The 144,179-nt window shown below is 41.1% G+C and overlaps 6 protein-coding genes across 13 annotated transcripts; 5 read left to right on the plus strand and 1 right to left on the minus strand.

Annotated features, from left to right (window-relative positions):
• The first annotated feature begins 2,702 nt into the window (after positions 1-2,702).
• ncam1b (neural cell adhesion molecule 1b) lies at positions 2,703-71,289 on the plus strand. Of its 4 annotated transcripts, XM_086081496.1 has the most exons (23): positions 2,703-3,054; positions 29,471-29,545; positions 30,021-30,230; positions 31,730-31,873; positions 33,801-33,938; positions 34,219-34,336; positions 35,725-35,885; positions 36,815-36,957; positions 38,439-38,462; positions 46,765-46,794; positions 51,150-51,300; positions 53,567-53,754; positions 54,454-54,550; positions 54,628-54,798; positions 55,143-55,271; positions 56,007-56,039; positions 56,724-56,726; positions 58,287-58,411; positions 59,551-59,731; positions 62,739-62,937; positions 64,494-64,610; positions 65,231-66,127; positions 68,639-71,289. In XM_086081496.1, exons 1-23 carry the CDS (start codon positions 3,003-3,005, stop codon positions 68,754-68,756), a joined length of 3,504 nt encoding a protein of 1,167 aa, XP_085937622.1. In that variant the 5' UTR covers positions 2,703-3,002; the 3' UTR covers positions 68,757-71,289. The 4 variants fall into 4 exon arrangements, with proteins under 4 accessions (XP_085937622.1, XP_085937619.1, XP_085937620.1 ...); XM_086081493.1 differs by lacking the exons at positions 56,007-56,039; positions 56,724-56,726; XM_086081494.1 differs by lacking the exons at positions 38,439-38,462; positions 56,007-56,039; positions 56,724-56,726.
• Positions 71,290-72,638: 1,349 nt separating this feature from the next.
• zbtb16b (zinc finger and BTB domain containing 16b) lies at positions 72,639-102,165 on the plus strand. Its single transcript, XM_086080108.1, has 7 exons — positions 72,639-72,748; positions 74,486-75,696; positions 79,605-79,702; positions 83,963-84,049; positions 94,664-94,834; positions 97,635-97,802; positions 98,899-102,165. The coding sequence occupies exons 2-7, from the start codon at positions 74,564-74,566 to the stop codon at positions 99,126-99,128; spliced, it is 1,887 nt and encodes a 628-aa protein (XP_085936234.1). The 5' UTR covers positions 72,639-72,748; positions 74,486-74,563; the 3' UTR covers positions 99,129-102,165.
• Positions 102,166-111,777: 9,612 nt separating this feature from the next.
• On the plus strand, positions 111,778-120,360 carry tmprss5 (transmembrane serine protease 5). The gene is made up of 13 exons (XM_086080109.1): positions 111,778-111,847; positions 112,194-112,332; positions 113,383-113,463; positions 114,265-114,378; positions 114,743-114,878; positions 116,115-116,228; positions 116,302-116,345; positions 116,423-116,585; positions 116,706-116,890; positions 119,216-119,314; positions 119,392-119,534; positions 119,645-119,797; positions 120,023-120,360. The coding sequence occupies exons 1-13, from the start codon at positions 111,845-111,847 to the stop codon at positions 120,029-120,031; spliced, it is 1,383 nt and encodes a 460-aa protein (XP_085936235.1). The 5' UTR covers positions 111,778-111,844; the 3' UTR covers positions 120,032-120,360.
• A 196-nt stretch (positions 120,361-120,556) lies between these two features.
• On the plus strand, positions 120,557-123,771 carry pih1d2 (PIH1 domain containing 2). The gene is made up of 5 exons (XM_086080110.1): positions 120,557-121,194; positions 122,038-122,158; positions 122,374-122,616; positions 122,728-123,002; positions 123,075-123,771. Exons 1-5 carry the CDS (start codon positions 121,012-121,014, stop codon positions 123,207-123,209), a joined length of 957 nt encoding a protein of 318 aa, XP_085936236.1. The 5' UTR covers positions 120,557-121,011; the 3' UTR covers positions 123,210-123,771.
• Positions 123,772-124,367: 596 nt separating this feature from the next.
• On the minus strand, positions 124,368-135,571 carry dixdc1a (DIX domain containing 1a). 4 transcript variants are annotated; one of them, XM_086081543.1, is made up of 16 exons: positions 135,364-135,569; positions 134,981-135,259; positions 130,646-130,806; positions 129,243-129,388; positions 128,857-128,946; positions 128,565-128,618; positions 128,435-128,485; positions 127,093-127,197; positions 126,949-127,002; positions 126,772-126,858; positions 126,603-126,662; positions 126,367-126,525; positions 125,651-125,717; positions 125,425-125,533; positions 125,219-125,327; positions 124,368-124,795 (listed from the first exon to the last, which is right to left on the minus strand). In XM_086081543.1, exons 2-16 carry the CDS (start codon positions 135,001-135,003, stop codon positions 124,712-124,714), a joined length of 1,359 nt encoding a protein of 452 aa, XP_085937669.1. In that variant the 5' UTR covers positions 135,004-135,259; positions 135,364-135,569; the 3' UTR covers positions 124,368-124,711. The 4 variants fall into 4 exon arrangements, 3 of the variants coding, with proteins under 3 accessions (XP_085937669.1, XP_085937671.1, XP_085937670.1); XR_015095654.1 differs by having other exon boundaries at positions 125,651-125,713; positions 134,981-135,571; XM_086081545.1 differs by having other exon boundaries at positions 129,243-129,337; positions 134,981-135,571.
• A 1,729-nt stretch (positions 135,572-137,300) lies between these two features.
• On the plus strand, positions 137,301-141,136 carry nkapd1 (NKAP domain containing 1). 2 transcript variants are annotated; one of them, XM_086080817.1, is made up of 6 exons: positions 137,301-137,419; positions 137,592-137,669; positions 138,042-138,130; positions 138,220-138,339; positions 139,696-139,749; positions 140,305-141,136. In XM_086080817.1, exons 2-6 carry the CDS (start codon positions 137,601-137,603, stop codon positions 140,612-140,614), a joined length of 642 nt encoding a protein of 213 aa, XP_085936943.1. In that variant the 5' UTR covers positions 137,301-137,419; positions 137,592-137,600; the 3' UTR covers positions 140,615-141,136. The 2 variants fall into 2 exon arrangements, with proteins under 2 accessions (XP_085936943.1, XP_085936942.1); XM_086080816.1 differs by having other exon boundaries at positions 137,309-137,441.
• Positions 141,137-144,179: the final 3,043 nt, after the last annotated feature.

The following is a 144,179-nucleotide window of genomic DNA, read 5'->3' on the forward strand; positions in this document are numbered from 1 at the left end:
TATGTATGGGGTGGTTCTGAATGAGCCCTGTGCACTCTGCCTGGCAAGTAGTCAAAAGAGTTTAATGTATTTCCTCCCGTGCATCACCCATAGTCGAAGAAGTCATTCCATGTGGTAAAATATAAAATATGATACCAATGTAGCTTTAGCACAAAACAGATGGCCTAAATATATGTATGGGGTGGTTCTGAATGAGCTCTGTGCACTCTGCCTGGCAAGTAGTCAAAAGAGTTTAATGTATTTCCTCCCGTGCATCACCCATAGTCGAAGAAGTCATTCCATGTGGTAAAATATAAAATATGATACCAATGTAGCTTTAGCACAAAAAAATAAGACATCTGTAAAGCTGCAGTCTACAAAGGAGTGTAGAAAACAATTGTACATATGTATTATTATTATCATTTGATTACACAATCTGCAGCGTGGCCCTTAAGTAAAGTCAGCAATGGTTCAGTAATTTATGACTTGAGTTGCCCTTTCACAGATTCATTTTATAACTCATTTGCAGTCCCAAGAAGCAGTTGTATTTCTTTATACTCACTTTATTTTTGTATTCTCCTACTTGTTAACATTCACTATACTCTTATGTTCTTCTTTGTATTTTATTTATGTATATAGAATACTCATTATAAAAATAGAATAGCCTACAGTGCCTTTTAGAGTTCACTCAGTTCAGACTGAAGCACGTAACTGAAATGTCTTGTGATACAGGCTCAGTGAAATTTGTGACTGATGGGGAAAACATGCAGTCGGATGTTAATATGTTAATAAAGACAAGACGTTACCCTAAAAATTCTCATCACAACTGCAGGATTATCAAATATTGGCACGTGATAGCTACTATTATTTAATCTTGAGCTCGGATTTACTTGCGGAAAATAAAAGTAAACCTTAACTCTTTGACCGCCATAAACGTTATAAAACGTTTAGCATAAACCTAGGGAAGGGCGCCGAGGACGTTAAAAGACGTCCCCTATGTTTTTTTTGTTTTTTTTTGAAAACGGGTGCAGGAAAGCCTTGGGCAGCTGTGCTGAAAGTATCAGGCAGATCTGATTAGTAAAAGACTCGTTTTGGCCCCTAGAGGGCAGCGATGACTCTCTTTGCACAAGGTTGGATGGGCCGCCCACCGTGGGCGTCAGTAGAAGACGTGAGGCGGAGCTAGAGTGTTGAGGAGACAATGGCTGATGAAGCCACAATGGCTGACCAAGCAACCGGTTGCAAGCAGCTCACGCTTGAGCATTTTTTTCAAAGACGGAAAGCATCAATCAATACTAAAAAGCGCATTGATGTCGACGATGATGATGACTCCGAGCTTGACGCCAAAGTTGGAAGCCTTGACGCGACTGTTATGATCACGTAGTAAGCCTCACCGGCTAAGCGCGGCTAGCGCTGCTAAGGCCGGAAAACGCGCACAATAACCGACCGGGTACTTCTACACAATCGGACATTCGATCGGGCGATGGAGAGTTGGCATCGACCAACGCAGATTGATGATGATGATGATGATGACTCCGAGCTTGACGCCAAAGTTGGAAGCCTTGACGCGACTGTTATGATCACGTAGTAAGCCTCACCGGCTAGCGCGGCTACCGCTGCTAACGCCGGAGCTTTCACATGCAGACATTTTGTCGGACAATGAAGAGTACCCCGAGTCCAATGCATATTCATCGGAGGAGCGGGTACAGTCTGATCACGGAGAAGACACTGTTTCTGGACTACGATGCCACCATGAATGGAGTAGATAAAATGGATCAGAACATCTCTTACAACCCGGTGTAGCAACTGAAGGACACGAGGAAGCGAGACGTAACGAAACCGTAGCATGATCCTGATATTAGACTTGATGGCAACACACACTGCAGTATATACTTGCTATTCCCCGGAAAAAACGGCCTGCAAGAAAGTGGAGCACGCGAAGAGGCAATCTGTTGTGCAAATGCTGTTGCGTCTTCTTGCACGCAGGAGAGTGTTACAAAAAGAAAAACTGTCGTTGAAACATCCACATATTTGTAAATAGTACCACAGTTGCACACATTTGTAAATAGTTTGCCAAATTGTTGTCAAATTGTTACACTGTTGAATGTAAATAAACGTATTTTGCTATCAAAAAACACTTTTTCATTCTTGGTGGTAGTGTTTTATAGAAGTAAAGCACTATTTAGGTGTTTGTGGCATCATTCATGGACAAAAAGAAGTGTCAAATTCACTAGAATGCATGAAATAATATCGTTTCACTAAAAGCTTGATTTCTCCGTATTTTGGTCCAAAACAGGCGAAATTGGGTCAAACTAACCATTTTCTATTGTTGATTACTAAAGAACGGAATAAGGTAGAAACAAACTTTTTTTTCTGATGAAAGATGAAGGTCCAATCTTTCATTTGGTAGTATGCGTGTTTCCATAGTCCAAACAGAACATTTTCTGTGGACCTTGAAAGATCAGTCAAAATGCTTAAATCGGCTGGCACTGACGGCATCCCTTTTCTAAAAACGTCTGGCAGTCAAAGAGTTAATAATAATATTTAAAAAAAATAGAGAGATTTTGAACACATAAAGGTGCTACTCTCTACAATTGAATATAACTATTGGAGACCATTGTATGCACCTATTAGGGCCCACATCAGGTCCGTCCTTTATTTGTCACAGGTGCACTATTTAACGGGAGGTGCATCGTCCCTGCCTCGCGCATTGATTCGCGCGTGTGAGCAGGCTCGGCTTGTCAGTCACACTTTGAACGGCGCTGTGGCGCTCATCATCACCCCATCAGAAGCACCACCGTCAACCAGCGACTCGCCCTCCTCCTCCATCCTCCCGCTGACCGCCGAACGAGCCACACGGAGCGCTTCCATTTTAGGATGAACGCCTTCTAAGGACTGGAGCCCACCGCCACAAATCCGAGGGCGACTCACACAACCGCCGTTGGGGGAGAAGAGGAGCCTAGCCCACGAGTCATTTCACCGTTCGAGCGCTCGCCTCAAGTGGAAGGGGGTGGGGGGACTTTGCCATGGTCCGGTCCGGGGACATCTTTGTAGCCCTGCTTCTTGTGGGCTGTGCGGGTAAGAGACTTTTATTAACTCGCTGTAAAGTGTATTCATATCGCTAATAACAGTGGTAGTACAGTAGTAGCGGGCAGGACGCTCGCTCGGTCGCCATCCTTGGGTCTTCCCCCTCCTCGTCTTCCTCCGCCCCCCAAGGCGCCCTGTCAGGCAGGTGCTGCGGCTCATGTTAATTAGCTTACTCCGCGCCCTATTTCTTGTCTCTTGCCCACCCTGGACTACCCACAACTCATTTTTTTTTTTTTTTTACGCTGACTTTGCATTATTTTGCATGGCATAAATTGTGGTCCGTCACAAGGGGCGCGGGGAGGGGCAGTCTCAAAGGGTAGCAATGGGGGGGGGGGAGGGTGTGGATAATGTGTTGGGGTAATATGTCAAGGGGATTTATGTTGGCCTGCGTACACTGCTGTGTTGTTGTCGTCCACTGCTCTTGTGTGGGACCTGTTTGTTATGGATGGGGAGTGATGCTGGGCTCCCCTTCAGCACGCCCAGAGAGAAAGAGAGAGAGAGAGAGAGAGATACTGGCCGATATGACACACTTGCAATGCACCTGTTATTGTGTACAGCAGGTGCAGAGCGTTTAGAGGAGTAAGGGGCGGGGGTGTGGGGGGATAGTCCATGACAGGCGATGCTGGGCTGTATCAAGGGTCTGTCAGGGAGAACGCCGCTTCATTTGCTCCCTCTCCAGCACACTGAGATGCATACCCACATAAACACACACCAACTCCTACTCTGAATCGTCTGTTATGTAAGCTGATTCCCCGATAAAGGCTTTGAAATGAGATCCTCTAAGTTGGTGAAACGCGTCGTTATGTAAGCGCAGTGGTGTGTGTGTGGAGGGTGGGCTTTGTCAGATTACATTTGTGATAACCTCATCACGGATATTTAAGTAAATAATTAAAGAGTTGACATATGAAGGGGTGGTGCGTGGCACGGAGTGGCGCACGGTTTGGCGTGGGATAGCCGTTTAATCCGTCTTGCCGAGTGGGGGTGTTTCTCGGGCGGGGAAAATGCTGAGGGAGTGAGTCCTGACCCGTGGCTCCTCCTCGCGTGTTTACAGGCGTTTGTGAGAAGAGCGTCACGACTGTGCTTTGTTGATCACGTGCCTCGCCGCTTTTTGTGAGAAACCATCCAGCCGGCGTGTACGGCGAAGGGCGACGGCATTCATCACGGCAGCCAATGGCACCTACGTTATGGATGGAAGCTGTCAAATGGTGGGAGTGTGAAGAGAACACCATTCAAGAGTGGAAGATCTCATTTTAATTTAGATATGAGTATAGTTGGGGTGGGTATGACATACCAGAGCGTGTTTCTTTTGCAGTGTTGTCAGTGAATGTAATTGGACATGGGCATTAGCAATATTTGATGTTGATCTAGTGCAGTGATGGGCAAACTCGGTCCCCGAGGGCCGGAGTCCTGCAGGTTTTGGATGTTTCCCTCCTCCAACACAGCTGGTATATGATCAGCTCATCAGCAAGCTCTGCATAAGCCTGATAACGATCCTGTTGATTGGAATCAGCTCGTGTTGGAAGAAGGAACCCTCCAAAACCTGCAGGACTCCGACCCTCGATAGAATGACTCAGTTTTCACATAAAAACATAGAAACCAAAAAACATAAATGATGGAGAATACGCATGACGCTCAATGTTGGTGTAATTAGTGGGAGCCCTGTGTATTTTTTCTAATGAATGAGTCGGCCTTATCTCGTCTTCTATAGCATAGCGTGTGTTGTAAGATGGGACATTGTAGCTAGGTTTAAAATTAGGCAAGTCTCTGCTTCACTGTTTCTCTTTCACATGTGCTTTTGTCGTAATTGAAGAGAGACTTGCATATTTTGCAAGTGAACGTGCTACCGGTTTCATTTTTGGTAAAGTATGACCACACGCTTATAGCATTGTATGGCCGTATGGTAAGTGTTACGACAGTTTGGTAGATCCACACCTGTTAGTGATGCAAATAAAGTTCTTGAAATGACATACGCCACTTCATCCTCGTGTTATATTATTGTGTTGTTGCTTATGTGTCACATTGAGTACAAAAACAGTGTAGAACTATCAAAACGTTTTTCTTTATGGGACCAAATGCATTTGAGAAAGTAGCGCCTTAATTACTATAAGCATTAGAAATGAGTGGTTGGTTTAGCGATAGTAAACAAGAGTTTGCGTAATTAAGTATTTTTTTGTATCAAATACTTTCCTACATAGAATATATATTCAAACTAAAATAATGAAGGATTGACAAAAACGGCAGTTTAACTATTTAATTTGGAGTACCGGTAATGTGTCGTTTACGCAGCTGGTGCGCGCATCCACACATGTAAGAGGATTGGGCTGGCCTGGATATGAACAAATCTGAATTGTACTTCTTCACATTGCTATGTAAAAATCTGATGCATGACTCATTCGTCAAAAGAGGTAGAATTGGGCTGCAATTTGAACATACCCTGAACAAATTTGGCAAAGTGCAATCATCCAGCCGAGGGATTAAAAGGAGAGGAATTAAAAGAAACATTTTCTAAAAGGCTTTTAAGGTACAGTATTTACAGTTCTTATAGTTTTCGGCCAATAATTTTCATTTTGGCGCATCCCTATTTGCAACATTAGGAACATAACTTGTAAATTAAGGACCATAGAGTAAAATCCAGTCAGATTGCGCAAATATCATAAAGAGCTCACAGGCGCTAACGGTCGGTTATACTGTATTATTTATATTGTAATATAACAACAGCTAATAATCTGTATCCTAACCCTCAAGGAAGGAAACCTTCTGTTGTGTTTCGCTTATCTTAGAATTATTACTTTTGTTTTGTTTTTTACTTTAAAAAGGAAAACACATTTGAACAGACAAATGTTTCAAAGCTGACTAACTTCATTTTGAATTACTGCAGTCAACACTGCTGCACTTGGGAGGACAAAAAATGGTTTCTTTCAAACTAAACCACCTTTTTTAGGAACAGTGTCGGCACAACCTCAGTCGACACAGTAGGGGAGCTGGCACCACAGGTGAGGTATGAATTCTGAGAAACATCCATGCATTGTGTCTCAACTGAATTATAGTAGTGTTTAAAAATGCATGCTCTGCGGCAGGAAAAGGTAGCAGACTCGCAGTTCCACAATGTAAAAGGGAACAGATGCAAATTATGGACCCCGCAGAGCTTTTAAGCAATAGAAGAAGAGTTATGTGAAACACTGAATTTGACAAATCTTCCCATATCAAGTAATGATAATTAATTGTTGTTTTGAATTACCCAACAATCACTTCAGCACAATCGATCTAATTCCCAACATCCAAAATCTAAATAATCAATTCTTATGCCTTTCCAAGTATCCATAATAAATAGTCAACAAACACAATGTGGGTCTTGGTTAACATTACCATTAACCCGATAAATTTCTGAACCACTAGGGGGTGTGAATTGCCTAGTACCTGGCAATTTGATTCGTATCACGATTCATAGGTCACGATTTGATTTGATACAGATTAATCCCGGTACGAATCTAGAAATTGATTATTGCGATTTTTTTTAAAACTCAAATTTAGAAAATACTAATCAGTAAACTGTAAGATTTGTATGAAAATGTTTGTTTTCCTGAAAATTCAGGCTTATAACTGAGACACTACATTTAACAAACAGGTTGCAGTCTGTTTCATGCTTGAACAGCACTGAAATTAAATATTAAGGCTTAATGTGTAAATCCTAACCCTAAGTAAGACGCTTTGTTGAATATTCCCATAAAAAAATTATGTTAAAAAAATCAATTCGGCCACATATCGAATCGATTCGAGAATTGCGCGCTGTAATATCACGATATATTGCCGAATCGATTTTTTCTAACACCCCTATGAACCACCAAACACTATGTGGTTAGTTTGAGTAGAACATGTTCAATTGATGAAAAAGAAAGAAAGCTCAACTAGTGGACATATGCCCCTCTGCATGATTATGTTGTGCCGGGCTTACTTGTTTACAGTGGGATTGTATCTCTTAGTCTGTGTTACATCATCACGATGACGACACAGGCTCGTTCCACGCTGTTCCATGCCCAGCATAAGATGGACGGACGCATGGCTGCCTGCAAACTCAGGCTGCATGCTTCCTTATGTCTGACTCAACATTGCCAATAGCAACAGCCACAAGTTCAAATAGCATTATAGCACACAGAAAAAGAGGGAAAAAAACTTTCACATAGACTGAAAGCAACCTCTTTAGTCACAGAGTATACTATCATTATCCTTTATTTAGGCAAAATAAACCCACAATGAAAAATAAAAGCATTGGTATTGCAACCGGAATGAATTTGCTTTGAAATTAGCAGACACTCTTTTGGGCTTTTGCAAATATTTCATATCCAAACAAGCCTTTGGGCAATGTCTAGCTTTATTATGCAAAGCCGTAGTAAAAACAGACACCTGCACCTTTGGGAAGCGGTTATTAGGAGAAGCACAAAGAGGAGGTAAAATGCAAGACGTGATTTTCTTTTCCTGATATTTTTGGAACCCAGGTCTGGATTATTTAAACAGATTTAAGATGAATTACATGTCCCCTTTAAACATTCTACCACGAATTGTATAATCTACTATCTCACACTCACACTTTTTATTTAAAAAATAAAATTAAAATAAATACACAGAGTATCAATGAAAATAATAGGTCCAAGCCACAGTGGCTGTTTTCGTTCTCGTCAGGAACACTCGACTCGGTGGTGACGGGGATCGGATTAGACAGATCCAGGTCTGAGAGCGTAGAAAAGGGAGAAGCGCTGCCTCAGGACGCAAAAAAGATGACATTACACGTTTACGTGACCTAGCAAGCCAGCGCTGTGGGAGGTCCATAAACGCCTTTTCTTAAGGACAAGTGCAGTCAGTGCTAACTGATTCTTCAGCATCTTTAATTGTTGTGAGCTTCCATGCGTCACACACTCATATCAAGGTTTAACACAGCATTGATCAAGCACGGACTTGTGTCACTCGGTGCTTTGAAAAATGAAGATAGAAATTATTATTTTTTTGCATTGTACTAACCTGGAACTGTTCTACAATTCAAGCAAGATGCATAGATGTCAGCTCCATTAGGAAATGAGAACAGTGGGCTCACATCACTCATTAAATTAAACAAGGCCAGAATTTTGAGTGTGGCATCCCTGTGGACACGTAGCAGTTTGTCAAAGCTTTCGGCATACCGTGGCCTCTGCTTTGTAGGGCTTAAGGAAGAGGACCATCAAAGTTTGTCGGAATACGCTTGGCACACTGATTAAGTGCCAGAGTTTAGCTTTAGGCTGCCAAAGAGTTTATCTTTTATTACCAGAACCACGGCTGTTCTCCGGTTCATGCTACCAGGTCTTTTCGATAACACTAAAAACCGCTTGGAGTCATTTCAATGCAATTTTCCCCTCCCGAGTTTTGCCAACCATCTCACATTCACAGTCGCTACCTGACCACAACCCTTTGTTTCACAACTGACAAAATGACTCCTAGTGTTACCAGAAATTGAAATCCAGGTTGTTGTTTTTTACAGATACAACAATGTTCAAGTGCTCCAGAATGTGTGTTAGTACAGAGACATTGTAAATGTAATTAAGGCTTCACATGATGAACACACTTTTTATAAGGGATCCGATGAATCGATACTGATACCAGCATCAAATTTGGATTACAGTTCTCCAATGTTGGATGCGCCGATACTATACTTTTTTACACTAATTTGAGGGTGTTTTTGATCAGATTTTTTTTCTTTAAAAGGTACTTTTTTTTTAACCTGGCAATAGCCAGATTGATAATTGTGATTCACTCAAGGAAGTTTCCTACAATATCAATCTGGGATTTGCTCAGGAAAGGCGGGTCATTCTGAACAATACGTAGAGTTGATTAAACGATGTGGTCTTTTGCACGTCTACCTAACTTGTTTTGACCAATCACGGCCACGGTGGAAAATATCGTCTTTGTTCTCGTCGTAGGGGTAAAAAAAGCACAAACATCTTTACCAGCTAAAAAGAACGAAGTGTGTCTCGCTTTTCAGCACCCAACAAAGAAACTGTGAGTAATTCTAAGAGAATAGAATTAATTGCGGCGTCCATTTGTCCATGTTAGGTTAAATTGCTTCCTACGGTGTGGGCATTTCCTGGCTTCGTCAAAGCTGCATATCCTGCCCCCAAACACAATGTCGCGCGCTCAGGGATTGGTCCAAACCGCCAGTGGTTCGGATCGGTGAAAATCAACAGGCTCGTCGGTACATGATGTATTCTCGGGAGTTTGTGAACTCACAAATACTGCGAGAATTCAGCTTGCAGAGCAAGGTTACATTTTGTTAGCCAGACAACAAAAAAAAGGAAAATTTCTACGGGAACCATCATCAAATTTTGAAAACTCTTGGTGTGTTGCGTTCAGGTTGATGTGACCGTTGCAACTTGATTCAGCTTGTCAGACTGTAATTTTTGTGAAATCTTGTCACGTTGCCACTCAAAAGCATTACGTTGTCGTAAGCGCAATTCATCATTTAGTGGCTAATTTAGCCACCCAATTTTGGCACAAGGGCATTAGTCAGACATCGTTCACCTCACATACGGTATGCCTTAATTGTCATCTACTCAAAACATTATGTTAATTACCTGGGATTGTTGGCACTTAGTTTTTAAGGCGGAACAATTAATCAGTCTTTTAAGACCAAGCTCGTCTTCATACAAAAAGTGAATTAAGTGAATAAGTAATTTAATTGGCGACCTGTTATGTTTGTAGGAGATACATGCCGTTTCAAAGCACCTTTACTGTTTTTAGCCACATGCAGGAATGTTAAAAAAGTAATTGTCATGAAGCATAGATATAAAGTTTTAGTCGGACAGCTGACTCTCTTTCAAATAAGGACTGTTTCTTCAGGCTTTTTATGAGCTGATAGGCTCCTCTTTTTTTTTTACACTCCTATGTCGTCGTTGGCAATAATAATAATAAAAAAAAAAACGTCGGGAACTGTGAGACTTTGGTTAACTTCAAACCCAAGTCATCACAGCCTTGAATGAGACACTGAGGCTCACGCGTCATGTCACACAGTGTCCATGCTGGAGGGTACCGTGTCCCAATTTAAAAGAGATGCTGATGAGTCCTCGCAAGTCTAACCTGAAAGCAAGCACACAGACTGTCTGATTGAAGGGGGGGGGGGGGGGATAAAGCAGCATGCTGGTGGCTAGGATTTATCTTTCCACTTCTTTTGTTTGGCAGTGCACGTCTTCTAATGCATCCATGCGTATCACGCTACGTTCCTTATTGAACAACTATAGGATGCATCACTAGACTCAGAGCAGGTTGAATTCTTGGCTGCGGCGCCCCAGGGTCCTCTCTGATGTAGTTACCACAGCGTGTCCTCTCGCTATCACGGTCCTTTATGAACAAACTCATCATTGCCTGGCAACTTGGATATGCCTCTAGTAAACTAATATTATTTTTATTATTATTATTGGTGGATGGTAAAAGCAACAACAACTGCCATTTAAAGTGGTGACGTGACACCCAGTCGTAGTAGGAAGCTGCTCCTTTTAATCTCTAATTAGATCACAGCAAGAAGACACTATCACAAGGGAAGCAGTAGAAGCCAAAGCCGTTTCTGATCCACTTCAAAATGGTGTCACTTATTCTTGCGGATAAATCGCTCCGCTAAAAACTTGACCCGTTTGACATTTTACACTTGGAACTTTTGTCTGTGTGTCGTTGAGTTCAGTGCATTCACCTCCAGTTGGATTATATCTCATTCCTTCACAGCCATCCAAGGGCATTTATGAAGAGTTTTTTTAAATTAATTTACTGGCCCACATCTTCAGGGATTAGGCATGTTATGGCTTTAATAACTTGGCGTTAATATTTGAGTATAAATGAATATGAACAAAGCAACTGCTATCTGTAAAGGAAGAGGAATGACACTTATTTTTGCAGTCATTCAAAACCATGGAATAGAATAGCAACCTAAAACATGACTTATGTGCTGCATCATGAATCCCAATTAAATAGTCACGTTTCTCAAAGGATATATTTTTGACTCTGTGCAATCGGAGCTCTCCACATTCACCTTGACCTTTTCAAGTTTGTTGCTGATTGATCCCAATGAATAATGAATGACGCTTGAATGGCCATTACGGCATCAGTGCTGCCTGAACTCTTTGTGAATAAATGAAACTCTTGCCAATGCCCTCCAAATGCACGCCCTCCCCGTATTTAGTTTACAATTAATCTGTGTTTAAATGCTAACCAGGAACTGTTAGCTCTCTGACACATTCACTTTTCTAGTGTGCCCTTTCATATACACGCCAGGCTCTCATGAGTGGCTGTTGAGAATAATGTACATTACATTCCCCTTGGAGGGTGCTTCATGGAAATCAGTGGTAAGATCATTGACAACAGTGCTCACAAACCCAGTGAACAGGCGGTGTAGCTAGAAGATTTGCAAAGATTAGAGTCCTCCTTTGAGTTTAGAGGTCACTGGACCGCTACAGTAAGCTTGTGTGTGGCAGGCTGACTAATTGTGTGTGGACTATATGTCGCTTGCAATGGTAAAAGCGTAAGCTGCACAGTAGATATACTGTATGCCCTCTGTTTAGAGAGTTGCGTATCCTAAGTTATATATTCTTTTAAAACCTCCAATTTGCATGGAATAGCTTGATGGCTTCTATTCATAGGACTGGCAATATTATTAAAATTATTTAAAAAAAATAATCAATTTCTGGCACCATCTTATGCTTCTAATTTAATTTTAATGAATATTTTAAAACACATTGTGCCTCGACAAGAATAGCCCATTGGGGACTGTAGAGGTAGAAAGCGTGACCGAAGGATGTTGTCATTGCCAATCATTTGGGGGCGCACATCGCATACGCGTGGGGACACACAGCAGCCTCTGTTTCCACTTAACATTCCAAATAAACCCAACATCGAACGGGTAGCATTTAGTGTTTTGCAACACTCCAACATGCGCAAGTCATGTTAGAAATGTAGCAAACGTGGCTAAGATTGACTTGTTTACAGACGTGAGGCGTGTGGCTTTGGTCACAGACAGGAGGGCTGGGTGGGGAGCGTGAACATTCAAGTGAGGCTACATTCAAATCTTCCTAGTAGTTTCAAAATGGCAAACTCCCCCTTTAGATGATCAGTCTGGGAATGTGCCAGTACGTCACAGTTAAGTTATGGCGGAACATAATGCTGTAAGAGTGTTTATGCTCATAACACTTCTCCAGTAAAGTGTACATCAATCCCTAAAACTGATGTGGAATCGAATTACATTTTGGGAAAATTTCCTGTAGGGATTATGCTTAATATTATAGAAATTACGATTGAAGGTTTTATGCCTTGACATTATTCAACTTCAATACATTTTAGAACTGCTTTGTCTGTTTAACATGTTTGTCTTATGTGCTATTCGATCCTTGGTTCACAGCATTGCAACTATATGCAAAAGCTGTCAAATGCTTGACTTTTGGCTACGAGCCAGATATTAACCACTGCGCTATGCAGGGTAACTGCAGAACTAGACTTTAATGACGTAATATTTTGTCTCATCTTTGACAGACATGCTCACTGAGCATGACTGCTTCTTTCACACTTTGTACAGTTTTTCTATAAGATACTGACACAAGAGCTGGTGACTTACAGCAGTCGAACTCAAATTACATGTTTGCACCAAAAGACTGCAAAAATGTTCAGCATTTTTTCAAAATTTGGGCACCGCACAATTGAACAAATACAATCAATGCCCAAAACTCCCCAAAATTACTCATTAAAAATAATTATATTTTATTTCATGCAAGTTGAGTGGGTAATATGGGAAAACAAGATCATGTATTATGTATGTATGTATGTATTGCAATGACATCTGTTCATCTAGATAGCTTTTGAAACAAGCCTTCTTATCTTTTATTTTAAAAGCTAGCTACACAGAGTTTCCGCAGAAAAGGGTGTTCTCATTAGTAACAAATGTGTCAATTAATTACCAAATATTCCATGTCCAGAGCATTCCTAATACGACTAAAAGCAATTCCCTTTTATATTTTCCCTACACTCTGTCCAAATTAATCACAAAAGACCAGCTGCAGAAAAGTGGATGATTTATATAATTTTTTTTTAGCCCTTTGACACTTCATATGCAATACGCTGCCTTAATTGATTATGCAGGATTTAAATTGTAGATTGCATGGATTAAGCCTGCAGACATTGAACACGGCACTAATCCGGTGGATAAGAGGTATCTGTTATTCCTGGGCTGTATTGGTGTTGACTACAACATTACAGTATTCCTTGTCAAGATGGGGGCTGGCAGGAAGAAGAAAAGCTGTGCATAAGCATTAGGGAAGATGTGGGAGGTTACAGTGCTAACCTATGAAATAAAGACAACATGCAGGATTTGAAACTCAATGTACCGGGTGAGCCCTTGAATAAAACTGGTTTCAAATGTCATTCAGTCGCCGAAGAAAATAGTTTTCATAAAACATTGGTTCGCTCAGGTTAAACTCCACATGATGCATGTCGATGTGTGTTAGCCACCTCTCTTTGGTCTTTCACTCGCCCCCTTAACAATCTCCACACAGTATGAGTCATTGGCTTCCACTTCTTGGGAGCTGTCTTAATGTTGTTGCCAGTAGACGCCGGATATGCCGCGAACCCCACTGCGCATCTTTTCCATGAATGCCATAAACTATAAAAGCAGATGACAGGCCCGGAGAAGTAGAAGAGACTGGCGCTCATCACGAGCCGCTGCCACCCAGTCAATGTGGGGACACTGCACCCGGGGTACAATACATTTAGCCCTGAAATGATGTAATCTTTGTGACCATTCAAGTTGCTGGGGTAGATTTTAGGGTCTGTTTAAACTTCATACTTAGTATGAACAGAGGTTTGTGATGATTTGATTTGTAATTTGGTATTCTGGTTCAGACAAAAGGAAAAAAAACATAGTAAGCCTACACTCTTCATTCACTTAGTGCTCACACCTGCATCTTTATCGTCAAACCAGAACCTGCCTATCTGAATAAAGACACGGTCTGTGACATACAAATACTGTGTGGCACAATTCAAACTTCGAAAAAAATAATGCTTTCTGCCAAGTTGCATACACTCTGGGTTTTATATGGCGCTATTTTTACCCACTGAAGTATCACAAAGAGCTGCTAAAATAAGCGTCGGAAGTTCCTCTGTCGTGAGCGGTAACGCCACAGACGGAGATGCAAGGTGTGTTAGAAGACTTACAGGACAAGGATCACAAATGCCACAAAATATGGGTTTTCCGCTTCAGTGCGGGCCAGATGATCAAGCTTCAAAGAGATACTGCGGCGTTTTTTTTCTCTTTTCGTTCAGTGCGCAAGGCGAGCCGAGAATTGTGGCAGGACAACTCGTCAGCAAGACAAAATGTCTGCTCATAATGCCCTCCACGTCCGAGAGTTCCTGGCTGAGAAGAACATTGCCATGCTGGAGCAAACTATCTACTCCCCTGACCTGGCTCCATGTGATCTTTCCCTAAGCTCAAGGAGGTCATTAAGACTACCCTTTTCGCAGCCGCGGACATTGTGATGAAAGAACTGCACATGGTCCTGAAAGTCCTTCCACTAGTGCATGAATGTGTGTGTCAGTGAAGGCTGGCAAAGTATGTTTGACTTCAGAGGGATCTGCTCAAAGGGGGAACATTTTACGTTTTTAGTTTGTATTTGAAACATATATTTTGTGAAACCAGTCCTGTAAGGTTTCGGACACACCTAGTACGTGGCTGTGATATGAAAAGGTTGACACTTGTGCCAATCTTAAATGTTGAACTGAAATTTCTCGGTTTTCTGCATTCATTTTGGCACTGGTCCATGAATTATACTGCTTTCCCACTTACCCACCTGTTTTAGCAACTTGGTCTGTTTGTGTAGGTTTGGACAATAGCGTTCACATTTGTAACATGCTACTCCTGTCTGGGCCAAAGGAACCAAAAAGAATCCCTCACCTGCTCCGGGTTTACTCAGCGTTCACACTGGTATCTTTAACCTTTTTGAAGGTTTCCACTGAATAGCATATGGATATGGTTACAACCAATTTGTTTGTAACCTTGTGTGACAAACTTGCAACTTCTAAAAGAGCTATGCATGTTTTATTTATTGCTACTTTTTCTAGCTGAGGTGTCATGAAGTATTTAAGAATAAGCATCTGGAGTTCCGTCAATATACGCCTTTGCTGATCTTTCCTATTATATAGCCTTGATTTCCTTGTCCTTGTCCTTCCCTGTCATTGTAACATTGGCCCAAGTATACCATACCTCATCTCAAGTGGTCTTGGTCAGTGTGTTTAGACTAACAAGTGTTCAGATTGATTGTTCACTTGATCAAACAAACTGTAAAAAGTAGAGCAATTGCAATTATTTGCCAAACTGTGTGAACATGCTGTCACTTTCAGTTTAGTCTTTGGTTAATCGAGGCTTCTCACCTTTCATTGACCTTGCAGTAACATACACATCACTATCCTTCATTAAATGAACAAAAGGCGTCTCAGTGTGATCAAGGGGTGTAAACCGTTGTCCGCTCTTAGCTGCAGTCATTTACGGAGACTTGTGTAACTGCTCCCACTGGAGATTTCCTTCAAAAGACCCACCGTTAGGAGAGGCGAGAGGGAGTATGACTGTGAAGGGCTTTTGGCTATGTTGTGACAGCACATTGCTGCTTAATCTGCCTCAGAACTCTGGTGAAACACATTTGGACGTAACAAGCCCAGGTTGCCTTTTTTGACAAGAGGACCAAAGTCAACCTGCTCGAGCAATCGGATGTTTGACATCTGCTTGTTGTGACATTGTGTTTATTTGTCCTCCTGCAGACCTGAACCATGATAAATATATGATCCTGGAATATTGATTGAATCGAGCTGAGTTGGACAACTAGGGAACAACCCAACACGTCTGTTTTTGTTGGATGATTGATTGATTGATTGATTGATTGATAATATTGCAATTCAGGGCTGAATGATTTTAGGAAATGATTGAATTGTGATTTTTCTGACAGATTATAGCATACCGTCAAAACATTAAAAGCTATTACTGACTACGTTTACATGCAGGCAATAACCCTTTTAAAACCAGAATATTGCCAATATTCTAATTTTGAAAGGTCATGTAAACATGTGGAACATGCTCTTATTTTGAGTTTTTAAAAACCCGAAAGACCCCTGGGTTACTCCCTTCATAACCGGGATGCTTGCTCATATGAACACATTCAGAATACCTCGATCGATTGGGGTATTCTTTTTCGCTGTGCGCATGCTCGCTATTTTCTTCTTCGTCTTCCTTTCTTCTTCGCTTATTTGATTCGCATGGAATCTTGGTCTATGTAGTCACGACTAGTATGGCGGCTCCGTCCTACTCGCTAAAGGAGCCTCCCTTGAATACATTGATTTCTCCGCTCTGTTTTCACAACATTTTCTGTCTCTATGGCGTCAACGCCACAGATTGTGCCTATATTCACATTCGGCAAATACATGTATATAAGTCCGTGCTTCTGGCGTGTAACCCACCGGAAATACTCAAGCCGATGTCAACAAACATGACGCCGGCAGCAAAGAACCACACTTCTGAAGCGAGGAGGAAACTGACTACTTTATTTAACGTGGTGAGTGACATAACTACAATGTCTTTTATTGAACGTATAGTAAGTTAAAAGCAGAAATTACGTTTTTTTACGTAATTATGTTGTTCTATTCTAATCGAGCACAAATGAGCATGTAAACGGGAGTAACTCTGTCTGCAACGCATGTAATCGTGTTACCTCGATTGTTTCAGAAACCAGAATTCTGACCTTAACCTGAATGTTGACTGCATTTAAACATAGTCACTGTTATTTATGATACTCAGACACTAAAAGATGCTGAGTCAGGGAGGAAGTCCTTCTTCAAGTTTTTAGAACTTGATTGCATCGTCTAGAATTGCTATTGATCCAAAAAAAAAGAGAAATCGTTCTACCCTTTTATATAATAATGTCAATAATATCCATCTTTCATTTGCATCAAAAGCTCTTATCTTGAAGGTTATTGGTGATGGCCTTCCTTTGTTGCAGATGCCTCGAGAGACTCAAGTCCCATGAAGAGAATTCAAATCTCATGTGGTTAGCCCAATCCCAGTGTCTATTTTTACTGTCCCGCCTCTGATTGGCCAACAACGCGTGTGTTTATGTGTGCGTGGAAGCTTATGTGTCGTAAGGTGCCTCTGTGCCATCTGTTGTTCTCACAGGAGCAGTTGTAAAGACAATCCAAGCCAAGTATGTCTGTCTCACCGAATGCAAAGCACCAAACTTGGGACAAACGTGAGGAAGAAGTAGCACAAGATTTCCTCATAAATTGACGGCTTTGATGATAAGTCTTCTGATGAGTAGTCATATAGCTGCAAGTGTTATTCTAAGCTGATAAGTATTTCCCGTGATTAAAAAGTATGCAGTAATGTGGCACGTTAAACCAGTGAAGCACAAGTCAATCTGTAAATTATAGCGTTCCCCCGTGTAGTCGTGATTAATGACTTACAAATTCACCTATTCGAAGATTATTGCTGGGGGATGGGGTTTGAGTGTGTGTGTGTGGGGGGGAAATGCTCCAATTGTTGCTGAAAAAAATCTTATTTACTGTTAATTGTGATCAGGCCAAAGCCTTAATATAAAACTCATCTTGGTGTGGATAGTCTATGTTGGTGTAAAGTGTGGAGCCACACCCCCATTTGTATCATGTACAGCTAAGTTTAAACCTTTTTAAGGGTTTGGACGCTAGCCCCTGAAAATAGTTGGATTACTGTATTATATTATACGTTTGTGTTTTTTCCACCTGTGGTGGTATAGCAAACAGTCCAAGGGTGCACCTTGCCTAAAATAAAATAAAAAAAGGCAGCTTGGATAGGCTCCACCTCACCTGTGACTCATGAGGACAAGCACCCCATAAAAAAGGATGGATAGATCTGAATTATTTCATACCTTCTAAATGTATTCTGGAACGCTCTACAACTAGTAATAACACTCACCTCATTCATCACAATATCGTTGTTTAGTGTGGGATGCTGTCCATGGTCTCTGCACCTGTTTTTAGCCTGTTGTGAACCTCTTATTCACCATGTGCTATGATGGAATGTATCATGTAAATATGCTACTTTATCATATTGCAATATAGAGTTTGCTGTATTTGCTTTTATTTCACTCAGACAGGTTTGACATTGCAAATGAGAATCTGTTCTCATTTGCTTTACCTGTATAAATAAACGTGAACTGTATAATTAAAATGTTGAATATGTACTCATGATATCCATAAAGCATACAGGTGCAACAATTTTGTTCTTCTAATAGACTTGTTTTGCCTGTCAATGCAAATCAAGTCATGGAAAATTGGTGGATTAAACAGGGACATTAGTGACAGACCTCAAGTAACTGTATTGATTCAAGGACAACAGTGAAGCAAAACAAAAATCATGATCTTATTGAAGCTGTTATGTGCTATTTTCCAACACTTAACTAGCATTTTTGCTATGCATCAACCCTGAGATTTCACAGGCAGGGTTTACCAATTTTTCTTTTTTTTTACTAAATGTCTCTTGGGATTTATTCTGTCTCGGTGAGCTCCTGTTGCTGTCGAAGTGATGGATGGATGAATGGAGAGATGTTAGTCAAGACATAGCTTTAGACTGAGGGACAGGAGACTAAAGGTCACATGGTTGAAGGGGATGTGCTATTAGACAAGTAAGGTCTCTGTGCATACAGTAAATGCAGCAATGTGATGCTGGGAAAAAACAACAACAAATGAATTGCCTCAGTAAAACCACAAAGTTTTAAGTTGCCCTCACCCGGGTCGTTCAGATGTCATCTGATGACAGCTTCACACTGAACTTCATTCAAGATAAGAATAACCAGAATGTGTCTTATGATTCTGTAATCTGTATTTATGATTACATGTATTACCACTTAAATTGTGTTTGCCTGCAAAATTATCTTGAGACGTTCACTTGGGCAATGCTTGCAGAGTTTAAATCGATTAGCGGAAATAAAACCTGACCTTGCCTGTTGCCACCATGGCATCATTCATTTGTGGGATTCTATTATGGTTCAAAATATGGCTGAGCGATATGGCCAAAAAATAAAATCTACATTTTTCAGTCATTCAGGACGATTAAGATTTTAACCGATATTAATCTAATCTAAAGGATTTTGATTATCAGAAAAAGAACCCAATACCAAACTCAAGAATTCTATTTTGAACCAAAAAAAAAATTCAAACCCAAAGGGTGCAGAGACTCTTCTCTTTTGGGGTATTTGTTTGCCCCTTCACAAGAACATTAACATTGATTGTTTGTCCCACACAGACAGGTTATACTCCTTGGACAAGGATTTATACCGTATCATTTTGCAAGAGGATATAACAAATTAGCATTTTAGCAGAGCAGATTACTCTTGTGCTTTGGTCAAAGGGATTTATTTTGAAATGGACTGCAAGAGGCCGGGAGATTTATTGCACATCCATATCAAAAGGATACAGTAAATCCAGGTGACAGCAACACTGAAGCAATTGCATGGTCTGCTAGCTAAAGATCCTTGGCTTAGAGATTATTTAAAGAGGAGGAATTCAGTATCAGTATGCGTGTACTGTTTACGCCTCAGTGAACCAGAGGATAGAATCTAAAGTTGCATCTGGCTACCATTCGCATTTTGTACCCTCTAAAATGTATACCCGTTCTAATTCGCGTTTTAACGATGCAGACAGACTGTTAATGTAAGAATTTGTATCTGCTTCCTGCCTCCCTTACTGCTGCTATTATTTGCGTCTTTGTGTATTACTGCAGGGCTGCAGGGAGACCGCGCCATAAAAACACCTTACTCATTTTCAGCGCTATTATGTTGTAAAACATTCACTTCAGAGATGGGGAGATAAAGGCTATGATTTAAGACTTGATTATTGATTCCTGCGCCGTGGGTGTGTCAATCGATCCATCCGTGAATTCACATTATCCAAGAAGATAAACCGAGGTTTGTTAGTTTGTATTGTTTTATCTTTTCGACATCAGCATGTTAGAATTGTCACTATGATATGTACGACACATAAAGCCCTTAAGGACCTCTCTGTGGTCGAGTGGTTTCTACCAGTATATCCTCTCAAGGTAATTGCAAAGTTTCAATTCAGGGTTTAGTTGACTTGACGTGTCGTGCAGTGCACAGAGGTGTGCAAGGAGCTACTGACGACTCCCTATTGGTTGTAAGACAATCATATGAATATACTACTGTGTGCGTGTACATGCGTGAGTAGACAGATATACTCCCATACAGGGTAATGTGATTGATCCCCATCTGATGCAAATCGATGTCATTTCTACTTTTTTTCAATTTATTTTTCTATTTTCAACTATCGATAAGACGTTGTTTTCATGTCACTCACCACACTAATCAAATAGTAGGTTTCCTCCTGGCTCCAAATGTGTGTTGCTGCACTACAACCAAAATTCGCCAGGGTTGTTTATCTTTGCTTGTATATTTCCGGTGGGTAGCGCGTAAGAAACCGCACATACAAGTACTTCCTGTACTCAAAAGACCAAGATTCCTCGCGGATAGAGCATGCCACAAACCAATGCCTCGTTCAAACGAGGTATTCCGAACGCATTTATATGACCAACTATTTGGGTTAGAAAAGGGATAACCTAGAGGTCTTATTTGGCTTTTTAAAAATACGAATAAGAACAATTGAGGTTTTGAAAGGGATTTTATTGACTGCTTGTAGACAGTCATTTTCTCTATCTGTTTTGATCCACTCAAAGACCTGTGTGTTGCAATCTAGAGGTCAGACTCATCCGCTGAAGAAGCGGTAGCAGGCTTTTGGTTGTCGAGGTGAATAATTACATTTTGGTTGTCGAGGTAAATAATTATCCTCTTGACTGTCGAGGTCAATGACCATGGTTTATTTTCTAGGAAAAGCCTAATTACACTGGCATTTGATTCTTGGCAGGTGTTAATTCCAGACCCTGTTTACATTGTAGGAGGGTCATCAGTATGTGATTGACTGATGGAGGACTTGAAGTTCTGTGCTGCAATAGGGCTGGTAGTCAGGGGAAAGAGATGCTTGCAGTGAGCATTGTCCTAGTTGGAGAACTGATCCTCTGAGTACTCTTGTTCCCAGCTCTAACCTTGATGGAGACGCGCTCAAGACAGATTATATTTTCATTAGCACTTCAGTCCAATTACTGCGCCATCTACCCAAATCTCCACTCGTACTGCATTGATGCATTGCCTCTCCACAAGTTGCTGCCCATCCCACACACACTACATAATGAGTCCTCCAGTGATGCTCTGTCTCTCCGCCCTGCTTCCCCAGCTCTTGTCTGGCTCTATCTTAAATGGTGCATTCCCCTCCTATTGATCCTCCTCTTCCTGGTGGAGTCGCAGGCAGGCTTATTCGGCTCGTCCTAGCTTGTCTGCCTGGGAAATGGACACACAGAGAAAGCTGTGTGTATGTGCCAGGCTTGGGGACGCTGTGTTGTCTCGGGCAGCTTGTGGCTGAGTGGTCTTTGTTTTGCATCCTGCCTTCCTGGCCTCCCTTGTCCTCCCCTGTTTTCACCTCTGTTACGACTTATTAGATATCCATGAAATCCTGTTCACTTGGCAAAGTTGTATTCTGTCCCACCAAACATTTAACTGGCATTATTACGCTTGTTGCAAATAGGGTGGTGTGGGCTTTGCTTTTCATGGGAATGTGTCGTGACTAGCTGTAACGGGGGAACCACGAGGGATCCGTCGTCATGATTAGCCTGGAAGAATTAGCGTTTTTTAAACAACTGTCTGTGGTGTTTCATTGTGTTTGCAGAGATGCTAACATGTCAGTCATTGTTCAGACCACACAGACTCCCCATTCTTTGGGGAAAAAGACATTAGGCTGACCCCAGAATTCAGTCTTCCAAGAGAGAGTTTTTCCATTTCACTTCTTATACATGTCACTTTTAGTCTTTGTGACAGAATGCTCGCACAGACAACAGCACAGGTTGCGTCGTTCATCGGCAACTCTGGGATAAATGTTAAATCTCTCTCCGTGGTTCGTTGTCATCATGTTAACCCACGATTACAGTATGATATTTGTGGAATGAGCTCACAAAGTTCACAATTAATCGTGCTTTCTGATTTTGCAGTCCATCCATTCTACCTTGCTCTTTTTTCCAACATCTTTCCACTGAGTCATTACACGAGTACACAAGATGATGGTCCACAGACGCTCTGCTTTCCACCTCCCTGGGCTTTTGTTGTGTGATGCACAGCTGAGGCAGATGCTGAGGGGCACTTACACTAAATTGCCTGAATAAGGGCAAATTCTGCTCTGCAACTGAAGTGGAGTGCACTGCTGCTCGCAGAGTTGCATCTTTGCCAGAGACAAAGAGGCATGCCGCTCGGGAAAGCTTAGTCCTGTTAGTGAGAGTTCATTTTAATGATGTTTCATCTTTAGTATTAGTGGATTTTTTTTCTAAGAGGCTAGAGCTAGCTGTGGTGGGATGGGAATAATAATTAATTAATTGCTTGATTGATTGTTATGGACGCCGCCGATGGTTTGCAATTAATTGTTGATTAATCAATTCATTGTCAACTAGTTTGCAGTCTGAAAAACAATATTACTTCAACTATGGGACGATGAGCTTTATTCACAAAGATCTCAGCTCTTTTTTAAATGTTAGCCTTCCTTGTGGTGCACACATGATGATACATTATTCACATGTAGTACAGTTGTAGCAAGCTGCCAGGGCATACAATACATTATATGTTACGATTATGGCAGCCAAATCGTTTCCAATAGGAATTTGAATAATTTAAACAGTGGCATCTTAGCCTCTGCTGCTGCTGCCTCTCCAGCACTTTCCTGTTGTGTAAGACTTGAAATCACCATGTTATCCCCACTGACATTGGCACAGATTCAATGTGAATAGTTTCTTTGTTACTTTACAATATTTGCTTGATTGCTCATCTTAATACTATTGAGGTGATTACCCAACCAAAGTGGCTGGAAATTAATGGAAGTTTGTCACCTGCTCCGCTCCAGTGGTTCCACTTTTGCAGCGAGAAAGGTTTTAAAAACACACTTTGGGGTTTTACTGTGAGCTTCATGTAATGGATTTCTCTTGCAGTTACAAAATAATGCAAGTATGAAGCCTGCCAGGTTATTGCCATAATCATAAGGGAGCCACAAGCTGGGGCTGAAATGACGGTGGAATTTAGCCTGTTTGGATGATGTTGTGGGCAACCTGCGTGGAAGTGGAACCATCACACCACCACGTCGGACCACCAAGGGAAAGTGGGGGGAGAGAAAGAAACACGTTTCCATAGCAACTGGTAGTGAGTGAGTTTAACTGTGGTTGAGAGGCTTGAGTAGCAAGCAAATACTGTTTTAACTCCTTGCAATGAGCAAATTATGAAATTGCAACCACTTGCTTGTTGCCATTTACATGTTTGCATTCTGGTGACATTTCTAAGTGAAAACAAATCAAGATATTTGGGATAAGGCAGTCCAAGGATGATTAAGAATCCAGTTAATGATGGAGAACCAATTGTTAAATCGTGTTTTGACACTTCAAAATCGGAATAAAGTGCACCATTTGGCTAAAACCAGCAAACACGCTGCTGATTCAGTCTTTGCTCAACTGTGACCTATCGAAGAACACGAACAACTAAAATGACGCAAAGGAATACATCCACACAAGCCACATTTTTCTATAAAATCCCCAAACCTTAATCAGTAAATATGTTAAGATGTGACAACACAGACTCCCATCTGTTTGGTATCATTTGTATTTTCTTTGAAGGGAATATCATAAAAATATTCTGAGTGATTATAATAAGGCTCTAACATGACAATAAAGCAGGAAAAGATCAATATATTTCGAAGTACTTTTTGATCAGACAAAACTATCATTTATTAATCTGTCAGAGCAATGCCCCAGTGTAGCACACATGCACAGATGAATAATTTAAGACTGCATTCAACAATTTGTCCTAAATTGAGCATTGTCAGATCATTTTTGACATGAAATTGGTGCCCATTTATTTACTTAGTGCCCTTTAAAAATTGGACTAAATTATTCAACAAAAAGCCCCTCAGGATCCTTAGCTGCAGTGGCTAGTGTAGCAATAATCTGAAGGACAGGTTTGATCTCCATTTACTTTAGATCAATAGTTTTTCAAAGTGTGAGCGTCCCTTCAGAGAACATAAAACATGAAAGAAAAATTATCTCATTTTATTAACTAATTTCAAAAGTAGATGCGAGGTGTTGGTGAAAATTTTGAACATCATGGTGGAACCGACCAAAATAATTCATGACTGTGCTGCTTTTTGCTTTGCCCACTAGTGGATTAATGTCAGAGTATCCTTGTGATACAATATTGCTGCAAAGATAGTATGACAATATAGTGTTTATACAGTGATTATTATAAAGTGTTTGCATTGCATGAGATCCGGTTTACGATGGTCCCGACCAGCAGCCTAAAAGCACTTTGTCACGCATTCGGTCAAAAGCTACACACAATTATCGTCTTTCTAACAGTTTTTTGATTTAATTGTTGTATATTTATAGCTAGGAAATGTTTTTCTTACCAATATTTACTGAAATGATGACTTTACCATTGCGGTATACTAGGTTAGGGGTGCATTACAACTTGTGTACAAATTTGAGTGGTATCTCTGCCATAGCAACAGAACTGAGAACCCACTGTACATACAGTTAGTTGATAATACTAAATCGTAAAGTCCCATCCCTACTAGTGAAGCCCACCTAAGCGAGGTGCGCTTGACACTGCTTTCTCAGTGGTAGTTAAACGTTTTAACTCTGAGCGTCAAGTGTGTGGGGGCTTCGAAGCTCATGTGTGTTCAACGTCAGGTGAATAGCTAATAAGTCACAGCTCTGGTTGAGGTGTCTTACTACGGCAAAGGATGCAGCACCCGAGGTGTTGTTCTAAGGGGGACAGGGACCACGCGCTGCATATATTTCCATCTCTATATACTACTGTATCTGTGTCCCTGCTCTTATCAGTCACTTTCAGTGAAACCGTGGAAAAGTCAGTGCACTCCTGTAGGGAACCTGAATTCAAATGTTTTCAAGTCAAGCTATAGAGGCAATTTTTACATGATGTTTAAGAACCAAAAATGATTACTGTTGCTCAAGGGCATCTACTCACACCATTTTAATTCAGGAAACAACCTCCTACCCGTCATATGCGAGCACACGCGATCTTGATTATAATGCGTGTCCAAATGCCTCATCGGCTGGGCTGAAGAAATTATGAACGAGTCTCATAAATTGAATCACCAATGTGATTTGCATACGAATGAATATATTTAACAACATTTTGTGACATAGCTTTGTCTCACTAAAATAAAATAGCTAGTAGTCTGCACCCCGCAAGTAATATATATTTACTTTGTGGAGCCATAAATTTAACAATGAAAGCAAAAGTGGTTGATGATTACCCACAGAGGCATCAATTATTGACACTGCAAGCTGTCTTTCTTTGTCGTCACAATTGTCCTGCATACAAATATGACATTGCCAACAGCGACAGAAAATTTTAAACCGCAAATGAATTGCAAATGTTAGTTAAATGCTCCTTTTGTGTTGTGAGGGATCTCGAGCAACTACAACAAACTGAAGCTAACTCTGACTCGCTGCCCATTGATTTTCTTTCAGAAACACATTCAGAAACCAATTATGATGTAATTTAGGACATTGGGACTATTCTGCAGACAAAATTCACAGTGCTCTGAATACACAAATTGATGCTGCTCCCACACTTGCACTTTGTTTTCTGTAGTGGGGTTTCTTTCCATCCACCCATTTTTATTCGAATTTTCAAGAAATGCGAAAATAAAACTGAATGGAAACACTAGAAATTCGAAAAAAGGGCCCAAAATTAGCAAAAAAAACATTTTTACGCTTGGAGGGGGTTGATTTTGACGCATATCGAAAAAAGGAAAATGCGAATTTTGGTTATGGAAACAGGTTTTGTGAATCAACACTGACAAGACCGGATACATATTGCACGTTTTGACCGGATATTACGTCACACGTACGTTTGTAGTCACAAAGCAATGGTGGACGATAAAGTAAGGTATGTTTGGGGGGATGACAAAACAGAAATATTTTTGGAATTAATTAAAGAAGCAAATATTAATGCAATTTTAGATGGAAAACCGCAAAGAAACGCTACGGTTTCTCAAAAATTACAAACGCAAAACTCATACGACGTCATCACACGGCGCAGTCGCTTCCTGGTCTTCTTCTTCTTTTAAATTACTGGTGGATCACATCTCTTAATGGTGTATACCGCCACCTACAGCGGCGGAGTCCCCTCTCAATATTCGCAAAAGAAGAACAGATGGAAACGGGCATAAGTCGCATGTCCGTTTTGCGCATTTCCAGTAAATTCGCAACAATTGGATGGGAACCTGACTTCTGTTGATACAGACAGTTAGGACCACTTAGAAGAGGTGACATTGTTCTGTTATGGTGACAAAGTGATTTGCTCTCCATCCTGACATGGAAATGGCATAATGTTGACGTAACTCCAGCTAGCATATGAACACGTCTTCGGTTTAGCTTGCACAGCGTGAGATGTTCCCCTAAAGTATGTTCGGCTATTTGCAAGCGTTTTACTGTATGGCCTGATAGATAGGTTGTCAATTGCACTATGACAATGGGAATATAGAGCGATCAGCCAAATGCATTTTGTGTATTTTTCTATTTTTTTCTGAACTAAAAGACACCAAATCAGGGCAGAATGGACTTTACCAGCCCACCAACTAATTTGAAGTAGATAAATGTTGGTTCTACTCAGTAATGTCTTTGTTTAGCCTTTGCGGGAAAGAGAGTGTCTACAGACTTTTGAATTATCTTCCACCTTAAATCAGGTTTTCCAAAATTAAGCCTTTGATTAGCTTTCCAAATGACACTTAATCCTTACATCTTAAATCAAAGGTCTTAAAAATGTTTCAGATGCAGTAAACGACATGTTGCTGATGATGTAATTTATTTGGTACTATACGTAACCTGGTTGCTATAAATTGAAACCGGAAGTTATATCACACCTAAGGTCTCCATTTTATATTTTATACGCACTGTGGTGGACCTTTTGATGCATGAACCTAAAAATAAGGTTAAGATTTAGAGAATTAGGAGTTTGTAATGTTCCCTTATAGGTAATAATATTGGGACTAAAAGCAGCCAGACTGGGGCATTTTGAAATGAAAAGACAACTTTCACTACAGGGAGATTGCATGTTTTGCCAGACCTAGGTCACATTCATGTACTTGAGTTCATTTTGGGTCCCTGAGCGTGACGAGTGTCCACAGCCCCAGAAGAATAGAGACATAAGAAATTGGGGAAAAAAGCCTGACACAAATTCAGAACAGGACTCCTGTTTGTAATAAATTAAAATTCTCTGGTTATGTTTGCCAGTTAAGTGGTACACAGCACCCTCTAAAGCTCTTGGGGCATGTGTTCCGATTTCGCTCAGTAAGGTGACTCTTACTGAATGAGTCATGAACTGTTCATGCTCCAATTGTATGATGTCCTTACTGAACATGTTTGTTAATACAGGGTTCTAGATTAGCAGTGGCCCGTTGGCCCAGGGCCGCTACGTGACTGTGCCTTGCCACCCAAAGTTCACTGACGCTGACCCGACTGGGCCAGTACATATTTATTGCATACTGTAACTATACAGTGCCAATGCTGGTTCTGGTCACCACAACATGGCTTATGGGATATGAATATTGCTTCCGCTGGTGATGAATCAATGAGTTATTTAGTGTCTGTCAGTGTAAAATATGGTACATTGACATTTTAATTTACGCTGCTCTCATCCTCGGGGCACGCTCACTAACCATTGCTGTGACGTCTCAGGTTTCAAATTGATTGGTCTCCGTGGGGGGGGGGGGGGGGGGGGGGTGGGGGTTAATATTCAAATTTAATTTCCAGTTGCTTATGTCCCTTGCTACCCCACCCCCTCCGCTTTGAACGAGTCTGCCCTTTAACAAGACTGACGCTCCCGCAGCTTTTTAGCCTCTTAAACGTTTGAGACGAGAGAGCAATTACTGTCTGGTTCATAACTATACAGCAAAAAGGAACCCTGCATCTGCTTTGGATCTAAGAGAAACACTTGGTGTTAGGGCCTTGGTTTCATGTAATTCAGAGGCGCCCAAACTGGGAAAGCATCTACGTAAACAGGAGAGCAATATTGATTATGAGATAAACGGAGATGGGCGGATTAGCGTGTTTGTGCTGAACAGGAGCTGACATTTACATGTCAGGAGTGCGATCAATGATCCAAAGACAACAGAAGGGTTGAAGAAAAGACGTAAAACCCTGTCGGTCAGTTTGCACATCAAAGGTGACTGAATATGTTTGCATGCTGTTGTCACTTCACAAGCATACTACAGTGGGCCCGGCTTTAATCAACTTCACTTTGATATTATGAAGTGTGACGCTCACTCATGTTTTTGATCAACAAAAGTAGTGGGGTGTAATTAATCTATATTTGCCAGTTTGGACAGTTAAGTGATGTCTGCATGCGAATTTTTCGTTGATTGCGTGTTTTAATAGGTTTGCTACAAAACACGAGAGGACAAAATTAACTTAATTTTAAGCATCCATCCACATTACTGGCTGAGACAGTTTGCCTTTTCTCTACAACTTCCTGCCCTTTGTAACTCCCCTCGCTTTCGCCCTGACACCCTGGCGATATAGAGCCGGATTTTGGGCCCATTTAGTTACATTTCTCAACCGCGGGAAACCCTAACTGCTCCCCTTGGGAAACAAGTAAAGCTTTGTTCTAATTAGGAAGCAAAAGGCTTCAATCCAGACCTCACCCTGTGACAAAAAAAAAAGAAAAAGTATTTTCCTATCCAGACATTGATCAAGTGTAGACATTTACCAATTGCATCCCTACTTCCATGAGTCTTAATTGGATATTATTTCCTTTGAAAGGGCAAAAAGAGACAGCAAAAACAAATCTCTCTCTCTCTCTCTCTTTTCTTTTTATTTATTTGTAGATATATTTTTTTTTACTACATAGAGTAAATCTATGTTCCCAGTGAGAGCAATGGGAAAAATATGTCCATACATTTGTTTACTGAGAGGTGAGCCTAAAGACACAGTTAAAATGCTGTTTATCTTCTATTTTTATTGTCACATTAACTCACTGTTAATATTGGCCCATTTGTGCTGACTTATTTATTTTTAGTGAAGACCTTTGAGTCATTTTTTTCCCCAAAAAGTGGATGACTTCTGAATTTATGGTGTTTGAATTTTGACTGTTAAGTTTTGGATTATTGTTCGTAGGCTCTTTGTGCAAAAAGAATCATGTGCCTCTCTCCATGACAGCATTTTCTTTTCTTTTTATATTCTTCCTTTTCATTTTGGATGTTGTTGTGTCTCCTTCTCTAGTGTCACTGGACGTGCAGATCACACCCAGTCATGGTGAAATCAGTCTCGGGGAGTCCAAATTCTTCATGTGTGAAGGTAAGCTTGACAAGTTGTCCAGACACTGTAATTCACACTTCTTTTTGACAATGCACTTGAAACATTAACCAAAGGATAAAATGGCTGTTATTGTTCTCTGCACACTATCCTCATAGACACTGGGGGAAACGGATCATCCGAGATAATCGCTATATATTGTATTGTTTGCTCTTGGTGAAACCAACGTACAATTCAGTGCAACGTACTGTATTGAGTGTAATTACGCCCAACATGTGTAATTCTTATTGTAGTCTGTAAGATTGTGTAATTATCATTCAGCCTCTATTGCTGAGTCACACGGCCGTCGCTGGTGAAGCGTGAGTTGCGAGGCCAATAAAGCAAAGGCTTCTGTGCATAAAAGAGAATGTAACGTCAGCACTATTCGGTCCAGGGGAACTGATTGACTTTGCTTTACTACTTTGTACATACATACATTATAGATAGACTCATTTCATTTTGGCCGCTTGCTTTCCAGTTATCGGCGGGGCGAAGCACATAGACTGGTTTGGGCCGAGCGGCGAAAGGATAGAACCCAACAGAGCGGACATCACGGTGACCCGAAACGACGAGACGTCATCCATCCTCACGCTGTACCGAGCTGTGTCGGACAACGCCGGCACGTATAAATGCGTTGCCACCAATGGCGATCAGCAGGGAGAGTCGACAGTTAACATCAAAGTATTCCGTGAGTATTTTCAGCTCAAACTCAAAGCAGAAAAAAAGCACACTGTTTATTAAACGTGTAGTATTTTATTGACTGCTCTAGGGCAACACATTACTCTTTTGCTTCTTTTTTTTGCCAGACGATAGATTTTTCATCAGTTCGATAAATGGTCGGAAGACCATTAGAAGGCTGCTTAATGATGCTGTCTGTTTTGCAGCTTCTGTGATGAATGTCTTTTATTTTCCATGAATGCCGTGCATCAGCACATGTCCATCAGACGAGAGTTTCCTCGCATTTCAACTTTTTCAGTTTGTTTTAGATTACATAGAAAGTGGCCAGCCATGCGTATAACAAATAGGAGAATCTATTTACATAGTTTGATGCTTAGACCTTAAATATTTATATTCTTTTTTTCTAAAGGAAACCTCTCAGACGTGTATGAGGAAAGCAGACGTCGTAGCTCGACTGCCTCCTACCACAATGTCACCCCCCTTTTCTCCAACCAATTATTACTTCCACCTGTAGGCACAGACTATTACAAAGCACACTTTTATCTTTTTAATCTCCAGCATGTCACCAGATAAGATTACAGCTCGATGCGAGTCTGCAACAGTTGACCTGGGTCAAGTGTTTTAGGTCGCAGAAGTGCTTCAGTGCCACCAGCAAACTCCCATCAATCAGTTGGTTAGTTTAGAATGGAAGTCCGCTGCAATAAATATAGTCAGCCAGAGAAACTTGACTCAATTACATGGAAGAGGAAAGATGAGCAAACAAATTGTAAGTGAAGAAAATCCTCCTTAAAGAAGCCGGTAGTCATAAAATGAGTTTAACATTGGCGTGTTTAAACAAAGGGGGATCTACGAGTAGAAATATGATTGGCAAAACAGAAGAACATCACAACTTTCTCTAAATTACCTTAACGCCATTCACAAAAAACAACTAACACCACCCTCAAATAAATGCCAAATTTTTCAGAAAAACACCCCCCCTTTTTACCTCAATTCATAGCCCCTATTTTTTCCACATGGACATTAATAGTTAAAACTGTTGTTACCCAAAACATCAGTCTCTACAGTACAACACAAACAGTGGCTCCCAGTTTAATTAAAGTGTAGACAACTACAAGTTGCCTGTGCGTTATTAAATATGAGCTCACTTATGTGGAGACTACGTCTGTAATGACGATTCTCGACAATTAACCAAAACCGCACCTAGTGTACAATTATGGGATCCGTGCGCAGTATTAAAGATGTGGAAAGATGGTGTGTTTTAACATGATTGCTCAAAAATGCGTGCATCTAGGCTACACAAAGGGTGGCTGCATTTAATTTCTCAATTTTATTCCTTTTTTATTTTGTTTTTGTCTGTAGTTTTGCTTGAGAGAAATTGCAAAATTGATCCAGAATTTTCTCCCACAATCTGCATATGCTTTTGCATAAAAACAGTATGCAGTACATCTCACAACAAAATCCTCAACAATTAAACTTAATGAGTTTAATTATGTGGCTGTTTGTTTTCAGAGAGAATCACCTTCACGAATGCGCCGTCGCCGCAGGAGTTCACGGAAGGAGACACTGCCGTCATCGTGTGTGATGTCATCAGTTCCCCTCCGCCCACCATCCTTTGGAAGTACAAAGGAGCAAGAATACAGATGGAAAAAGACGGTAAGATGGCAATCAAATGGACACAAGAATGAAAATGAAATTCAACATCAAGCTAACGATGACATTTTGAAACCACTAATTTGACAATTGGAATGGTGTATGGATGGAAGCACCTCTCCATTATGCAAAATGAGGATTTGGTCAAATTTGCTTTTAGCCCAACCGGTGATAGATGTCAAGCCTGAAATGAAATATACATTTCATCAAGCGGTTCAGTGTGACTGGAAAATAAGAGTATAATGACAGGGGAGCGAATAGCCAAATGCAAAGTCTAATAATTTGTGTTCTGCTTCACACATTTCTGTACATTCATGAATGGGTGAGAAACTACACACCATTTTAGCAGCTTCTAAAAACAAACACATAAAACGACCTTCTTTAAATGTAGCTATTCCTACAATAAAAGGCCTATTAATATGAAGCCTAAAGTGGAATGCAATATAGAAATGATGAGTGTTATGATAAAAAAAAAAGAAAGTTGAGTGCCTGGTCAAAATACTTGTACAACCACACGATTATAATGTAAATGTTCTGTTAATGGGTGCCTGACTGCCCGTTTCACTCACTTTTATTTGCGAAGAAAGCAAGGTAAGAATTAATTTGCCTTTGAATGTGAAAATACAATTGACTGTGTTATTCACCCAAGACCCTGAGCAATATCACACATTGTATTTTGTGGTCGCGGGCACATCATAACACAAGCTCGCGCGGGGGTTGTAACAGTGTTTTGAATTAACACATGATTGAATTTATTAGGTCAACATTTCATCTCAAACTCTGGTTATCTTCAAGGATATATTTGCGATATGTACATTATGTGCTGTGTTAATAATGAATAAGCTCCTCAGTTCTGTTGACGTCCAAATTATAATTCCAATATGATTCATCTATAGGGAATAATGTAAGAGGGATGTACTGCATTAGCTCAAGGCACAAACTGAACAGGAACGGTATAGGCAATGTTTTTCAGTCATTTTGAGTAATATATTAACATAAAGAAGTTAGATAATGTGGAAACCAGCTACATACAACTAACATTAAGTAAAACGATTCATCTTGTGGTGGTTGATAGTAATTGTCAGGATTAATTAAGTGTGGCATAGGAACAGCCTGTACGATTTTTAAGTAAGCAAGTGCAACACAGTTTGTGTATGTTACTGCACAAATTGCACTGCTCATATTTCACCGAGCAGCCAGACCCTTTCTTAGGTGTAGGAATAAGTGCAAATTCAGCTTTTGGTGATGATCACATTTTTCCTCATTTCCATCACTAGCACAGTGACATCATATGCAAATGTTGCCTGAAAATGCGACTTTCGAGGCAATCCCCTGTAAGAAATATTCCCATTCAGTTGAGCTTGTGCATTAAAAGTTTCCCTATCTTTATCGAGCCAAGGTACATATTTTATGTTGGAAAATCTTCCACACCATACTAGCCCCAAAAAATTAAAGTGTATACAGCATATAATGATGATCTTGTCCTTATTTAGACTCAAATGTACCTACTCAGTGTGAATTCTGTGCCTTTTCAGTTAAACACAAAGCTGTTAATCTGTTGTATGAATAGAAACAGGTGAATACACAAGTCCATTCATTGTACTACCTGTCATTATACATCACTGGATTTGTTAGATGAACATTTAATAGAAAATAATACCAATTAAAAGACATTGGTTATTTACTATAACACACCAGATGGTCCCTCAAGGCACACTAATGTGCTGCAATACAGTGGTTAGGAATCACTGCATTAACTTAAATAATGCTGAGATTCCAGACGGATAGACATCAATGATGGTTTAATATGTCAGACACCACTTAAACTACTCTGTTCCACTGAGCCACCTTGCAAGTTTCGTGCCAGTCAATCACAGCTGTTTTGCATGGCTTGACGATCCCTCACGATGCTTTTATCTTCCTTATCAAGTTCGCTTTAAGGTGCTGAGCAACAACCACCTTCAAATCCGCGGCATAAAGAAGACCGACGAGGGCTCGTACACCTGTGAGGGACGCCTGATGACCCGCGGCGAGATTGATTTACGGGTGATCAAGGTCGTCGTAAACGGTTAGCAGAGCTTTCGCCGCTGTATTGTGATTTTCCTGTTTGTGTATTTTTTTGGAGTATGCTTATCCATAGACGCTCAAGGCATGAATGTAGAAACAGTTGCCCACAGCAACTGGGTAGCATGAAGCACTCATGCTAATGACGTGCGTCTGCTACCGAGTTGTGCGCCAAGGGGACGATGTGTGCCTAAAATAAGTGTTGTGTTTTTGAGGCTAATCTTGGTTGTGTTTTACATCCTGTTTCCATGAATGAAGTTACAACATGCATCTGTGTGTCTCAGTGCTCCCAACCATCAGGGTATGGCAGTCAGAGGTGAACGCCACAGCAGATGTGGGCCAATCTGCCATGTTGACCTGTGCAGTCGATGGCTATCCTGAACCCATGGTCACTTGGACAAGGCAAGAAGCGTTTTCATCCAGAGAGAAAAAAAAATGGCATTAATGAATCTTTTCAGCACTAAATGTGATGAAAATATTGTTCTTGCCGCTGCGCACGGGACAAAATGTACAACTCCATGCTGCAAACTGGGTTTACAATGAAAAACAATGAAAAATGTTTGTGTCATCAAGTGATTCTAAGTAAATCGAATTTAATCCCTGCTGTTTTGCCACCTAATTTCATTTGTTACTTAAATACATTTGGTAGGCTAACTGGTTAATTCATTGCAATAGGATACTTATTGACATTATATCAAATGGTGAATTTAGACAGCGAAACCTGAAGACTGGCGTCCTCAATAGCCACATTGTTCTGTGTGACACTGATAGGCCCTTGCTTTGTTAGACAGGTTGTGTTTATCCTGTTGCCATGGCAGCGGTCTCATTCTGTGTGAATTTTAGCACAGAGAAAGTGAAATTTGCTTTAGTATAAAGAAGTAAAGAGGCGAGGCAGTAAAATAACCTGTACATTGCCGTTCATTTTACCATATAATTGTTTGTGTCAAGAAAAAAACGTTAGTACACAGTACAAATAAAAGTTATGAAGATTTTTTTGTCCCCTTCTGGGATTTGTTTTACATATATTTCTCCTGACACCAAACAAGCTTTGAACCTGTATTTTATTGCCTAGCAAGTTGTCTTCTGAGCATTAACTTGCATCAACTTCTATAAAAGTAATATGAATAAATAGTTTGCTTTATAGATAATAAAACAGTAAACAGTATCAGTAAACCTCTGAAAAATATTTGCGAATTGGAAGCACATACACCTCGGGTCAAAAGTCACATGAATGGGCGCAATATCTTTTGGCAATGTTCAGAGCAATGGACTCCGGAATGCCCTTTCACTAGGCTCCATTCTTGTTAAATGAAAAATAATGTGAAAATGATTCAGCTCATGTTGTCTTAGCGGGAAGTCGCTAATTGTGTTAAAAACAAATAAAAAAGTGTTGCGTTAGGGGTCAGAAAAGTTGCTTAATAAGTGACAAAGTCGCTAATTTGGTAGCTCCTCTATGTCTCTTCACAGCCATGTTGTTTGCGGAAACAGTGTATGTAGGGACACACTTTGTAAAAAGATAGATTAGAAAAATTATTATCCAATTATCCATCAACCAACTGACAAACTGTAACAACTGTCTTACATTTGCACAAATAAAGACCTATTTTCAAATAGATGCATTCCTACAATAAATGGCTAAAACTACATTTGCAAAAATCCAGTATTTAAAAGATCCGGATGAAATGGCCTGTGTAAGACTATGTGACAATCGTATATAGTCCTTTTTGTGATGGTAGGGTGCTTAAAATTGAACAGATGGATTAATGGAGGTTGTTATTTTTGTCCTCCAGGAACCAAATCACTCTGGAGGCGGGCGAGAAGTACGACTTCAACGAGGACGGCTCAGAGATGTCCATCATGGACGTCAGCAAGCTCGACGAGGGCGATTACACCTGCATCGCCAAAAACAAGGCTGGGAAAACGGAGCAGGAGCTCAGTCTGAGAGTATTTGGTGAGTAGAGAATATTCATTTACTATAGCCTATGTAAGTAAGTGACAACGGACTGTTAAAAGCTCCAAATGTGTTGGAATGAGGTTTAGGAGTACGTAGGTGAGGGGAGGCAATAATACGCCACGTGTTTTTCTTATGACTAGGTGTAGTTTTTCCTTTGCTTTTGTCCAGTAAAATATAGCTAATAATGCAAAGTAGAAGCGTTTGGCCATATTGTCTAGTCTAGCGTGTTCTCTCTCCTCTGCAGCCTATAAATATCCTCAAATTCAAACACAATTGGCATCTTCAAAGCGTTGCTGCACCAGTGCCAGTACTCGTTGAGCCATTTTTTGTTCTCTCTTCCCACACAAGCACCAATGCTAGTTTGTTTTGCCCTATGTATTAGTATTGTACTCAACCCCCCCCCCCCCCCCACCAATTTTTTTTTTAATCCAAACATTTTATATAATGACATCAGAAACAAGGCAGCTGCTCCTTTGTTCATCAAATAATTACCGGTGGGTATTCATGCAGTTTTAATACTGAGTTGCAAATATATCCCTCTGCTGAGTATTGTACAATCCTCACTTGTGACAGCGTAGGAATGCTACAATGTGTTTATCCTCCGCAGAGTGTGAGGGAAAAAAAACAACAACTTCACGCTTCACAAGCAGCGCTTTAATTTACTTTGCGAGCATCACCCTTAAAACTCCTCACCAACATTTTGGTGAAAGGTAAACAAATAGAGGCCAAGCTTTCTAATACAGGCGTAATTGCCTCATGAATTAAAGTTTTGATCCTCGTGTGGTTATCATACTTTTGCTTCTGCTAGGAATAGTCAGCTTATTACGGTTTAGCCTCGACGCCTCCCCCTCGCACGTCAAGCTTCTCATCCTCCCTTTGAACTCATCCCCAATCCAGCACTCACTCTTTGTGTTTGTGTTTTACAGTCAAACCTAAGATCACGTACATTGTAAACCAAAGCACCTCCGAGATGGAGGAGCAGGTCATGCTAACCTGCGAAGCCTCGGGGGATCCGACGCCCACCATCAGCTGGAGCTATGGCAACCGCGTCTTCACCGACGGCGAGCAGGTAAAGCACAAAAGGCAACTATTAATTGAATCATGAGCGCCAATTACACTTATTGGTCTGATTTAGATTCTTTATGGAATGACAAATTACTAGAAGCAAATGTTTCAGGTTGCCCCACCCGGGCCCCTAAAAAGATCCTCGCTGTTTTAGGTATGCAAGGGCTTTTTCATGCACATTTTGGTGTTTGGTGTCTCTTTATATTGAGCCTATGTAGACCATGTGTTGATGTTATGGCAATACATGATAAACTTTTGGAAGTTTGGGTCCTGGGAAGGAGCCAAAATTGGGACTAGAGCTGAAGAAGTTTGAGAAACACTGTTTGATGACAAAATTAATACATTGTTGATGAACCCTTTGACCATCAAGCAATTGAGGATAAATGAGCAGAAGCTTTATGTTACTCTCAACTCGTCACTTAGGTCTCCTATTGCTCAGCTCCTCCAAGCATCATTAATTGTCCAAATGTATGTATCAAGGAAATGGAATAAAATGGTCATCTCTAATCTTCACACAAGCACAAAATCTCTTTTTAAATTCACTCTGCACTGTTGCGATACAATGAATAATTTTTATCACTATTTTTAACTTGAAAATATAATCCTTTGACATGTAACTTTAATAAGGATATATCAGCAAACAACCAAAGCAATAAGTGGCAAAAAAAAACCTATAGTAGCCATCATGAAATTGGGACACCCTAACACACTAATGACAGACTGCAAGAAGCTAGTGTCTTCAGCCTCCAGGACCGACAAGAAGTTCTGTACCTCTAACATGTTTTTCAAGAGGTGAAGTAATCAACTCCAGGTATGTGCAGGCAAAGCACTCCGTGAAGTTTGTGCATCACCCATTAATTCCACCAAATTAAGCGTCTCCTTCGAGATGGCCCACTGGATCTCACGCAATTAGCTCGACAATACTGCATTCAACTGTCGACTTGGAGATTAGATTCTACTTAAACGTTCCTAAATGTCAAGAAAGTCAAGCCGAATTCCTCGCTTTCCCAATGCAATTCAATCCACAGGCCTGTGATTTAACTCGACGTCTGCTTTTTATTGTGTTTGCTACAATGAGCGCTTGAATGATAAAGTGTTCATTTAGCGTTTTCAATCACATTTTGCTCTGCTCATGCCAGTGATTGAAAGGGTTCTACATTTGACGCCCGAGTCTATCCTCTCTATTCTTTCACTTCTAGGTTATACTGAACGCAATTTTTTTCAATTAGTTTTTTCACACCACACTCATAAAGAGCTAACTTCCATTAATCTTGACCAATATTTTCCCATAATATTTAATAGTCACGTCATCAAAAACAATGAACACCTGCCTTTTGTTATCCTCAAAAAGCCCATGTGACCCGCTTCCTCAAGGGTCTCGCTATGGCTGCGAAGTAATGCGGGGGGAAATGTTGAGAGAATGGTGTACTTGGTGGCGGGATTGTGGAGCTGCTCCATTACATGCGCTACATTCTCTCCCTACAGGCACACCTAAACAGGATCTATCAGGTATGAAATCGGCGTGGCACACAACTGTACTGTGGCAAAGTGCGCCTCCAGATTTCAGCTGAAATCCAGTTATCCCATTTTGCTGGAAGTTCCTAGAAAAGCCAATCACTGACTCGACTGCTGCATGCGCTCCAAGTGTAGTCCGTCAAATAGTCGATTTTACCGTAGAAGCATGACATTGCGTGGTTTGTCGTCACGTAACAAAAAAAGTGAAAACCATTTTCTCTGTCTCCTGATCACTCTCAATCTTTGTAGCATGAGGTTGCCTCATTCATGTTCATCTCCATACGGTAGTTGTCTAGACCAGCATTTCCAAAAGCCACTTGCGACTTGCAAACATGGTCAAAATAAAAGCTGCTAATATTTAACAGCATTTAAAAAACACAGACAACGGAAATGAGTAAATATTATTTCAGACCACCATTAATACGTTTGTGAAACTGTCTATAAACATTGTTTTTAGTTATGTGCCCCTTTTAACATCCACACAGAGTTCACCACCTCACTCCTACATACACGTTAAAAAATGTTAATATACTGTAAAGCCCAATTAAAGGCATCATATTTAATCATACAAAACAAAATTAGCAAGCGCAAGAGGGGCATGTGCATCTAGATTGTTATTTTATCCTCCTGCCAGTCACCTAAAACACAATTTTATCAAATGCTTAGTTTTTGAGAAAACAAGCAAAAATCTGACATTAGAAATGAGTAATGATTAAGTATACCGAACCACCATTACGCTTTTAACCATGTGCACCCTCTATAGGGATGCACCACAGTTTAGGAGAAGCATCGGCATAACACAGCCTTTGGAAACTTTTTAATTCACATCCTGACAAAGATGGCGCACCCCATGCAAACACCCAAAAAAAACATTCAAAATACAAACATTTATTGACAATAATATGTTCTATGCAGCCCCACTAGTCTAAATACGGTATTTTGGTTAATATTGTGTTAGTGGAATATGAGTTAAGCAGCAAAATCCAGCAGTTTTTATCCATATCAGAAGACGGCCATTTTGCCACTTGCTGTCGCGTGAAAATGACATTATAGTTGCTCAGGTCACAACCAATCACAGCTCAGCTTTAGAAAAAAAGGTGAGCTCTGATTGGTCGTTGCCTGAGCCCTGAGTAAATGTAATGTCATCTTCAGTCGACAGCAAGTGGCAAAATGGCTGCCCCCGAGATAGATTAAAAACGGCTGGATTTAGCTGCATAACTCACATTCCACAAATATATTAATAAGGATGTCATGTTTAGATTAGTGATGTCACACATATCATATTATTGTCAAGACATGTTTAAGGTTGACTTCCTATTTAACAGCAAGTGAAGTGATTTTTTTATTACAATAATTTCTGGACTATAAGTCGCTACTTTTTTCACTTGCATTCGACCCTGCGGCTAATACAAAGGTGCGGCTTATCCATCAGATCACAAGATCAAAATATAAAGGAAGCGCAAGAGCGTCAGGCAGAGCAAAACAAACCAAGTGAGTCCAAATACAGCAGGAGAGACAGAACAAGAGCGAGACAATTTGCGCCCTCATTATGGAAAAGAAAGTAGCGGGAACCCGGTGTGGTGACATTAAAACACCTGCGGCTTACAGTCGGTTGCGGCTTAAATGTGTAACAAACTCGAGCATTTCCCAAATTTAGCTAGCGCGGCTTATAGTCAGGTGCGCCTTGTTGGCCAGGAATGACTAAATTGTTTTAAGTTTTGTGATTTCATCACATAACCCTAAATATAAACATAAAGTATCACATGTATGAGTCATTGTTATACCAGAGCCCCCATTTATACTTTCTATCGTCTTGCACCACAGTTTGGGAATCCCTGGTCTAGACTGTTTAACATTGCTGTCATGGTCAACACAAATGGACCGTATATAAGTGTCGCTCTTTCCCATCTGTCTTTTGAGAGTCAAACGCTCCTCTTCTCAAATGGTAACATCAGTGGTGGCCTGCAAATGTGATGTGTTTTTTTTTTTTAAGCTTTAATTTTTCCAGCTGGTTTCAATGTGTGGACAACAGAAGTACAGTGCTTTTACAGCCACCTGTCAGGCTCACAAGGGCGAGCGTTTGATCATCAAAAATAGATTGCACCGCACTCCAAACGCAAAAAGAACACTGCCGCCATATGACGCACGTCACGATATGCCTGTTTTCTCTCTGCCCACGGTGCAGAGGCGCACTGTCACACTTTAACGCTTCACACCTCCCATTTTATCGAGTTAAAGTGACCAGTGTTTAATATCGAGAGCGCTGCCAAGATCTCTATTTTATGGCTTTAAAAACATTTACGGCCGCTGCAGAGATTAAATCTAGATGTGGCCGCCGAGGGAATGAATTTCGCAATACTGAACAGGCAGCGACCAGTGCAGTCACATGCGGTTGTCCACGCACAGTGGCGACAGTGTGTTTTGCGCATCTCGAGTACGGCCTCAAAGAAACGATTAGCAGCCCCATCAATGACCCTATTGTTTAGCTGCGTAGCAGGATTATTTCCTACATGACTCTTTCGAGTTGGAAATATTTAACAAGGGAGCAGAAAGTGGGGTGAAAAAGGCGCACGCAGAAGTGGCTGCTAATTGTTTGGTTGTCTCATTCCGTTCATCTGATGTCCGTCTGTCACGCCATCTGTATTCATCTCAACAGCTGTATTTCATCCAGAATGGCGGCATCCAATGAAAGCGCATCCAATTTGGCTGATTTTAGAGAGCGTGGGTTGATTGTACTATATTGAAAAGCCAGTGCATCTGTGCATTGCATTGAACACTGAAGCTAATTAGCTGCTCGTTTGAAGGAGTTTTCAGCCTCTTTGAAATGACTCACATGTGGCTGACAATGTGGTGAACGTCAGATGAGTTCAAGGTACTACCAGTTTGGTTACAATTACCGTTTAACTTGATTTAAAAAAAATATATTTTTGCCGTGATTTGTGCACAAAATGCAAGGCATATATTACGTTAGCAACATTAGCATCAATGATACAAAAATGGCAGAAATGTCCTTCGTGGCAAGTGGTTGGGGTTATGGCACATTATTTTCATAGTGGTTTTACCGCAACATCACGTTGGTTGAGGGTTAGAGTAATTTAATTCTAATGCTTCTTTTCCACTGTGTGGTATCAATATCAGCACAGCACTTTATTTACACACTACAGTGGCACCTTTCATACTTAAGTGCTTCACTGAACAGGTAACATGAAACTTGCCCTCAGTCTCCGACCCTCCATCCAGCACCTCTCACCCCATGTGCAAAAGCCTTATTATAGTTAAGTCTAAAAAGGTAAGCAGGCTGCGCCTACTCGCTAATGTTGTTACAGCAACATTCAGTCAGTCAAGTCAGAACTGCACAATGGAAGTGGGGGCATATGTTATAGAAGTCAGAGACGTTTTCCCATCTATGAGGTTTGATTGCAACAACACAACAGTTGTCTGCCCCGCCTTTTAGGAGTCTGGTCCTGAGGCTGTTCATCTCGCAAGCATATCGATTCTCATATGATATTTCTCAGACAGACAAATCACAGCAAGATGGACGTTTAACATTTATGTCGTCAGCAAGAGGTGCTCAAGGGGTCATTTTCCTTCTGGTTAACCCAAGTGACATAAAACATGCCTTTATTCATTCATATGTTGCTAACTCATCTGAATGTGGCAAGTAGAGCATTCCCAGTTAGCAGACGGGAAGTCTTCCCACCACATGCCCCCCCCCCTCAACAACCCCACAGTGGCTCTGGTTGTAATGCAGCTTTTGTTACAGGACAAAAACTAAAGCAACTCGAGTTACAGCTGCTGCGCTCTGACAGATTCATTGTTTCTCTCGCTTAAAGACGTCTTTGTCTGGCTTTGCACGACTCTTCTCACGGCAGACCTCCACTGTAAAAGTTAGGGCCCAGAAATGCTTTTTTTACGAGAGTTGTACACCACGGTATTCCGCGTCGGCATTGTCTAATAACAGATGTGCGAAGCTCGCTCCTTCTGAGGATTAGGAGGGAGATTACTAGATCGCACAATATAAAAGCAGTGATTTCGTAAATTTAAATTGTGGAGTAAAACTACTGTGTCCAGACAACCCCAGCAGGAGTCTTATCTATTGGATAGCTATGTTGTTTATTCATAAAGCTATTAGCACTTTGTTTTGATGATTTGAAAACAAATTAAACAGGCACAGTTGGATAACGTTCAGGAAAATTAATTTGTTGTCAATTGATGGCTTTTTATTTTATTATTTTTTTTTACATACTAGCGCAGTGGTTCCTAACCTTGTTGGAGGTGCTGAACCCCACCAGTTTCCTATGTGCATTCACAAAACCCTTCTTTATTATTTTATATTTCCCACATTCAAGACATACTGTAGGTATACTGGTGAACAAAATGAACAGCGAGAGTAGCCTTTTCATCGAATCTGGCTCTCTTCACCTTGAATTCAGAAAGTGTGTTCTTGTATTCCCCATCTCCATGCAGCTGAAGGAAGTGTTCCTTTAGTTTTACTCGATAGCTAGTTGTGTTGGGGGCGAGAGTTGCTCAACTTGACTTTGCAAATCATGCAGTTAGGACGCTGGCTCCCACCACTCAACTCAAACTCAGCTCTTTAAAACCACCACAGTTAAAACAACCCTGGGTCAATACAATGAAAACAGCAGAGGCCCCAAATTTTAACCCTGTGGAACACCATACTTTCCATTACACGTGAATTCATTTTGCTCATACTTGTCTGACCACTTTTTTTGTTGTTGCTCAACATAGTTAGTGTGAAGGGATAACAATAATAACAAATTCACAAGACGTACCATCACAACAGTCGACTACTGAGCACACCAAATTCCCTGCAGCACAGATAGCCGAGTCATGGCCAAGTCATCACGAATCATATTAGTCGGGTATGTGTCTTGATCTCCACTAAACCCCTGAGACTGACTCACCAAACACCTCAGGTTCAATCGAACCCAGGTTAAGAACTACTAGTCTCGTACAAAGTGATGGAACATTTGAGTATTAATGAACAGGTTTAGCCTCATTCCCACATACACACACACATTCCTATCTGGTTCTCCAACATCCAGATCGCTAATTAAATAGCACAAAGACGGCAAGAAAATAAATTGTTTGATTGCTAATGAAAGGCTAAAGCCCATTAACGTGGCAGTAGTTTCAGAAGGACTTCAGAGATGAGCTCTAAATTGTACAATTGTTGTCTTCCCTGGAAAAAAAACCTCCCGCGGGCCTGAATGCAGCGATGCAAGGTTGTTGCTCCTTAACGACAGCACTCATGATGGTCTGTGTCAGTCGGGGGGCCTTGAAACGCGGTCAGGATTTTGCACATTTATGTGGGTTTGTTGTAGGGATGCCGTCTTCACGTCACAAAAATGCGGGGAGATAATTCTCAATGGGGGACGATAACAAAGAGTCCCGACAGAGCTGTCACAACGATTTTTTTCCTGTGGAATTATCACATCTTTGTTTTGTTTGTTGTTGTTCCCCATCTGCTGCTGTTCATTTTATCTTCAACAAACATGCGTCACACATACAGTATGACAGTGATGCAGTGCTTCTGCAGTGCAGAGCGGACGAGGTGCTGATGTTCCACACTATTAGGCCGCCTGGCAGATTAGGGCCATAGCTCTTCTGCAGCGCGGCAGTGACAACGCGGCTAACTGCTGTTTGCGCTAATATGCAAGGTTTAACTGCGATGTTACAGGACAGACTGTGCCTGCTGCCAATAACTCTCATAGCTCACCAACGTACTACAACCTTCTGCATGAGGCCACCATTCAATATGGGGTTTAAGCAATGCGATAGTGAGCATTTTGTATAGTTTTTGACATAATGCAGTGGTTCTCAATTTGGGGTTTTTCACGCTGCCAAGGAAGAAGAAAATATTTCACTCCCCCAACACTTAGCCATGACTATGAAAAGTATCCGTTTATAAAGTAATTCCAAGTACACCTCTGCAGAGGAGCTAATACTCTCTATGCTACTCTAAAACAATGAGTGCCACTGCCACCTACTGTAGTGGATGTGCAATTAAACTTTACTCTAATAATGGCAACAAAACAAAAAATAATTATATTATATTTGTCAATCTGTCATATAAGATTTGTGATTTTTTTCTTTTTACGGAACTGTGATATACACACTTGTCACCATACAATGATGTAAATAAAAAAAATGTGTGCCTTTATTAAATTACAACCATAGTTTACAAGACAAAAGTGGCAGATTTTTTACTACGACCTTCCCTTCTACTTGGGGACTAGCAGGGAGCTGCCTCTCTTAAAGCTAAATGGGATGGAACCCTAATTAATGTCATTGTAAACACTTCCATCTGTCGTCCTTTTTACTCATTTAATATGTCAGAATGATGGCTGTGGAAAAGGTAGTTAAAGCGAGAAAGCTAGCGGTGGTCTAAGACTTTTGCACAGTGATGGGTATCGATTTTTCATTGCAGTTTATTTACAAGTACAAAGAGAAGTCCCGCTGACCCACAACGTTAAACACTTCATTAATTAGACTTACAGATATATTTGTGTGGCAGTCCAGATATGTTAGTTTGGGGTTAAAGGACTTCATTAAAGAGTGCAGTTTACCCGGCATCGGTGGACTGCATTTATAATGTGCGACTAATGAAGGCGGGACTCGGGCTGTGAGTTCATTGATAGTTTCATTTGCTTTTTTTTGGGGTGCTTTTTCTGACAATTATTCCAGCAGATTGCGTTCACTCCAGAAGTATCCTGGCTGTTTCACCTGATGAAAGAGCTGTTTGCCATTCTCCTTGTTACACGAGCCATCGCACCTCATCTCCATGCTCTAACACGTTCTCCTCCGAGCATGCCTTCTGCAAAGCTTCTTGTCTTATTGAGCTGTGTCTGTCATTTCAAATGGACGTAGCATGTTGTCCTGGATAGTGCATAAGCCTTTCTTCTCAGCGGGTTGCAAGATATGGATACTCAGATTGCATTTTCTTACATAGTCACTTCATAATACAAGTACCGTATTCCTGCAAATAGTTGGCCGTAGATGCCTCCCATTTCCCCTCAGAAAACAAACAAAAAATAGGCAGGTAGCTTCAATGACCTGACTTGGTGAATGTAATTGTTCACACAAGAGTTAGCGGCTGAACTAATGTGAACCATGTTGCTAACCAAGTCATTTTCTCAAATGCAATCAATTGTGGATTTTTAACAAGCCCATCGAAAAATTTGCATTCCAGTCGACTGACAGGTGCTCGCTCCACAATATCCAGTGCTTTTATCTTTATTTCAAACTCCTGTACATGGCCGCTGTAACAAACTGCAGCTATTGTTTAATATTCCAAAAGTGTGTTTCCTATAATTCAAGATTTCCCCTTTGGCACTATTTGCAGAATTACTGTATTTCATTCTTGAAATAATAAACACCTGTACACTTAAATCCAAATCATTTATTTTTTAATATAGTGCAGCTAAATTATCCAGCATGTTCTTGTAATGAAATGCTGACAGAATACATAATTGCATGGCTGGCCAATAAACACCAACATAATAGTCCTGTCGACATAATCGAGAGAGTTCACGTGTGGCGGAAACATTGTTGCAATCCTCTTACAATTCAAAATGTATACTGCATTCAGACGTTGAATACAATCCTTAGCTGCCAGGATTAACGAAAGTAATGACCAACATTTATTGGTTGTAGAAAAACACAAAATGGGCCCCCAGGGGCGAGTTTAAGAGGCTGGAAATTATCTTTTCAGCTTTACGTAGCCTTTTAAATACAAATATGTTGTTGTGAATAGTTTAAAAAGCAAATGCAGCACGCCTTACTTTATCTTAGTGCTATCATTGGGTCCGATGACGGCAGCCGCAAGAAAATGGATGGATTTTTTTAACGCTGCGTCCCGATGAACTGAAGACCTTCTTAATCTTATCTTTGAAAGCATTTGGGCTATCAGGACACCACCAGTAGACGTGCTTCTTAATGGAGCTTAGATGCAGTGTTGTTCCAAAGAGGACACACTAAGGGATTACTGAAAATATTTCAAATCCAAGCCTTTGCTGTCACACAATAGTCGACATAAAGCATAAAACTGCACTGGCTGTGCTCGTCTGTTTTAACCAAATCCAGCATTCAAGCTCAGGTATTAAAGATGGAAAAAAAAGAAAAAAAACACACACATAGCACTTAATACTTACATGCCGTCTGCAGTAGCAAAGCTTTTTTCTTTTCTTTTTTTTAACCCGCACGAGGATTGCCTTCTAAGAATTACTCTGCTTCTTTTGTTGTTGTTGTTTGTTATTCTCTCTGTCCTCTACAGGCATCATGGACTCGTCCTGAGCAGCACAAGGTATTCTAAATGCATGACCCTTTTTTTTCTTCTCCTCCTTACACTCATCCATCTCCCATGTCAAGGGAGTCGACTGCGATTATGGATGGATGCAGATGAAAATCCTTCAAATAAAAGTCGGGAAGAAGAGTAGGAGCACAACGGGGGCGGTGTAACTTTTTTGCTCTCTATGAGGCCATTTTAGCTTGATTTATAGAGTGGACCCTCATTTTTCACGATCAATCCATTCTAGACAGTCCGACTGAAACGGAGTCATACAAAAACCAAAGCAATATTTCCCATAGGATAATAATAATATACATAATTTTGTATTTTTAATTTTTTAATTTATTATATATATTTTTTATCAAATAAAAAAAGAGGCAATTTTTAAATTTACATATTTTTTTCCAGACATCCAAAAATATTTACAAAACCCCCCAAACATTTTATGGACAATAACTGTAGTCATTTTGATGAAAGACGGCAAGGAGGGAATAGGGAGAAGTTGTTTTTGTTCTTTGTTGTGAGTCTTTTCTTGAATTCTATCACGTTTCTCACCTTCTTTATCATATTGCTTAGCACTGAATGTTTTTGTTGTGATGTCTAAAAAGGGGTTCTTCGTCATGTAAAACATCCTGTCAAAAGTCAGGCTTTGAGTTCACAAAAGCTTGCGTTGTGGAAATACACTTTGTAAAATCAAATATAATTTTTAAAATGTAGTATGGCGGAAACTGCGCGTACATTCTTGTGACCACGTCTTCTTATAGTCGTTCATTACACGCCATTCGTGACCTCGAAATCACGTACGTCAGAACCATCATAAACCCAAGGACCCCTTGTATAAATACTCAAGAGTGCCTTAGTAAATAAAATGCACATCAGTTTCAGATTTTTTAGTTGCCGTACACGAGGGAGCTATTCAAAAAGACTTGATTTGTTTAGCTGTTTTTCTCAATTTTACCCCAGATAAGCAGCCCATTTTATCACTTACATTATCCATTAATCTTTCAAACGTTACCGCGACTACATCTAATTTCTCCTATCAGTTGTGTAGCGCCGCCTTTTACAGCGTCTATGAAATGGGCAGCAAGTTGAGTTAACCAAGAAAAGTCTAACTTTGGCACGTCGTCCTATCTCCCCCAGTGCTGTGCCAATATCTTTTCCATCGCGTTATGTCTGCCTCGCTGCATCACAGCCAGCGACTGTGATAAAAAATGCCAAAAGAAAAATCTGCCAGCAACTTGCTTGGCTTAATCATTTCTGCATGGGGTAAATAGAAGTACAGAACATATTTATTCATGTGGTAAACTAAACTCAACATCAATATCCAGTTCCCTAATTTGGCTAAATATTAAAACAGATTTATCTCATTCTGTTTTAATATTCAACCAAAGTAGTGATGATGAACGAACTCACTGCTACGTCCACGTCGACATCAAATATTGATGTTATGTAGGCTCAGATGCGGCCAGAGGCAGAACAGAATTAAATAAACAATCCAAAGTTGCTCAGGGTCCCATGAAGGCTTTGTCTTTCTCCTGTTTTCTTTGTGGAATGACTTTCATTCAGTAATGATCACGATGCCCAAAGAGTACCTGAATGAGAAATGCAGTTGTTTGAGACTAGAGGCGAGGAGGGAACGTTTGTCATCAAGCGCGGCGATAATTACAAGGTTTGTGTAAACACTTGGCCCGGGCTCCTTCCTATTGAAGTAACAGACCTATGGGGGTTTCCTTTCTTTCTACCAAGGAGTGCTTGAAAGACGTGAATTTATCGACAAGACTGTGATTGGTTTACATTAAAGGGGGGGGGGGGGGGCAAAATGAAAGTCATCAGACATGCTGTTCTAGTGCACCTACATTGTGTAGACATCCCATAATAGAAGGCAGGCGGCGGGGAGAAGAGTTATGAGCATGGAACAGTGTTGTGTGCGTGCCGAGCATGTTAGCGGCAAATGCATCAAGCTGCAGAGGCGAGCTCGTTTCCTTCCTCCATACGCCGGGCCAGTTAAGGTTTGGTGACACGTGAAGTTAACGGTCCCGTAGTGGATTCCCGATTTCACGCTCCGACGTTCCCGGAGTGTCTCTGCCTGCTACGCAGTTAAAGCAAAGAAAATGTGCTGTCGCTTTTGCTTGTTTTTTGGAGGTGCGAGCAGTCTGGATGTTGCTTCAGAGTGTTGATGCCACGTCCCAGTAAGTAAACACCACACCTCAGATAAAGGCCTCCTTTACTCATTACTTGCGACGCAACTAGGTGGATGTAATCGTCTAATATAGTATCTGAACCCACCATGTCTCATGGCAGCCATGTTGAGAGCGACACACAGCAGATGTGGCATCAGTAAAGCTGCATTATTATTATTATTCTTTTTTACTTTAGTTCAGAGAGAAGTTGCTTATTATGGGGCAAATTCATCAGTTAACTCATTAATTGATTTTGTAAATTTGAAAATAGGATTGTTCAATAGTATTCTTTTTTTCTAGACTGATACCTGTACGAGTAGTCATCGATACCAAGTACTGATAATAGTAATTTTGATACATAAAATGAATAACAATAAAAAATAAATAAATACAATTGCGAAGAATTAATGACAATTTTCTATTCTTCTAATTTTGAATTTCTAGTTCCTGATCGTAAAACGGCCACAAGAGCGCGGCGGTCAATATTGTATTGGCTGCCGTCATGAGTACCAATACCTTGAAATAGGGTCGGGTATCAGCCCATACTCGCCCATCCCTATTTGAAAGTATTATTCTCAGAATGTTCTGAACTCCTGTTTGGATGCCTGTAACATTGATTCGAATGAAACTGTGTGGAACGTGGATGCAGCTCAACGTCCCGTAGTCATGGGATCAATCATGAGATTGAACAAATAAACAATTACCTTGACATCCCTAATATTGATTGTGATAGTTTCAGGAAGTAGCGTTATAAAAACGCATTTGTATCAATAAATGCTGCCCAAACAGAAGCCTGGGTTTGAGTAGTTGAATAGATCCGCCCCTTTCCGCTATGTCAGGATGTACCTTTGTGACTTCTAGTCTTATGTAGAGCTTCAACAGACGTTTCGAATAGGAAAATGAAAAAAATATTGCTCAAAACAAAGAATCAATATTTACTAAATGACAAATTTAGACTTGTGCATTGGCCGCGCAGCGTTGCCAAGCTGCACAGTTCGACGGAGAATGTTTTCTGCACCGGAGTCAGAAGAAAAGGCCATTGTGTTATATAAGCGTTGCTCCAGTCTCTTCTACCCGTGATGCATAATGTATGCTGCAGGCATGCGTAGCCTATTCAATTGGAATACAAACTAGCAGAGTCTCTCTTTACATGGCCGCCCAGGCTGCCTCCTCAATCAGTATGTGTAAAAGCATCCCTAGCATTGTTTTGCCTGCAGCTTGGACCGGAGCCATTCACAAAAAAAAAAACACGCACACAAAAAAAAGTTGAAAATGAGCTGCTTAGGGCGTTTGCTGCTGTCGCACCTTGTAAAATGAACAATCCACCAAAAAATAAATACATCAACTTTGTGTCCCAAATCCATTAATTAAATGCAACAATACGGATTGAGAGCTTGAGGTTCGCCAAGCGCGGCAATCAGACAAAAGGCAACACCTCAAAGACAATTCATCATCTGTCATTTGCAGCTCGATAAAATTAAACCAAAGTCATAAACGACAATTATCAGGACTGGCGGGAGGCAATTATTTGCCATCTTAACTGCAGAGAAACAGTTGTTACGGGCATTACCGTTATCATTAGGCTGGTTTGTTATCAGTGTCACAAGTAGTACTCCGATCTTGTGAGGGGCGTTTTGAAGTGGCAGTGACCCTGAAGGTGGGGAAGCTGCTTCAAGTCAGGTGTCGATGAAAGCAGGTAGCATCTCTTGAGTAGTGGAGTCATTTACATAACTCATTAGCCAGCTGCCTGTTGTCATTTCCCTGGCTCGGAATGCAACGCGCTTTCTCCCCCACTGAATTTGATACACATTTTGGAAAGCGTTGGCAGCCAAATCAGTGCCGAGGTGATCATGACAAGCAATCGAGCCCCTCCCCTCCAAAAAATTCATCATCATCAAATCAAATGACCGTGAATGAAAGCAACGTAAAAGCTGGCTTGAGGTGAAGCGGCGCTGTCACAAGTTGCTAAGCACTGCGAGTGGAAAGCGCCGCATGGTTCCCCGTCATGAATTATTGATCAGCTCCCCGTGACTGTCAACTGTGCTCTTGTGTTTCCACATCTGTTGCCTCTTTTCCTGTAATCAAATGTCTTCTGCTCCTCAGCCTAGTTCTCATCGACATTACGGGCCATATAAATAAGACGACGGATGCGGCGTCTCCTTAACCGGGCTGTTGTTTGCTTCTGTTCAGAGTGAGGATGGGAACGTGGTGGTGCGCAGCGACGCTCGCGTCTCCTCCCTCACGCTGAAATACGTCAAGTACACTGACGCCGGGCAGTACCTGTGTTCGGCGCGCAGTGCCATCGGGGAAGATGACCAGGGGGCTTATCTGGAGGTCCGCTGTAAGTATTCATTGCATAGTCAAGCGCTTGATTTCACGTCAACATACTGCCTTGGCACCAAGTTGCCACAAGATGGTGGGAAAGCCGTACTTTTGTCTTCACCAAGATGGTGCACAAAGCAAGAAATAAATAGGTGATTTTTTTTATTTACAAAATACTTAACTCATTCACTCCCAGCCATTTCACTGAAGCAACCCCCTTCGCTCCTGGCTGTTTTACTGGATTTTGTCTGATTTTGCAAGGCCCACAAAAGAAAGACTAGAGTATTTTCTTTCATCAGGAAAAAAAGTATATTTCTATCTGTTTCTGTTTTGCAGCAATTAGCATTAGAATATAGCTACGTTATTACGTTACATTATTCATAAATCTGTCTAAAACAGTGGGGGGAAACAGCTTTTTTGCAACATGGCCCTGGTTGATCTCTTATACTCTGCTGCCACCTGCTGGCCGTTTTTGTAATAACTACCATTGCTTCAAGCATTCTCTTCAGTTCAGAGGCTGCATCAAAGCCTTCTGTATGCTCTAGCATAATTTTTTTTTTATAAATACGTCTTTTACAGCATAGTAATATTTAAAATAGAACGTATTTATATGTTTTGGGGATCAAATGAGTTAAGGGAATCCTTAGTTTATGACAAAGTTTATTAGTAGTAAATAAGTAGTAAAAAAAAAAAACTGAATAAAAAAAAAATGATTCTAGGTCAGCGGTGTCAAAGTCCGGTTTAGAGGTTTCCCATGTTCAACACAGCTGAATCATATTTAAGCTCATCAGCAAGCTCTGCAGGAGCCTGATAATGATCCTGATCATTGAATCAACGTGTGTTGGAGTAGAGAAACCTCAAAAACATGCAGGACTCAGGCCCTTAAGGACCGGACTCTGACACCTGTGTTCTAGTCATGACTTAGTATAAAACAATGAAATGAAAACATTAAGCATGAGGGTAACTGAGCATGTCTTCTTGTGCCATGTATTCATTGCACGCCTGGAAAAAAAGAAAGGGCGGTCCAGCAAATAATGCGTTCCCTCCAATATCATGAAGATGTTGCATTCCCAGTTGCTTTGATTTGAAGTTTTTGGGTGGTAGCAGCAGAACCGTAATCCCGTTTCCTGTCAGCACATGACATGAATTTGCAAAATCAGCAGCGTGCTGTCGAAAGCGCTGCTAACCTGGCGCAGGGGCTTGAGATATGCGGCCTGTCGCCCAGAGCTCTTCATCCGACAGCTCGCTGTGTGGCGGCTCCTCGCTTCCATTACGCCCTGACATTTCTCAACCCCTTCCTCTCACAGAGAATGATGAAAATGTGTTCGCTTAATGACGGAAGTGCAACCCCCCCCCCATGCATTATCACAAGGCCCTTCTGCCTCTGAAAGATGACATGTTCCCGCCTTTCTTCCATGTTACTATTCCACGTAAAAAGTCGTACAGTTTTACATCGTCTGACTTGCGTCTAATTCAAAATATTACATCCGGTATTTTTCAGCCTGTGCCTTTCACACGGATCCCCAAAAAGTAGGAAATTACGACAAGTCGTGCAATATGATAATTAGATGCATTCCGTTGAAATAATTAAGGATTTGTCGGAAAATCGCTTTTAACACAAAAGTGGAATCAAAATGAAGTTTCAACACAGCTGCCGCACACCACTTGCTGCGCCTCTGTTACTACACTTCGGAAGATCAGAAATTATAACCATAGCTGCATAAAAGGCACCCTTTGCTGGAATCTGCGTAAAATGTAGCTTTTGATGTCAATAGTTGCTAAGAAGAAGCAGTTTGAGGGATCAGAAATGGTGAAAATGCTTTAAAAGCCGTCAGTGCATGTGTTTTTTGGGGGTTTTTTAAAGAGAGAAAAAAATCACCTTATATCTCTGTGAATGGCTTTGATGCATCACTGATGCAAAAGCATGCTTTGAACACACGTCTCAGTTTGATAATTAGAAGACCTGGGTTGACAATTTACGCATTTTGCGTGAAAGATAACTTCAGTGCTCGGATGTCTTACAGACACGCTGAATGTGATTAGCCCATTCAATCAAGCCAACCCATTTGGAAACGCAGTCACTGGAAATGTTTGTAATAACCGAAATCATTTTCATCTGGTGTTTTTGTCATTATTTCACCATTCCAAGTGTATAATAATAGTGTGACAATACACTGTGGCGTCTATATTCCTATCTTATAAAAGTGCACGGATGCATTTTTCATTTCAAGCATCGTTACACCCTTGAGATTAGGAGTGTGACAATCGGACGTATTTCTCCCAAGACGCCCCTAAGATCCACGGCGAAGTGGCGGTGTACACCTGGGAGGGCAACGCCGTCAACGTCAGCTGTGAGGTGCAGGCTCACCCCAGCCAGGTCACCATCGCCTGGCTGCGGGACGGACTGACGCTGCCCAACGCCAACACGAGCAACATTAAGATCTTCAGATCGCCCTCGGCCAGCTACCTGCAGGCAAGACGGACGCGCTCTCCAATGGCGCCTTTACGTCATCAAGATTTCATGTGTTTACTTTCAGCTCTGCACAGTGAATAATTCACCAGCGGGAAATCCACAGCAACCACTAAAAATACAACACAGTGAACCCCTGTTCATCACTGGGGATATCTTCCACACCCTCACGCTTTAAACATTTAAATTTATTGCGCAACATGAATTCAAATATTTGTCTCAAAATGCGTACTCAAGTTTGAAGATAAATGCTGGGAACGTGCAAAGACTTTAGAGTACTTAATTGTGGAGCTGTAGCATTATTTAATTAATTAAGCGGTCTTGCAGTTTTAAGTTGCCCGGATGCCATAAGTTGCAGCCCAGTGTTGTTATTTTTATTCTCAAACAACGGCGATAGTCCCGGACGGCTGTTAGCTTGGGAGCTAGCATCTCTTGTTGTAACATGGAAAGCCCCACGACGACACGGCGGGATATATTTCAGCCACCGGAGGCATTGAGCGGATATATTTTCATGGCTCATGTATAGGCATACAAAACTTGCTTAGATGAAGTAGCAATTTTGAAGCCTTCATTTTTATACTTGCTGATGCAATTCAAATTTGACAGGGTTTGGTCTAGTACTCGAGCAAAAAACATGACAACAAACACTGAGCACAGTTTCACTATATATGGGATGAGCAATTGTAATTTGCCCCTCTGTAGGTGACGCCGGCATCTGAGAACGACTTTGGGAGTTACAACTGCACTGCTTCCAACGAGATGGGCACCGAGGCCAAAGAGTTTGTCCTCATTCAAGCCGGTCAGTCTCAAGAAAGGAAAAAAATCCAATCTCGTTTGCACTTCTCACCTCACTTCCTGTCCTCCATTTCACCACAGAGGTGCCATCATCTCCGTTCATCAATGAGGTGTCACCTTTCTCCACCACCGCGCTGGTTGAGTTCGAGGAGCCCGAGTCCACCGGTGGCGTCCCCGTGCTCAAGTATAAAGCAGCGTGGAGGATGCAAGGCAGAGGCAGCTGGTCGCAGAGAATCTACGAGCTCAAAGATGGTATGATGAAGTGGATTTTTCCTCCCGCCCCATCTGGCCGCATATAGAATTAGCAGGTGTTGTTGCTGTTTTTCCTTTGGTTTGTTCTCTCTTGTCTCTCTGCCTGCCGTCTTGTCCACGCCCGGTCTGGTGGCGTTCCAAATAAATTCAGACACAAAAAAACGATGTCATAAAATGTATAAAACCTTGAAACTGATCAATATGAACTGAACTGGCATGGTAGGCTTCAACTCAGTCAACATCTAAAGGGGTTTGGTGCATTCTTATTACAACCATTAGATATTTCTACTCTGAGACCAACATTTACTTTCTACCCTGCTGACCATGAACTTTGACACCGTTAGGCTCCATGGGCGAGGTGACCATAACAGACCTGAGGCCAGACACCCCCTATGAAGTCAAGATGTCTGCCATCAACGGGAAGGGGGAAGGCGAAAGCTGCCCCGTGGAGATCTTCAAGACGGAGCCAGTCCGTAAGTTCCTCACATGACAAACATCGACCTGACAAATGGGCATATACCGTTTACTGTTTAGACTAAGACTTGGACAAACATCAAAACCCAGCTGTCAAACAGCTGTTAGTCACTGCAATGTTGCAAAGTAAAGAAATGACAAACATGAAACAATCATTCCTTCGCATGCTTATTTGTGAATGGCGTTACCGCCTTTGCAAAAAAATAAAAAACACACACACCTTCATCACAGCTAAAGGTCATCATGGTTATTGTTGCTCCAATAAACTCTCTGCTCCCGCCAGCCCCTTTTCATCACCACTTTGTAGACACAACTACACTCCATTTTGAATTAACATTTGCATTTCATTAGGCTCACACAATAAATGTGACTTGGTCCACATCAATTACACCACAAGAAGAAATGCACTGTGAATATAGAGACGGTTATTTAGCTATTAGCACCCTCTGGTGGCAGGAGAAGACATGGAACCAAACAGTTGACTCATCAAGTCAAGTCTGCAATTAAGGGTCATTTTGCTTTAGGCATTTTAAATGCTTACTAAAGCCAAATTGACAAGTGTTTTCCTTAACATTTTCAAATGAGGTGAATAGTGCATGCGTAACATTAGGTTATATTTCAAGTGTTTTTCATGAGAAGCGTAACTCAACCTCATCTTGACCTTGACTGCCTCATTAAGTTAAATAGGAAGTACAGATGATTAATTGCCATTGTGTGTTTTTCCTTGTCTTAAGATGACGATTTTGGTTTATTCTCAGGAGACACAGGTTTGTTCTGTAGTCCGGATGATTAGAGTAGCTTGTGCAGATTCGTTTCTATCAAATGTACACATTAGTTTTTGGTAGACGTAGTTTTAAAGCCCCCTTTTACAACGTGGATGCCGCATACGTGTTACAGGCTCACACTCGCAGCCAATACGTAATTGTGTACGTCTGACTTGGCAATGACATCATCCAATTACCTGATCGGGGATGCGGCGTTGCCATGTGAAAGTACATCGTTGCAACAAATTCCCGCCTGGATAAATGCCTTTTGTGGGATCTTTTTGTAAAAGGAGGCTGCGTTGACGTAGAATGATTTATTGCACCCCCCCCATCCCAAACGTTATCTGACCGTCCAATTAGCAGTGTGTGAATTACTAAACGTCATAGTAATGAATTAAAACAAACGTTCCATTTCTAAAGGCAAACGTCACTCTTCTGGGTTCAGCTTTGTGCCGTCGACTGTTTGGATTGTTCCCCTCAGCAGTGACTCATCAGTTGCTCCTTTTCACACACGCTCGAGACCCATCCTACCCTCTGATGCCCCCTTCCAGACTTTTAGCATGCTAGTCATGTGTCCTATGCTCTATTCCGTTCCTCCCTCCCTTACATGTGCAATTCACGTGACTGTTATTCTTCTTGCATGGCATCGTGACGACCCCCCGCCCCAACCCCCCCTGCGCTCTGCAGAAGGTAAACTTGACGTTGAGACTGATTGCTTTAATCGGCGAACGGCGCTATTAAACGCCGCATTAATTGCTGCATTAATTGCTTCTAAGCGGACACGCAGCAAAGTTGGAACTAAACGCCATTAATCAATCGAGTAGGCGTCCGTCGTCTTGGCGGGATTAATGAGAGCCAGAGCCGGTTACCTTGGCGATGTTTATCAGCGTGGCTTGAATTGTTATTGAGAGGCAGCTACCTGTGGGTTGCACCGCTATTAATCTCATGTGGAGGAAATGTTGCAGCGGAATTGTCCAAAGTCAAACAATGTTCTCATATCAAAACTAGTTTTTAAAAGTTCATATTTTGTCCAGAATTAATTTGATAATGTCATTATTTTTCATGTACAATTAACACTTTTAAAAACAAGTTTTTTCACCGAAGATGACATCACCTGTGGTAAGGAAGTAGCGACCAATCGTGGTTCACCTGTTTTCTGCGTTTGGTGCAAACTGAACCGTGATTGGTTGTTACCTACTTCCTCAGCACAGGTGATGTCATCTTCAGTCGAAAGCACGTGGAAAAAATTGTTCGTGAAAAATAATGAAGTTTTTTTTTTCAATTATAGGCAAAATATTAACTTTTTACTGCAGAAAATGGCTCAATGAGTCAAGTATCCTTTAAAAACCTCAATTTACCGCACTAGTTATATTATAACAATCTCTTCCTTAGTTGTACAAACATATAAAATGCAAATAAAGTGAATCCATTCTCTCCTTACAGACACACATTGGAGAGGATATCATTTTGGGCTCATTCCACTATAATTAAATGCTCTCTCTACAAAAAACACACCTCCCTTTTCCACAGTTTGCTCTGGTTCTCAATCAGAAGCTTTTAGTATTCATGCCGAGAGCGCTTCCTAACAAACTCATTGCCTCTCTGCATTGTTGCCTCACCGTCACATGCAGCTTGGACCGAGTGTGAATATAAAGTCTAACCACAGCTTCTTCTATTTGTCGTCTTTTAACTCTGATGACAAACTTTTTTTTTTTTGCAAGCTTGTTAGTAACCCGAGTGCTGCATTTAACCTTTGTTATCGAATTCTTGACGCGCACTGAGGCCGAGTAGCATAAACATGTCATCCAGTGCTAATTTGTTGTGCTGTAAACATTGCAGTCAATGAGAAAAAAAGCTCTGGAGGCTTGGAATGCGGGTGTGTATGTGTGTGTGTGTGTGGGGGGGGGGGGGGGGGGGTCCTTATATCAGTCAGTCATCTGGTTCTGTTTGAGTGCCACTCAGACTGAATTAGATGAGCACGCACCCGTGTGTCATTTAGTAATGAGTGTGACTCCACCATCTGGAGGCAAAGCTTCTAAGGAAGGGCCAATGACCTGAAAAAAAAAAAACGGGGAAAAAAAAACGACAACAACAAAGAGAGCGAAACGCTTTGTAAAACTTTCCACCTTCATCTCAACTTCTAAAGGCGAGACGCTTCCCCTTCCTCAATAACCCAACTCGCTGGTCCGGGATGTTTTTTTTCTTTCAGTGAAATGTTGATAAAAAACCGCTGTTGCTCCCTGCCTGTAGGAAATCCGAGTCCTCCCAAACTGGAAGGGGCACTTCAGCCAATAGGCAACTCCCTGAAAGTCAGCTGGATCAAGCAGGATGACGGCGGATTGCCCATCCTCCATTACCTCGTCCGCTTCAAACCGGTGAGTAAGGAGGCAAGGGGAGTTTTGTGGATATCAAGCAAGTCTTAACCACAAATCAGTACAAATGTCAGGAAGTGGCAAGTGAGGAAAATATGAAGTTGCTTGCACATAGAACACCTTTTTGGGAACACCAACAAGATAGTGGAGTGTTACTTGAAACCCTTTAACTCTTATTTGAAATCTTTACAAATCTTACAACCTTAACGCCAGCTTCAAAGCCTGAGTTTGGCAACAAAACCCTAATTGAACTCATTCAAACCCAAAAACGTCTAAATATGTTTAAAAAAATAAATCATTTTCCTTCACTCCTAAAAACGTATTTATATGTTTTTCTTTCATGTTTATTTTTTTTATGCTAACGGTCAGCTAATTAGCAAGCTGTGCATGAAGCCTGATCATGATCCCCAGCTGTGTTGGCTAAGGGAGAAATGGAAAACATGCTGGATAGGGGTACTCGAGGACCGCATTTGAGAACCAGTGTGCAACTTCTCATCTGAAGAGGTGGCTTAAAGCAATGGCAGTTATTACAAAAAACGGCCATCAGGTGGCAACAGAGTATAAGAGATCAGCCAGGGCCATGTTGCAACAAGCTCTTTTTGCCAGCGTTTTCAACTGGTTTGTGAATAAGGATGAAACTTAGCTATATTCTAATGCTAATTGCTGTAAAACAAACAACAAATACTTTTTTTTCTGATGAAAGAGGAGACTCCAGTCTTTCTTTTGGTAGGTTCCATGTTTTTATAGCAATAGAACAAAATATTCTGTGGCCCTTGCAAAACCAGTCAAAATCCAGTAAAACAGCCGGGAGCGAAGGGGGTTGTTTTAGTAGAAATAGCTGGGAGTGAGTGAGTTAAAATCCTAACCCTGCCTTGAAACCCAAATTTGAAACTTTTAACCATGGTTAAATTTCCTAACCCAGGCTTTAAAGCCTATTTTCAAACCCTAACCTTGTAATCAATCGATAATTTGAGACCCTATCCTTTCAATTTTAAAACCAAACCATGGATTGAAACCCCAACTCTGATCCAAAAGCCTAATTTGAAATCCCCAACCCAAGATTGAAAATCATAACCCTAAATTGAAACTCCAATCTGAATCCCTAAACTTGGCTTCAACCACAAACGTGCGTGTGCCTTTAGATTCAGTCGGCGCAGTGGAAACCCGAAATCCGCATGCCCAGCGACAGCGACTACGTGATCCTGAGCGGGCTGGAGTGGGACACGGAGTACGACATCTCGGTGGTGGCCGAGAACCAGAAGGGCAAGTCGCAGCGGGCGAGCATGTCCATCAGGACGTCGGTCCAGCCGGCCGTCATGCCAGGTAGGGCTTCCTTACGTCGTAACCCGCCCACTCGCTCGCGCTTTAACACCGCAACTAAACACAAGCGCACCGAGAAGCACCACTAAAAGCTCACCTTCTATTTTTGCCCTGAAAGGTAAAAATGACGACTCAATAAATCTACGGGGCCGGAAAAAATCGATTTCCTCTGACAGCGGCCAGGATAAAAAAATGCTTTTCCGGCAGAATTCTCCCCACTGCAAGCTTTGACAGCCGTCGCTAAATGAGCTTGAGTTTGCTCCTGCACAAGTGGGCCAGGCTACTTAACCCCCCCCCCCTCTCAATAACCCGCACCATCTTCAGTCTAACGGTGGAAGGAGGGCAGATAGTTTGTGCTAATTAACAGCTGACTAATCAGCTAACTGAAGCTTGTCCGTGCCCCCCGACGCCATCTTTTCCATTCATCAGTCATTTTCCCGCTTTGTGCTTTTCACTTCAATTTGTTGCTCCCCCCCCCTTCTTTTCTTTGATGTTTTCACCTTTTGTTTTTTTCAAACGACATGTTTTCACTTTCTCTCTCCCTCTGTTCCCCCCATCCCTTCTCTTTTTCTCCCCTCATCCTCCTTTTTTTCTCCCCCCCCCCTCCACCGTTCCTGATCTCCGGCACCGCTTCCGGACATTGTCATCACAGCCACTCAGGGCTCGCCGTCCGTCACGTGCTGTGTGGTCTCGCTCATCCTGTCCGTCATCACCGCATTGCTGCTCTCGTAGTTTTGGCGGCGGCTTCCCGTAAAACCGCGCGAGAGCGGCCCGGCTGTCTCTGCGCACACTTTTCAACAACAACAAAAACAAAAAAAACTGTGACAGACGTGTGTATGTGTGTGAGTGCATGGTGTGGTCTTCGCAACAGAACTGAACCAAAGGCAGGGGGGACCCCCCCCCCTTCCAAAACACCCCCCCCCCCACCCTGCTCATGTTGGCAGTGAAGCGCCGCGTGTTCGACAACATAGATGAGTGACAGTTGGCAGCAACAAACTAGAGCAGCTTCTCCACAACTAGTGTTTTTATTACTATTAAAAAAACGGAGTGACTGCTCAACTGTATTGCTCACTGAAGTGTGCTGTATATTATGGAAAGAGCAACTTAACCTTTACGCCAACAAAAACAGCTAACAGCAAAGAGCCTAATTATATAGGAATCGTGTACATGATGTATTACAATGAGTTGTGCTTTAACGTGACATTTCTCCTGCATGTCAAAGTGTTTGGGAATACCTAACCATGTTTTCTACAATGTTAACTTAAGGGTGCTTATTTTTTTTCACACCGAGCTGCACACCTGTCTTAAGAGCGTCATTTATGTTCAAACAGTATTTTGCTTCAGTGTTTGCTTCATCCTTTGTTCAGCCAAGGCACATCTTTGAAATTAGATTATTTTTTTCTGAGTATATATTCTGAAATATGTAACGATATCAACTTTATTTACATTTATATAAACATGCTTACACAGTTACTACATTTACACGCAGTCAGTAAAACCTGAATATTGACAATATTCGGGTTTTAAAGGACACGCACAAAAACCTGAATATGTTGTTATTTGGGTCCAAATATGACCCCTGGATTTCCCTTTTTCGAACCCGAATATTTGGTCACATAAATGCGATCGTCGTACCTCGAAATTCTGGTTTTTCTTCCGTGCATGCTCTAGTCTGAAGGCATACAGTACACTCTTGGTTTTAAGAACAGGAAGTTCTTGTATGTGCCGCCATCTTATGTTGCCACTCGCTTAAGGGGCCTAACTTGAATACGTTGATTTCTCTGTCGCATGTTCACATTATTTTCTGTCTCAATGGTGAAAATGCCACAGTGTGTATATATTAGGGATGCACCATAATATCAGTGGCAGATAATTATGAGCAATTATCGACCAATTTGACGTCATACAGATAAACCAGAAATAAAATAAATATAGTCATGCCACGTTGGTCCATCTGTTGTGTTTATGGCCAACTCCTCAACCCCTCCCCTCTCCTACGGTAGTGTCGCATATTTGTGATGTCATAATGTGGGCTTTTTTACTGTGTCTCCCCCCCAAATGTACCCTCACAGTTTTTTGTTGCATTTTTTAAAACACGACTGTTTTGTTTTGGTAACCTCAAAAAGAGTTACTGGTTGTCTTTGAAGCAGAGATATCCATAAAATTCAGCTTCATGGTGCTTTTACACGTTTCAATGTATTTGTACATGTTAGACTTATAGTAGGACTCGAAAGTATATTTGTATTAGAGTTAATTTTGCAAACAATTATCGCCTTAGTTATTGAATATCGACATTGGCGCTCTCCAAATTATTGGTTTATCGGTAAACGGTTGAAAATAGCATTATTGTGCATCCCTAGTATTTATACACATAAATGCACATAGAAAAGTCCGGAAACAGACAAGCAGAGGTAAACAAACTGATGTGTGGCGCAGAACATGCCTTTTTGGAGTGAGGAGGAAACCAACGGCTATTCAAATTGCCATGTGTGCGGGAGTAACTTAAGTTATCCTGAATGTTTCACAATCCGTAACTTTGACCGAAACCTGAATATTGACGGCATGTAAATGTAGTCAGTGTGTGCGTACCATCAACATGTGGATAAAGACGTTAATTATGTCGATTTTGCCATGAAGTGGGAGAGCCTGTCACTATGCATCAATGGCAACCAAGATACTTCATGAATGAACAAATATTTTTGGGGGCCAATTATCACTGTATGATGTCTTACGGCAGTGGTTGGGAATCACCGTTTACATTAACGCGACTGTAAACAAAATGTCTGAGATAAACATTTGAAGATCTCATATCTTAACACCAAATAAACACATTATGTCGAATACTTGCGACTGAGAGCTATTTTGCATCCCCGCGTGTTATATAAAACACTGCATCAGCAGCAGGTGAGTCGCTTCTTCTTTGAAACAATTTGCAGATCGATGGATCTATTTATGGGCTAACCCCGTTGCGTGCTCCCCACTGTGGTGTCGTTACCGTTGTCTGTGTCAGATTTGGACGAAGAGGCGGCGTTCCCCGCGGGCATCATGCTGTGGGCGGGCATCCTGGTGGTAGCGTTCGTCCTGCTGCTCCTGGCCGTGGACGTCACGTGCTACTTTGTCAACAAGTGCGGCCTCATCATGTGTCTGTGCGGCAAGTCGGCCTCCGGCACCAAAGGCAAAGACCTGGAGGAGGGCAAGGCAGCATTCATGTAGGTGGCCGACACACATTTGCAATCTCGGTGAATGAAAACTTCCAGACATTTTTAAATTTAGTCTTAGTTTTAGTACAGCATCAATCACGCTTGTGTTTTTTTAAAAATCATTTTTACTATAGTTAGTCACACTCATCGCGTTTTTATTTAGTCCATTTTTAGTCAACTATAAATCTAGCATTTTAGTCTTTATTTTAATCCAAGAAAACATGATTGTATTTGTGTAGTCTTAGTCAACAAAAACTGTCAACGTTTTAGTCAGGACAATCATTTTACCCCTGTATATATTTTTTGTCAGCAAATGAAAAACAACTTCACACACACAATTACTACTTTGGCTCCATGCTACAAGATAGTAAATTAACCATCATTAGTTAGCGGTCGGAGTAACATTGTTGGAACATTATAGCCGTTACTTTTCACCATGAATCCACCTCCTGTCTGTCCCATGTGTTTGTTCATGTTGCACTGGCTAGCTGCAGATTTGAAAATGGGATGTGTCACTGTCACGAGTGTCACATGACAGTTTCACCGTGACAGATTAGCAGAGACGGGATTTTACAAAATCCTATAATTTTCGTCTCGTTTTTGTTCATGAACTAAAAATGCCCATTGATTTTAGTCCAGTTTTAGAAGTACATTTTCGTCTCGTCTTCATTAGTCGCCGAAAATGCATTCTGATTTAGTCCCATTTAGTTGACAAAATTATTTTTGTGTAGTTTTCGTTGACGAAATTAACACTAACTACTCCTGTGTGCCCAGTAAAAGTTCATGTCATAAGTGTGTCATTTACAATCATTTGAAACTCAACCTTCTTGTTGATTTCATATGAAGTATCTCTTAACAGATTCATTAAAACCTGCCAATGTGACTTTAATTAATTCTTCTTTTTTTTATTACTCAAGCTGGTACTGGATTTTCACATTCTTGTTTTATGAAGTTGTGTTCTTGTGCTGCCCCCAAGTGGCCATTCTATATATAAAATAAAATAAATAAAATAATACATATCACAGCACACCAAACAACAATGTTGCGAGAAGCAGAAATACTTGAAAAATTGATGATCTCGTCTCAATCTACTCAACAATTGCTTTAGTGTATAACCTGGGTACGAAACTGATATAACCGCAAGAAGCCAGAACTTACTCGGTTGTATGAAGAACAGTTACGTACATTATTTAATTGCACCTTCTACCGTCTAATAGAAGTGGATTTAACTGCATATCACTATATGCATACTTATACAATAAACAATAATTTAAGCGAATTATTATTTTTTTAATCCCCAAAGGGTTTATGTTGCCTCTGTTTTAATTAGAAAGAAATATGCTTTGAAACAATCTACAAACGTTCATCATGTCCGTCTAAATACTGAAAAGTGCGTCCATGTAAATGACGGACGTGGTTACATCCCATTCAAATGATCAATGGCCAATCATGTACTTTGTATGCAAATGAGTGTGCATCTGCTTTTGCATATTTGTGACCAAGGACAACATCCAATAGTTATCCATTCCATGTAAGTCGCTCTATTGACGTGTATGTGTCCACAGGAAAGACGAGTCCAAAGAGCCCATCGTGGAAGTCCGAACGGAGGATGAGTGCACAGCCAATCACAACGCAGCAGGCCCGACGGAACCCAACGAAACCACGCCCCTCACAGAGCCAGAGTGAGTAGAACTGACAGCCGCACAGACTATTTTTTTTTTCTCCTTCATTTGCTGCTCTTAAACATTCTTATCAGCTGTTGTACTTTGCACTCCACTTCCAAGAATCCACGTTGATCCCCCTCACCAGGACAAAATTTGACCCGCTTTCATGCGCTTCTTTCGGACAAGTTCTGGTCATTCTTGAGTGGAGTCCACTGAGAGTGTGTGGTTTGTTTACTGTGTGATCAGAACCAATGTTGAAGCAGTACCAGTAAAAGACACGCAAAGACAAAGTAAAGCTTACATGACATTGTCACTGGTACTGTTTAAAGGTGGCTCGTTCTGCGTGGTAGTTCTCTGCTGGACTTCCAGCCTTGCCAGTCAGTACTCGTCCAAGTCGCTGTGTGTATGGGATGCAACCCCGCCCCTTTAATGTCCACTCACAGCATGACTTTTTGTTTCTCCTTAATAATAGTTGCTTTTTTTCTTTCTTTTTTTTTGTCGTCGTCCTCCACTTTAGCTGCTTTGTGTCGTTTGTGAGGCCCGACTAATCCTCTCGCATGCCGCTCGGTGCCACCCTTCCCGTGTCACAGTCACCCTGGTGTCTAGTTTGTGTGTCTGTTCTCTCCCTGCTCTCTCAGGCTGGCGGCTTTCACTGCTGCCCTGGCACTGGACACGCTCTCCTCTGACACGGCCACGCCCACCATTGACCCCGCTCAGGACAGCCCCTCTAGCCAGACCACCACGCTCACGTGTAGCCTGTCCACCCCGGCCAACGACCCCTCGCCCACACCCATCGCCGCGCCGGCACCCAGCCCGGAGACGAGCGCCGCACCGCCGACTCCGCCCGTGTGCGGGGCGGCCGTCGAGGCGAAGATGGCGCCGCTAGTCCAGCAGAGGGGAGCCGAGTGGGCGGCGGACGAAGAGGAGAAGAAAAGCCCGCCGACCACCCCCGAACGGACTCAAAAACCCGGGACGCCCGTCCCGCCCAAACGGAGGCATTCGCCGAAACTTGCCGCGCTAAAGGCTAAAGCTAGCCCGCCCGTCTCTCCTTTGGCCACGGAGCCTCCTCTTACACCAGACCCCAAGAAAGCAGCTCCCAGCCCGCCGCTCGTTCCCAAAGACCCCGATTCCAACTGCACCTCCGACAAGCCCGCCCAGCCGTCCTACTCTCACTACCCCTACCCGAACCCCTCGCCTACAGCCATCCGGGGCGCTCCTAACGCCCCGGATGCTGAAGAATCCCCTCTGATCCGAGACATCCCTACCCCCGTGTCCCCCTCCCCTGCTAACGACCTCCTGGCATCACCAGCGCACATGTACGACTTGCTCGCCCGCGACATGGGCCTCAATAACGCCACGTTCGACTTAGAGCTGAGTAACGGCACGGAGAGACCCTCGGCCATCCCCGACGATCTCATTAGCTTAGAGAGCCCGCCCTCTGCCCCTTCTCTGCCCAATGGAGACGCAGCAGACCTCCCCCTCTCAGTGGACGCGTCAGAGACTCTGGCCAAGACCGCTCCTCCTGTCAACGATGAGTACGGCTCCCTCTAGAGGTTTATCTGTGTGTGTGCGTGTGTATGTGCGAGTGAGTAACTTGTGCGTTCATTCATTCACCACCACATGTTGCCATCGACCACACGTTTGGTAACGAGTCTCGTTAACGAGGCTGCTGTGAAGTTGATGCTGACTGCGGAGTGAGGTTGTGATCTTACGTATTGCTCGCGTCGGGCGCAATCCTCGCATCTCAAAAAAACATTCAGGAAACACAAAGACACGATTTGTTTGTTGAAGTGTTAAACACTAAAAGAGTTGTCAACGTATGAAAACAAGTGACCGATTGTGTAGAATAGTGTACAAAATGGGAAATTGATCACATTTGGACACAGGAGGTTTCAGCCCGACGCCAGCGATGCACGAGTTCAAATGAGCACAAAGGAAGCCTCTTTCAGACGTCACAATCATAGACAATTTTCTCACATAATATCGTGCTTAAGCACGCATGCAGATACAGTGTAGCGTGTCGCAAGTTAGCGTTATCATTTTAAAATTTTAATTAAAAAAAATAAAAAAATAAAGAAGAAAAGATTATTCATTGTTGATTTTCCCACAGAGGCAATTAAGTCATCCTCATTTGCTTCCCCAAACCCCAATCAGTCATTTTGGTTAGATATGGACCGATTGGCGCTGATGTTGGGCATTTTGACACATTTCGGTATCAGCCTTCTTTTTAAAATCTTATAAAAAGGTAAATATAAAACCATTTTAATTTCAGTGAACTATTTATTTACATTGTCAGTTAACTTTATACGAGATGCTTCTGACTCTGGGAAGCTTCTGAACCATTTGTTTTTGTTCAATATTAAAACAAAGAAATGTAAATGTTTAAGATTTCAGGTATTATTAAATTTTGGGGGAAAAAATATTTACTGCAGAAAACTAGAGAGTTTCCATTTAACTTTTTAAGACGTACTGATAACCTTGGGCGCTCCTTCAGAATTTTGTTAGAAATTTAAAAGGATGCATATTGTCTAAGATTAAAAAAAAAGAAAAGATTTTGAATACATTGTTCAATAAACATGCTTCAAGACATTACAACAGAGTCGAGATTGGCATTTGTATTTAAAAAAAAAAATTGACGCTAAAATACCGCCCTCCAATTTACTGAAAATGAATATTGTCTCCAAATATCAGTTATCAGCCTCGTTGACTACTCATAATCGGTATCGGCCCTGACAAACCATATCGGTCTATCTCTAATTTTGGTACGCACAGCTGTTCTGCTTGGCATGAGCTTATGCCAAATATCTGGTTAACACGGTGGCTTAGTGCAAGTCGTTAAATGTGAGCTGACGGGTAGCAGAAGTGGCAAATCCAAGTCCAGAAAGTTCAAACCCTGCCACAGTTTGACTTTAGCCTGCCTCCACGTGCTACGGGAAAGACGGACATTACCACTCGGAAATTGTTCCGTCATGTGCTTTTGTTGTTGTAGCAGGAAAAATACACATGGCAGCTGACGTCGCCTTTGCTCGTAAAAGCCAACAATTACAGCAAATAATGAGTTGTGAAGAACAGAACATTGAATTGTGTACGCTGCATATTTTGTGTCGATTCTAAAGCAACCTGCTAGCGGACGATAACGTCCTCATAAAAGTGTTACTATTTCTTGCCATTCACGAATCCTCCGGCACTCTCCGCCATGTTAAAATTTGAAAAGTTCAATTTTCTACTCAACATGTGTTATTTACCATCATTTGGATACCACGGTTAGCTTGCTTGCTAGCTCCCATGGTGCCCGTTTACTTGCTAGGGAGCTAGCTTGCTAGCATCAAGGGCTAAAGCCAAACTGCGGCAGGGTTTTGACTTTCTGGACTTGGATTTGCCACCTCTGACGGGTCGTGTAACACACATTTACTCAAATATGGTATGGCAAGCAACATGCTTGGGACAGTAAGTCAAACTTGAATATCAGTGCAAAAATAATAACAACACTTTCAACATACCTCCTTGACAATGCTATGGTAACGTTAAGCTTTTCCACAAATGACAGCTTCATTGATTGTAGATTGTTCTACATGTCTTTTATATACATCGAATAATGAACCAATATAAATAATAATTTTCATATTAATTCACTGGGCTTGGACCATTTTGTACGGCGCGCCTGATGATGGATGCGAATCAAATAGCACGAAAAGAATGACGTTCGTCGTCTGAAAGAGGCTTGATGTAAAAAAAAAAAAAAAAACGGCGTCTCCACCGTCAAGAGAGAAAAAATGCCGTGCGCTATCCTGGCTTCCGTTGTCGTTCTAACGTTTTTGTTGACGTGCTTTTGGTTGAGGGAGGCCCGAGTGATCCCGGGGTCGCGACCTGTCCCTGACTGTTGTAAATGGTGGTGAAGGAATATGTAAGCAGACCGTGCCAGCGCACGGGATCTTCTTACATATGCGTCGACGACGTCATTTTCCGGTTCAGTGTTCACCCGCGTCACGTTTGAACATTTCTAACTTGGACTTTTCCTTTTGTTTTCTCCCTCCGACCCATTTCAGGAGCATTTTTTCAGACGGGAAAGGAAAACTGGAGGAGGAGCTGTCCAACGCCCTGACGGAGACGCCCGGCGAACGCAACAGTGTCATACAGACAAAAACCACGCAGAGCAAAGCATGAAAGGAAAAAAATATGAAAAAACGCCATCGTAAACATTGTGCAGCTGCGGGAATTTTAATTTCCAGTGCCCTTAAGTACACACAATCAAACGCACACACAAACAAAACACACACTTGTCTGGCACGCACTTTCACCCGAGGAGTTTATCTTGCAGTCACCAGATTTGTATTTTTTTTAATTTTATTTAACAGGACTATATCGAGACTCACCCAAGCATTCGATTATCATGAGAACTTAAAAAGAAAAAAAAAGAAAAATCTTAGCAGTCTTCATTTTGTCTTGTGCGCGCGCCATTCTTTTGTTTTGCCGCGCCCGCGTCTCGTTAGCTTGTTTGTGCATGTTTGGCCTGCAGATGGTTGCTTAAAGCTTTATGGTTCTGCTTCACCAATTCGAACACACACACACACACACACACACAGATGTCACTGGATCGGTACCGTTTGGCAATCACACGCACCGTCACTGCCACACCAGCGTTTGTTCAACAGGCAAACTCGTAAAACAGAGAACAGCGAAATCTCAATACGATTAATTTGGGTCGTCTCTACCCGCACGAAGCAAAAAAAAAAAAAGAACGTTTTTTTGGGGTACTATTTAAAAACTACAAAGACTTCCATCCCTGCCTGCAAGCTTGTGCACTGTGCCTGTGTGCGTGCGTGCGTGCGTGTCAGTAGAACGTCCTGTCATCGGTTTCTATGATAATCTGCTTTGTCGTGAGAGATCTAGCGTCTTGTTTTTATATATATATATATATATGTATAAATATGATACTGTATATTAAAATGTACTATTATTAATGTTAGAAGAAGAAAGGTGTGCTCAATGGACTAACATGGTCATGATAATAATAACAACAACAGGTGTAGTGTTATTAAAGCGTCGGGCCTCACACACACACACACACACACACACACACACACACACACACACACACACACACACACACACACACACACACACAGCATCAAGTCTTATCAGTGGTTGTCGTGAAGGAAGGCATGAAATCATAGCTACTAACGAGCAGGCACGTTGTTTGGGACGTCGATCGCTCATTTTCGCTTCATGAGTGTTGTTATCGCCCGTTTGCTTTGTTTTCTCCTTCAAGTGTCCTGTAATGTGCTTTAACCCCCCCCCCCCCTACTCATTCCTCCTTGTCTTTTGTACAAACTGCTCGTCAGGAAGCAGGGTGGTCACAAGCTCTTTTCTAAGACAGCAAATGCAACGACCAGTACTTGAAAGCCAACTGGGAGGATCGTATTTCGTCAAAATAATTAAATGCCTCCCGTTTTGCATTACAAAAGAGAGAGAGAAAAACATTTGAACTCTATTGCTAACCAAAGCAGCAGCACCTACCGAGGCACCAAAACAGCCTGTAATGAATGAAAGGGGCGGAGTGCAACACATTATGAATGGCTTCTTCAATGCCTAGCGTCCGAGGACACTGACAAGTCAATGGACACCAATTTGGGGAAAAATAAACACCTCCCTGAAATAAACGTCACTTCTTCATCGCATCTATGAATTACAAGTATGGAGACTTGCAGTGTTTCCTGCCTTTTATGACCAAATTAGCACTGTAGTACGCCGACTTGGGATCACTCATCCACTTGAGAGAGAGAAAAAAGCCTCCCTCAAATAAATACCCCCCCCCCCCATCAATAAGAAAAGTAGTCGATTTTAAGATGCTATTGTTCACACAGCCTTAAAGGAATCTAATTTGTGAGCCCATCTGAACTCTGCGGCTAACCAAAATAGCAGCACCTGCCTAGATGTTGTCTCTCCAACCTTTTTAAGATAATAAGTAAAGGCCTCCCTCAAATAAACACCTGTTTTCATAGCAGGAAGAAATATGGTAAATAAAATTAGAATGGTCTTGTTCACAGATTTCTAAGCGTCAACTGCAGAACCCATATGAACTCTATTGCTAACCAAAACGGCAGCACCGACCAAGGCACCTAGAACAAAAATAAAACCCTCAAATTTAAATTTAAAAAAGTAATAATAATAAAATTAATTACCTCTGATTATCTTTTTATTGATGCCGTCGTTCCCAGATTAAAGAATTGACCCCATATGAACTCTTGCTACTCGCTAACCGAGACAGCAGCACCTGTCGAAATACCAAAAACAATGCCAAATTAATTAATGCAGTGCAACACCTGAATGGTTGCTTAAATGATTAGTCAACTCTGACAAGTCTATGCACATCAATTTCGGAAAAATAAAAACCTCGCTGACATAAGCATTCCTTTCAAATGAAACGGCCTTTTTCATATTTAGTTTCATGTTCTGATTTCACTTCCGAGAATGAGAACAAATAAAATGTCACCCCAAATAAACACCCTGGCGGTTACTTATTTGAGGAACTACAGTCCATTCAAAGAAAACCCCTCAACTGTTCTCATACTCTTTCCGGACCACCTTGCTTCCTCGTTTCGATCTCACGGGGTGGAACAACTCGGTAAATATCTGCTGTGTACAGTCTTGAGTGCTAACCCATTTTCGAAATAAAAACATTTGTTTCTCAATCTCACTTGGTCCAGACCCGTTTTGTGATCTATTCCTTTAATGAAGAAAAAAATTAAAAATAAAATGCTTGTAATGGCGCAAGTTGGCCACCAGATGGTAGCAGAGGCGCGCGCTGAAAGGCTGCGAGCTCAAGTTTTGCTTGGTCATGGATGGACGACTGTATGGTCAACACGCCCACTGTGCAAACAGGTTGTACTGGCCGGGAAATTCCGTAATGTACTTGCTCTAATGGTAAACACTTGTTGCATAATGTTTGTTGGTTACACAAAAAAATTAAGTAAATAGCTCCAGAGTCTGATATAATAACACTCCCTCCCTTGGCCAAAGCTTGGATGTTTCCCTAATGAGTCATGAAGCCGCAAAACTGTTGCTCACAGTCTGTCGTTTAGTCCCCTCTTAAACACATGTTCTACTCAACTAAATTAAAAACAAATCGTGTTCTGTGCTTGTTGTTTCGGGGGTGACAGTCAGACGGACACTGGACTGGCAGCGCGAGCCTGGAAAGAGGACGAGTGGATTTGGCAAGTTAGCAGCAGTAAGCCACTAACATACCGGAAGTTAGTCATCACAGTAAACTACACGCTGCCGAATTTAACAACTCAGTGGTTTTGAAAAATGCACTGAAAGAATAATAATTAAAAGAAGAAAATAAAGGAAAGGAGAGGAAGTTAATGGCATTTAACACCACGTCGATATAATTGCTTAATTTGTATTAAAAATACATTTTAAAGCAAGTATATCCTCAATATAAAATGTTTCCTTAAAATGGCATCAAATTGATAGCAATTTCCTATACTTCTAATTTCTAGTTCCTGAGCGTAAAACCTTGGGCGCTATCGCTTACCAATACCATGAAATAAGGCCGGATATCAGTACTCATCCACCCCTAGTATGTTGTACAGAGCAGAAAAAAAGTTTTCTTGACACATTGATGAAAAATGTGAGGGGGGGAAAAAAAAAACACACTCACAATTGTCCCAACAACACTAATTCTATTATAATGGAACAGGTAAGTAAATAAAAGTTACCGAAATACTAATTCCTATTAAATATACTCCCTAGTTTGTAGATTGAATTCAGTAATTTCTTTATGAGAAGGAACCCTCTATTTGTACCACATTTTGAAAATAATTGTTAGTAGGGTAATGCTTAATTGTTTTGCTTGTAGTAACTTAAGACAATGAGAATACCCACTAAAGAAGTTGAACACAAAATATTAAGTTAAGTTAAAAATGTATCTAAATAAATAAATAAATACTAAACCTATATTAAAAAAAGTTTTTGTTTAAGTGTAAACCTTTATTTTGACAGCTCAAAGCGGAAGCGGCAGTTACGTCTTCCGCGGCTTGACTCGTCTACTTGGACGCCGGAGCGAGTTTTTGGAGCGGGCACTGTGAAATGTGGCAGCATGATGCTGCCGGGATAATCAGCGGATAGCAGCGCAGGCGGAGACGACGAGAGGGGTAAGACGACCACTTGACACCAACTACTTTACTATTTACTGCGGATATAGCATTTAAAACGAAATGACATGCTTTGCTTTTTTTTTGGGGGGGGGGGGGGGTCTTATAATCCCACCCCAAGTTTCCCTGAAGCTGATTTTTTGCCGCTAACAACTACAAGTGTAGTTAATTTTCTCCACACTGTGAGGCTTTTTATGAGAATTGCTCGTGTGCTCCTGATGCTCTCCAAAGGGTTGCGGGCATCCATCGGAAGGTGACACGATCGGATCAATAAATTAAAAGCATCTTTTACCTTTGCGTTCGTACACCTCACACACACACACAGATACACACTCGCGCGCGCGCATTGTTCATGCAGGGCGGCGCGCCGTTTCCACGCGTTCATCCATCTTAATAGTTTGATAACTTATTGATCGGGCGGCTTAATTGTCTGGGGCGCCTCTAATTACGAACGTGCGCTGCCTTAATGGACTAATCAGCTTTTGTCGTCTACCTGTTGAGGGGCGTGTGCGTGTGCGCGCGCGCGCCCGTGCGTGCGTGCGTAGCGTGATAAATGGCCACCGTCACCTCTCTCAGTATGCAGACGTTATTACGGCGACGTGCCCGCTTGCAGACTAATCACCCGGCAACAAGCAAACTGTTGCCGCACGCGCGCCTCCAATCGACCTGTTGTCTGCCTTTTGGAGATTTGCCCCGCCAACCGCCCCCCCCCCCCCCAAATTGATATCTACAGACTGTTTGGAGACTTGACTTTGCCTCATAATCGTGTCTAAATTGTTATTTTTTTTCCCTCTCTTGCTATCAAAGTCAGCAGAAGCTGATTATCGGATGTCTCAGTCGACAACACCGAGTTGGGGCCCAAGGATCTTGATAGAATCGGAGTACTTTGGTCATTTATTCTAAAGCAATAATACTTTTTGTTAATCAGGCCGAATGTGAGGATTTTTCCTCCCTTGAGATCAAAGTCATCTACGGTCCAATTGGGTAAGGTCTCTGTGTGATTATCCTGTGGTGGAGCTACTGTATGGGCTCAATATAATCGAAAAACTTTTAATGATAAACTGAGGGAATTAGGCCAAATAAATATATCATAAAAGAAGAACATAGAACTATAAATTCAATTAATATCAGTTTATCGATAACCGGGCCCGATTTGAGCATTATCACTCCCTTGGGACCAAAGTTAGCCAAAACCTGATTATCAGATATCTCTAAAAGATTAGCCAGAGTTGTGACTAAAATAGATTTTTTCTCTCTTCCTAATCTGCTCGGGACCATCGTAATCAACCACTGGACCAATCGTAAATGTTAAACGTGTTCAACATTTACGATGGCAACTCCAACGTGTAGTCGACATTTAATTTGGCGTTTTGGTTTTTGAGTCAAAAACAATTTCGGATTAAAAACTGCACCGCCACAAAGCGAGGATCAAGCTGCTGTGTTGATGGTTTGTAGTCACCAGGTGGGCTAAATATTAGCTTAGCTGATTCTAGTACTATTTCTTCTTCTCTCAGTCTGGATGCCCTTGCCTGCCTCTCACAGGTCAATCTTGGTACTACAACAGCCACCTGGTCCGCGACTGTCAGGGAAAGGGAAGATATTTTTTTTGTGATGTACTACGCCGGTCGTCTAGTACACAAACTACGATCAGAACAGTCACCAAACATATTGCGATGTTTTTAGGGATTTTTCACATTTTAAAACTCTAGCGCGACTAACGAGCCTCTCCACCCAAAGTTCACAGACCCCCAGCTGAAGGAGGGACAACGGCCGATGCGCGGCCGCAGCGAAGGTCCGAGCGGGTTCTGACGAATCATGGGCGTGCTCCAGCTCCACAACCCGGCTCACCCCGACACGCTGCTGCAGCGGGCCAACCAGATGCGGCTGGCGGGCACCCTGTGCGACGTCATCATCACGGTGGACGGCCACGAGTTCCCGGCGCACCGCACCGTCCTGGCGTGCACCAGCAAGATGTTCGAGATCCTGTTCCACCGCAGCAGCCTGCGCTACGCCCTGGACTTCCTGTCGCCCAAGACCTTCCAGCAAATCCTGGAGTACGCGTACACCGCCTCGCTGCAGGCCACGGCCGAGGACCTGGACGACCTGCTGTACGCCGCCGAGATCCTGGAGATCGAGTTTCTGGAGGAGCAGTGCCTGAAGGTGCTGGAGACCATCCAGGCCGAGGAGAGCGAGGACGCGCTGGTGCGGAACCACGTGGCCGCAGACCACGCCGACCACGCCCGGGCCAGACACTGGCGCCACCTGATGTCCAAGAAGCATTCCATCCCGGACGGAGCCCCGCGCGCCACCCCTGCTGCTCTGCACCACCTGACCTTGTTCCATATGACGGAGAGGAGCCCAACAGGGACGGACCCCAACGCCCCTCCACAACTGAGCCCTAAGCTGGACATGAGCATGGACATTTCCCAGCAGGGTGGCGCCGTGGCCCCGACACTCGAACCCATCGAGGGCATCAAGTCGGAGAACATGCAAGTGGACGAGGCGGACTGCTGCGAGGGCCGCTCGTCCGGAAGCTGCGCCTCCGACCCCGGCCGGGACGAGGGCCCGGGGACGCCGCTGAGAAGCAGCGTGATCACCAGCACCCGAGAGCTGCACACCAGCCCCGAGGAGGGCGTGGTGGGGAGCTCTCTGGACGGGTTCCCCGGGATAGCCGAGAAGCACCTGGCGTCCATTTACTCCGTGGCCCCCAACCGCGCCGGGGAGGCCATGACCCAGGTGTCCGTTTCGCTGGCCCCGTCCCTGGGCATGCCGCTGGACCCGCGGGCCTACGGCGGACTCTTGCACCAGGGCCTTCTGCACCGGGAGCTCCTGAGCAGGCTGGGCCAGTTTGCGGCGGGAATGAGGCACGAGGGCCCCGTTCAGGGGCCGCAGTGTTGCGGCGAGTGCGGGCTGCAGCTACACAGTCGGCAGGCCATGGAGCAGCACAGGTAACAACAACACGCACTTTATTGGCGGCAACTAATTTAGTACTTTAGCAAAGCCAAAGACCAGCAAATCTTTAAAGACAAAGTCAACCCCCCCCCCCCCAAACATTTTGACAATAATATGCTCTATGCAGCCCCACTAGTCTATATATGGTAATCTGGTTAATATTGCGTTAGTGGAATATGAGTTAAGCAGCAAAATCCAGTTTTTATCCATCTTGGGAGGGGGGGGGGAGGGGGGGCATTTTGCCACTTGCTGTCGAGTGAAAAGGACATCACAGTTGCTCAGGGTTCAGACAACGACCAATAACTGCTTACCTGTTGTCTGAAGCTGAGCTCTGATTGGTTGCTACCTTAGCAACTGTGATGTCATCTTCAGTTGACAGCAAGTGCCAAAATGGCCGCCCCTGAAATGGATAAAAAGGGCTGGATTTTGCTATATTCCGTAAATGTAATATTACTCAGAATGTCATGTTTAGACTAGTGAGATCACATATAACATATTATTGTCAAGAAATGTTCTAGGTTGACTTCCACTTTAAAAGAGACATAGGTATTTTCACAACCTAAAATCGTTCCTACATATTTAAATAATATTTCCAAACAAAAACATTTCTCATGCAAATGAGCCACTGCTCAACCTACACCCTCTACGGCGGAGCCAATGCCAAGTATAACTTTCGTTACCATGACGATACGGGCGTATATGGTGACCTTCTTCTATTAGCCCGTGCACTGAAGAATAAAAAAGCTAGCATATATTAATATAGTAAAAGTGTGAGTTGTATTTTCACTGGTACGGGCAGCACTTCACTACACACATTTTTATGACGATCAGTAAATCCGAAATTTTAATTGTGAGCGGGCCTAAAGACAATAAGAGCACGGATTGTATTTTCACTTGTGGAGGCAGCACTTCACTACCAAGCCATGGATTTACACGCTTAAATTGGAGACTGTTGGCTAATGCTAATGCTAAGTCCGCTTGAAATTGCTGTCAGGGTCATGAAACATGTAATGGAGGAAGTATTTTGTAAATAAGGAAGACGTTCATGATTGTCTTGCCAAGCCCTCGTCTCGGGCACGCACCCGGGCACCAACCTGGCGACCCGCCACTGACATTTATTTCCTCCTCGTGCCACTCCGCCATCCTGTAGGATGTTTAGTGATGTGCCGCCTTACTCAGCGAGACGGACGTGCGCATGTCTGCGGGCCGCCGAGTTGAGATGCGGCGGCGGTTTGTGCTGGAGTGAAGTTGCAGTAGGTCCGTAACCAGGTCACTGAGCATGCACCTGGTTCGACGATTGACATTTGCTAGTGCTTTGCTGACAGAATTTCTCCGCGAGCGCTTTCAGCTGGAGAAGAAGAAAAAAAAATATCCCAAATTTGGAGTTCTCAGAGGGCTGCTGCTTGTGGAATGAGGGATTACGGATTTTTTGAGTCTACGTTTACATTCCGCACCAGGGATGATGTAAAGTTACACTAATAAACCATTTTAACATTTCAGATGGTTTGTATTATCATTTTCAATTGTAATTATTATTGTTACACAACAGCTGACAAAAGATGCTGCATATTCCATTTTCAGTCCTATTATCTTTTCCCCAATACAATATTTTTGTAATTGTGTATTTTCCATCAAATAGTTTTGCATTATTAGATCATTTTGAAACATTTTTAATCGGGTCTAACTCATATGGATTTTTAAAAAAAAAATTTTTTTTATTAAGGCTGATGCCGATTCTGATATTTGGATGAATAAAATTCAAATAACATATCAATAGGCTGATTAATTACAAAATATAAATGATGTATAATTAACGCTTAAAACAATAAAGAAATGAATTACATTTGACTGTCTTACAATACTTTGTTCTTAAATATTTCACTTAATCTTAGAAATGCTCTTTTTTTGTCTGATGCTGATTATAAAGAGCTAATATCATCCGATTAATTGGTCATTAACATGATTGCTTTGGCTCATCATATTGTGCTTTAAAATATATATATATTTTTTCTAGCTAATATGTTCTAATTGTAATTGTTTAGCATTTTTTTTGGTGGCATGATTTTCAAATATCTTTTTTGTAAATGTATTTATTTTTTGGTCCAAAATCGATGTCCTTTCCCGATATTTTAGCATTTAAATTTTTTATTTTTTTTGTAATAAAGCAATGATGTTAAAGATATCGCTAGATTTCGTCACAAACGAGTTAAAACGGAATCAACTGCCGTTTGCCGCCAAGTACTGCACTCCGTTTTGGCTCCATTGATTATCCAATCTATCGAACACTTGCAAATTCACCTGTTCAGTCTTATTATGCAGCCTTGTGTAGTATTTCCCCGGAAACCCATACAGAGCTAGTAAATATTCAGCAACGACAAGCTACATCTTGTCCGCTGCTGTCAAGTGGAATCCTCGTGTCAAAAAATTAAATTAAAATAAATAAATCACTAACTTTTAGGAAATCCAAAAAATGGCAGTGTTTCAGTTAACAAAGAGCATGATGAATCACTAATAATTTATATATATATATATATATATATATATAAAATCAAATGTATTATGCTGTCATTTATCAAAATTGTCTAATAGCGGCAATGGTTCGCGGCAACAAGCCGCTAACCACTCACAACAGCCAGCCCCTCGCCATCATCTTTTCAAAGGTCTTAGAGCCATGTGTGAGGCAACAAATTAAACTTTTGACACTTTCAATTGGTTGATAATGCATAAAAATAAACAACGTGGTGACAGACTAATTGTATAGCACTTGCAAAAGACATGGCACTCTGCAGCAATCGTTCGGCCGACGCGGTTTAACAGAGCGCTGTAGTAGCCGGCCACCAATACTGGTGCTTCTTAGTCACACACAAAAAAAAATAAAATCTTTCTTTTAAAATTATTTACTATGCACACATTAAGTGCATTTTTTTATTGTGTTAGCAGGCAGACATTTCCTGTGGTTAATTGATAATAATTACAAATTATCGTATTATTTTCCATGTTTAAGTGTTATGATCAGGAAAACTTCTAATCAAGCTGAAAAAAGTTGGGCTTGAAATAAATTAGTGATTTTTTTCACACTTTTCGCTTGATTCAAATTGATGTTTCTGGCACTTTTGTATTATAAAATGACGGAGGGGAAAGAAAGGGAAATTTGCAGTCATAAAACAGAGACATCATTGTCCTTGCCTTTTACTGCCGGACATTCCAAAGTAAGTTTTTAAGACCACGTCGCATCGCTTAATCCGTTGGGGATCTTTTGGACTGTAGAGTACAGTTTTAGCAGTAGTAAAAATGAATGGATGCTATAAATGTGTTTTTTTTTGTTTGGTGTATTTTTTGCCCACAGTCTTACAATGGCCTCTTTTGGAGGCAAGTAGGGTGATGTGAGGATGGAGAGTACAGATGCCTCGCACGCTCAGATGTGTGTGATATGATATGATGGCTTTCGCTGGCGGCCGGCCTTCGCCATGCAGTCGTCTTTTCATCGCGGCTACATGAGGAAATGTGTGCATGTGTGTGTGTGTGTGTGTGTGTGTGTGTGTGTGTGTGTGTGTGTGTGTGTGTGTGTGTGTGTGTCTTGCAGCGCCGGCGGGTGGAGGCACGCGTACGTCTGCACTCTGAAATTAGCCAGATATCCCATTGTCTGTGTTCCCGCCGCATTCACGCGTTTTGTGATTCACAAACTCCAAGGGGCCTCTCACGCTAATGATGCTGCATTCAGACGGGCCCCGACTCTTGCCGGAATTTAAAAAAAAAAAGAATAAGAAGATATGGCTCCTCTTGTTAGGAAGCACAATGGCGTATGGCAAGAGGAAGAGGAGTGCATAAAAAAAAAAAAAAGCCGCCTAAACAAAACACTTGTGCTAATACGCCGCCTTTGTGTCTCCGCTTTTTTGTCACGCAGGAGGCTGCATGACGACGAGAAGGGCCACGGCTGCGAGTTCTGTGGCAAACACTTCCAGGACAGCATGCGGCTGCGCATGCACATGCTATCTCACACAGGTACAGCACAAGATGGAGAATTTTTCACTTTACAAGCGCTCACTCGGTTTGATTTTTTACTTTGTCTTAAGAGTCTGCTAGCTCAATGTTAACACGTAATGCAAAACACCATAGACAGGCTATCAAAACTAGCATCGATGGGGCTAGTGCCGCAAAAACTGCGTCAGAGAGGAGAGAGAGAAACAGGCGTGACGGTGATGAGGTGAAAAGCACATCTGGATAAAAGTCGTGCTTTGCTACCATCTTGCATTTTTGGTGCCATGGAACTATGTTGAGATTTTACACCAGCTTGTACAATTTTGATGTCATGGAACTATGATTAAGTGAGTTGAGGTGCTTCATTTAGAAGAACAAAAAAATCTTACTTTTCCAACTGCTTGTGGTATTTTGGTATAGAGGACCAATACTGCCCGAAAAAAGAAAAGTGAGAATAAAAAAAAATAATTAAATACCCCCAAAATTGATGACGTTACAACATTATATTGCATGGCAAAATCCATATCACGCAAGCTTTTCGATGTCAAACACTTAAAAAAAAAATTGCCATAAAAAATACGTTTAAGGACACATAAGCCATCTCTGATTAAAATATGCTGTTGATCAGTGTTGATTTATAGCAGAAATGTCTTTCTTCTTCAATCTTTGTCACTCAAGTTTCAAACATGAACTTTTGTGGTATTCATATCAGAATTACTTGTACGGTTGTACGGAAGAAAAAAATCAATCAATCAATGAACAGTCGTTGGGGAATTCGTGTGTACAAATTACAAATAGTATATTGTCACGCTCTTAAATTATTTTTTTTTTTTTTGCCTAAATCATCTCCTCATGATGCAAATGGCCCCGTTTTTTTTGTGTTTCCTGAACAATGAAAAAAATGACGTGTCGATATGGAAAAATAAAAACTAATTCTAACATTTTTTTTTGAAAAGTCATTTTAATTTAAAAGTAAAACTAACTGAATTTGAAAAACAAAAGCTTGGACAAAATAAAAAATGGCAAATTATTATAACCCAGCCTCCTTTATGGTTCTTCCGCTCGCCCTTTCAGCTGCACCTGTTCCCCGTCCTCCTCCTCTTTTACCTCTCAACCAACCAGCCCCTCCCCTCCCCAGCAGAGTCCCTTCCGTGTTTTTGGGCCTCTCGCCAGCTCTGCCCCCTTTTTTTTTTTTCCGGAGTGATGACATCATCAGCCCGCTGCCGGCAGGCCTGGGTGTTCTGCCAGTGTTCCGAAGCGTGTGTGATGGCTCGCTCGCAGATGTGTGTCCAGGAACACACTGTACCCAAATGCAGACTTAATCAGACCTGACTGCTCTCCCAGCTACTTTATCCAAAATAGAGAGCGAGGAGCAGAAGGGAGGGGGAGGGGTGTATATAATCAGGGACTGAAAATGCAACTAAAATACAAAGCTCAGCTGTGTACAGACACGGTTTCCGTGCACGTTGACATCCTTGTGACGGCTGAGAGGAGAGATCTTAAAACTTTTCCGTCCCTTTTATTGTCACACAAGCATGCGTCGCGCTTTTTCTTGTTGTCTGCAGCACACCTTTAACCTGAGAGTTTCCCGACCCAAGGAACGCGACATGAAAAACAAACAAAAAGGATGCGGATCTCATTTGTGTGTCGCCGCGTATTTGGGTAGAGCAGCCTCAGATCCCGCCGGTTGCTAAGGAGCGAGCGCTCCGCCGCTCTAATGGGCTGATTTGGTATGCAGCTCGACGCCGGCTCTTATTTTGGTATGCCAGACAAAGTGTTTTGATGGAGGACGATTGCAGCCGCGTCTGGAGACGGTTTGATGGTTTATGGATGAGAGCACACTCCGTGCCTTTGACTGCACAAGACAATGCACTATGTTTTCTTCTTTTTGCCTTTTATCACACGAATCGCGCAACAACACAACGCGGCGAGCTGGACGGCGTCACACAACATTAGGATCTAGTGCGTAACTCTATTTGCTCCGTGCAAACTATAAAGGATGAACAGATTGGAGTTTTTTTTTGTTTTGTTTCGGCAATGGTGGCACCGTGTGCAAGTGTGTATGTGTGTACATAGAGTTGAAAGAGGACCACATTTAGGGCTGCGCCGTTGCGAGTTCCCAAAGCTTGTGGGTGTTTTAATGAGTCATTTTAACTTCATTTAAGGCCAGCTGAGCAGAAAATAGATCAGTGAATGAGCCCAGGGCCAGTATGGATCTGCAACCGATTTACATCGCTGCGAGAGCCAACCCACATCCAAACAGCTGTGTGTGTGTCTGTGGGCATGGATCGTAACCTCCAATGTGGAACACAAATCGGTGCTGTGATGCTAATTGACTTCAAAGTTGTAGTTTAATAAAATGTTTTAATCAGTGGTTCTCAATTATGCAGGCTTTGCAATACAAATCAAATACAACATTTAAAACGAGTCAAAAATGGTGCAACAAAGCTTAAAGTTATGCATACAGCTAGTTAGAACTTCCAATAGGAATGGGAGAGTATCGATACCGGCCTTATGTTGCGTTTGAGGAAGGTGGGAAGTCGGACGTATCCCACTTGGAATCTCCCAGCAAGCTCAAAGCATTCAAAGCGAATGTAAACAACAAAGATGGCTGATTCTGATCAATTGTTTGTTTTGGTTTACCACAGTCAGTGGAAATCATGTTGGGTTACGTAAAGGTATGAATTCTGAAAAGTCTGAGTTCCCACCTACCTCGAATGCAGCATTATTTAATGTATCGAGTAGTTTCATCACCCCCCCCCAAAAATGCTTAAACCTTTTTCCATGTTTAGTAATCAGCAGTACAACATGAGTTGGTTTCATTGAAATCGGCCATTTTGAACCAAAAATTAGAGAAAACAAGCTTTTTGTGAAAATATTGATTTTTTGGCAACCTTGACTTTTATGATGATAATTTTTGCATTAGTGATGCTAAAAAATCTGAACAGTCCTTTTCTTCTATAAAATCAACAACCATCAACAACTATGAAAATGTGCTAATGATGACAAAAGCTGTATAAAAAAAAAAATCACCAGCATTCAGATATTAAATCTAACTTTACCAACTGTTTGCACACTATTTAGTAAATATCTAGTATTGATTCATGTGTGTGCATGTGTATACACATATATGACGTCATTGTGTCTATTTCTAAATTTAAATAATCTCCGCCATCTTTACTCTTTTTTGACACTGTATAGTAGATTTTACATGGCAAATACTTTGATCAGTCACCACGTACATCAAAATGTATTTCCTAAGATCCGTCATGTTTTTGTATCGAGTCAGCATATTGCTCTGATAGCAATTTCATCCAAAAGAGATACAATGCTACCATTTGCTGGCCATAGTTAATGGGATTTTTTTTTTTCAGATCAAAGATTAAATCAGAGGTACGCAAGACTTTACACCATGCCCATCCTAAAAAAATAATTCAAAATAAATAAATTAATAAATCAAAAGCAGTTGACGAGACTTCTCGTCATTGGGAAACTACGTCATGATTTTACTTGACGGGTTTTCTCGTCAATGGGAAAGAAAGAGTTATGATGCATTTTCTATAAATATGTACATTTATAGGGTTTATATTAATGCTTAGTGGTCTATCTTTAAAATGTCATTGGTTTGATTAAAATGTGACGTATCAAAATTACTTGTTTACTAGATTTGAACCATTGTCGACTTAGGGCATTTTCCTCCTAAATTTGTGTTGAATTTGTACATTTGTAAGATTCGACTGTGTGAAGCTGTAGATGCAATTTGAGTGTGCCAAAAAAAAAAAGGCCAAAGCATTTCTGGCCTCCATACCCTCGTTCGTCTCTTTGACAGACAAATGCGTTGCAGCATAGGTGAGCTAGAAAGTGTAGTTACAGTGCATGTGATAGGATTTGTGGTGTTGACTCAGAAGTGTTGTCTTTTTTTTTTTGGGGTTGGTTTATCCTAGCCGAAAAAAGTGGCGTGCAGCAGGCGCTAAGCGTCTGCTGTGGAGAGCGAACACCCAGTCCTTCTGTGGCCTCTCAGGCAGACAGTCTGCTCGCTGTTCAGAAGCTGATAACAAGGGGCATGGTAAATAAAACTCTTCAGCTTGGCGAAAAGGGCCATTGCACCCTGTCTGACGCTGACGTTAGTCCCATTGCTCCTTTTCTGTGCTGTGCAAGCGCCTGAAAAAGCACTGTAAGTGTACAGCAAAAGAATAAATAAAAATAAAATAAAAATCCCAAGATGTAGATGTGACTCAGTGTGCTAAATGACCACAACGCTGTCTTTTTCAAATGTGTCCCCAGCTCCCGCCGAGGCTCTGGTGTGCGATCAGTGCGGAGCCACCTTCTCCTCGGAGGAGGCTCTGGATGCCCATCGGCTCACGCACACAGGTTCGTCGCGCGCACACACACACACACACACACCCGCACACACTAAAAACACACACACACACACACTAAAAACACACACTTGGGTCGCGTCCATGACTTTGCGACAGAATTTTGCTGGTCATGCTGGCCGGTTTCAACTGTTCCTGTCATGATACTCCATAATTTATCGAGAGGGATGTGGGAGGCCCTCTCACATGTCGGCTGCTAATATCTCTCAGTATCCAAGTCCACCGCGTGCTACTTGCACACAAACCACAGCTTTGTAAAATAACACTTGGCATTACAGTACCAAACATGCCACACATGCCATTTCTCATCACCACTTTACTATCTCAGGTCAACAACAACATCCAAAACTTTTTCATCCTCTGGAAAAATATAAAGCGGGATTAGTGCATTCAGTCACAAAAATTCCATTCCATACAAAAATTCGGACTTTGCTACCGATTTGCATAAAGTATCTCAAAATACAAAAACAATTGGATCGCAAACAAAGTCCACGGCATCACACTGCTGGCCAAACGAAAAAGTGCTGCATAGGAATAACAAAAACAAGAAGGCCACCTTAAGACACGGTGCCATACTGCATTGTTACAATTGTTATTAGTTAAAACAATTATGGGTAGTGGATGGCATTAAAATAAAATTATAAACCATCCATCCATTATCCATGCCGCTTATCCTCATACTACTGTAAATATAATGTATTGCTTTCATGCTGTATTATACTGTAGTGCAGGGATGGGCAAATTAAATGCTGGAGAGGGCCACCATTTTTCATCAGTGCTACTGGGGGCCACATAGAACCACGTACTTCCTAACCATATGAATGACAAAAAATGTATAAAAAACAAACACTATCCTAACCCAACAAGGGGTTGGAAGCAAACACAATAACCACATGCTGCATTTTTTTTTCTTGCATAAAAAAAGATATATATTCAAGGATAGCACAACACTGCTAAACAAGAAACCAACATTTGGTGCAAAAATTCAATTTGAATTTTTTTTTCCATCTCACTCAACCTTTTTAATATTACAACAACAAATCGAACCACTACTTTCAGGGTTATTTTGTAAAAACCAATTATTATTATTTTTAAATATGAAAGGACCCAATTTATTTATTTATAGATAACCCAAATTGGGTTATTTTTTACTCAAGTGTTTTCAGAGTATATGTCCAAATACACAAAAAAATAAAAATAAAACGGCCTTCTCATGTTGTCTGCAGTGCAGTATAAAGCCCAGTGTAAGTACAGCTCATGTCTGCCATGTGTGATGTGTAGTGATGAATTCTGATATTACAACTTAAAACTATAGGCGCATATCCACAGTCTGGCACCCGTAGATTTGTATATCATAAGATTTTATTTATTTATTTTAAATTTTTTAAGTATTTTGGGGAATTTTGAGCAACTTTGACTTCCATGTTACGAAAAATCACATCTGTCGTGCTGCTATGATGTAACGCTTGGGAGATGATGTAATCGTACCTACACAGCTCACAGTAAAAAGACAGGTTTACTGTACCGTGGTGACCTCAAGTGAACTTAGCGCTTGGTTGACTCAAGATGACATGGATGCTACTCTGGGTTCAGTACAGCCTCAGGCTAAGGTTGATTCTCATTTTATGAGTAATTTATTCAGGGAATCAAGTGTTTCCCCCAAAAAAGGTTCTAAATACAGCATCCGCCACAATTCAATTAAAAGTCACGCTAAAGCAAGAGCATTCAAACCCAAAGTGTCCTGGAGGCAAATCAACTCAACAAGAAGGAACAATGGAATTTATTTCTGCTGTCTTATTCCTTTCTTGTTTGCCATTTTGTGAATCTTTCCAAGCCACCAGGACAAGGAGCTAGCAAATCCCAGTGACGTAAGTCACTATTAGCACGTTGGCTAACCTGATACCCGTCAAAACATCATGTGAAATATGCAGAGGCAGCTGAACGTTGTTTGTTTCTGTTAAGGCAACGGCGTGTCGTAATCGTATCCTAGAAATAAAAGCTCCAGTCACTTCGGTGGTACACTGGCTTGCAATGAGATCAAAAAATAGACCCCTGCGTGGTTTGGGATGTATCTTGTCTTAGCGTTAGCATCAACACTATTCACAACTGGGGGCAGTGCTTGAAATTAGGCCTTACGAGTTGATTTTGAAATTAATTGCCAGCAGAGGAGTTGTTGATTCAGTTTCAACTAGATTAGGATTCTGAAGAAACGCAATGATTAGATAAGGGCTACATCCACACTATGGCAGTTTTTTTTTGTTGTTGCTTGTTTATGCGTATTAAGAGATATAGTGTTCAAGCTCAGAGTTGTTTTTAACATGTACATTCTGTTCATTTGCTAGCCTTAACAGCAGCTCACTTTGCCTTTTAAGGTCTGATTATGTGGACTAACCCACATAAAGATGGCAAACGTGAACAAAATACAAACTTATTTTTAATGACGTCGTCATCCTACCTAGTAAGGATGCAACGATATCCAAACATCACGTTGACATAAATATCACGATATGAACCTCACGATACGACAATTATCACAATATTGTGGGGAGGTTGGCGATGTAAAAACAAGCTAACGATACTCTATAAAATCTCCTGATATTGTTTTAAAAAAAATATTGGGGGGAAAAAAGGCCAATGTTGTGTTTTTATGGTACATAATAACAGCAGTGACAAAGAAAGAGGCTTGTCATGTGACATTATTATCGTGCTCATATTGGCTTAGCAGCGCAAAGTATCATGTTCTAGGTAATTCACAAAACGGTCAAAGCGGGTCAAAAGTAATGTTTTGCGACGGAGATGTTATAAAATATATTTGCTGGTATAACCGATTTATAGGAATGATAACTGCCGCAGTGGCCAAAACATTCCTAACTAAAATTTAACTGTAATATTGAATTAACTACCAGAGGGTGCTAGAACTGCACAAGTGGAATACAACCTTGCCTTTTTAACAGATGTGCTTGCTTTTAACATTGACATGACGATGACGATATTGTGGCAATTTTAATATTGCGATTTCACGATATTGCCAATATCGTTACATCCCTACTACCTAGTGGAGGAAATTGTGGAGGATGTGAGCGGATACTTGAAGCCTTACCAGAATAAGTGTCCATTGTGCTGAACCAGCAAACAAGAAAAAAAATACAAATAAAAATCGCCCTCTCGAAGTCTAAAACAATTTTAAAGTAGTTTTTCAGTTTGAAATTTCTGCTTCGTGCCGTGTTTAGGCTCCATAAAGTGCACCTTGTAATAGTTTATTTCACATTAGCAAGTTGAGTTATAGTGATTTAAATTATGTTAATTAGGATTTTATCTGTTTCTGACATTTATGGATACAGTAAGAACATGTCCTGGGTCAGAATGACCCCATAAACTTTATTGCTGTTTCTGGGAAAAAAAGGGGAAAAAAAAATCAATAAAAAAGAAGGGTTAAGTCGATTTTTATGTTTACTTTGTTTCATTGCGTGTAGATAAGGTTGAATTGATAAATGCTGCTGCCTGCAAACAATTTTTTTTTTAAACAGATGAAAAATGTTTACACTAAGATTTTTTTATTTTGTATTTTTTTTTAATTAGTCACCTTGAATGGGGTCTTAACCCCTTCAGGCCCATAGATGATTGCAGTGGACATGACATATTTGCGTAATCATTTGTCATAATTCATAATTCAAGTCATAATTTGAATGTTAAATGTTCCATATAAGCTTGGTAAGTTTACAACACGTTTCAGCCATACTATCCTGGCGTTCACTATAACAAATAAATTAGATAACCCCATCCCCAAAAAATTCCCATGTTGTTCTTGTGTGGGGGAAAAAAAAAGTCAAAATCAGTAAAAAATTATTTTTTGCCCAGCAGAAAAAAATGTGGGTCTGAAGGGGTAAAATTTGTCAAAATTGAATATATATATATATATAGATATATAATCAAGTAGGCTATCCTTACAGTTTTTCCTGAATTGTGACAAAATTCTAATGAATCCTTCCAGTCAAAACAAGCGTCCTCTTAGATTATCTCCAGATATATCCGAACCCGCATATTTTATCGACCACTGTCAGAGAAAGGCGATCGCCCTCTTAGGCGTGTTGGCATGTAACTGTAACTCTAGGTGGCACACACAGCATGAATAGTTAATGCCAACGAGGGCTGTCGTCCATGCCCAGAAGTTTCTACCCTCGTCACCCCCTGAGTTGTAAACATCCCCAGCTCGGTTTCAAGCTTGGCGCGCTATCAAGAGCAGAGTACAGCGGGGCATTACTCTCTCATTTTGTCATGAGCTCACCTCGGCCCGGCGTGACGCACGAGCCTATTCTGTTTTTTTCTTGCGACAGGTAATCTAATCGCCGGTGTTCAGGTTGTGTACGTGAGGGTGGGGTGGGGGTTTCATGGAGTAAATATCACACACATTGTACTTTTAAATTGGCCCAAATGAGTTTGGTCTTGGTAGATTAACACTTGTCAGAGCTGAGCAGCCCACCTCCGCGTTGGGACTAGACTTTCACAGGTCTCTCTGGCGTTTTGATATGTCAGAGGTGAACGGCCGAGGGTTGCTGTGATCAAAGAGCAAGAGGGAGAGAGGGAGGGGGGGGGGGGTGCTGTGGGAAAGGAGCATGGGTAGAGAAGGGCTACATGAGGACTTCCTAAGGGGTGGAAAGGATTGCTGCTGCTGGTGCCAGCATTGAGAGGGAGAAAACAACATCATGTGCTGCTGTTTACTCCTCAACACAGCACTGTCATAGTCTCTTGACCTACTTGTCAGAGCCCAAAATAAAAGAATGGATCCGTCTCCGAATCGCTCGCACAACAAAGGCGTTTGTTCCGTCGGAGCTGGTGAAAAAACAACAACAACAAGGGCTCTGGGGCTGTCTTGATTTTTTAAGATTGTATCATATCTGTGGCGAAATGGACAATGCTTGAAACCAGGCCGGCCAAGTCTTGTTGTCACCTTGCCTTCAAGGCTCTGGACTTGAGTGCTGGCTTTGTGTACTCACAGCAGCGGCACTGTGTCCACGAATTACAAGACATTACCTCCTGCCCCGGCCCTTGTAATTAAACAGCACTGAAACTCCATTCAGCTTTGTAAGGCGCACAACTTTTAGCGTCTGACATCTTCCCCTCGACTGAACTGTGCACTCCTTGGCCCCCGAACGTATTTGCTCTGTAATGATACACAAAAGCACCCCGTGGCCTGCTCGATTTCTATTACGTGAAAATGATTTAGATGGAGAGAGTAAAGCGTAAACATTCCAGGAACGGCGGCGGCGGCGGTTAGGTAAGCGGCGACCTGAGCGAACCGCTCCGCCGAATGGTTCAAAACGGGAGCGACGGAGCCTTTGTTGCATTAATTATTGAGTCGGTTTGTTGGTACGTCGGGTAGATTAGCAGTGGGCTGATGAGAGCCCGGGGTTGTTTGAGGTACTGTAGCATGTGTGTGCGTGTAGAGCGGCCTCCTCACGGGGGAGCCGTGTGCATGAGCACATACAGTAAGCGGAGTGACTTGAACGCTGGCGGGGTCATGCGAGGTGTGTAGCCTCAACTGAGCCGAGAGGCTTCACCTCGCGCACACGCAGAGAGCAGCCCGGGGACAGAGACGCTCCCTGCTATGTGACGACACTAACTGGTGGGCGTGATGTAATATTGTGAACTGTTAAATTCATTTTCCCCTTACATGGAGGGAGGTGGTAGGAATTAAAGTGGAAACTGGTTAATTAAATGACTTGGGCGAGAGACCAGAGATCATTTTGTTGAAAATTTTTGGTCATATTTTTTTCTCACGGATTTTTTTTTTCCAGACAAAAAAATTGGCTAAACCTCGGACACTTATTGAATTTTAAGGAAGCAGAAAAATCCAACCGTTTTTATCCATCTCAGGTGGCGGCCATTTTGTCACTTTTTTGTCATTTTGCCTGGAAATGACATCACAGTGCCTAAGGGATCATGCAAGGACCAATCACTTGTTTCCTGGGTTTGATCATGTGACATTCACAAGCTGAGCCCTTTGGTAACATGATGTAATTTCCAGTCGACGGCAAGTGGCAAAATGGCTGCCCCTGAGATGGATAAAAATGGGTATTTTTTGTTGTTTAATTCACATTCCACAAATAATATTAATCCGAATACCGACTTGTAAAACATATGGTCAAGAAATGTTTTGAAGTTTTAAATCTAACATGAGCATTTAGGGACCCAAAAAAAAGAAGCTATTTTATTCATTATGTATTTTGTAAATTAATCGGCCAATTAATCAGTCATCGGAATTTGTCGGAGAAGACCAAGTAAAGCTGAGATTTGAACCCAGAACCTTAAAACTGTGGGGCGCAGACATACTAACCACTCTCCACTGTGCTACATAAAATAAGTAAAATAAAGTAAAATAACATCCCTTTACTTTCAATTATTTGTTATTAGCATCTGTTAGATAAAATTAAATAATAATTAAATTTGCTGTTCTATGATTATCATCGTTTTCCTCTTTGGAATCACTGCTTAGCCTGACGTGGTGGCATAAAAAGCCAAAGAAAAAGAGTAAAAGACACTTTGGGAATTAATCCTTTTGATGCACATTGAGCTGCGGAAAGCGTTCAACTTTAAAAGTTCCAATATAATTATCAATGATTGAACTAAAGAGATGAAAAATGTTGTACTTCTATTTTGTGTTTCATTAAAAATGAAGTAAGGCCCCCCAAAAAATAAAAATAATAAAATAAACCTCGTGACTGCAAAGAAAGAAACAAAGACGACGAAACTCAGCATCCGGGCAGTCTATGAATACAATCTCTTGTTGAATTTGCAGTGGGATTTACTCGCAGATCCTCGGGGTGGGAAAACTTTTGTTTGCGGTGTGAAAAGAAACAGGCTGCGCTTATTTGTGAATGAAGGGATTAGCTTCAACACTTCACCCCAACACGGAGCGTGATCCTATCCGGTTGCCTGGACACGTGCTTTGCTCTCTTTTTTTGGGCAGCGTGAGAGCCGGAGCTGACTCGCCACTGTCGGAGGCAGATGCGCCAAGATGTTAGTCACGTGATCGTACGTCGGCATGGCGGAGGATGTGCCGAAATAGCATCCCCACCTCGGCCTATCCTGAATTATTAACCTACTTGTGCAGTCTTTCGCACGGGGTTAAATGCAAAGCGCGCGAGTAAATCATTCCTGCCATTCCTCAAGACACAATGGGTCAGTCAACTGCGGCCTTAAAGGAATACCGCTGGTTATATGCTATTGACCCTATTGAGGGCCATGGGTCAGGGGGTCATACCGTGCCTTAAAACCCAAATCCCGAGCCTATTGTCTGGTTAAGGGTGAGAGCGAAGGGGGCAATCACAGGCAACTTTAAGGGCTTAGTTATTCTCAGCAAAAACAAGCTCTTCTGCACTTATTACCTAAAGTCTACTGGAAAAACTCAAATCCTTTTTGGGGGGGAAATTTAAAGGGAAACTTGACTCATTGAAAATTGAATTGAAAAATTCAATAAAGTACGGTTTCTTAGGTGTAAATTTAGACTTATGAATGTAACATTTTGGTAGAATAATAAGATTTATCACACCATTGCGTATAGACATTCCTATTAAATTCAAATGCACCAAATAATACATGTTTCTTTAAAAACAAATTTTGTGCTGAGGAAACGGGTAACGACCAATCATGGCTCAGTTTGCTGACCAAACCCAAAAAACAGGTAAACCGTGATTGGTCGTCTTTCCTCAGGACAGGTGATGTTATCTTCAGTCAACAGCAAGTGGAAGACTATGTTTTTAAATGCATTAATTAAGGGTGTCAAAATTAGTGCATTCATTTTGAGTTAATTTAAAGTTCCTTTAACACCACAAAAAAATTTGAACGCATGATTAATGACTGCCCCTTTACTTGGAAAGCCTGTAGTGGGGGAATTCCAGTCGTAACGCAGCAGGCACGTTGACGTCAACATTTTGCAGTGATACATTTAAAAATAATGTGGAGACTGGGGTCAAATTGTATTTTACAATTTTAAAAATGTGCAGAATTTCACAAGTTACTTCATGTTAAAGATTAGATTGCTCTTAATATGAAAAAAAAAATGCACTGAACTGTCAACAATGTCTAACAATGGAATTATGCCATCTAGTGGCAGAAAACTGACCTCACACACACAACACAAATCAATATCACACTCGTTTTTTTTATAGTACAGTACATTTTATTAATTTTAATTCAATTTTATGAATTATTATGAAATTACTGTACCTGTGACTAAAAGATGCAGCCATATTTTTATTAGTTTAACATTTTTCCACTTCTATGTTAACAAGAGTATAAAAACTTAGAAAAAAATATTTTATTGTACATTTTTATTGCAAATTTAGAACAGATATAAAATTTGCGATTCATTGTGAGCTAACTATTGAAGTCATGCGATTAATTATGATTAAAAAATTTAATTGCATGACACCCATGGTAATTGTACATGAACAGTAATGAAGTTATCAAATTCTGGACAGAATATGAACTTTGTACAGCTGAAAATGGCTCAATGAGTCGAGTATCCCTTTAACAGAGCGCAGCGCGAGAAAACGCCGCCACCAAGACAACACGCGATACACAACAGGTGCCTGGGAAAGTTGACTTTGTCGTCAAGTTATTTTTGAACGAACCGGAAACTGCCATCACCAGATTTCAAGAACGACATTCTTGTGGCGGGCTTTTATTTTGCCACACAAAAACGTCAAAACGTCGGAGCAGATGGCACCAAAACAAAAACAAAAAAAACGTTTTTAGTGAAACATGTGGACGGATGATAATTAAAGTGGCTTTGAAGTATTTAAATATGCGGATTATGTGTTATTCAACAAGTCCAGGCTGGTCAGACTGGAACACATTGGAGCAGAAAGCACGCCCCCTGCTGGATAAAGCAAACATGAGGAAAGAAAAAGTCTTCAAATGCAGATGGATCTCAAACGAGTCGCACGGAACGTAAATCCGGTTAAACGGTGAAAGATTTATGGTACGGCGGATTGAGAGCGGTTACTCCGTTGTCTTTCAACTCAAATATAGTGATACGTGGGTGAGAAAGGGCTCGGGTCATTAGTGGCCAGCATAAAGACAGAGGGTGAGGTGGGGGTGGGGGTGGCAATCGGAGCTTATGACTAATGGTCTCGGTCAATAAGGGCCTGAACCTCATTGTGTGCTCTTTGTGCGGCCCGCAGCCCCGAAGCCTGTAACAGGTGCAGCTCAATCCAGTGGATGGCCTCCCTGCACCATTGTTAAGACCAGGGAATGCCTTTCATCCCGTCCTTTTGCTGTTAATGATTACAGACGAGCCGCTTCTATTAGGCTTTTTACAGGGATGCAAGAAAAACACACGCATGATAAGTCATCCATCTTCTTCACGATTGCACAACATCCTAAAAAAAAAACGTATTTGTTTGCGCAAGATTAAGACAACAATGCCCGGTGAATGTTTTCGGGCTTGATTTGTTTCTTTGTCTCTCGTCCGTTAACTTGATTGAACCCAAAAGCGGGTCGGCTGACACTCTTCCCTCTTTAGTATGAGCGCCCTGCATCCCTTTCCCCTGCGTTAATTCCAATTTAATTGCCAGTTGCCTCAAGGCACTTCAATAACAGTAACAAATGATTTGATTTAGTGGACCTCATCAGACTGCATTTTAAATGTGACACAGCAACCCCACTTGAATTCCAATGAAGTGCTGGCACAGTCCTGTGTTTACTAATGATCCTCCGCTGGAGATGTCTGATTGAATCTCAGTCAGGAGCGATGGGCGCAGCGAGGTTTGGGAGAGGATGTGAAACCTGAGCAGACAAGACAAATAAGGACCCTCATAATCTCATATGAGTGGCCGACTGTCTGGAGAGGCATTTTTTGTGTCTATAAAGCCGCAGATTAGTCGGCTCCTCGGCATTACCGCACGTATGATTTTTTTGAGTGGATTTGGAGTGGCGCCGTCCACAGCCCGTAGATCAAGCGGCGAGCTGTATGACAGCCAAAGGATGCACGTCTCGTAGCCATTTTGACTTAAACGAGCCTGCCGGCGGCCGCCCATCTGTATTCCTCGCCACACTCGGCGCAACAGGAAAGCAGCCCCAAAGAGATGCCAGGTCACACACAGGATTAAACTGGATTGTGTGTGTTTTTTCTGCAGTCCTGCCTTTAATGGCTTGATATCACTACTTAACATTCTGCACAGGGTGCACGGTGTAGGCATCATTTAGGGCGGAGCCACTATCAGCCGCTCTTTTAGCACCGAGGACTTCACAGGCTGCGGCTGACTCCTGATGGGGAACCAAGAGAATAATTACACATCTAACATAGCGGGAAGGAGCCATTGATTGTGTGATTGGCATGCGCTACGTTGGGTGGGAAATTCTTCAGGAAAACAATGACTTTCATGGTTGAAAATAGAACGTATAAAAGGCTCACAGCTGAAAGCGCCCGCGGGCTTTTAGGGGAGTTGGTTTAGGTAGAGACACTTGCTCTTTGAAAGAAGCTTTTCCCTCCGAGGACTCACACAAAGTTGAAGTGACCCAGTTTCCCCACTTAAGGCCCCGTGTCTGTGCGCCGTACTGAAATAACCGCGCGCCTCCGTCTCTCCTTTTGTGCCTTCTCCAGGGACTGACATGGCGGTGTTCTGTCTGCTGTGCGCAAAGCGCTTCCAGACCCAGAAGGGCCTGCAGCAGCACATGGAGGTCCACGCCGGCATGCACAGCTACATCTGCAGCCACTGCGAGCGCCCGTTCCCAAGCCACACCACCCTCAAAAGACACTTGCGCTCGCACTCTGGTAAGAACAGACGCCGACTCTTGTGCGCCTTCACTGCTGCCTATGCAGGAAATGGCTGTCTAAAGCCTCTCTCGTGTTGCTAAATAACAAAATATTTGTATTTTATATTGAATTGTACGCCACCACAATATGGTGGGACAACCCGAGTCCAATACAATTTGCTCCATGACTCTTAACTAATTTCCCCCCTAAAAACGTCTAAAAACTTTACATTTTAAATTTGACCATTGTCCCAAAGACGTATTTATACGTTTGTTTGTTTATTATGCTAGAGCATACAGAAGGCTTTAATGCAGCCTCTGAACTGAAAAGAATGGCTTAAGCAATGGTAGTTATTACAAAAACGGCCAGCAGGTGGTAGCAGAGTATAAGAGATCAACCAGGGCCATGTTGCAACCAGCTCTTTTTCCCAGTGTTTCTAACAGGTTTGTGAATAATGACGAAACTTAGCTATATTTTAATGCTAATTGCTGCAAAATGGAAACAGATAGAAATATACTTTTTTTTCCTGATGAAAGAAGAGACTCTAATCGTTTTTTTTTTTTTAGTACGTTCCATGTTTTGATAGCAATAAAACACAATATTCTGTGGGTCTTGCAAAATCAGTCACAATCAATTAAAACAGCCAGGAGCGAAGTGGATTGCTTCAGTGAAAAATGACGGAGTGAATGAGTTAAAAAAAAAATACAAAAAAACAGATTTCCATTCCTTTAAAAAAAAGAAAAGACATTTCAAATCGACCGTGTACAAACAAAGATAATTGGTCGGCTTTCATGGAGGAGAGCTGAAATGGGAAAATATTAACTGTTGAAGAACTTAAATTGCGAGCATTTGGATGATTTTAAACAAAAAACTAATCTAAACAATTCATTGATTATCAGAAATAATTAATTGCCAATTAAATTGATATAATTGATTAATTGTCAATTATTCGTTTAACATGCAGAATATTGTAAAGTGTAAAACTGACTCTTGAGCTAATGTTTAAAGCAACATTTAGCTTTCGAAGTATAAAAAGCAACAATACACTATATAATGACACTAAAATTTAGTAAAGCTACTCACACTTAAGACGCTGGCCTCATTGTGCCATTCCGGTCATTTTCACGCTAGTAATCACTAGGGGTGTTTTCAACCGATTTGAATTAGAAACTTAGTTTTGATCAAAAAACAAGTGTATCGAATCAAACCGAATTGTTCCACTTTAACATGTCCTTGAATCATAATCTGCAGGGTATTGAGATGCATGTCAAACGATCTCTTACTTGAGAGATGCACACCCCTAATACATATACACATATTACAGTTCATATTCTAAAATGACAAGAAACTCATTGGTCTTTTTTGTCAGTTGGTTGTTCCCTTAAAATTGATTTGAAATTTGAAAAAAAAAAAAAAAAAAAAAAACGTAATCAGCAAAAACGGGATTGGTAGGTCAGACTTTTTAGGTCACTGCAGGCGTATTCGGTAATTGGGCAGAAAATTGTGACCGGTGCACCACTAATATATTGGACAAAAAAATGATTTTGATATTTTACATATGACATGGATTTTTTTTTCTGTGCCTTAAAGACAAAAAAAAAAAAGGACCAAGATGATTATCGTGAAAAATTTCCTCCATGCAATCACCGGCACCCTTGGGCTTCTCAAAGAAACACGAAAAGCCTAACAAGGGTTTGAACTTGAAGTTTTGTTGTACTTTTCCAGACATTTTAAGTGAACTTCAAAATGTTATCGCTGACATTCAAGTCCCATTAACTCTAAATAGCTCTTATCAAAATGACTTTTGCAAAAGCAGTCTCTGCAGTCAACAGTGTGTTCCGAGACACAGGCATCCGCGCTTATTCTTTGTATATGACTCAATTTCTTCCGTTAATTGATTAGCACGCATCATCTCCTGGCCCGCTTCTGCATCAGATGACTCACCTCTGCTGTGACAGCACTGTACCGTCATGGCCGGTGCTTATTTTGGGCAATTTCATCGTGTTTATATTTTTGGGTTCTTAGACAGCCGTCGGGGGCTTGTGCAAATTCACGGCTGTCAGTTCCAGTGTGGTTCACGCCAGGCGATAGAGGGAACCCAAATAAATATTGAAGGAAAAGCAAATGGAAATGACTTGTCTTGTGCGTTGGAGCCAGGGTGAGTTTTAGTGCCGGGAGAAAGGCGGCGATATTTGCCGAGGAGATGTCCCCCTTTCTTCTCTTACCTTAAATAACACTCTCAGCTGTCAGGACGGCTTGATGTCTAGACAGGAGAAATACATAATTGATGTGAAGAGACAGAAGTGAGGGGAGTTTTGGCCGTGACAGCGTAGCTTGTTTGTATGCCATTCTGCTTGGAAGTAACATTTTGTAAATGTCAGTGGTGGGTGGGTCGGCGGGGGTTATATTGGGGGAGAATTGGCTTGTAATGAGGAGAGCCATGTATCCTGGGCCTTGCTTGTTGCTGTGGCCACTGAGATAATGAGGCACATAGGTCATTGGAGATGAGTCAAGGCATCAGCCGAGGAGAGAAATAGATTAACTACAGTATAGAGGCGAGAGCAGCGCACGTCTGGGGGGCTTTTATTAGCCATTAGCCGACCGCCGAGAGGAGTGTCCTCGCGTCACAACATTAGCAACGTGCGACGGCACACGTGCCTATTTGGACTCTTCGGACACGGCTCCATATGCAAGCCGACGTGCCGTGCCAAGGATAAAGCTAGCCTCACGAGATAATGTGCCGCGTCGGCGCCCAGGCCGTTGTGTTGACACGACATGAGTTTTTTGTGCGTGAGTGTGCGGCGTTTGGATTTTTCAGGCGATCACCCGTTCGAGTGCGAGTTCTGCGGGAGCTGCTTCCGAGACGACGGCACCCTGAGGGGCCACAAGCGCATCCACACGGGAGAGAAGCCTTACGAATGCAACAGCTGCGGGAAGCGCTTCAGCCTCAAACACCAGCTGGAGACGCACTACCGCGTGCACACAGGTGAGAGCCAAGATGGCCTCTGTTAGGGATGTTAAGACGAAGCGGTTGCGCTAGCGCCCCGTGGGTCTATTCAACCGCATGTGAAACAACACAAACATGCACTTTGTGCTTGATAAGTGAAGATGTCCGGACTAAAAGTAATACTATGGATGAGCGAGTACAGATACTAGTATTGTTATCAAGTAAGGTTATTTCAGTTAACGAAAAACTAAAATTCCAAAAACAATTTCGTTAACAAAATAAAATAAAAACGAAAATGCTTAAAAAAAATTTTTTTTTACTGAAACTACATTTTATGTTTACAAAACTAACAAAAACTAATTATAGCAAAAAATTCAAAACACACTGTAATATGTTTTTTGTATTCAGTTTTTTTCCTTCCGGATTTAAATAAAAAAGGTAATATCAACCAATTAAATAAGCAGACTAATTAGTTGGTCAGCCCCTACCTGTTACTTTAGTTTACAGTACAGTGGAGTTATTTTCTTATTTATAAACATTTTACTTTTTGGGGGGGGGGGGGGGCAAGAACGGATTAATGGCATTTCCATTAAGATTAATTGAAATACAAGTGTGAGTTTTGACTTTGGTCACGAAACTAATTAAACACCTAAGTAAGGCTATTCCGATCAGGGTTTTATGCTGCCGATTCCAATACCGATTATCCATGAGTGAGATTGGTTGATAACGATCACATAGATTAGCTGCACAATCTCAAATCAAAGGCCCACAAAGCAGCATGCTCGTGCAGTGTTAAAGAATTGTTGTTTTTTTTGTGATTGGCATTGATCGACATGTCAATCTTTCCACGAAAATCAGCCTATCGCGATCGGCGGCTGATCGTTCAGAGCATTATTTATTTATTAATACGCAATTTTTAAAGCTAAAAGTAAAATAAAGCTTTTGGACACCAACAAAAGCGAATTCAAATGTATTTATAGAGCAACTGCGGACTGAAGGAAGTCTACAAAATGGGAATTTTTACAATTCATGTTTAGCGGGTCACACATGCTCATTCACACTAGACGGAAATAGCGCAGTCCACTTGGCTCACCTTCAACTAATGTTATCTTGTAAAAAAAAAAAAAAATTCCAGGTGAAAAGCCATTTGAGTGTAAGCTGTGTCACCAGAGGTCCAGAGACTATTCGGCGATGATCAAACACCTGCGCACGCACAATGGCGCGTCCCCGTACCAGTGCACCATCTGCCAGGACTTCTGCCCCAGCCTGGCCGCCATGCAGAAACACATGAAAGGCCACAAACCGGAGGAGGTGCCGGCAGACTGGAGGATAGAAAAGACTTATCTGTACGTCTGTTACGTCTGAGCAGGTCTTGGACCCGGCACCGGGTAAGGTGCAGAAGCAAAGTAGTGGGTGGAAAAACATGGCTGAGTCATTACTGCCGGGTTAAATATCAAAATGCTAAATAGAGAGTTGTCTTTCTGGGAGAGGCTGAAACGATAGCATATTTGAATTATGACAATTTTTGTGCCATTTAATGATAACGTTTGGTGAGTCTTTTAAACACTAGCTTAAAAATGTTCAAACTGTGAAAAAGTTCAAAGATGCAGAACGTGGACGACATCAGCCATCACCTGCTTGCCGACTGTGTTCAATTGAGACCCAAAGAGTCTTTGTGAGAGTATTCCATTTCCTCGCGGAATTCCACACCAAAAGTGGCAACTGAGGACACGTTTACATGAAAACAATCGAGTAAAAAATGGGAGTTGGTTTCTTCACAAGGACATTTTTCAAGATATCAAGTCGCAGTCGCTACAAAAGACGTCTGAAGACGCAGAGAGAGATTATCAGTTATGAGTGTAATGTGTCTGCTGGTCAAAAACTTCCACTTTGTTGTCATTTTTGCTCTCTAAAATGCTGTGACCGGCGATTTCTCAGTAAAAATGGTCCAGTGTATACAGACACTAAATGACAATTTAGACATTTGACGTCTGGTGGACTTTTGCTTTGCCATCCAAATAACTACAAAATATTGGTAGTAAAAAAGGTACTCTGGTTGTTGGATTGTTAAAAAGTCACTTTCAATAAGGTGGTTTAAAGAATAATTGTTGACTGTCACTTGGTTTGATAGTAACCATGTCTGGGCTTGTTGACCTGTCTGAGTGGCTCTCTTGATTGTGTTGTTAAAAACCTTGAAGATGAAAAAAAAAAATCCAAGAAGGCTTGGTTGGATGCGCCATTTTCACCACTCTTTCTTGACTTTCTTTTTACTTGCTGTTGGTTTTTATCATTTTTTTTTTTTAGTTCCTGTGCATATTTTATTTGAACGAATTTTTGGCCTCTCACTGTAAAGATAGTTGGGTAAAAAAATAAACCAAACTTGGGGGGGGAATAAACGACCAAACTTTTGGGGTTATTTATCATTGAACCCAAAAAGTTGGGTCAAATGAATAACCCCCAAAATTTGGTTGTTTTGTACAACCCACACCCCAAAAATTTGTTTTTAGAACAACCCCCAAAATTGGGTTGCATAACCCACAAAACAACCCCCCAAAAATTGGGTTGGTTTGTACATAGCCCCCCAAATTGGGTCGTTTTGTACAGACAACCCCCCAAAATTTGTGTTGTATTGCAGGTGATTAATTTAACCCAACTATTTGGGTTAATTAAATAACTCAAAAAGTTGGCTTTATTTGAACGGATTTTTGGCCTCGCATTGTAAAAAAAGGTGGGTCAAAAATAACCCAAACTTGAGGAAAAAATAGACCGACCCAAATTTTTTGAGTATTCATTCAACCCAAAAAGTTGGGTCAAATGAATAACATACAAAACAACCCAAATAATGGGTTGTTTTATACAACCCCAAAATGGGTCGTTAGAACAATCCCAAAAATTGGGTTGCATACCCCCAAAACAACCCCAAAATGTTTTGTTATATTGCAGGTGATTCATTAAACACAACTTTTTGTCTCAGTTACCCCCCCCCCTTTTTTTTTTACCCAACTATTTTTACAGTGCTCAACAAGTGATCTCTTAATCGTCTCATGGTGGATGGCGTCATTGGTTTCGAGGTAGCAGGCTTCCATTTCATTCAGTGTAATTGTTTTTGCTATTTATATGTTGTTTGTTACCAAATATGTGCTGATTATCACCACCAGGCGGAACTTGTCACCATTTTGTTTGTTGGCAAACAGTGTTAATCCGTCTATGGGTTTTTTCCCCTAACAATTACGTCACAATTTAAATGGTCAAACAGTGTATACGGAAAAAAAAAAATGTAAAGAGCCTCAACATGGCTTTGATGTGGGGTTTTTTTGTGTGTGTTTTTTAATCACCGTCTATAATTAGATGTCTTACGAATCACAGAACTGATAAAAATAGAACATGAAAAGCAAAGTGTTTTTTGTGTGTGTTATTTTTAAAGAAAATCCAGACATGTGGCGGTTAATGTCAGTTGTGGTGTATGTGTCATGTACAGGCCGTCCTGCATTGTTGTTCCCTGTGTGAGCCTAACACAGGCCCTTATAGAGTTAAACGTTGTATTTTTGTATCACAGTAATTTGCTGTCTTGTTTACATTTGCTATCATTTGAGAAGCATCTTTAACGTGTGCGTTTTCTACGTCTCCGATTAAAAAAAAAAAAAAAGGAAAGGAAAAAAATAAGGCCCCCTCTCCCTTGTGCCTCTTTTTCTAAGTAGCGCGTTGACATGCTTGAGTACGTGGGTCTGTGCTGTTGGTGTTTTTTTTTGTTTTTGGTTTCTCGCTCCCAAATTCGAGATGAGATCCACGTCTCGGAACATTGCAACTGGAAGCAACATACTGTGATTGTGACGCTGACGCTCTGATGCAAGTTGCCAGCAAGGGCGATGTAAAAAGCGCTCAAATTGCGTTCCCGTCTCGACTGAAAGTTAACTGTGGGGTGAAAACGCAGTGTACAGCACATCCTGGCAACTTGATGCCATGACACACATTCACTGTATCTACTCTATACATGAACATGCACTATAACCAGTTTAGTCAGTGGACCAAAAGAAATAGAGCACTTTTGTTTGAAAATGTTTTTTTGTTTTTGTTTTTTTTATCTTGTATGTTGTGATAATGCAGATGTCCTTTTATTTGGTGTGTCCTAGAAGGCTGTGATTCGCATCGTTTAGATATGTCGATGTCTGTCTACCTCAGGGCCAGGTCAAAGCTCGAGCTGGTGTCCAATCAGGGTTGTTCTTCTTGCCATGTGTGCAGTAAAATCCCTCCTCATTGCAGCTTTTTAACACCCGTGTGTGAAAGTGTTCTCTCAGTGTGGATTCAGGCACAACTCTGTACGCGTCAGTGTTCGATGGCATGGTAAAAAAACGAAAAGAAAAGAAAAGAAAAAAAGAATTAAAACAATTTACGATTCTATGCATTCCGTCTCTTCTGTCTGCTGTTTGATCACAAAATCTATTGAAGTGTGTGAAATGACGTTGGATTATAAGTCATTTCAAATCTCATCAAAAGACCATGTTGAGTTTTTGTAACTGGACCTAAATTTGTCTAATGTCGCTAAGTTGCAACCTACTTTCATAGACGCTAAGAACAATAGAGAATTTTTTTGTTTTTGAGCGTGCTATTGATTCGTAAAAACATGAATTGATTATTTTAATATCTCTTTTTCCGATAAATTAAGAAGAAAATAGATTTGTGTTTATTTATTTTTGGGGAACTTACTTTTTTCTTGAAACATATGACTTATTCACTTTGACAATTCAAAATCTTTTCATTTATATTTACAATTATTGAATTAGAATTATAAAAACATTTTCATCTCATCCATACTGATGTCAATGTTTGTGTAACAACTGATGAACACGTGTTATCTTCATAAAATAATAATAACAATTTAACCAGTTACTGGCTCTGCAAAATTTAATTTGGAATTTAATGTTTGTGGATTTTGTTTTTTATCATGTCCTTGATATTTAAGAAGAATTGATGTTCCATAATTAATCAATATTTGATTGAACTGAATCGAATCAGGACATTTTTTATCAAACTTAACACTTGTGAATCGAAATTAAAATGATTGAGGAAATTTGAATCAATACCCAGCCCTTTGGATCATGAGAGGGGCTTATTAAATGCTGCCCTAAGTTATGTTTACAATGTCAGTCAAAATTAGGTTATTTTCCAAATAAAAGTCAACTACAACCTGAGATACATGATAAATATTTGACTGCTCTGAGGGTGGCGTCATAACAGAGTTTCTGAGCTGAGAGAACTTTTCAAGTTTCAACATGGCGGAGTGTGTCGCAGGATTCGTTAATGGCAAGAAATAGTAACACTTACAAGGACGTTATCGTCCGCTAGCAGGTTGTTTTAGAATCTACACAATTACGTAGCATACACAATTCAATGTCCTGTCCATTACAACTTACTATTTGCCGTAATTGTTCGGTTTTACCAGCAAAGACGACGTCAGCTGCCATGTGTATTTTGTTGCTACAACAACAAAAGCACATGAACAGAACTCAGTCGTAATTAGGAGTGTAAGGTCCATCTTTCCCATAGCACGTGAAGGTAGGGCAAGACACTGGATTATTAGTAATGATTTATTTATGTATTAAAATTTATTTTATTGTGTGTTCTATACAAAATATCGCTGGTGTCGGCCCGAAACCTCATAAGTCACAAATTGGTAAATTTCGTGTGTTGTTTTTTTAAATCTACAAAATTTGTGTCAGTCCACACGTGTGGGTGTAATAATTTTTACGAATTGTTGACCAATTCTAAAGTGTTGAAAATGGCTTGCTCTCCTGACGCCAGTGATGTACATTTCATGATGAACACATGGAGAAAAACAGATAATAGAAAATTGCTATTAATTTCATGTGAAGGAAAATTGCTATATTAGGATGTATGTGTGTTTCTTTAAAATGTAATTTATGAAAAATGTGCTAATGGTATCATATCAGTACTTTTTGTATCAGTAACTACTCAAGTACTCGTACTGGTGTCAGTCTGAAAAAAAGTGGTATGCAACATCCCGAGTCAGAATGACTAATAACAATAAACATGCATCTATCATCAAAAACATCAATTTGCTCCTCCAAAAACGTAAACTTAGCCTTGAATCTACTTCCGATGCTTGGATCAACTGGCACTCCAGATTGCAACCAACGTGTGGATACAGTGAGTAAAACGCTGTCTGCCACTGCAGCGGTGGTGCCAATTCAGCTCCAACATTGGGACTCTCACATCTTTCGCCATCATCCCGGCAGACAATCCCGCTGATCCTCCCTCCCCTTAACACTTTATTGGCTCAAACCTTCCCAGTGGCTTATTTGTGTCATGTAGGCCACGTGCAAACAGCTGGAGCCACTCCAGGCTCTGTGCTGACCCCTGATGGCACCGTGCCGCAGCCGCAGCTGGCCTGCGTCTTAATCCAGATGTGGAAGGAGCTCAAAATCAGTGTAGCGGGACTCCCAAAGCTCCATGTGCATGCACGGTGAGAGTGGCAAAGCTCAGTCAGACCTCTTAATTACAAGCGCTGGCAGCAATTTCGCAGGTTTTTTTTCCAAACTCACTCCCCCCGCGTGTTTGCTAATACTTTTAAGACTGTGCCATGATGTCCTTTAGTCACCTTCTCCATCGCCCAGTGTTCTCATAAAGTTCAGCCGTGAAACAAGTGCAAAATCCACTTTCTCACAAAATGACAGCCCAACCCAGGATGCCGTGTTTGCAGTTTTGCTCCGATAATCACCATCCTGCTTTATAATGCTAGAAAGTCCTTTAGCCCAGGGGGATCATTTCAAGATACATTTTATACCATTACTGACACTTTTTATACGCTGCACAAGAACATTGTGTAAAAGTTACAGAGTAATATAAGTGAGATTTTTGTTTGACGGTGGCAGAGACTTTGAGCAGGACCTAAAAATAAAATTTGTAAAATGACAGCTGTGTTTTTGTCACACAATTAAAATGTAACACTGTTGGATTAAAATGTTCATATAATTACCCATCAGTAACATTTGCCTTTTCAGTCCACTAGATGGTAGTGACTTCCCACACAAAGATGGCATTTGAAAATACTAAATGGAAAATTACCAATGAAATTTGTTTAATTTAAAAAAAGGAGTACTTTGATAAATTTGCTGACAACGTTTTCTTTGGTCACATGCACTTGAACAAAAACAGCTAAAACTATAATAAAAAGTATAATAATTTAATACAATCTTATTGTGATGCGTTTTTCAGTATACTTTGATGATAATATATCTTATTGTGAGTCCCAAATGTAGATCTTTATCCTCAAGAGAGGCAGTTGGTATGTATCCAATAGGGCAGGCACAGGTGTCAAACTCAAGGCCCGGGGGGCCAGAACCAGCCCATCGCATCCTTTTATGTGACTCGCAAAATCAAATCATGTTTGTCAATTTCCATGGTCCTTGATAAAATTTGGACCAAAATTTGAAATGGTCAAGTGTTGAGAAATCACATTTTGCATTAATCTTACCCTTTTTACAGTAACTTGATCAATCCATTATACCTAAAACAAGTGTATAGTTTTGGGACACCCTGCATTACAAATATCAGCTTTTTTTGTGTGCTTTAAAAAAAATTTTTTTTAATAACAGTTCCTCTGAGGTTTTATTTATTACCAGAATTGGTAAGTGGTCTCTCGCAGGCCGTATGTTTATAATACTTGCTCTACAGCAGCCGACGTTATAGGCCTTGGTTATTTGTAAGTATCGACAACCACAGTGCAAAGTGCACTCTAAAAACAGTTGGGTCAAAAAGGGGCCGGGCCAACTTTTTGGGTTATTCAATTAACCCAAAAATTTGGGTCAAATAAATATATAACCCATAAACAACCCCCCAAACTTGGTTGTTGTGGGTTATTAATTTAAATTGCCCAACTTTTTGGGTTAAATAGCTCAAAAAGTTGGTTGGTAACATTTTTGACCCAATTCAATTTGGTTATTCAATTAACCCAAAATGTTGAGTGAAATGACTAACCCACAAACAACTCCCCAAAATGGGTTGCTTTGTGGGTTATTCATTTTATTTGACCCAACTTTTTAGGTTTAATGGCTCAAAAAGTTGGGTTGGATCATTTATGACTCAATTCAATTCAATTGGGATCTTTTAATAACCCACAAAGCGATATTCCACAAATTGGGTTGCTTTTTGGTTTATTAATCTAATTTGACCCAATTTAAAATTAAACTAAAAACCCACACACACAAAAAAATTGTTTTTTCTGTTGTATGGGTTATTCATTTGACCCAACTCTTTGGGGTTATTCATTTTATTTGACCCAACTTTTTAGGTTTAATGGCTCAAAAAGTTGGGTTGGATCATTTATGACTCAATTCAATTGGGATCTTTTAATAACCCACAAAGCGATATTCCACAAATTGGGTTGCTTTTTGGTTTATTAATCTAATTTGACCCAATTTAAAATTAAACTAAAAACCCACACACACAAAAAAATTGTTTTTTCTGTTGTATGGGTTATTCATTTGACCCAACTTTTTGGGTTAAATGGTTTGTCCATTCTTGATCCAATTTTGGTTATTTTTTACCCAACTATTTTTAGAGTGTGTTGAAAAATCTTTGCTTGTGAAAGTTGATCACCTCTGCCACTTCATTCACCTCTGTCACCGGTCCAAGGACATGCGCCGGGTGCAAGAGCAGATTGAGCGGGAGCCAGCACTAGCGTAATCTCCTCTGTTTAATTAGAGCGAGCGTGGTGGGCAAAAAAAAAAACACAAAAAAAACTCTCACCCACACACACATTATACCCGCCATCTGGTGTGGGAGAAGCCCCACTCCTGTCGGCTTCAGCCATCATTAGACCCATACAAACTCATACATGACAGCAATTTATGCAACCTGCCACGTTCAATACAGACACAGCGGCTTATTGTTTAGCTGTGTTGTGACGGGGGCAACGCTCGCGCTTCGACTTGTCGCCACTGTGCTGTCATGTCATCGTAATAATGCCCAGGATACAAATGTCCACAACTCAGGTCGGGCTCACAAAATTATACAGTGAGACGTTCTCTCGCCAGACAGTAATCATTTATGGCTTCGAATGTTAACCACAAGATAATTAACACAAGACATTCTATTTCAGTCAGTTCAGCTGCAACTGCAAGGTCAACTCATACTAAAGAGAGTGTCCTCCAACATACCACAGGGTGGCAGTCTAACCAAAGTATTCACTGCAATACTGCCCGTTGCCATCCTTACTGCCTCTTCTGCATCTGCACACAGGTACACAGTGTGACACTCCACAGAGAACCTCAGCTGCACTTTGGACAATCTGTCAATTTTAGCACCAAAGGCAGTAAATGTACACTCACATAATAGAAGACAAGACATTAACATTCTTGATTTAAAAAAAGTATGTATTACTTTGGCTATAGATATTGACACGCCTCTATGGCATCTTTTGACATGTGGTGGTTATTGATCCGAACATTTTGACTGTCATAATCAAAGGTGGCCCCAGTGGCCTCCCATCTCCAACAATCTATCAACAACTAACTCTCATCAATAACTGATTGATGGAAGCGGCGATTCATAAATGTAATCCGGAAGACAGGATGGCACACGCTTGAAACTTTGCCAACTATATTCGACATTCAACGTTTTATTAGGTGTGACCTTTGCCATCACACGCTCTAGACTGGCCAAAGTAATCGAATGATGTTTAAGCTTCTTCTTCAGGTTTTGACAAGACTGGGCAGAACAATCCAATTATTGTTAAGAGTGCTGTTGATTTGTGGGAAATTGCTTGTTGATTAATTGTCTCTTGAAAATGGAGTGCAGTGTGTGATGCTGTTGATTCCGTTTTTGTTTGCCGTCTAAAGAAGCACAACATTAAAATTTCTATATGGAACTTTTTTTCCCCAAAATATCTTTACAATAGCCTTTTTTATTTGACCATTTACGACTGAAACATCTTCTAATTAGTAGATTAACACTTTAGCTGTTCACAATGGGTACCGTTTTGGTGTGCGGGGGGTTATGGACCCAAATGCAGGAAGCAGTGAGGGAGGCCATGTGCGCTCACAAAAATGTTTAATTAACTTAAACTAGGCTTACTCTCAAAAACAAAGTCAAATATAAAACCGATTCAAAGGAACAAACACTCAGACTAAACTCACATTGACACATAGACAAGACTACTAACCAGGATAAGGTGCGGCAGCAAACAAAGAACAAAAGAATGATCCAGCAACGTGCTGATGTGCTGGGAAGCCTTAAAACAAGGACTTGATTGCAATTGCCCTCAGGTGTGCACCTCCCTGCTCAACTGTGCCTCCTAAGGGCAACTAGCATATTGCAGGGAAAACTAAACTGAGAAAATCACACAAAACTAAGACAGAACATGACAGGTGCACTCCTGCAAGCCTCTGGTTCGAATTTTGCAGTTACTACTTTGAATGTTTATAAGCAGTTTCAATAAAAACAAATAATTAAAAAAATTTAAATAATTAAATCACAAAAAAAAATGTGTGTGCGGATTTATTTTTCATCAACAGGTGGCAGTAGCAATTCAAAATGGAATATTCTACATTCACTTTAACGTTGGCTTTGGGAAGTTGAGATCTTCTGAACACAAACAGCACAAGACACAAAACTTGACTGCTTAACACACTGGAAATGGATTGAAGGTTGTTTACTTCACCAAATGACCTTCACGCTCTTTCTAGAAGTACAGTCCTGCTCACTGTTATTAGCACCCCTTCATTTTTTTGCATGATCTCTACAATATATTCGGAAATAAATGGAAATGTACTAATTTTCTATCATCAGGACCTTTTAATTGGATGTCCAAAGTAATTCAACAAAGGAAATTGTTTTTCAACTTACATAATGTAACTCCAAAGAAGAAATAGAAAACACTGCATGTGCAGCAAAAATGGCACCCTTGTTTGATATTTGGTTGGACACCCTTTGGCAGTGATAATAGCTTCCAAACATTTATTGTAGCCATCCCTAAAGCTTCTTGCACTTCTCCGCCGTTTATTCACAATCCACCTCATACCACCATGAAAAACAAAACAAAAAACTCCACAACCATGCACCTGTCATCAGGCCAACCTCTAACAGTGACCGGTCAACGGCCGGCATCATGAAAAATAACAGCAGCGTCTCAGTGGTCTTGAACAACGGCAGGCAAGCATGTGTCATCCAAGCAGCCTTTAAAGCCGCTTTTAAAGCAGCTTTTCCATTTCCTGTTGTGTCAGACCCTTGGCGCGGGGGATTTGCGAGCGGGGACCCAGAGACTATGACTGATGTTCAAAAGTTTGGATATGGAAAAAGGCACGAACAGTAATGGTTTGAGATGAGAGCGCAGCCGATCTCAGCACGCCAAGTGGGGAAAATACTTCCGTCTGAGCGAGGGATAGATGTGGCTCCAAACTGGGAGCCAGCCAGCCTGCTCTTTGTAGAAACCTGAGTCAGGTACACAAATGGAAGGATGATTGGATTCAGCCCACAGCGAGACCCTAAGTGGACTGCGATTGCTCGAGTCACCATTGGAAGGATTTCTTTGTGAAACTAAATTCAGTGATGGGAAGATCACGAGGCCAAATGTCTGGTCATTTTGTGTCCCAGATAGTGTTATGTTTACTTGATAAAATGTTTTGTATGCCATTCTGACATATTTGCTAAAGGTAGAATTTGATGGAAAGACCATGAATGGAATAGTATTAGTATTAATTATTCAATCAACATTGCAAAACCCAAAGACAGTAAGGCACTTTAAAGTCTAAAAATTGGGAAGTGTATTAGAAGGATTCAGTCAGTTGTTTTGGATTCTCCCAGCTGGTACAGGCATTCACTGCTGAGTAGCGTTAATTTTATCCACCATTTAAAATTTTTGTCTCCGTTTTTGTCCAGTTTCAATCCCGCTTGTTAGTTTTTAGCATAGTTAGTCAACCTCATCCCGGTTTTATTTAGTCCATTTTACTCAACTATATACCTATCTATCATTTTAATCCAAGAAAATACAATTTTGCTCCTCTAGTTTCAGTCAACAAAAACTGTCAATGTTTTAGTCTAGTTTTAGTCAGGACAATCATTTAACCCCTGTATTATTACTTTTTTTTAGCAGATTATGTTGAACATTTCGGATTTAAAATGATTTCACATAAAATGTTCTCTCATCTCTTTGATGAAAAACAACTTGACACACAATTACAATATATCAACAAGTGGTTACTAAAACTCCATGCTATGAGCTAGTAAATTAGCCAGCATCAGTTAGCGGTCGGATTAACATTATTTTTGGAACGTTATAGCCGTTTGATTAATGTTTTGTTATAACTATAATTTACTTTATTTTTTTTTTTTACCTTTCTCCGTTAATCCACCGTCTGTCCCATGTTTTGGTGCATGTGCACTCACTAACTGCAGATTTGAAAGGGGGCGTGTCACTGTGTGTCACATGACAGTGTCACAGTGACAGATTAGCCGAGACAAGATTTTACAAAATCTAATCATTTTCATCTCGCTTTGTTCATGAACTAAAACGTCCATAGATTTTAGTCTAGCTTTCATTAAGTGAATACATTTTCATCTCTTCTTCATAAGTCAACAAAAATGCATACTGATTTAGTCCCAGTTATTGTTTATTAATGAGGGTTTCAGTCTTGTCTAGTTTTAGTACGGTGAAAAATGTGTGCTGACGAAATAATTTTTGTTGACGAAATTAACACTACTGCCGAGGTGGGCAAAAGGCAGATTTGGATATATTGTGAAACAGCCGATGAGGAGTGAAATGGTCATGGTAAGGTTAATTTATAGAAAACATGACCACACAAACATTTATATGCCAGGATCAAATCCCTTCTCTGTAAAATATAGGAACATTCCAAATCCTTCAGCAAAGCTCTAAAATGTTGAAGTGGCCGTAGTATCTGAAATAACTCACCGGTGCTTATAAGCCCACTAGAACACTGCGCTCTCAGAATTCAGGCCTACTTGTGATTCTCAGAGTGTTCAAAGGCAGAATGGGAGGCAGAGCCTTCAAGCTATCAGCCGCCTCTGCTGTGAGACCATCTTATTTATTCAGTCTGAAGGGGCAGACAGTCTCTCTGTATTTTGGGAGAAAACTGTGCGAATCACGTTGCCGTGAATCACCCCTTGGTTTTTGATGGCATTGACCGACCATACACACTCTGATCACTATAACTGCTTGCATTGCTTTCTCAGCCAACATCCCATTTCTGACTCTCTCTCTCAACCCAACCGATTGAGTTGGCAGACTTAAAGTCATGGTCCTGGAACATTGCTCTTCTCTAAAAATTATCTCTTTCTGTTCCTCCATGTGCAACTGACAGCACACCAACCACCTGGCAATGGAATGTTCCTTCTGGCATTGATATTGGTTACCTGGCTAACACAACAGACTAATAACCCTCAAATGAATCATTCCTTGATTTCTTTCCAATGAAAGCAGAGGACAAGCTTTGATCTCACACGTCCTTCAAAGTCTTCTGCATCTCATCTGCTAATTATTCTCAACAATCCACTTTTGAAACACTCAGATTTGATATGAAACAGACCTTAGCTTTGCTGCTTTTTGAAAGCGGGCGACGAGAATGTCTCATCTGTCATCAGCCAGATGGGAGCATACTTCATTTTGCTCGCGAGTGCTGAGAGCCGGTGGCTTCGGATTCCAAACCATTTAACGCGGACGTGGGAAGAGACTTTTCAACAACCTCCAATCACGACCTTTTCTCAATACCTACAAACTGTCAGATCATTGCAAGTTCTGAGTAAAAACTCCCTGGCAGAGGTAAAAGACGTTACCCAGTAGTTTAGTGTCGTCTTTGCACCTGGCTTGGAGATGCCCCAACCCGTGCAGCACCTGACAAAGACCAGGTTCACTTTAGTCTCAGAGGCCTTGTGACCCTCCCCTTCGTTGGACAAACAACAGCCTCATTCACTGCACCTCTGCTGACCTCATTGTCTCTTTGTGAAGGGAAAATCCACAGTTGCATTCTGTTAAATGGTCGCGCGCCGGACACCCGGACCAGTCCTCTGTAGCTCGGCCGCAATCTCCAGATGAGCTTGCAAACAAAATGGTAAGAAAAGAGACTCGCTCGTACTTTCGCTCATACACGTGGAATGTCGCTTAGTCTCATCTCGCATGTTTGACTTGTATCTGTAATCCCCGAATGCTAAACTGTACGTGGTTATTTCAATGGCGACAAGAACATGCTAGCAAAATGTAAGTGCTATTTTCACAAAGGAGCAGATGATGGTGGCTATAGCTTCTATTAACTATCAACAAGCTGCACACAATGGAGAAGCTGAGCTATGAGGGAAAACACCACAACCTCAGTGCTACTAAAGGACATTACAAACAGGAACAGTGATAGTTGGTTGAGACACAGGCAGCCTGTAATATGCTTAATATTATTCTGATAGAGTCCTGATGGAGACGCATTATCGGTCATTGAGAACCCGGTGGCCGTCATTCATCCCTTTCCCGTCGAGAAGGCAGCAGTAGTCAAACAAAGCGAAGGAGTGCGGAGCTGCATGAAAATGTTTCACAACGCAACGCATGGTAAGCATCTGTCATAACGCCTGATCACCATCTAACAGCTCAAACTTAATCGAGGCCGCACTTTCAAACTGTAAAGACACTCTTAACAGCTGTTCAGCTTTTGCATTGAGTAAACAATGAGGAAATAAATTGACTAAGTAGTGTAGATAACTCCGTGCTTGTACCAAAACTAGAGGTGTCGAAATTAACCGATCAATCAACAAGTATTTGATTATCAAATTAATCGCCAACTATTTTAATAATCGATTAGTCGTTTGGAGCCATTTTTTTAATTCAAAATTGTCCAAATCCTTTGATTTCAGCATATCAACAGTAATTGTTCACTGATTTCTGTAGTCCTTCATGAAACAAGACTAATTATCTTCTTTGTGTAATGAAAATAAGACATTTGCAAACATATGTTTTTACAATGACCAAACCGGTAACATAGTTCAACTTCACCCACCCCCCTTTTTTTTTTATCACTATACAAATACAAAATACGAAATAAATACCAATCACTGGTTAATACACAGTAATCAGGGGGAAAATGATTTTGTAATACACTTTTTAATGCAAAATTAAAAATAATCCGATTAGTCGATAAATCAATTGAATAATCAATAAGATTTATCGATTCTAAAAATATTCAATGGTGACAGCACAAACCAAACTTGTCTTTGCTTTAACTGGACACTCACAGGTTTATAGCTTTTTTTGTCCATCAAAATTGAGCGCTATTTTCACATAAAAGTGCATACAGCTTTAATTGGAGCTCAGACTGCGCAGGCGTTTAGCTCAACAAAAATGTGCTCACGAATAGCAGCAAAATGTAAAAACTTACACAGCGTCATTACTTTTTAGGTTATGTATTTATTTTATTTAATATTTCTAAATTGCTTGTAATGTGAAGTAGGGGAACTCTGCATTTCCAAGAGTGAAGCAGCACAAAAGTTTATGAAATGCCAGCTGGTGATGGCATGAAAGCGGAGAGTGTGCTTGTAATTTGTGCCTAGTGAGCAATGGCATGCATATCGAAGGCAGCCAAAATTTACCAATTTGTCGCTGTAGCTCACAGGCTGGTGAGGCTGCTGGCAGCCGTGTGTGCACTTGGACTCTTGGGAGGATTGGCTGTCGGTGTCTGGTTCCTAGGTGAGCATTGTGTGTATGATATATAAGCACCACGTTATGTAATGTCTATCTGGATTTAGCTCATCGCAGTGCAGCCCACATGAGTATATGATACAAAAAGAGTCTTAAAATCATCGACATAACTAAGTCTGTATTCTGCTTGATTATTGATTGCAATACAGTATAATAAAAAGAGTGGTTATTTTTTTGACAAAGTGTTAGTAAAAGTATTACTAAATATGTCTTTCCAAATTTGCAAAAAAAAATATATTCGGTCTACTCACAATGTAGTATAAGGTATAGTGCCAAGTCTGCCATCTAGTGGTCAATGGTGATAGTACACCTTAAAACTATACAGTAGAACTAGGCCAGCCTATGAACAGCGGAAATCTGTGTAAAATTGACGAGCACTGAAATCCATTTGCAGGTGGGGGGAGGGGCTACCAAAAAAATGCTGATTAACACCCAATGGGTTTATGGTATCCATTCAAAAAAGGGAAGAAAAAATAAATAAAAATATTAAAATAAAAATTCTGTATTATCTGTATAGCATACAAGTATTTTTTTTTTTTTGGGGGGGGGGGTACAATGTAGTGGAGAAAACATTTTTAATTTGATTTAGATTTTTTTGTTTTATTTTTTACTCCGTGTGGCTGTGGGCCGCACCAGTTACCGTCCCTGCTCTATGACCATTTTAGCAACTAAAACCTTGCATGTGGAATGAGTGCTCTTTTGTAGGGAGAGTTTCATAGACTTAAACTGAACGATGGCTCTTTAGGCTGACAGTCTTGTTAATTAACGACATCATGTTTTACCACTCAGTCAAGTTTCTCCTGCGGCCGTCGTCCTCTCACAGTGCAGTGGGATTGGGGGACACAAAGGAGACGTCTTTCTGCAATGTGACAGAGGACATTTCCATCGCCGACCCCAGGAAAGGTCTGTGGCAATTCCCTTTTTTTCGCTGCTAATTGAGGCAAGATTCTACTCCACTCTTAATGGAGGAAGAAAGAGATGGGTGAAGTTGCTTATTGTTATTCGTCGTAGTGGAGGGCACAGTTCAGCTCTGAAGTGAATTTGAGCAGAAAATTACCATTCAAAAGCTGATTCTTTCTTTTTACTCTCGAGACTTGCCCATTGACTGGCATGAAAAGACTTGCTTATTTGACTACATTAGCATAGACACTTGTTTCCCTTGTTTTCTTTTGTTTTGTTTTCCACAATCAGTTCTCAGTGGCGGACGGTTAACTAAATGCTGGCCGTGAGCCTGCTTCTGCAGGGATTTTCAATCAATCAGGTTCAGTGTTTTACAGGATCAGTCCAGAGAACTCTCTGCTGGAGATCCAGCTGGGAAAGCTGCCCACCTGGCTGCCGGTGTGCTATGAGCGATGGAACTCGTCACTGGGAACGCTGGTCTGCAGGCAGCTGGGTTATCTGAGGTTCGTTTGGCTGCAGACAGCTCAGTCGTGCACAGACTCACTTATTTACCGTACAAACCTGAAACTGCCTGAAGACTTGATTACAATCTCAACAATTCAATTGATTGAGGAGAAAGGTCATACAAAAAGATTAGGCACTACAGTATATCACATTTGGAGTAGGCAATTTCCTAGCAGCACCGAGTTTCACTACAACTGCAGCCACAAATCCTGAAAGTATTTATTGTACTGCCATGGAACCTCTGAGGTGAGACACATTCCCTTACGAAACACTGATAAACCTCCAATTTCAATGTTTGATCCCCCCCCCCCATCCTCATAGGTGCACAAAAAAAAAAATTTGATATGGAACCAATTTTCCTTTTCAAGCCCAATATCATTTCATAAAACCATGAATCAATTATTTTATATATTTTTTCCCATAAATTCTTAAGAAAATAGAATTTTACAGGCCACTTTTTTTGTATCTTACCGTTTTCTTAAAATGTACTGTTCACATAAATTTAAAAGTGTTTTTTTACATTCATAAAATACCTCAAATTGCATTTTAAGACAATTCAGAATCGTTTCAATTTATATTTACAATTATTGAATTAGATTATGAAAATATTTTCATCTCATCCCTGCTGATGTCAATGTTTGTGATTATAACACGTGTCACTTTCATTAATAAACTAAATCTTGTGAATTTAATCAATTGAGGAAATTAGAATCAATACCCAGCCCTAGGGAATAGAAATAATCTGTGTGAGGGTCAAACTGAAAATGTAAAACAAGTAACTAACTGCCATACAAGTTTTAAATGGATACTTGACTGAGCCATATTCAGTCGACAGCAAGTGGAAACATTAGTTTTTAAAAGGTATTAATTGTACATGAATTGATTGAAAACAATGAAGTTATCAAATTCATTCTGGACAAAATATTAACTTTTTACTGCAGAAAAAGTTCCCCTTTAAACTTAAGCAAAGCGGAGAGATGATTCATGTTGTCTCACACGTCTGATTTCTTTTAAAGGCAAAGGCGGTCTGAAATTAAAAGTCTAAAGTATTGTACAATTTAAGAGGCCCACTAAATTATATGCGAGCTGATTTCCATACTTGCTTCTAAGTCTGAATCATCCACCAACTATCGTTTTTTTTCTGACAATTGAGTCTTCCATTAACCCAAGAAGCACAGCCAGAACATTTGGAGAATCTGACTCACGCATATTTACATAAAATATTGTAATTACAGACTGACCAAGCACAAAGGCGTGAATCTGACTGATATCGGGCCCAATTACACGGAGGGCTTTCTACAGATTACCTTAGAGCAACGGGGAACTTTGGAAAATATGTGGCAGTTCAGGTAACAGTCAGTGGACATTTTAGCTCATATTGTGGTTGGTTATTTCAAACATTACCGGCTTGGTTTCATTTAGGCGGAGCTGCATTACTGAGAAGGTTATCGCCTTGCAATGCTTTGGTGAGGCCATCGCACTATGGAAAATCAGCTTCATGTCGGACATGTTCCAAATTGCTTTGCCTTTTATTTCTTCCAAGATTGTGGCACGCGAGCCAAGCTGCCCAGAATTATCGGGGGAGTGGAGGCCACGCTGGGAAGGTGGCCCTGGCAGGTCAGCCTCTACTACAGCAACCGCCACACCTGCGGCGGCTCAATCATCACCAACCAATGGATCGTCACAGCTGCTCACTGTGTGCACAAGTAAGAGCGGGCTGACCTTTGCAGCAATGAAAGTTCAGAGGTTACAACTGCTGTACAACGGCCGGGCCACAGCTCTCCCTTTCATGCTTTGCCTCTTCTTTTGTGTCTTCAAAATGTCAGCTACAGGCTGCCGCAGGTGTCCAGCTGGGCGGTCTACACAGGCGTGGTGACACGCAGCTTGTCGAAAATGGCGGAGCGCACGGGGCACGCCGTGGAGAAGATAGTCTACAACAAGGACTACAACCACGTGAGCCATGACAGCGACATCGCCCTGATGAAACTGCGGACGCCACTCAATTTTTCAGGTCTAGCTGGAAACCAGCATTTTTGCAAAGTTTTAAGACATTGTTTTTTTTCCCTCCCACTTAACTCATTCAAACCCAAAAAACGTATAAATATGTTTAAAATACTTTGTCCTTCACTCTCAAAAACATATGTTTTTTTTGTGTTTTTTAATGCTAGAGCATACAAAAGGCTTTCATACAGCCATGTTGCAACAAGCTCTTTTTGCCAGTGTTTTCAACAGGTTTGTGAATAATGATGAAACTTAGCTATATTCTAATGCTAATTGCTGCAAAACAGAAACATATACAAATATACTTTTTTCCTGATGAAAGAAGAGACTCTAATCTTTCTTTTGGTAGGTTCCGTGTTTTTATAGCAATAGAACACAATATTCTGCGGACCTTGCAATATCAGTCAAAATCCAGTAAAACAGCCGGGAGCGAAGGGGGTTGCTTCAGTGAAAATGGCTGGAAGTGAGTTAAAACTCCATGCAGCTCTGCTTAACTTGTGGCTTGTATTTGAGCAGCCGCATTTCTGCATGATAGTGCTACATAACAGTGGAGCAGAAGCGCAAAACAGCTCACTCGCATGATTTGCTTGCACAGTTTTAATGTCGGATGCCCTTCTGGACACAACCTACCCATATCATATTTCCAGAAATAAGCAAACAACTAAAGATTTACTTGATGTGGGCACTTCAGAGACCCAACTGTTCATATACTCTTATTGTACTGCACAAGTCATTAGAAAAAGTCAATTTACCACAATACGTCTTCTTTAAAGCTTACAAGTAAACTAATTCTGATTCAGAAAACTTTATTTATCCCCGCTGGGCAATTAAGGGAGCAGCAAGAGGCACAGACAGTTAAAACAAATATTTATCATTTTTTATTGTTTAAGTAATAAAACTACTAATAGCTTTATTTTTCCCTTTTAGAAGTCCAGACGCCAGTCACACAAAAAGCAGTACATAATGTAAAAAGGACACCAAAATGAGTGATTAGTGTCAGGGAGCATGTCACAGTAAAATAATGAAAGAATCAAAAGTGCAAAATTACACCGTGAAGCGAAAATAAACATCTAAATTTGACACACCACCGACAAGAGTGCTGTTTAACAACCCTGACACATTTGAATGATTAGGGGGGGAAAATGACATAAAATGAGGCTTCAAAATGGAAAAATCCAGCTATTATCTCCTCTCTAACGCAATTGGCGTGTCCACCGCCTGCTTTGAAACCATATCCCCCTCAACTGTCACTATTACGACCTGGAAAAATGTATATACTGTATATATCTTAATGGGTTGTCACAGGGATTTTCACTCATGGTGGACAATAGGGCACTCAAAGAGGGCCGCGCTTGCCTGAAGCGCTGGTCCACAATCTAGCTGTTATGTTGGCCTTATTTTCTGGGCGATGCGTGCACTCATGACTTACAATCAAGCACTCATTACTTTTCAGGGTGTAGGCACAGTTAGCTAGCTAGCTGACCGCACGTCAAAAAGTTGTGCCGGACAACTGCTGGTGCGAATGACGGAGCTCTTAAAGTGGAAGTGAATCTGAACACTTCTTATCAATAAAATGTTATATGTGACCTAACTAGTCTAAACATGACATTCTGATTAATATTACATTTGTGGAATAAGAGTTATGAAGCAAAAAATTGTATCCATCTCAGGGGGCGGCCATTTTGCCACTTGCTGTCGACTGAAGATGACGTCAATGTTGCTTAGGTCTCAGGTAACAAGCAATCACAGCTCAGCTTCAGAAAACAGGTGAGCTCAGGCAACGACCAATCACAGCTCACCTGTTTTCTGAAGCTGAGCTGTGATTGGTTGTTACCCGAGACCTGAGCAACATTGATGTCATCTTCAGTCGACAGCAAGTGGCAAAATGGCCGCCCTTGAGATGGATAAAAATGGCTGGATTTTGCTTCATAACTCTTATTCCACAAAGGTAATATTAATTAATTAATTAACGCAATGTTAACCATAATACCATATTTAGATCAGTGGGACTGCATGGAACATATTGTCAAAAACAAATTGGGGTTGATTTCCCCTTAAATTTTGTACAGACCTTTTTATACACTATAGCATGAGTGTGTCCGTTTTTGACTCGCACATTGTACCTAACATTGGCTAATTCAGTCATTTTACAAACACTACACACACTTGACCTTTGATTTATGTTTAGCAACAGCTTCAGCCAGCATCAGGTTGCTTTCGGTTTTCTGAGCAGATCGGAGAGGGAGAAACTCGCATAATAAGCAAACGAAAATAATGCAAAACATGGGGTATAAAGCTACACTTCCTCACTCTCCTTTCCCCACTCTAAAACTAGATACAGTTCGCCCAGTTTGTCTGCCTCAGTACCCATACGACCCACCTGGAGGTACGCAGTGCTGGATCTCTGGCTGGGGATACACACAACCTGATGGCGGTAAGGCGCCACTCGAAACACAAACATCTGCTACAGGCGGGAGTGCATACAGAGCAGCAGTGGTGTCTCTCTCTCAGTTCACTCGTCTGACACCCTGAAAGAGGCCCCCGTCCCTATCATAGGCACTAACAAGTGCAACAGCTCCTGCATGTACAACGGAGAAATCACAGCGCGGATGCTCTGTGCCGGATACACCGAGGGAAAAGTGGACGCGTGTCAGGTCGGGGCAGGTGCACGGTTTCGACTGTACCTTGTTTTGATGTTTCCAAGACGGGATCAGACGCTCATGGTCATGGATGACATTTGTGTTCAACGCCGTGTCTCTCGCAGGGGGATAGTGGTGGGCCTCTAGTATGCCAGGATGACAACGTGTGGAGGCTGATGGGGGTCGTCAGCTGGGGGAACGGCTGCGCCGAGCCCAACCACCCCGGAGTCTACACCAAGGTGGCCAAATTCCTCGGGTGGATCTATGAGACGATGGAGGTAAACCCATTCATTCACAATCACATGAGAGTTTACATTACATTATAGAAAAGGATGTAGTTTATGGTTTGCATTAATCGATTTCATAAATTAAAATACTTTCAGCATGAGGAAAAACGTTTTCTAAAGTTTTCCTTATGTGCAAGCTTCAACAAAAACCACAACAAAAAAAGACAGGGGGGGGGGGGGGAGAAGTATACTGATTACATTTCCATGTCTTTACAGACTTACTGAGGAGGGACCGTGACACAAGAGCACCAGCAATAACAGTGGACATTTGAACTATAAATATAAATATTGCTATTTGAATGTAAATATACAATCAGATATGTACAGGGTGGGCCAAAATAGGTATACATTTTTGATCAATCAAATAAATGATTACATTTACAGCTTTTATTCCTGTCATCTTTCCCTTTTCTCCCTCAAAGCTTTTATTTTTGCTTTCTTCTTTCTCTGGCATTATACTTTTCTGCTTTCTTTCCTTTGTCCTTAACCTTTCTTTCTGACCTCCTCTGGACCCACTCTTTATTTTCATTCCTACATGTTCACTTCTGTTTTTTTGTCCTCGACTCAAATTACCTGTCATGCTTCACGCTACTGTAACAATAAGCTGTTAAAAAAAAATACGTTCACAAAAAAAAAAAGTGTACCTACATTTGGCCTACCACTTCACTATCATATGTACTGTTGTAGTTTTTTTTGTACCAAATATAAATGATGTCTTATGCTACTCTATTGTGTCAGGTGGAGATTATTGAGCTGCAGCTCCTTTCTAGGCCAGTGGTGTCACCTTTGTAACGCTTTCAACTTGACTAGTTTCCATAACAACCGACAACACAGCCGGACTCTGCATGTAATGCTTCCACGAGTTAGGACACAAACTAGTAAATGGGGTTAGTTGGTGTTATTTTTAATTATATTTAACAAGGGTTCTTAGGCGTGTATTGGTGTGAATTAGCAAACGGGGACTGTTTGTTTTTTGCATGCCAATTTAAATTCGTTTTGTTTTGCTAAAGAGTTAGCATTAGCTTCACACTTCAGGAGCTGACGCTAGCTGTTAACGTATGTGGCTTTACAGCGATTGCTGCTGTTTAAAAAAAAAAAAAGTGTGTGATAATAGACAGTTGGCGTAATTTATTTGTGCATAGTGTTTATAATTCGTACTGGAAAACGTACCTTTCGAACAAGTATCACTGGCGTTTGGGTTATAAATGTCGTCCGGCGGCGGCCCTGGAGATGTTGTCCAACAGGTCAACCAGCTGTGGTCCATGTTGGACGACCTTTGCCAGAACGACCCAGAAGGTTACCGGAGCTTCGTGGAGAAACAGATGAAATCTGGCATGGAGTACAACGCTCCACCTCAGCTCGACTCGTGTATACGCACTGAGATGTTGGTAAGTTTTGACCCGCACTGACGGCGCAGGTGTATCTCATTCGCGATTGCCAACAAGCGTTTAACGATGACGTCACACGCACGCCCGCCAACGTTTTTCAAGAAAAATAATCTGAGACCTTGAGGGCTCATAGTTTCCTCCCAACATTTTCGTTACAATAATATGTTATATGTGCCCTAATCCTAATCCTAACAGGGCATCCTGATTAATATTATGTGTGTGAAATATGAGTAAAGTAGCAAAATCCACCCATTTTTATCTATCTCAGCAGGCGGCCATTTTTCCACTTGCTGTCGACTGAAAATGACATCACAGTTGCTAGGTAACAACCAATCACAGCTCAGCTTCAGAAAACAGTTGAGATGTGATTGGTTCTTTTTTTAAAGTTGTGTCAATCATAACTAGGAGTCCGTTGGCGACAGACTGCCAACCTCTGGAGATTATGCTCATTGCACATTCAAACAGCACAAATGGCCAACTCGTAATATAGGGTACATAGTGGATAGGAAGTGATCCATCCATCCATCCTACCTGGAGAACACTTGTGCAAGCAAGGGGGAGATCATCCCTTAAGAGGACACATGTTAAAGAAAATGGATGGATGTGCTCACATATAGCAAAATTAAGTAGCTGCTCAGGTAGATAGATGTCCAATGTTCCCACATAATACAATGAAAAATATAAATGTATACTATGGATGATCGCCAAATATACAGCCTCCTGTTTATAATAAAAGCAAGTTCTAATAATAAGGGCTGGTCCCTTTAAATTGTGCCATGTTCCTTCAGTTTGTATTTAGTTTTCTTTACAGTTCAAAATGGTCTCTCTCTGTGCCTCCACCAGGAACCCGATGGAGGTTCACTGTACATTAACATATGCAGCTGGAAGCGTATACCCGCATCAAAGGATCCCAGCAAGCCATTGCCTGTGTATGCTGGAAGCCTGGAAGCACATACAGATGAAGGTCAGAGCTCTAAAAACAAAACTGTGATTACTTCGCATACACACAGCCTTAAAATTATGGCTATAATTAGTTAGGCATTAGTTTACGGTTATTGTCCATTTACTTGATTATTCTGAATTCTTCATGTGTCATTTTGATTGTTTATGTATTGTATATACAGTTGAGTAAAGTATAGGTGATGCAACATCCACATCCCCATGTGTATGATTTTCCAGGTGCTTACACCGTGCTGGACATAGCATTTAACCCCGAAGTGCTGCAGGGTTGTAAGACAGACCAGGCCGGGATGGACCAAGTCTACATGTTGGCTCTGAGCTTCGCCCAGCAGCAGCACGGGCTCAAGTTATCTCAGCAGTATAATGTTGTTAGCTTTTGCCCCAAAAACGCCCCGGAGGATTTGCGCCGCCGCCTCGGCTTCCAGCAGCAGCGGCGGACCGCAGACAGTCAGTCAGATGCAGGTAGGGTAATAAGTCAGCATCCTGACAAGCCGCTGCAGGCCTTTTTGGTGTCCGAGCTCATCTTTCACTTCCCACCGTCATCGATAGCAATCAGGACACTCTTATTTACAGCCAGTCAGAGCCCGGACTCCCTCCTGCAGCAGATCAACTCCCTGCGGCTGGCCAAAGACGACACGGGGCCGCCGGCTGATATCGTCTGTCGGCCCGCCGTTCGCAAGAAGGGCTTGATCGAGGTAATCTCCTCCACCACGTTCGAGCGGCCCGAGAAGCCCGAGTATCGACTTGAGGTGAAGGCCCACGCCGAGGGATTTCCCTCCAAGCTGGAGCTGACCGTGGAGCTGCCCAAGATTAGCTCCATGTCAGAGTGGCAGCTCAAGATGTCCAAGGTTAGGCCTGATTACTCGTCCAGCAGGGACTGCTTATGAACGATATCATTCAAATGTTGTTTTTCTGCGCAGGATGACGTCTTGTTAGAGGTGGAAGACATCTACTACTTGCTTCTGGACTTCCCAAAAGCTGTAAATGAAAACAGCGCGGTTGCCATCTTTAACAAGCGGAGTCGAAGGCTTACGGTAACCGCGGATATTTTGTGACATCCCCGGACTGGAAAGCCAAAGTAAAATACTGAAAAAGGTAGCTTCTCGGACAGAAAATTAATACAGTTGGGTCGAGGCACATGTTAGCTTAAGCTAATGGTGCTAGCTTCTTAGAAGCGACACACCCTTGATTGCTTGGTTAAAGATGAAGTTGACAACGTAGTGGCGTGAGGCGAGTATTTGTTGTTGATGTGCAGAAATGGGCACAAACAGATGGGGAAGCTGATTGGCTAACTAGACTCACCAATATGACTCAAAGCTGTGCACTAGTGTTTTTTGGGTGTGCGGTCCCAAGTTTGAAAGGCACCGCTACATGTCTAGATACAGTACATCTAATTGCCATGTGCTCTGGGTAATAATAATAATAAATAAATATGGCTTTTATGCAGTTGTAGGACCCAACAATATTGGAGAGCCACATTTCTTTTCTATATGCGGAATCATGCCCTTTCTGTTGTTCATGTTGTGTTTTAACTTCTGTAACTTTATAATGTTAAAAACTGAGCGCTTTTTTTCCTCATCTTGCTTTTAAACTTCAGAATGGGCAGAGATTGGAGTCGCATGCACAGTAATAAAACTGCTGCAAGACAAAAAAAAAGGATCTTGTTTTTTTACGAGTCTTGGCGTAAACCATAATATTAAAGACTTTTTTTTTCTCGGTCATATAGTAATATGAGTGTTTGCCTTTTTCACTAACCCTTCCAATTCCATTCCTTCAAATTTCATTTTGCCCCATACTACTTTTACACACAACGCCCATATTTTGTCAGAATGAACGAACACGTAGTTTAGCGTCCGCCATGTCAAAGACACCTGAAAACATTCTGGAAGTATGGTTAAAAACACAAATTTTGTAAGTGTTCTACACACACAAAATGTATTCCTCCTCTGGGCTATAATAGAATCCTGTAAATAAAATCCAATACTAACAAAGGGGGAAAAAAGTAAATATTAAAAGGGACTGACAGGTTTCCACAACCTAAAATGTTATTTTGCCGTTTTGTGGGCTGAGTGACTGCCGCAAACATGCCTCTCTATTAAGTAATTAGCGGGCTTTGTTTGTTAATGGAGCGTAGGTGTAATGGCTCAGAGCTGTTGCTACCAGGCCCCGCCATTACCGTCCATCTCCGGAATAATTGACAGCCAAATGATCCATGCGATAATTAATATTTATTAAAACACTGTTGGAAAGTGAAGAGTGGCAAACATCCACTATTTGGCAATCTGGAACTTGTGGAAAATGGCAGTGAACATCCATCCGTCTTCTATCAATACTACAGTTATTGTAATTCTATTTATTATGGACCATTACTATCAAATTAATTGATTTCTTGTCCATGTTTATGAGGTGTAAACAGTGTCTAGCGAGCATTCCTTGACATGAAACATTTCCACACTTTATTCCAGTCCATTGGTCCCGAGAGTTTTCAGTCAAGTTCTGCTCCAGTGAACATAAACTTTTTTTAAAGTTTTTTTTTGGGGGTGGGGGGGGGGGGCGTCTACCTCCTCTCCCCATGGTCTTCCTCCACCCATGCTACAATCTTCCCTTCCCAGCCAGGCACCACTGCGCCATCCTGGAATACCTGCAAAATAAATTGGTGGATTACCATGAATTCATTTTTTTCCTCAAAATTCCGTACCGTTTCCCAGATCTGTGTCCCCGTGGTTTCCAGTCAATTATTTTGACTTCATGCTTGGTTTGTGATCTGTCATGTACAATCAGCTATGGGACCTATAGCTATATACACTTACACAGGTGTTTGCATTCCAGTCCAGTTAAGATTAAAAACATCTCAAGGATGATCAGTGGAAAACAAAACACATTGTCACTATGGTGTGACATGAAATGTCCGCATAAAAAGATGTGGAAAAAGAGAAGCACTGGGATGAACTGTATAATTAAAAAAACCAAAGACTTCAACTCGGATGAACCATGAAACGCTATTATTAGCACATCGCTCTATTGCTTCCTTGTTTTATTTCCGGCGGTTTAGTTTCCCACCCACCTCTTCTTTCACGGTGCCAAATTCCGGATCGAGCGCTTTGAAGTGATATCTGAAGCTGCCTTGCCGGTCCACGGCGGCCTTGAAGTCTCGCAGCGTCACCTCGCCCAGCCTGGGAGGACACGCCGCCAAACACTAGCTGACTAGAATTCATTCAATATATATATATATATATATATTTGTTTTTGTTTTTATTTCCCCCTCCCCACCTTTTGGGTATATTGATGAGAAAGGGGGTGAGAGAGCGATCGGTGAAGTAGAGCACTTTAGTGGACACGGCAGCATCCAAACCCGGGCTGCTGTGAGAGTGTGCCATTTCTACAAACAAAACAACAAAAAGCATACAACAAAAAAAAGGCTTTTAAGCCATTAACGTCCTACACAGCAGAAATGATCAAACAGAAAAAAATTAGAACAAATTTTAGTGTGCCTCACTTGAACTCGGTGGCCATGAATCCCGGTCTGAAGAGTTGGCTCTGCGGCCGGGCGATTTAAATTCTTCCTGGAAGACAATTCCGTTAATTCACGGGAAATGCTCCTGTCATTCTTGACCTGAGTTCATTCAAGACTTCCCTATTTAGCAAGAAAAGAAATTCGATTGAACTTTATGTTCATTGTATTAAATACCGTAGATGCTGCTGGTAGAAAAACATATTCCCTTATTTTTTGCTATAAATTATCTGCAAGCAGACAATCCACATGCAAACGACAAAATATGTGAGCTTGCTGACAGGGTGGAAAATGACAGAGTGGACATTTGGTTAATGTTGGCTGAACACATGATGGACCTTTACCTAGCAATGTGATTCAGTTAGAAAAGCTGTTTTCAAGGGTTTACATATTTAAAAAAGGTTTTTATGACAACTTACATTTCACTACGACAGAGTGGACATACTACCATAATATGAAGAAAATTACAAAATAATTGTATTCATTCTTCAACTAGCCACTGTTACAGCTGCCATGGAAGAGATTTTAAAAAAAAAGTTCAATGAGTGATTCTTAAAGGGTGACAGGGTAGACTTATTTTCCTTGTATGGACAGCTTATGTGCACATTTTTGGTTCGGTCTCATTACCCTGCAACATTTTCATGATGACTAAGTCATTCTTGATGAGTACACCAAAGGCACTTTACAGTGTTTTTGCCTACCCCTCTGTTCTGCCGGCGCTGGGCGTCTGAGTGCAGGCGGTCCATGAGGCTTGACACGCCCTGCTCCAGGGTGTCCAAGGTGTGATGCTGGGGGTCGTGGCCGGAAAAGTTGTCTCGTAAACTACGCAGGGCCTCCCTTACCAGCTGCAACTCCTCACCCTGTGATATCGAACGATGACTCTGCAGTTTCTGGCAACATGCTGGGAATGTATAGGAAAAAGCGCACGTGTACTTACGGGTGCACTGTGCTGGAATGCTGGAGGAGAGCTGCTGTAAACAGCTTCACTCCTGAATGACTGTCATAAGGAAGACAATAATACTACAATAGTACAATGTGGTTCCAAATATCATACATCAATAGAGTATTTATTGTAAATAGATCATGTTGTTGTTTTAATCCATTACCCGATTGTGGCTAACGTCATGTGCTTTGTGCTGAGCCTCGTCGTGCTTTTGCTGCTGCAGCAACCTGTCCTTCCTCCCGAGTTGCTGCTATGGCAACAACAAAAAAAAGGAAAAGACATGCATATGCAAAACACACCTTGAGGTTGCATTACGAGCGTCAATGTTAGGACACAAGACCTCATATTCGCCAAGCAATTTGTTGCGTTCGCTCAGCTTGTCTTTGAGCACCGCCTGCAAAGTACGTGATACAGAATATCATCTTCAGACTGCCATTGTGGGCCCACCGGGTCAAGTCATTCGAAAACTCTTCATTGGTCTTACGTTTTCCCCTTCAAGCTGATCTTTGGTCATGTTGCTCCTCAGTAGCTCCTGCTTTAGCTGCAGTACGACGTCCTCCTGCACGGACAGACGCTGCTGCAGGGCATCCTAATAAGCGAAAGGGTCACCACAAGGAGGTCAGTATTCACTCAGCATCCAAATACATTAAGGCCCGGCTGATATGCATTTTTTGAGGCCGGAAAAAAAATACAGATTACCAATTAATCTGACGATTATTTAAAAAGATATATAATGCATCAAATTACACCTCCTCCAATTCCTTTTCAATGGGTGTCACTTACACACAAACTTTCACTATTAAGATTCTCTGCTTTGAATGACAAGTCCCCATAGTAAGACATTATCAACAAATTTCATGAAGTATACAAGGTTATTGTATAGGTTTATCTGTCAATAATAAAACCATTCTTACTTGTTTACAACTGCTGTAAAAACTTTTCTTTTATATATTTTTATCTTGTGTTATTTTAGTAAGTCTTGGGACTTACTGTGGAAATGTGTGTTAAGACAAAAAGAAAAATCTTTGGATGTTTGCATCCTTCAATTTTGAGAAAAGAACATCTTTGAATCCTTGAAATATCAACTTTAAATATAACATAAATATACAAAATAAAACAATAACAAAGTGAAATAAAAATAGAATTAAAAAATGGTAAGAACAAATACGACTGTTCCTGTGCGTTTTGGCCACTTGGGGGCAGTGTGGTGCCGCGCATCCAAGGTTTACACTTAAAAGTACAAAATAAAGTTGCAATTGAATTCTATTAAAGTAACTCGTTTTTCACACATTGGGAAGAATTTGTGCCTTTGTGTAATGTCATATTACCTGTGGGTATGTGGTCCCACAGCATTTGTGTGTGAATATTTGTTATTTGAAGGAAAAACACTCCCGAATTCGATGCTAACTTCCTGTTAGCATTTGAACGGGATCCTCCCTTCGCTTTTAGCATTAGTGCTAGGCTAGCGATATTTTGAAAACGGTACATGTTTTGTATTATGTATACAGTGGTAATTATTTTGTTTTTAGTGTTACTTTTAACTCCAACTGAGGTGTCATTAAACAGCTTAAAGGACGCTTAGGGACAACAGAACCAGAACAACATACACTACACACTTGCTAGTTGCTAATGCTACACAAGCAAAATGGTGCTTTCAGGGTACTTTGACAGCGTCGGGAACTTCGATTTTCTTCGATAACGTTTTAAGGGAAAAATACAATCGCCCAATTGGCCGATTGTTTTGGCAGATGTTTGAAGGCCAATTATCGGCTGATTAATCGGTCGGGCCCTAAAATAAATCATCTTCAGAGCAGAGGTTTGTTTACCTTTATGGCCTGAATATGGCGTACATCCTGCTTGTGTCTCAGGAGTTCCCGCTAAATTAGACAAATGAAGAGAGACATTTAAAAAAAAGAAAAAGGCAGCCAAAAAGTTGATTACATTCACCCGGCATACTTTGAGATCAAGGGCCTCCCCCATGCTTTGGTCCAGGCGGCTGCGCGTGAGAACCTTCAGAGGGAAACAGTAAGAGCATCCTAATTCGACAATGTCAGAGCTACAATGGGGAGACGCTGACAGGGAGGCCCGCGAGATCAGTGAGATTAATTTGTGCTCTCCAGACGAGAGCGACGGCGGCAGAACATCAACACAAAAAAAAGGGCTGAGAGTTCACACGAAGCGGCGAATGTGGCGGCCCGCTGCTGCGTTTTCACGGGTTAGCAGAAATGTGAGGGACGGGTCACGCTACCAGCTGCTGCTCGCCGTTCGCCCGGTTGTCTCCGAAGCTCACGGATCCACCCAGGTTGTCGTCTGGGAGGGAGCCATTGAGGAGCAAAGCCTGTGGACAAACACACTAATTGTCATTTATGTCGAACATCCTTCCATTTTTTTAATATTGCTTAACAGGGTCATCGTCACAGGGAGAGCACTGGACTACACGCCAGTCGATCACAGGCCACAATGAGACAAAATATTCCCACTTCACATTCACAACAATTAACAACTTAGAGTTGAAAATAACATGTTTTTAGAATGTGGAAGGAAGAGTAAATAAATAAATGAATACTATTTGTTAAACCTACAAACATAGACAAATGTCCACAAAAAACACTTTTGAAAAAGTTGCTTATTTACCTGGAGGCGGAACACCATCCTCCTGGCCTCATGCATTTCCTTCTCCAGCTGTTCCTGGTGGACATCCAGCTGCTCCTCCCAGGACTTCTCTTCCTCTGGCACATCATACCCGAGGGAGGGGCACAACCCACAGAGAGACACCTCCTCTGAAATCACCCAGTGCCAACTTGAGTACTTGTTAACTTATTATTAGCTAATTTAGCATGTTTTTGTCACTCAGTTCATTATGTTAGCAAAGCTCTGGAAACACATTTGTTTTTCTTCTTTGAAACCATTTTTTTTCATTGTGGCAAGTTATAAAAAAAAATCCATCCAATAAAATACATATAAAGTGTCTTTTTCAGTTGTTATCATTATCTAATTTAGTATTTTTGGGGTTTCTCATTTAATAACGTTTGCAAAGATATTGTGAGCGCTAGCTAGCTAGCATATGAAAAGAAAAATCCATCTAAACAGAAAAAACAAACAAACATTTCAGTTGTTACCATTAGCAAAGTTAGCATTTTTAAAAATCAGTTCATATGGTTGGCAGAGCTATGGAAACAATTTTTTTTCTTCTCTGGAACAATTTTGTCTCGTGGCAAGTTATCCCCCAAAAAATTCCATCTAATAAAATACATACAAAGTGTCTTTTTTCAGTAATTATCATTAGCTAATTTAGCATTTGTTTGTTTGTTTGTGTCTCAGTTAATAACGTTTGCAAAACTATTACTGATAAGTGTGTTTTAAAGGTGAGTGCTAGCTATTTTATGAAAAGAAAAATCCATCTAACCTGAACAAAAATCAAATTAAATACTAACTTTTAGGTGTTACCATTTGCTAATTTAGCATTTTTGATAATCAGTTCATATGGTTGGCAAAGCTATGGAAACATATTTTTGAGCCAAAGCTTTTATTATTTCCTATTTTAGCATTTGCATAATACATAAATGAATTAAAGTGTGCAGATTGCTAAAGATGTATTTTGCTAATCAAACTTGCTCTGACCACCCAAACAGAGGATGGACATCATTGATGGTCGTGTGAGGACAAATTTCAAATCTGGTTCCTGAAATAGTCCCATGCCTAATATAATTGAAGTTACATGGATTAGCACTACTGATTCTGAAGGTCGTGGGCAGATTAAAGTGACATAGCAACAGGCTGAAAATCTGATTGGACAAAATATACCATTCACATACACACAGTGGAAGCGGAAGAGCAAATATAATGTTACGAAATGCAGACTGTTAGGAATAAATGAATACAAATTTGAAAAAATTATGAAAAATATGAAAATTTAGGTTGTAGTTCTGAGCTTCCTATAACAGGCCAGCATAGAAGGCCTTGGTGACCCTGACACTGTTACTGAAAGACTGTTAACCATTGCATGTCCTATATTACGAGATGTGGAGTCAACCAACCTGCCAGGAGCTTCTTGTCCGTCAGCTCGGATTTGTCATGGCCTGGTCCTGCCCGCTGCTCCTCGGGCTGATCACGGATGGTTTCCTGTCCGGGCGTGTCGCTGGAGCGGGTGACAACATACTCCTCTTTGGGTGAGCGCACAGGGCTGGCTGAGCTGAGGCTGAAACAGATGGCGAGCGCAGGCAGCACTGTGACTGTTTGCGCCTCCTGCCAGATGAGCGGCCATAAATAGAGCCATGTGCATAAAATGTTGCTATAGGTTTTTAACGGCTCTCGGATGGGCACGGAAATTATGAATCAAACCCATCTGGGTTGTGATTGCAAATGTTTCTATTTTTAAATACAGTAAAATACTCAAAGTACAACGTCTGTTTTAGAGTGCCTCGTTGCAGTTTTGAAAGACCCACAATGATTGATGAATAGATCGATTGAAGGATAGACGGATGTTGGATAGACGGACGGATGGATGGATAATGGATGGTTGATGAATGGATGTATGTATGGATGGATGGACGGACCGATGGATTGATAGATGGATTATGGATGGATGGGAGACATGTACAGATGTTTGATGGATGGATTGATTGAAGGATAGATGGATGGTTGGATAGATGGATGGATTTAAGGATGGATGAATGCATGGATGGTTGGACGGCCGGATGGATGAATGATGGCTGGATTGATGGATAGAAGACAGATGATGGATGGATGGACGGACGGATTGATTGATGGATGGATTGAATGACAGATGAAAGCATAGATGGATGGATGTATGTATGTATGGATGGATGGATGGATGATATGTACAGATGATTGATGAATGGATGGATTGAAGGATAGATGGATGGTTGGATAGACGGACGGATGGATGGATAATGGATGGATGGACGGACGGACTGATTGATGGATGGATTGAATGACAGATGAAAGCATAGATGGATGGACAGAGGGATGGATTGATGGACAGATGATGGATGGATGATGGATGGATGGATGGATCGATTGAAGGATAGATGGTTGGTTGGATAGATGGACGGATGGATGGATAATGGATGGCTGGATGACCACAGGAGGTTTTAAACTGATATAGTTTCACAGCTCAAACCTGTAGTTATGTTTAGGCAAAGAAAGAAAGATGCTCGACGAAGTAGCATCCATTTTTCCAGGTCGTAGTGGAAACGCCCACAACATTCCAGAGTTAAGACAACGGCTTGATTTTTCATGATTTTAAATCCTCGTTTTATGGTTGACATAGTTTGACCCTGAAATGTATTCAATCACTTTACCACCTACAGAAAAGATTGGAAGTCAATCAACATCATGGAATTTATGGACTTGACAATATCACGGGCACCGGCTGCAACATGATCACTACGAAAGGCATGCACGCATGACGCCGGAAATTCTTCACATACTTTTGCTAGCTCGTGAGTCACGGTGCTCCTTGAAGTTTCGCAGTGGACGGTGGTCATGCGTTTAGTGCATGTCCATTGTGTTGTGTCCGCTTGCCTTGGAGAGCATCTAAAGCATCACGACGGACGAGGGAGGCAAGCTGTCATCTTCGCTTTGCTTTGTTTTGACAGGAATAAGATGACGCTACTGTAAACTATGAACTGTGGTATTTTGTCTAGCAGGGAGATTATTTTTACCGCCGTATGTGTAGTGAAAACAACTCTGTGGGAAAGAGAGGAGAATATATTTTTTTTAGACTCTCTTTACTCCCCAGGCTAAGCAGAGCGGGAACAAAACTGCAGGCTTAAGAGTAGCGTAGGATAAAACCACAGAACATCCAGAGGCATTGCATTAGTGGCGTAAAACATGTTGCATGATTTAGATTCAAGCTGAAGAGATTTTCTTTTATGTTTTGGGCGGGTGGCTTAGCTAATCGCATTATTTCCACTCTAAAATGGGCATCGGACTTTATATGCATTTTTATCAGCTTGCTCTTTAGTGTTACTTCCCAGTCGGTCAGTTTACAATAAACAATGCTGATCAAAGTCAAATTAGGTATTTCCTTATAAACAGTGATGCTGCGTATAAGTAAATAATAGGATGGGCACAAACTATGCCATACTAAAGTGAGGCTATTGTAAAATGCTAATTAAAGAAGCTAACAGTTCAGGCAACCATTTTAAGTGATTCTTGGGTCTTTTCAAAATAGGGGGAAAAAAAGCCTTGAACTTGAAGACAGAATTCCTGTAATAACAACGAGATTCCAGTACAATGGGACAGATGCTAACATTAGCATGCTAAGATATCTTGCTGTTAGTTAATCAGAATGAGAATTATGATTCTTGTGGAAAGCTCATCATTCATTGCAGCAAGGTATAAACACACAATAATGTAAGGTGCATGCTACCAGTCAAAAGTGTGCTAAAAACAACAACAACAACAAATAGCTAATTAGCAATGTAGCTAAATACTGAGCAGACAGTCTTATTCAAACTATTGACAAAAACTACACTTAATTTTTTTGATATTCCATATGGTAAATTGCATTTATTCATGACATGGCATAATTAAAATTTCAATTTATTTTGATTGAGGGTATGTTTATACAAATAATAACCAAGCCAGTGGTGGCTAAGCATTGTGGAAGTGCTGCATGAAATGCACTTTCCAACTTCTATCCAATAAGTACTTCATTTTTAGTTAATGAAAACATCATAAGGTTGTCATATAGTGCACATTTGACTCTGTAGAGTTGGAACACACATCCTTTTATTGAGTTATAAACTCAGATGCAACATTTACAAATACCTCTTGTCACTTAAAGGTTACTTCGCTGCACCATTTGAATTAGAAATAAATGCACCTGTATAATACGCTTGACAAAAAGAGATACCATGTTACATGTTGCCATTTTTTGTCCCAGCCTTACATTTTGGGCCAACTTCTCGCAGTAAGGCGGTAGGTTACCCCTCCCCAAAAAAAAGTCATCAAGTGAGTAAGTGCCTTATCAGAAGCTGCAGTGATTATGCCCGAGTGTTTCTCCAAAGGGGATCAGAGCAAGCAGCCTCCTCCTAATCTCCGTCTGAGCTGATGACATGATGACACTATCAACATGCCTTCAATCAGCATGCACCTAAACTGCCTCCTCCAGTCATCCACCTCCTAGCGGCTGCAGACGCTCGATAAACAAACTTGTTTTTAAGATGGCGGGCTGCTTTGTAACAGGGGAGGCGAAACGTGACCGAGGATAAATTGGGACCTTCAATTTCAGATTAGGATTTACATGAGATTAGCAGCAGATCAGCATCAGCGCGTGTGATGGGGTGAAAAGTGTGAAAGCACTTTTGTGGTACTTTGGTATGGAATTGGGTTGGGCATTAGACTGTATTTCCTACACTATCAACTATTTTTGATGGGATGGTTCTGAACTCCTGTTTTCACACTAGTGTCATATCATGAGTATAGCTCAACTTCATAGGTTAACATATCTGTCTCATATTCATATTAAAGATTGGGGGTGGCAGGCAGCAGGTAGCCCCAATGACCACATTAGTAGTCTGCGGGCCTATTTTAAATATGGATCACCATTAACGGGACATTGTGTTTTTCTTGGAATGGTGTAGAAGTGAGTGGAAACACTATAGCAAAATAACAGAGTAACAAAAGTGTTGTATATTGATATTTACTTTTCCCAATAAAAATTTCACCAACATGATCAGTGTCTTACTCACATTAATATTAATAATTAATGATAGCGTTCAATAACATTATTAAAGTATTTCAGCAAATGTGTTATTTCAGAAGTAACTGGTAGCCCTTTGCAGTAACCAAAATGTCGCCCGCAGTTTCAGAAAGTTTGGTGAAACCTTGGGCTAGCTATAGCATAACCTAACGTTAGCTCTCTGAAAACTAGGCTATCAATTCATAGCAAAACTATTGTTGTCCCTTTATCCTTTCTTTAGATAGATAGAAATATTGCTATCTATCTATCTATCTATCTATCTATCTATCTATCTATCTATCTATCTATCTATCTATCTATCTATCTATCTATCTTGTAGGCCTAATCACAACATGTACACTCAAACTGCAAGTGAAGGCGGTAATGAGGCAAAAGAGAGGGTGGTTGCTAGGCAACAGCATCCGGCCTCACTGAGACACACCCACAGCCATCGCACGGTCATAAACAGGCAGACAATAAGCAGCCTGCTTAAGTTGTCACCGTCGGCTCGTTGCGCGACATGGATGATGTGATTCGCCGTCAGTACGTCACTGATGACAAAGAGGATACGTGTCTGCTTCCTGTCAGGTTCATGCTCATGATGCTAATGCTAACATTCAGCCTGCTTGGTGGTAATAAACAAAAGAAGAATGGCGCTTACCATTTCATCTGTTTGGCCCCCATGGTTGGAGTTGGCGCTGCGGTTAGCCGGATCCCCGCGTCCGGGTGATGCCCCGATTCTCAGTCAGGACCATAACAGCCACGCAGGGAGGGGGGCGAGGCAAACCAGATGGATTTCCACGTTTCACACTCGCTATGGAAAAGAACAGCGGCGGCTGTGGCGGCGACGTGGTCCAAATCCTCTCATATTCATACAAATCCCAAATCAAAAAGCCCTGGAAATCCTCCTTGCGTCCTCGCCTGGCTGGATGGTGCCAAGCTGCGGGGGGGGGGGGGGGGGGGGGGATCACAGACAGAAGAGAAATTGGTGCTCAGCAGCACCAGTCACTGTGCTATGCCTGCCCTCTCATTGCAAACACGCACACAATGCATTTGTGTCTCCAACTACTGATGCAGCTCCTCATTAGCATGTATTCTCTCGTCCTCCCTCTTTTCTCTTTCTGTGGCTTTGTTATTCCTTCTTTTCTGTCAGTGCAGGACGTTGTCAGACATGGCTCTTTTCTGTCTGGGTGTGTTTACCCCTCCCCCTTTCTCATCTTCGTTCCTCCTCTCCTTGCTGCTGCTTCTCCACTTTCATGACGGAGAGGAGGAGGGAATTTGCAACCCTGCATAGTTTCTGAAAAGATTCATGGAAATCTATGCGGTGAAGATATTTGGAGCACAACATGTGTGCTGAAGTCAACGGCTGGATGGGTATATTTATGCAGCCTAAGTATAGTGTTACGTGGGGGGGGGGGGGGGGGGGGCAGCCATTCTTTTATAGAAGCCTTCAATTATATGGCTAGCTTCAGATTAGCCAAAGCATGGGTTTTCAAACTTTTTGGATGCAAGGACCCCCTTTAATCTTAACACCAATTAAAAATAACTACCAAGTGCATCCTAAATTCTGAGCTATTTTTACCCAAAATATTCATGACCTGTTAAATGGAAAGGAACTAGACAAAATTTAAACAGAGCGGAGCAAGTTTTTAAAAGCAACCACAATTGCCAATTTAACGATATGGTCGCTAAATTGAATGACTTTTCCAACCACTGCAGTCACTATTTTGTTTAAAAAAAAAAAGCGACGAGCAAATTACATTTCTCATTAAGAACAGACAACCCGAGCTGAGTCATTTTTACATTGTTTTCTGTACGAGGAGCCTGAGAGGACATCGTGGAGCCAATCAGGCTGAATAATGCCAGAGGCATGCATGGTGCCCATACATATACGTTGTGATTTAGCCAAATGTTGTCAACTTTCAAGCCACAAATATTTTGCAGAGATTACATTACCTTGCCTCTACAACTCTACAAGAGAAAAAAGAAACAGAGAGAAAGAAAAAGTAAATAAAAAAAGAAAAAGAAAATGGATTGCTATGCTTAAAAAAAGTCATAGAGTCAGAAATTGTACTTATTTTGACATTAGAATGCATCTGGTTAGCAATATGACCAATACAATATATATATATATATATATATATATATATATATATATATATATATATATATATATATATATATATATATAAATTACGTATACTTATTTTTCACTAAGCAGATTCCAATAATAGTTTTACCTTATTGTTGTATTCACTGTGGTTAACTTACTTTTTTTTATGACAATGAAAGTTTTAAGATGGCACCAGATGAGACATCTTTGATATTGAATGTGCACCCTGAAGTTAAAGTTAATTTACACTTTCATTTATTTTGTGGTTCTCTAATATTATACTCACTTAAGCATGGTTGCTGGCATCATTTAAAAGAAAAGTGAGGAAATGTTGGTAAAAGAAAAATGAAAGAACAAAAGCACACAGATGTGAGCAGATGGCTAACGCTCGTGATCCACTTCCTCTTACTTCTTCTGATGTGACTTAATTATTATATTAGGCTGAGGCCCAAATTTGGGTAGGAAATTAACAGACTGTGTGAAAAGGTGAAACGTAATTGATTGAGAGAATCTGGAGAAAAGCAGCTGCTTCATGTCTGGACCAAATTATTACATTTTCATCATGTTCGACTGTGCCGATATTAATTCTGGAAAATGCAGATGTACAATAAAGACGTACAAAATAATTTATGATTTATTAGGGCAAATCTTCCAATAAAACAAAATCCTTATTGAAAGGATAGAACACCCGTGTCCTGACCAATCACAATTGAGATGACATAGCGCGGATGCGTTTGCTTTAAACCACAGGAGCGCGTTAAACGGGCGGTTACCTTTCTTTACGCTCATTGGCTCAAATTACGATTGACACTTTGTCCAGCCATTAGGTGACACGCTTTTACTTTCACAGAAGCATACGTAATGACGTGTACGGAAGTCAGCCAAATCCGCGAGCGATGTGAATTTAATCGAAGCCTTTTTTTTTTCCTTTTGTCAAATAAAAGTTGACGTTTTGCACAAGAGCCACGTTTATGGTGCTTTTTTCAGGTAACATCGTCGTAAAACACGCGTGAGTAACATAATTTGTTGTTTGGAGTGTTTTTAGTCAACAGTGTTAGCTACGTAAATCGCTAACGACATTTAACATTTTACGACAGCTCGCTTCGTCTCTGTTCTTTTAACCAGCTTGTGTGATTAAAACCTTTTGTTCCTGTGTCAGGTTATCATCATGTCAAAGCAGACTCTGGGGAAGACTCTGCTGCGGAATGTAATCCGCCACACTGATGCTCACAATAAGGTAGGAGACAAAAGCACAGACGAGTAGTCTTCTTCATACCTTGATTTATGCCGTGAAATTAATTGTGCAAACAAAGTTAATTGCTGTTTATTGAAAACAAAAACACAGTCAAATCACTCACACGTTGGACACTTAATGGCAAGGGAACGGGAAGGCATTTGCAGATATTGTCACCCTGTGGTGTTTTGTAAGCAATTCAATACAATTAATTTTATGGCATACATTCTTTTATTATTATTATCATTATTATTCGTCAGATTGAACTCCGCTCTACCACATATCTGTTTTCTCTATTGCAAGCTACAAAAAGGCAAAGAAAAAGAAAAACACTTTATGAACCACATGTTAAATTGCCTTGTTCACTTACTGCAGATCCAGGAAGAGTCTGAGATGTGGAAGTTGCGGGGCTGGGAGGTCCAAATGTCCAACAACAGTGACATGAGTGCCACCAAAACAATCAGGTATAAGAGCTGCTTCACTGTAAACCGCATGGACACCAAAACCATGGCAGAATGTTTTGACTGTTCTTTATTTTTTTGTATTATTCTAGAGGTCAAATGCACTGCGATCGATTGTCCTATCAATCCAGAGCTTCTTCTGAGCACGACGATAGAGAGGCTCGTTACTGGACGCGTAAACTCTACGATTTTGAGGACAACGATCCAGACAGGTAACCAATCGGACCCAGCATTTATTTCCCGTGCTTTTAACATAGAACCCAACAAATTAACCTCACACGCAGTAGCAAGGAATCCCGGAATTAGATGATTAGAGGATGTCAGCATCTGGTGAAGAAATAATTATTGGCTGGGGACAATCACTTTCAATATAACGGGGAGGGAGAAGTGAGTGTTGTTAAACCTCACACCACCTGTGCCAACACTTTATACACAGGTTGCTCTGACACTAATTCAGAAGCTGGAAAATGTAATTCCATATGAAGTGGGTTACAGAATTGGAGGATGAAGTTGATTTGATTGGCCGGCTGATTTATCGGACGATATTAGCTATTAATAAAAAAAAAATAATTGTGTATTTTTTAAGTTACAGGAATTGTATTCTTCCGAATATTGGGATCGGCATAAAAAAAAAAAAAAACTATATCAATTTAACAACTCACTTCTACAGTCAATTGTGATGAAATTAATTCTAATTGAGAAGGTGGAAAGGCGACAAAATCTTCTATAATGGCTCTGGTACGACTTTGCACGGCGGAAAATTGCTGGGTCAAATTTGGCGTGTGACAGACAATCGCTACAGAATGGAGGATAGGATCTAGACGCTGCTTATTTCCGCCCTGACGTTTTAACAGATCGGACAGTGCCCATGTGTCAAGGAACCCCTGATGCTGTGACATGATTTAATATTAATAATTAAAGTTTCAGTGGTTAATATTTCATAATAATTCATGGTTCATTTTCCTTTATTTTAGCATAAGCCTAACCTATAAGACTAAAATATGGACGTGCAATAATTTTTGTATTGTTTATTTGTGTACAGATTATTATGTTTTTTTAAATACATAAAAAGAGGATCTTGTAAAAATAATAATAATAATAAATCACATACTGTACACTCGCACCAGGAAGACACCTGCGTACAATTCTGAAATCCTGCTTTTGCTGCTTACCGTGTCAAAGTCAAACGTGGATACATTTTGACAGCTCTCTGCGAAAGAGACCTGTGTGCAGTGACTCCCTAATTGTGGTAAGCGAAATGTACGCAAAATGAATACTTTAATATTGATTTAATATTTAAGAGCTGTTTGTTATTAAACATTTAGTTATATATATTTTCTATTTCAATTTTCTCTGCAGTGCATTTTAATGGAATCATTTTACGTAGTTTTTGTTTTGTTATATTGGCGTTAGTAATGTTTGACATAATGTTACAGCAATATTATATACTTTCTACCTCATTTTTTGATGGACATTTATCTCTTATAGGCTTTATTGTTATTAAAAAAAAAACAGTTAGTGGATTCCTGTATTATCATGAGATGAAGCAAAAGTGTTTTTGTTTGCAGATGGGGACACAGTGGCTTCAAGGAGCTGTACCCTGAAGAGTTTGAAAGTGACAGGTAAACTACACGCTATTGCCATGAACGGACATTGGACAAAGTGTAATTCACACTAAATTAGAAGGGGGCGCACCAAAGACTTTATCATTTTCTTCCCCCATCACCCCCTCTTGCCTGCTCATGTTTGTTTTAAGACTGGAGAGATTGCACCGGCGGGGATTCTTTTCACAAAATTAATAACGCTCCGTTTGCTACCAACACAAGGAGCGCCCTTTTTTGACATATTAACAACACTCATCAGGCTCTTCATTATTATATTATGATAGCCACTGGAAATTAATTGAAGTGATGTTTAATTGTGTTGATTGCATGGATGTAGAGCTGCTTTAGGATATTGTAGATAGCCAGAATATTAGGAACAACGCTTAATTTGCAACAAATAGCATCTTTCACATTGGGGTCTGCATTTTTTATATTTTAGTTTTTTAACGTGAAACCGTCTGTAGTTATAGTGATTATTGCTTTGAGTGGGGACATTGTGCGGATGTACCTACCTCCTGTCTTACTTTGCACACAAAATGGCTGCCAACTGTTTGGCTTGTGCTCTCTTCCCAGTGACAAAAGCAGCACGGCAAAGGAGGGGGGTCACAAAAGTAAAGCATCCAAGTCGAAACGCTCCAAAAAGAAGAAGAAAAAGAAAAAGAAGAAGGAAGAGGAGTCGAAGAGGAAGAGGGCAGACAGCAGCGATGACAGCAACAGGTCGAAAAGTCGCCATAAAAGTAAGAAAAGGGAGAGGAAAGATGAGGACCAACGGAGGCGCAAAAGGAAAAACGCCGACTCGCACAAACATTCGGACTCAAAGAAGCGCAGGAGAGACTGGAAAGTGGCGGGCGAGGAGAGCACCGATGAAAATTCCGAAGAGTGATATTAACATGGGAATATCGAACTGGATCGCAGGAGAAAAATAAACAACCTTTTCATATTTTTTTTTTAGAGATGTTCTCGGTGTTTCTTAATGTCACACAAACCTTATTGGCAGCAACAAAACTGAGTGTACAGTATCCATATTTATATCAACACCAAATCCTCCCTTGTGTAGAGTGCTGATTTGTCCCCTCTTTTCCCATAATTATAAGGAAGAAGAAAAAAAAACACTCCCTGGGGTTCAATTAAACCCTGGTTAAGAACCACTGCAATAGGATAATCTATTCTAAGAAGTAGGGGTGTTAGGCGATTACATTTTCTAATCGTAATTAATCCCATGACTTCAATAATTAACTCGCAAATTCTATCTGTTCAATAAAATATTTTTGTCCAAATTGTCATACTCTTAACATCAAAGTTGAAAAGAAAGTTAAACTAATAGAAATATGGCTGCATCTTTTAGTCATTGATACAGTAATTTATAAAATTGAGTAAAAAAAAAAAAAGATACTGTAAAGTGTAATGTTGATTGTTGTTGGTAATTTTTCTGCTACTATTTTATTTGTAAGACGGCTCAGTGCATTTTCTTTTCATATTAAGATCTAATCTTTAACAGGAAGTATTTTTTTTAAACTCCTGTCTCCACAAATATGTGCATTATTATAAAATGTATTACTGCTAAATTTTGTGTCTGCTACGTTGCGACTGGAATTCCCCCAGTACAGGCTTTCCAAGTAAGGGGCTGTCATTAATCGCGCATTAAAAAGTGAGTGGCATTAAAGTAACTTTAATTCAAAATTAACGCATTCATTTTGACAATCCTACTAAAAAGATGTGTTAGTGAAAAGTCCTAGCCTAGTTTAAATACGTGAACATACAGTAAATGATCAGAGGCGGCAAATCCAGGTCCAGAATGTAAAAACCCTGCCACAGTTTGGCTTTGGCCCCTGATTCTACCTAGCTAGCGAGAATAAACTCCCTAGCTCGCAGGCTAGCTCCCTAGCAGGTAAATGAGCACAATGGGAGCTAGCTAGCTAGCACCTGGGGCTAAAGCCAAACTGGCAGGGTTTTTCCTTTCTGGAACTGGATTTGCCACCTCGTTAAATGATTAGGCCGTCATTGCCAATTATCCTGTTTTGCCCCTTATCTTTTCAATGGCCATTGGTTTCTCCCCATCAAGAGAGAGAAATTTATTGACATGCTTGTTAAATACCACTCACGCAGTTGTAGGTGCACTGCCGCACTCTTGCGCGCTGCACGGCCTGACCCGCGATGGAGCACTTTTGCTTAATGTCTCAGAAAAGGGCTAAATGACGCCATTAACTGCCGTGAACCTTCAAATTGAACGCTTGCCACTGTAATGAACGGCGCCAGTGAAAGCATATTCTCACGCACACCGCCACGGGTCACTCGTTCCCTCCTCGTGCCGCACCTCGCAGAATGTAACACTGTGGTCAGGAGACGTGGGCGAGAGGCGTCTGGCTGCTTTTTTTTTATTATATATATATATTTTTTAAGTCAATCACTTGCCAGGATGCTGGAGGGAAAAAAAAAAGTGCTGAAAATATAAGAGAAGAACCGCGAGTGGGCCAAAAGGCTAAAATGTTCTCGCCGAACAAATGAGAGTGGGCTGTGCTGAGTGGAAAAGGTGGAACAAAATTTAAATGTGTATTGACAGGCAAGGTCAAGGTTAAAAGGAGGCATTTAGAAGGAGCGGGACGAAGTGCATTTAAGTCCCTTTTGGAGATAAACAAAAATGGATTGACTTGAGGCCTTCAGCAATGTGAGGCCAAATAATCTCTATGCGGATCACGCTTTATACACTACTCCTAGGTTGTAAAATGAAGTGTACTGTCAAGACCAAATCTTAATTTCATGTATTTTTGGTAATTATTGTGTAAAGGCAGAAGCATTCACACATATCAACTTATCCACTATTTTATTTCTTGCACTTTTTTGACGCGTTCCTCCTTCCACATTTTTCAACCGCTTCGCACCGTTCCAACTTCAACATGTTCCAAAAATCTACGCCAAGTGTGCTTCTATGTTTTCCCAAAATTCACCTTTTTGTCAACAAAAAATTCACCATTCATTTCCAATGCTACAGTCAATGTTACACGTTTATATCATTCCCATTTAAAATTCAAAACCTTCGGCTCATTCACTTCACCTTGGGAAGGATTTCCAACATTCCAAAAATTCATACATGCAAAAAAATTGCACATATTTCATGGTAATTTTACTAAATTTTCACCCCAAAATTTCACAAATTTATATATCTTCATTGATCACTAACCCCCCCCCCCCCCCCCATATTCATTCACTGATTCACACCATTTCTACATACTCCCAAAATTCTGGAAAAAAAAAAATCAAATATTTGCCCAAATTCCCCACCAAAATTTCACTATTAGTTTTCAATGACGTTCAATTTAACAAATTCAAATAATTCCTATATGAAATTTAATTTAATCATTCAGTTCATTTAATTTACCTTAGCAATAATTTTCAACATGCCAAAACATTCCTCCTTACCAAAACGTCAACATTTTTGCCATTAAAATACCCACAAAAAAAAGTGATTCAAAAATTACAATATTTTTGGTTTTTAATCCTCTGATTTCTAAATTTTTTGACCGATTCAAACTGTTCCAACTTAAAACTGCAATTTGTCTTTCAAAATTTCAAAATAAAAGCCAGAGTTGCATTTTTGTTTTGTTTTCCCCCTCTAATTTCAACATTTTTGGATCAATTCAAACCATTCCAACTTCAACATGATCAGCTCATTCCACAATTTTCAATTCAGCCTCTCAGCCTTCACGTGGAAAGCATACTCTAGTTGACTCATTATTTTTGACAATGATTTCCATATCAAAAATGATTCATAGACCTTCTCATTACAGGTAGGTAGGTGCAGTTTTTACATTTTATGAATGTCTGGTTCATTTCATGACAGTGTTAGATTATGCTAACAAAACTTTTGCTGAAGACGTCAAAACCTGCCGTAAACAAATGCGCTCTAATGCATTTTATAACTGGCTGTGATTGGACTCGTCCGACACATTAACCCACATTAAAAATTTAACGAGCTCCTCAGCAAGCTCACCGGGTCAAGACACATTTTGTGCAGCCTCAGAAGCAAGAAAAAGCGCTGACGACACACAAAGCATCTGCTTTATTGGGAAGGTTTGATTTGCCCCGTAAAACGACTGTCCTCCTGTCGAAGCACATTTCCACGCTGCTTTGAATGAATAATGGCCGCTAATACAGCAACGGACAGAATTATCTCTCCAACATGACAAACATTCAACGGCGCGTTGACACATACATGCAATAATGCTCACTTTGGATGATTTATTTATGTTGTGTTACATGTTCTGCCTCAATTCTTGCTGTTTTTGTCTATTTCTTCACAATAATTCATTGTTGTATCAAGGCCCGCCCATCTGGTAGCGGCAAAAATATGGTTTGATGTGATTGTACAGTAGTTTGTAGTTAACAACCCTCTCTTCACTTCACTTTAACTCATTCGCTGCCATTGACGGCTATAGACGTCAAACATTTAT

Source organism: Leptonotus elevatus, chromosome 7 (genome assembly GCF_054856555.1).
Source record: "Leptonotus elevatus isolate MCC_2025b chromosome 7, RoL_Lele_1.0, whole genome shotgun sequence".
NCBI classification, from domain to species: Eukaryota; Metazoa; Chordata; class Actinopteri; order Syngnathiformes; family Syngnathidae; genus Leptonotus; species Leptonotus elevatus.

Coding starts and splice junctions, on each gene's coding strand:
- ncam1b (XM_086081496.1), top strand. CDS start 3,003: ATGGTCCGGTCCGGGGACATCTTTGTAGCCCTGCTTCTTGTGGGCTGT. Junction 36,958..38,438: donor TCTTCACCGACGGCGAGCAG/GTAAAGCACAAA, acceptor CTCTCCCTACAG/GCACACCTAAACAGGATCTA. Junction 51,301..53,566: donor GGCTTATCTGGAGGTCCGCT/GTAAGTATTCAT, acceptor ATTTCTCCCAAG/ACGCCCCTAAGATCCACGGC.
- zbtb16b (XM_086080108.1), top strand. CDS start 74,564: ATGGGCGTGCTCCAGCTCCACAACCCGGCTCACCCCGACACGCTGCTG. Junction 75,697..79,604: donor CAGGCCATGGAGCAGCACAG/GTAACAACAACA, acceptor TTTGTCACGCAG/GAGGCTGCATGACGACGAGA. Junction 79,703..83,962: donor GCACATGCTATCTCACACAG/GTACAGCACAAG, acceptor ATGTGTCCCCAG/CTCCCGCCGAGGCTCTGGTG.
- tmprss5 (XM_086080109.1), top strand. Junction 113,464..114,264: donor TGTCGGTGTCTGGTTCCTAG/GTGAGCATTGTG, acceptor TTTACCACTCAG/TCAAGTTTCTCCTGCGGCCG. Junction 116,586..116,705: donor GCTGCTCACTGTGTGCACAA/GTAAGAGCGGGC, acceptor TCAAAATGTCAG/CTACAGGCTGCCGCAGGTGT.
- pih1d2 (XM_086080110.1), top strand. CDS start 121,012: ATGTCGTCCGGCGGCGGCCCTGGAGATGTTGTCCAACAGGTCAACCAG. Junction 121,195..122,037: donor GTATACGCACTGAGATGTTG/GTAAGTTTTGAC, acceptor TGCCTCCACCAG/GAACCCGATGGAGGTTCACT. Junction 123,003..123,074: donor GGCAGCTCAAGATGTCCAAG/GTTAGGCCTGAT, acceptor TTTTCTGCGCAG/GATGACGTCTTGTTAGAGGT.
- dixdc1a (XM_086081543.1), bottom strand. CDS start 135,003: ATGGGGGCCAAACAGATGAAATG. Junction 125,718..126,366: donor AGCGCCGGCAGAACAGAGGG/GTAGGCAAAAAC, acceptor ATTGTCTTCCAG/GAAGAATTTAAATCGCCCGG. Junction 125,328..125,424: donor CTCATCAATATACCCAAAAG/GTGGGGAGGGGG, acceptor GTGTCCTCCCAG/GCTGGGCGAGGTGACGCTGC.
- nkapd1 (XM_086080817.1), top strand. CDS start 137,601: ATGTCAAAGCAGACTCTGGGGAAGACTCTGCTGCGGAATGTAATCCGC. Junction 137,670..138,041: donor ACACTGATGCTCACAATAAG/GTAGGAGACAAA, acceptor CACTTACTGCAG/ATCCAGGAAGAGTCTGAGAT. Junction 139,750..140,304: donor GAAGAGTTTGAAAGTGACAG/GTAAACTACACG, acceptor CTCTCTTCCCAG/TGACAAAAGCAGCACGGCAA.